Genomic DNA, 141,425 nt, shown 5'->3' on the forward strand with positions numbered 1-141,425 from the left:
CATTTATTTAGAATATACATTGTTCCAGAGATGCATTCTTCTCAGCATGTAGCATATAGTCTGCCCCCTGATGGGGAGCAATGGGCAAATAAAAGCGACATGATCGTGTTGGAGTCACCACGATGTAAAACAAGACATTCAAGATCCGCCGAGCAGAAGGACCAGCAATTACTTAACCTTGTTTTTGGACCAGTTCTTTCCTTTCTCTGGATCGCAGGAATGCCCTTGCCACCTATCTGCTCTCATTACCAGCAAGGGGAAACTTTCTTTAGACATCCAGCCAAGCGAAAACAAACTCTTTCCATAACAGACATCGAACAAGTACTTCCTCGCCAGTTTCCTGAAGAAATGGAAACGCAAAAGAACAATCCTGCTTCTCGAGCCCACGAGAGGTGGCAATCTGGGAACGGCGAGAATTGGGAGCGAATCTCCGTTGCCTGGAAGAGCGGAGCGGAGTGCCTGACATGCAGGCGGAAGCTACTCGTTTCCAAGATCATCGCCGCATTTGTCTTTTGCACGCTGGTCGCCAACGCGGTACGGTACACGACCGTCTTCTTACGGGTAACAAAGCTGACTGGAAATGTTATAACCTCCATAGTGATGATGATCTTCTGGCTTCACGCCATCACGCTGTATGCACAGAACTACCTTTCCTTTGCCAGGCATTGCTCGCCTCTGCTCAACCTGTTGGCGCAGTACGAGAAGCGGTACGGCACCTGCCTGGACTGTGATGCTCACAACCTATGGCTCAGGAGGTTCATTGCTGTGTGGTGCCTGACTGTCATTATCGTGACTTTCGTTTTACGTTTTTGCGCCACAGCATTTTTCCTTCTTTCCACCAGCAACTGGCTCCCTTCAGCGACACGCAAGGCCTCATCCTGTATGTGGTGGCAGGAACATTTGCACTCTTTTTCATCCTCCTGTTTACCGCGAAAGGCGCCGTTATGTTCTTCCTGAACACCTTGACTTACTTCCTCACAAAAGAGTTTACTGATGTCACAAGCAGATTTCACAGCCTGCTAGACTCGGTCGACGTTTTCTCCTCAAAATATGCCAGGAAAGGCGAAAGTGCGAGAGAAAACAGACGTAAAAGAACTCTTGCGACATCGTGTTTTATATTGAGAAGAAGAAAGGTAAAAAAAGTTAAAACAATTTCAAAAACTTCCAGGTCGTTACCCACATCTTTGCGTGCCCCCGAAACAAGACCAGAAAGGCGACAAGATCACTGGATAGGCGACAACGACGGTGACGAACACCTGCAATCTGAGACACAGGTTCCCAACACAACTTTCTCATCCAACAACGCTAACGCCATCCAAAGATGTATTGAGGGCGACGAGAGAAAAAGCTATGAGCAGCAGTTCGATGACATGAGGGCTCGGCACGAGAGTCTTTGCGCTATCGTGGAGAAGACATGCTTATGTCTGAGACACACTCTAGCCTTTATTTTTATTTTGGACGTACCGATCATCTGCCTGGTGCTCTATGGCATGTTCGCTGGTTTCGGAGACTGGGACGAGTGTTTGTTACCGAGCGGTATACTGGTGGCGGCTACATTTAAATTGTTTGTACTCATTCGAACCGGTGTCATAATCAAAGAGAGTGTAAGTCATTTTTCTCACTTATTCGCTTTTTTACTCTCTCTTTCTCTCTCTCTTTCTCTGTGTCTACGTGTAGGGGAATGGGTGGCAGTCTAGATCGGTGCATTGTTTTCTAAATTATTTACATTTTGTCTTAAAATGTTGGAATGAGCTGATAACACACAAGAACATGGTCATGACCATGTTTTGTCAGCGTCGTCAAAACCATCGTTGAGGATCTTTTCCTTCTTTGCTATAATACGTCCTTCTTCTTATTAGCGTACTTTTTTAATTCACGAAAGGAAGTTTGGAAGGATCCATAGTCAAGCGCAGTTGCTGTAAAGCAGAGGCAACCACCCTTAACCGTGCACATTGCTGAATATGCAAATCAACTTCAGGACTAGTTTGTCTGATTATCTAGAAAGTATAATGAGATTGTACTCATTGGGAAAGTAGAGACGCTCGTAAAGAAACGTGAGAATGATTCAAACTCTAGCTCGTAACGTTGTCAAACGATGTATTAATACCTACGTCCACGGTTGCCATGCGTGCGACTACTTGTTTCGTGGAAACAGCTTAATGATCCAATCTACACATTAGTCAGCCCTAAAAGCTCTCCTTTTTTCATGTTTGCGAAATACTCCTCTGGACGTTAGGCATCTTTGGACAAATACACAAGGTTCTCGATTAGAGCTTCGCAAATGTTAAATGTCAGTGGAAATCCACTCAATCATCACCGTGGGTCTTAGATATTTACGCATGCGCACAACAGATTCCAGTAACAGTCTTTCAGTGCCAGTCAATCGCAGAAGCGAATGACTTCTGGCAAGCTTTTCAAACTTTGTAATCTGCGGTTCATGAAGTAGACTTACCGAGTTATCAAGCATGCTAATGTTTTTTTTGCTGGAAAACTAATAATTTTGCACACGACTTCCTCCGCATGTTCATCTTTCGAAGCACTGCATAAACCTTTTGTTGTTAGAAGCAAGGAGTGTTCAGTGTGAGAACGGCAACGGATTCCTAAAAACTAAAGGTTATTCAAGTACAGTTTACTAGTGCAGTAAATACTGAAAACAAAAGACTTGGCCTAACAATGGCATAAAGCTACAGCTAAGAGAAAGTCTAATTAAAAATTTTGGCATGCCTTTTGATGTCAGGTATCTCAAATTTTAGCTGTAACAAAGTTGTGGCAGTTTGTCACAGTATCTGCGGAAGACGAAGGAGCAATTGCATCATGGCCAGCTGTGGTGAGATATTGGGAGAAAAAAGCGTGTTGGTAGAAACTATTTTCCCGCCGATTCAGTTTTTCTTCCTGGTCATGGGCTTTCCTATTCGCATCTTCTGTTGTCAGTCATCTTTCGAAAGGAAAGGTTTGCCAGTCCGCGAAAACTCCGCGAAGAACATTCCCTCAAAACAAAATCAAATGTGTACCAACAAAACCTTGCTGGTAAGTGTACAAAGTGCAAGAGAAGAGACTTTGTCAGCAATATTATTGGCACTGCAATTTGTTTCTTCCTGACACTAAATGCTATGCGATATGTCTTCGTCTTTTTCAACCTCGGCAACTGCCTGAGCATGATGGTAACTGCCGTCACCTTACAGCTCCTGTACGCCTTCACTGCCGCCATGTACATTTTAGCACGGTGGAACATGTCCCGCAGCTTTCTGGAGCTGTTGAAACACTTACAAGCCTTTGAGGCAACCTACGGAATGACCATCGACTACGGCAAAGTCAGAAAGGTCATCGTGTCCCGCTTTGTTTTCTTCATCAGCTTCCTGTTTGCCTTTACATTTGGCTTCATTACTACAGCACTGACTTTCTTTCCGTCCTTGAAAATTCACTTGAGCCCCTTTCAGAATGTCGATGGTGGAGCGCTGTACGGTATACTTATCGTACATGCTTTGTTCCTGTATCTTGCAGGTGCTTTCGTCTTCTTTCAACAAGCTCTCTTAGGTTTAATGACTTACATTTTAAAGGAAGAATTTCGAGGAGTGAGCAACAGTTTAAGAGATCTGCTTTCTTGTCACCCAGAACCGTCTGACAGGAAAGCCAGCCAGAACGCCATTCAAGTTATCACAATACAAGTAGCAGAGTCTACTTTTCAGGACTGCAGCACAACCTTAAAGGACTCTACAACACTGGCCAACCGCAAGGTGGGAGGTAATTTCTTGACACATCCACACTCTTCTAACGATCATCAAGATGGCGGTGATAACCTTCCGAAAAATAATGGCGATGGGTTTACTAGTAGAAGTGCTCGAGTGCCCGAAGCTGCTGCTGCTACTTCCTCTGGGACTCCGGATCCTAAGACAATGGAGGAAATGTTTGACGAGGCTGTATACAAGCACAGGACCCTCTGTCAAATTGTCGAACACACTAACACTTGTCTACGCCATATTTTGGGCTTTTCCTTCCTGGCTACGCTTCCAGTGGTTTTCCTGACCCTGTACACTTTTATCAACGGTGGCATTGACCTGGGAAATTTGCTGTTTAATGTCTACAGCTTCTTTTCCGCTATTACGTTTGAAGCTATTGGCGTGAGGTGTGGACTTTGGGTTAACGAAAGCGTGAGTACCTTTGTATCAGGACATTTTTTTGTAACCTGTTAGCATCATTGTTGCTCTTGATCGTTTTGTTCTCCTTTGGATTCTTCTTGTTCGTATACTGTTCTGCTGCTTTTATTAGGATAATGATTGTTCATTGATGATGATGATTGATGATGGATGATGGATGATGATGATACATATACAATGAGGATTGTCTATCCTGGGTTCAGCTCTCTTCTCGGGCACACTGTTCTTTCCTTGCATGTGGCATCTGTTTACAGGGCTAGCTGCTTTGCTGTAATAAAGCCTTAGTTGCTGAATTTCTCTCTCCCTCTCTGTCTCTCACTCTCTCCCTGTGTTTAAGTGACTTAATGGCTACCTGGCGTGGTGTTTGTCAAATTATTCTCATCTCTCTCAAATATTTTACAGGCTTGATACAGCAAAGAAATATAGGATATGGTCAAACCATTTTTTTTTTCGACTCAGGCCTAGGCCGGCGGATAATCTAGAAAATGTAATTAAGTTGTGTTTAAGAGTGGGAACAGCCATTCAGTCTGCATAAAAACGTGATAGTGATTTAAACTTTAGCTCTCGATGTTGTCAGATGAGGTATTGATCACTACAGCTTCGACTGCCATGCGGGAAGTGATTCGATTTGTTTAAAACGTTGATGACCTAATCTACAAATTAGACAGGCCTAAAAGCTTGCAAATGTTCATGTTTGTGAAATACTCTTCTGGAAGTCACTCATTTTCGGACAAATAAACAAGGTATCCTGTTAGACCGTGACAATCTGTTTAAATGTCAGTTGGAATTCACCCGATTATTACAGTTTTGTGAGATTTTGCCCATGTTCATTACAGATCCTAGTGTGCCATGAATCGTGTGGGAGGATGAGTCATGTCCATCGTCTTTAAATGCCACACCATGTGGTTAGTGAAATACATTCGCTGAGTTGTATTAGTGCAAAGCTAATTTTTCAGGAGCGATTTCTCATGAGAGACGCCACTGTCTTCTTTCGTGGTTCTGCATGAGGCTTCTTTCGTCGAAGTGAAGTGTACGGGGAGGACATTGCAAAAATCGAGGATATACGCACATCATACCAATGAAGTGAATACGACATTAGAAAACATTTAAATGTGAGTCTGGCTAGCCATGATATAAAGAAAGCTAATAAAAGTAAGTATACGACAAATATTCAACGTTATTTCGACGGTTTGCTGTGTCGGAAGAACTATTGAGAAGAGAACAATACGCTTTGCCGAGGTGTACGTGATGAAAAGAAAACTTGAGAACTTCAGACAACCTGCACAAAGTTTGAGCGAAAACTATGAGGCAAGTAGTTAAAATATCTTTCATCGAGTTCACATATTCACATTCACCTTTGTGAAAGAGTCGTTTTGATGAACACGAAGGCAGTGACAGAAACTCACCTCCCAAAACATTTCATCACACTGCGTCCACCTGAACTTCAGAAAAGAAAAAGTCTAATTAAAGAAAACAGACGTTTGAATGTTCGATTTTCAATGTGAGGACTCTAAAGTTTTGGCTGTAAAGCTTTGTTGCAGTGTCACAACATCCAAAAATATTTATCTCAGAATATTATTATTCATGTAAGACAAAGGACCTGGTCTATCATGGCCAATTCTGTTAAGAATGGGGAACACAAAAAATGAGTTTGCGAAAGCGATTTTCATGCCAATTCAGTTTTTCTTCGCAGTCGCCGGTTTTTCTTTTCCTGTCTTGTGCTGTCACTCATCTTTCGAAATGGATGGTTCGCCAATATTCCTAACTCTGTCAAATTGTCGAACACACTAACCTTTGCCTGCGCCATATTTTGGGCTTTTCGTTCCTGGCTACGCTTCCAATGGTTTTCCTGACCCTGTATACTTTTATCAATCGTGACCTTGACCTGGGAAATTTGTTGTTCAATATCAACAACTTTCTAACCACGATCAGTTTTGAAGTTATTGGCTTGTGGTGTGGTGTCTGGATCAGCGAAAGCGTATCTTTGTGTCAGGACATTCACATTTGTTTTTTTTTTTTCCTTAGCATCATTCTGGCTCTTGTTTGTCTTGTTGTTTTGTTCTCCTCCTTATTCTTTCTGTCCGTTTGCTGCTGCTGCTGTGTTGGTTCACGATGATCATGATGATCATGTATTTGCCTTCAACATAAAGCTGTCGTTTTCTAGCAGTCTTTAGGTCGCTCCTGGTACGGGGTCGCTCACTGTGTAAGCAGACAGGAGTAGATTTACAAAAGATTTTAGACTTACCATGTTGATTAAAATGTTACAATGTACTTACCCTTTGTCCCAAAACCATTTTAAAAATGTATTTAAATTGTGCTGAAGAGTTGGAACACCCCCGCAGTCGGCGCAGAAACGTGAGGATATTCATACTTTAGTTCGCGATGTTGTCAAATGAGTTGATCCCTACAGCTTCGACTGCCATGCGAGGAGTGATCGATTAGTGGAAAAACGTTGATGATCTCATCTACAAATTAGCCCTAAAAGCCTGCGATTGTTGATGTTTGCGAAGTACTCTTGTGGACGACATTGTCGGATATTTAAACAAAGCATCCAATTAGAACGTGGCAATCCATTTAAATGTCACCTGGAATCCACCCGATCATCACACTTTGTGAGGATTTGCACAGGTGCACTACCAGTGCAGAATCTGTGCGCCATGAATCGTGTGAGTGGGTGAGTCTTGTCCATCGTGAGATACACGTGCTGACTTGATCAAGAACGGCAAGGTTTCATTTCATGTAAAGCTAATTTTTCGTGTGCCATTTCTCGTTCGTGGCACTAGTTTTCCTTCAGTGTGCTGCATGAGGCTTCTTTTAGTCCAAGTAAAGTGAACGGTGTGGACGTTGCAAAAATCGAGGATATACATACATCATACCAATGAAGTGAATACGAGGTTTATTAAAACAAGATTGTGGCTAGCCATGATGTAAAGAAAGCCAATAGAAATGAAAAACAGAAATTAAACTTGATTTCAAAGACATCTGTCTCAGAATTATTATTATTTACGACAGACAAAGGACCTGATCTATCATGGCCAACTTCGTTAGGAAGTCGTTAGAGAAAAGTACATTGGTGGAAACAGTTTTCATGCCAATTCAGTTTTTCTTCGCAGTCACAGGTTTTCCTTTTTTTGTCTTATGCTGTCATACATCTTTCGAAATGGATGGTTTGCCAATATTCCTAAAGAATGTTGACTCAAAGTCGAAATTCAATGCGTCGGAACAAAGACTCACTAGCAACTGCAAGAGTTGCAAGAGAAAGGTGTTTGTCAGCAACCTCATTGGTGCGGCCATCGGTTTCTTACTGATCATAAACGCTGTACGATATGCCTTTGTCTTTGTAGACATTAGCGACTCCCCGAGCATGCTGGTAACTGCCGTCACCTTCCAACATTTTTTCGCGTGCACTTCCGCCATGTATATTTTAACGCGGTGGGACCTGTCCCGCCATTTTGTGAAGCTGGTCAAACACTTTCAAGCTTTTGAGGCAACCTACGGAATGACCATCGACTATGGCAAGGTCAGAAAGCTCATAGTGTTCCGCTCCTGCATGTTCCTCGTCTTTCAGTTTTTCTTTACGTTCGGCTTCATTGCGTCCATGCTAACGATCTTTCCGTCCTTGAAAGTTCACTTGAGTCCACTTGACAAGATCGACGGTGTAGGATTCTACACTATGTTCATCCTACACTCGCTTTTGATGTATATCCAGGGTTCTTTCTTGTTTTGCCAACAAGTTTTCTTAGGGTGTATTACATACATTTTGTGTCAGGAATTTATAGAAGTAAAACAAAATTTCAGAGATCTGCTCTCTTGTTATCGAGGACCATCCGACAAAGAAACAAGAGAGCCCGCCATTCCGGTTATCACAATAAAAGTAGAAGAGTCGGCTTCCAAGGACTGGATCACAGATGTAGAAGACCTTACAGTAGATTCTGTGCAAGGACCAAGAGCACAGACAAAGAATGGGAACGAACGCAAGTCCACGACACATCCGCCCTCTTCCTCTGATAATCTCGATGACGGCGATCCACTGCAGATGAAAGATAACAGCAATTCTCTTGCTAGTAGAGCAAATGTTCAGGTGCTCGAAACTGATGCTGCTTCCACTGGGACTCCAGATTTTGAGAAAATGGAGAAAATGTTTAACGAAGCCTTATTTAAGCACATGGCACTCTGTCGAATTGTCAAGGTCGCTAATGTATGCCTGCGCCATATCGTGGGCTTCTCGCTCCTGGTTACACTTCCAATCATTTGCCTCACCCTCTACACTTTCATCAACCGGGGCCTTGACCTGGGAAATATGCTGTTCAATATCAGCAACTTCCTATCCGGGATTATTTTCGAAGTGATCGGCTTGGGGCTTGGGCTTGTGATTAACGAAAGCGTGAGTAGCTTTATTGACATTGAATTATTCTTGTTTTTCTGGTTTTGGTTGTTTTCTCTTCCTTCTTTTTTCTTATTCTTTTATTTGATGATTTGGGAAGAGGCCATGACCTAGCGTTCCGTGTCACCATAGATGTACATTCTGGGGTGCGACGCTTCTTTAACATGAGTACCATGAACATTATACCACACCACACACCATCATTCTTGTAATCATCATTACCATCACTGCGACCACTATTATCACCATCCCCACCACCATTATCTTTTTTGTCCACAGGCGCATGCACCAGCAGCGGTCATTTATTCTGCGGACTGGTCCAGACTGCCCGACAGGCTGCTGCTCAAGGTGGGTTCAATGGCCGGTGGGCGTAAATCAACAGAGGGACGGTAATATTTTATTGTAAAATGTGATTGTAATATTTTGACATAAGCACTATGAGTTTGTTGGTTCACTACAAAGCAGATGTTCTTTAACTGCTTTATTTCACTGTGCTTTCTTCTTTCGCTTCGTCTTCTAAAACACACACACACTATATGTAGCATGCACAGAACTTTTTCTTTTCCCGTCATGAACACTTCCAGAATACTAATATTGAAAGACATTTCTTGTTGAAAGGTTCAACAATTTCTGGCTAACGTTACAAAGCGTCTGTAAAGCCCAAGTATATTTTGTAACATAAATATATTGTTTTAGACACCTAGTTTTTGCACATTTGCCCACGGCACGTTTTCATATTTTTGAAGAAAAGATTCCTTGTCCAGACATAACTACAGAAAATAGTCCAGAGCTCAGTGAAATGATTCATTTCTAGCTACACCCATCCGCAGCTATACATTTAAGAAATTTTTTAGCCTGGTTAGCCGTTTATCGCAAATTTCTTGAACATTAGAAGGGACGCAACTATTTGTCAGCTAGTTGAACACTTGCTGCTGGTTGTCTCCCATTCATCCTCCTTCTCAAGAGCCCTATGAGCTTGTCCATAGGTTTCAGGTATAGCGCTATGTAAGTGTACTTTCTTTTACTCTTCTTCGTCGTCCTCCTCTCCTCCTCCTCCTCATCATCATCATCGTCATTGTCGTCATCATCCTGTCCCTACACCTTTGCTCAGTCCATGTCCCTGCAGATTTATTAACATCACGCTCCCACACCTTTGTGTTGACATTATGTGGCCCCGTTCCATCCCCATGTGATGACATCCTTCGCATACACCTTTGCGCTCACATCGTGCCTGCAGACATTGTCTTTACATCTAGTCCGCATGTCCTCCATTTACTGTTTGTCTTTCTTTTCTCTTCATTTCTTTCAAGTCATATCATGTCTCTCGCCTCTACATGCTTTTTCCGTATCTTGTCCTATGTTTCTCCACAATGTCACGATCAGTGCAGAAGTTTTGTGGGGATTTTTTCAGCAAAGTCTCGAGTACATCATTTCGCTTCCGATTTAGTTTGCTTTCGGTTTATTTAATAAAACAAAATTGTATATTGCATTACTTTCTAAATATAATTTTGAGGTCGTGGATGGGACATAGTTGTTCCTCCCCACCCCATCAAAATAAACTTTACAGCCGTGTGCGTGTGCTTCTATGTTCACAGATGCAGATGTTCTGCAATAGGCTAGGGCAGAACAAAATTGGGTACGATGTCTATGGTCTCTTTGTGATTGAGAGGTCCACAATACTGATGGTGAGCGACTCTCTCTCTTTCTCTCTTCGCTCTCTTTCTCTGTCTTTTGTCTTTTCTTTTTTCTTTGCTCTTTTCATTCTCTTCTCTCTCTCTTTCTCTCGCTTTCTCTTTCTCACTTGCTTTCTCTCTTCACTATTTTTTTCTTTCTTTCTCGCTTTGTCTTTCTTTTGTTTTTTGTCTCCTTTACTCTCGCTCTCTTTCTTTCAAGATCTCGCTCTCTTTTCCGTTCTTTGTCGTACACTTTCTCTTTATCTCAGTCTCCTACCTCGTTTCCACGCTCCGATCCCACTCTTTCTTCTCTCTTTTTTTTTTTTAAACATACGCACCTGCGCGCGCACACACATATACATGCGTGCAAACACATCTACACGTACACACACAGGCCCGCACATGCATGCACAAACATTTTTGTTCTGACTCACCTGCAGGACATGAACGTTTCTGATGACGACGCTTATTGACATTTCGTAATGCAAATTACCTTTACAGATGCTTGCAGATTCAGTCATTAAGCAGGCCTTGACTTATACATTTCAAAAGGGGATATGATCCCTTTCTTTCATTCGTTCGTTGTTTGTTTATTCTTTTATATGTTTATTTGTTTTTTATGCGTTTGCTTCTTGTTCATGTATTTATTTGTTCATTCCTTAATTCTTTTGCTTAGTTTTTTTTATGATTTCTTTGTTCATTTGTTTGTTTTGATATGTGTACAGATTTTTTCTTTTTTATTTCATTCTATCTTCGTAAATTTGATTACGTTCTGGTCTCCGACAACAAAGTTTTTTACATTTCCATGCTCTATGTTATTTATCAGACGACGTGGTCACTGCGATACTCGGCTGTCAAACTTTTTTTCAGATGATCGGCACACTGGTGACGTACGCTGTCGTTGTCATTCAGTTCCAGCAAAGTGCGGGTTGCGGCAGCGGCGGTGGTGGTGCTGCAGTCAATTCCAGTGATTCCTGAAGACTGCGGCACATTTCATTTTGCCTCTTTTTTTTTTTTTTGCCTTACATTTCAAAACTTTCTCAAACTCTTCTGCATGGCTAAGATGAAAAATAGAATTCTGCGAGTTGTGACTTCAAAAACGGATGACATTCAAGAGACGGAGTGAGAGCATGGCCTTGAGCTGTTTCAGAGACAACAACAGATCGTCTCCGGTTGTTGACACGAACATCTCCTATTTGCCTATGCGAAGATTCGTAAAACTGCCTAGACCAGTCAGGTTCTGTAATCAAATTAACTTATCAAAAAGGAGATGTGATGCCCCCCACCCCTTCCACCTTGCTCTGGATTTGTTCAATACGCACATGGACACTGTTTAGCAAATGTGAAATGTTTCTCTTGTGACTGTTAGACAGCAAAATAGGTCACGTGGTCTTTGCGTTAACTGTGTTACGAACGACTAAGATGTTTACATTCTGTAATTTTAAATTTCATATCTCTCAACATGTCTACGTTACCTCACACCATATTTTGAATGCATGGTTTGTGTTTGTGGTGTAAGTAAATTATTGAGCAGGCACTACTGTGGGATTTTATATGCAATTATTTAATTATATTCGCTATATCAATTAATGTATTTATTTATAATAATTCATAATAAGATGTGGCCTCCTCCGTTTCGCGTTTCATTTCTTAATAATTAATAATGAACCTGATGAGCGTTGAGATGCCTCTCTTCGTAAGTTTCATTAACTAGTTTATTTATTATTATTCGCTCTTATTTTGGGGTCTTCTTTGCGCATACTCGACATCCAGCTTCGTATCTCCTTTTGATCTGTGCTTCTATTACGCCGCTTGTTTTTTTCTGGATTGTTCTTTTTGTGCCTGCGCCATTTGTTTTTATCCAGTCTAGTTGTGCCGTGGTCGAATTGACTAATGGTCGAAGCGGAAAATGGTCGAATCGACAAACATCCGAATTTTCTGGACTGTTGACGCAACTGCTATGTCCCTCATCACTGAGAGGGCCGGAAATAACAGGCATGGGCTCTCGCAGCTTCACATTCTGTCGCCGTTAGAACATGCATTCCCACTTAGAATGTTGATTTCGTGCGCTCTGTGATTGCTTCATATTTGGTACTGGCTTCATCCACAACCTCAAACGGACCTTTTTCACTCTGTCTGCCACTCCATTTTGATCGCTGAACTGCCCCGACATGTTTCCTGTGCATGTTTGCTTGCCTCGTGTTGATGGCTGTTGATGTGTCTTTATTGGTTTGTGTGCTGAGATATTTCTGTCTCTGCTTTATTCATTTTGTGTCTGTATTTCTTTTGTTTTTGCTTTCCTTTTGTAAATGTAGTTGAGGGAAATGCGCTATGTTAATTCCCTCGTTGTTGTTGTTGTTGTTGTTGTTGTTGTTGTTGTTGCTGTTGCTGTTGCTGTTAAGATAATTTAACAGTTTTGAGCAGACGATTAGCTCCCATGAGTTTAATGCCGGTAACTAACAAGAAAAAAATGATGCCTAAATAAGCCAGTTGATAGCTTTGTGTTAACTTTATTGCATGGTTACTTCTTATTTATATCCAGCCTACGAGATGCAGATATACTTTAAAGTTCGCTGTATCCGGATGCGAGCAAAAAGAAAGTTATTTTGCCCCGAGCTTGTCATATCCTGTTGCCATACATTTTCTAAATGGTGGGAGTAAGCTATGCCAGAAATACTAGACGTATGTGCACATAGAAGACATCTCATATTTGATCAATGAGAAATAATCAACAATTTCTCCTGATATTATAACAAGGGCAGTAGGCCTTTCCGATGTGTGCGTTGCTTTTAACAACCACCATCCAAAAGGTCCTTTTCGACTAGACAAATATAGACGAGCAAGTTCGGCAACATTTTATAAATCCGTCCTGTGTTCACATATGACCGGCAAAGAAGGACATAGAACAAGTTTGAGAATGAACCCAGTCAGGGGCTTCAAAGGCCGAGACTTATTGAGATGAAACGTAGCAAGGGATCTTGAAACATTACTAAACCATGCAGGCTATGGTTGTCACAAGGGTAGCTTCCTCACAAAGCGATTTGCGGGTAGCTGGAACACACTGAAAGAGTTTGATGCGCATGTACAGCTGTATGATTTTTTTGTTTTTCACCATAGGCTGATGCCGATAATGGGAGCTTTTTGGTGCGTGGTTTAATCACAGATGCTCAGCAGCCCACCCTCTCCACATCCCCTAGAATTATGAAGTGTACACGTGAGAACGTATGTGTGTAATATTACGCTGAAGAGTCAGTGGGGTGGGAGCAAAATTGCATGATGACTGTACCCACATCAGGAAAAAGCAAGTTACAGAGTTTCCAGGAGGAATTTTATACACATCGTAGTTATTAGCACAGTTTGTTCTGTCGTCTGCTTCTCGTGTTTGTTGCCTTGTTGACTAGACATTACTCTAGTAACAGATTTTTTTTTTTTTTTTTGGGGGGGGAGATTATTTCGCTGATTTTCGTCTGAAGAAAGGTATTTAGGGAAATATTGTGTTCAAAACAGTAAATTCGGTCATTTCTTGCTTTGAAGGTTGTTGTTCTATGAACACAGACCCACACACGTACTTACTCTTAGACTCACATATCCATTTCTTGGCGTGAATACGGGAGCGTATCACACAAACACATGCACATATGCGAATGAAAACACACACACACACACACACAATCACAAATTATTTTCCGTACTCGAGTCTCGCTTATGTAGTTTAATTTTTGTTTTCCATGCTGTGGCAATATGGCGCCTTGCACTGTAAGAGCCGTGAGCTGCAATCACTGACAGTTTACAACTGATCTGACCACACACCTGTCTAACCACGTTTTCCAGTTTCCGAGGAAACTCTACTCGTGAGTTCGACATTAACTTTTGTCATCGTTGCCTCTTATGTTTATTTTTATGCGAATTAAACAGACTTTGTGAGAAGCTATTTTACATATTTTCTAAGCACACGCGTTAAGCCTGAATAGGTGCCTGCCTGTATGTTAGTGTGTCCGCGCACGTATACTTTATATTCTGTTTGGAAATGTCACTAGTGTGCAACCCCAGAACTTGACCTTAACTCGCATTGAATTCTACTTTCATATCTACATAGTAATATAATTTTTAAAAACTCATTGGAAATGTTCTCGTGTACTTCTTTAATAACTTCCAAAGAAAAAGTAAATATTATTAAAGTATATTCTAGTAACACATAAATGTATAAAACAATAAAGTCACACTGTATGAGTTTATTGTACAGGATATCAGACTGTGCGCGCATGCGTAAGAAAAGGAATTTTGTTTTTCTAGGAATCAGTTATGGAGTTGAATGAAATATTTTTGAATTTTTGAAAATAGATGAATATTAGTGTAACCATTAAAGATTTGTTGTCTTTCTGAGGTGTTTATGTTACGTGTTTTTGTGTGTGTGTGTCATAAAGAAAGCGTGTTACAGGAACGAAGCAAAGGTCTGGACAAACGTTGATGACAGGTGCACACTAGCGTGTAGATGCCCATCAATGTCTATCTCTGATATCTAGATGAAGTTCAGGAAATGTGTTTCGAGCGAAGAACTATCACCAGAGAGAACAGGTCGTCTTAGCGTCTCTGCCCATAGAGGCTCTTGTATTCTGCAACAAAACCAAGCGCCCTTTGACCCTCGAGTGCTGTTTGGTACGAGATTTTAGTCTCGGGCAGACAGAGAAAGATTACTCATCACTCTGACACCCACACACCATCATCACTCACACCGACATCCACCCCTGGCCAGCGTTCTCACCCTGGAAGCTGAGCTGCTCGTCCTTGTTGGCGTCGGCGGACATGTAGTAGCTGCTGACGCTGTCTTCGGCCTGGTCGGGCGACATGCCCAGGTTCTCGGCGATAGTCAGCAGCTCGCTCTTCGCCACGTAGCTGTCACCGTTGCGGTCCTCCAGCATGAACCACTCGCGAGCCGCCTCGGGCGACATGTCCGGAGAGGAGATGTCCAGCACGTACTCTGGGATGAAGTCGATCACGCTGTCCCCTGCCAAAGGGAAGTCACTCAAATAAATTACTATGACTCTGTTTGAAACACGATCATCGTTCTTGTCATTCACTGCCATAACTGCGATGAGTTATCTGAATCAAAATATGGTAGTCATAAATAACCTTAACTCTTATTTTCGCTGGCTGTCTCGCGACAGCTCTCTTCTCTTGAAGATAAACAAAAACCTGGAAACAGGAAGACGTTGCTATAGACACTGTGTATACAATGGCTGATTGACTTCCTGCACGAGCATTGATGTCTTTAAATATGTACAGGTATTCTAGCCCCACAGGCATGTTTATCCTCCACCGCGATGGTTGACACCCTCCACTCAATCCCCTCGACCGCGAGCTCGTCATCGATCATCTGACGCCTCTGAGATTCGTGGAGTGAGAGAAAGATACCATCGTCGTCCTCAAACAGAAAGTACCCCCAGGGTACGACAAAACCTTTTGCAATGAAAGTGTGGAGTTCTCATAGTTCCTATTGTTTTCGTCTTGGATTACGCAAACTTTTCTTCTCATGCATTGCATTGATGTTAAGGAGTTTTTTGTTATGTTTTGTTAACAATTTTTATATTAATTTATTTTTATCATTTTTATTTCTCATACATGAAGGAGATGGTGAATTTTTTTTTTTTTGGTCATATATTTCATGGATGTTATCATTGCTTACATTGCGTTCTGTCGTGGATTATATGGATGTTACTTTTTCCCATGATTTACTTAGCTTTGCCGCTTTTTCTTGCTTTGCTAAGAGCTAGCAGGAATCGGTGACCACACTCACCATCGATGTCGCGACGACGGATGAAGGCGGCCACTTCCTCGTCCGTCACGCTTGGCTTGAACTTACGCAGGTAGGCCTCCATCTCCTCCGCTGTTGCCCGACCGTCATGGTTGGTGTCAATCAGCGACTCGAAACGGTGCTTCATGTCTGTTGGAGCAGAACCACTATGTTAGATGCTCTGTGCGGCGGTTGAGGTAGTAAGTAGTCAGTCAGTAGGTCAGTTATTTTTCCCAATAGTGCGAAATCATCAGTGGTTAGAAGCAATTTCCCTCTAAGCTAAAAATAGAAAGTCAGTCCAGTCCCGTCAGTTGACAGAGGAGGATGACCTTTCACTCGTTTACAAAGAAACAGTAGGTGATGTTACTTTTCTATTGTGAGACGATTGAATGCAGGCCGTCGTCCTTTTCTTCCTTTCTTCTCGTTTGTTAGTTTATTTATTCGCTTTTTACTTTTCTTGATTTCTTTCTAAAATAAGAATCTCTGATAATTATCTCCTTGAAACTATGTGTTACACCCAAGATCACTCATCCAGAAATCACATCACAAACTCTCTCTCTCACATACACACACACACACTTGTACACACGCACGCACGTTTAAGCACACAATCCAGTACTGGATGGGAGGAGGGAATCCACTTGGTCTGACCGCCAGAGTCATCAGACCGAATGTTTGTGGGATCGAAGATCGATAACTGTTTGAAGTCTGCGCCATTCTTCTGTCCAGCAAAGTAAACCTCTTTTTTTAAAGCTGGGACAATGGGTCTGCCATAACCGGTCTGCAAATTGGAGGCAGGATGGGGGTCAATCAGGCAGAAGCCTGTTGCAAATGTGAACTCTATGTGGTCTTTTTAGCTTGAAAGGTTGTCTGGGAAGAAGTGGGGGTCAAAGGAGTCAGCGAGTGTACAGGAAATGGAAAACAGACAAAAGAGAGGCTTGAAAATTCCAGACACGCTGCGCGCCTGTATACGAGGAGAGCGGAGTAAAGGGGCGGAAGTGACGAAAAAGAGTTCGCGACAAAAACAGAGACAAGGACAGAGAGTGAAAAAGAGCAAGAGAAGACAATGAGAGAGAGAGAGGCTATGAGACACGGAGTAAGAAAGACAGAGGCGGCGAGAGGACTAGACAGTTTGGGGAAGAATGAAAGAAGAACACTAGATCGGGGGGATAGAAGAGGAGCACAGACAGACAAAGGAGGAAAAAAAAACAAGTCTTTGCGAGGACTTTTTTTTTTACCGTTTCCCAAAATAGAAAATCAAAGCACTCAGGATGTCAGGATGTTTGGCGCTTTTTCTGTGGCTTCCTGCAACTTTCCGTTCATGAAAAATAAAAAGAAATTCAAGACGAAGGGACACAGAGCCACAGAACCAGCTGTGGTCATCACGTGACAAGCGTGGTGTCTATAAAAATATAATAGAAAATAACATTGTGCGTTTTGTTGCCCATGTAGGCCTTTCAAGTTAATTGCGATTCCCCCGGCTGTGTCCACAGGTCAGCAAAAGTGTAACCCCCTAATTTCCTTGTCTGGACGATGCGTGGTCTCCCTGTTTGTCACATGTCGTTTTGTCTGGACAGCCCGGCTGGTAGCCGGTAGGGGGGAGGTATGAGGTAGGGATGGCGGAGCACCGGCTGAGCTCGAGATTTCTGCAAGGCGGAACACCTGATCGTGCAACTTGGTCGTGAGCGAGGTCGTGACATCATAGATGATATCCTCGATAACACTGGAGTCTGGTACTCACTGATTCTCGCGTGAGTACCTTCGCGATTCTAAAGACAGCAAGTCAGGATAGTTAAAGGATGTTAAAACACGACAAACAGAAAGTAAATAATTGAGTCCCCAATAAAAATGAAGACGAAAGTTTCATCAAGCTTGTTAAAGTTTGTATTTGACGGTTATGTATATAAAAAAAAAACTTGGCCAAACTCGGCCACACGTCCTCGATTATTTTTCCCCTAGCAAAGTCTGCAGTCTGAAAGTCTGGCAGCAGACGATATGGCCCGCCGCTGGATTTGACAGTCCCGTTCAAAAGTTCAGCTCCTGTCATTGGAATGGCGACACAGTTTACGCAGGAAAGGACCGAACAAATTTCCTGTCTGAGCAACAAGGATAACGCCTAATGAGTAAGGAATAGGGAACGGAGAAGAAAAGGGGATTGGGGAAGTCGACGAAAGACCGATGTCAAAAAAATTGCTCCGTTTTTTTCCTCTCCTGTTCGCTCGTTTCACTCCAGCCAGCTCAGAAGGTAGGAAAAAAAAGAAGCCGCGACGGTAAATTGAGAAAAGGAAATTATCCCCTCCATCCCTCTCTCCTCATTGACAATCATCTTTATTCATTGAGCATTTCATCGCTTTTCTCTTCTCTAGGATCTCCGTCCTCACGACTGGTCGCACGCGACCCAAGGCTTTTCACTCGCTAACATCTGGAAAATGACGCCGACCACTTCATCGTGTAGTCAGGGGTCGACGAGGGTGTTCTCGACCCTCTCGCGTGCGAGATGACTGGATCTTCAGCATACGGTAACTGTAGGATTTGGAGGAACCTTCACGAAAGGCCCACCCGAGGACGTCCCTGTCCAGACAACTCCCGACGTGGTCAGAATGGAATGAGTAATAAGGCCAGCGAACGATGATAGAGGGAAGACAGGGGGAGGAGGAGAAAGGTAAGGAACTAAAGTGGTACAGAAATAGAGAGAAGAGACAAGTGCTCCCTGGGACCTGCCTCCAATCTGCCTGGCTGACCGAGTTACTCTGGCGGCTTTCTCCTTTATGCTTCTTTCTATCGATCTTTCTTTCTCATCACTTCTCTTCATCGTAATCATTATCGTGCCCACCGTCTGTGGTGATGCACACTCCCTGTGTGAGACTGCATTCAACCTTCTCATCTCAGTGACAAACATCAGTTTTTAGCATTTTGAAATGAGAACTGCAAATGCGGCCACTTACCTGTCAGAAAGGTGATGGTCACACACGACTGAAACAAAATGGAGTCAGAAAAAATAATATCAGTGTATCAAACAACAACACTCTTTTTAATTATTATAAATTTGCATTTCGACTTTTTAAAATTTTTGTAAAGCGCATTGAGTCGAGTCTACAGGTGGGAAATGTACAATATAAATTTGCTTTATGATCATCATCATCGTCGTCATCATCATCATTAGTAAGTGCTATGACCCTCTGTCCAATGATATTTCATCAGCTTGGGACTCGCACGCGCACGCACGCACACAGATGGAGCTCGAGATAACAAGATGCGGTCAGCTCGTCTCTGCCAAATCCAGAAAGTCTGAACACAGTTTCCGGACAAAGTCCTAAGCCTTCATTAGTACCCTAAGCTAGTGCCATAAAAGCCCGGCCTGTCATCAAGTCTGCTCCTCCCTTCCCGCCTTCCCATCCTTCTCTCTCTCTCCCGGCATCTCCCTCCGTGCCAACCTCGCAGCATTTACTCTACCATCTCCTCCTCCTTATCTCCCTCTCGACAATTCTTTCGCCATTTAAGCATCTTGTCCTTCCCCAGCTCCTACCCCTTGACTAGCACCGGCAGTTTGCAGCAGCTCGGACGATAACTCTTCACTCAGTGTGGAGGAAGAGTGAGTGCCCTTGAGCTCTCACCGCATCGCCCCTCCGTGTCTGTGCGAGGGGAGGAAGAGCCTTGAGCAGGTTGGCAGTCATTACCAGGTCACACGCATGCGTCAAAGACTTCCGGGTAGAACCTTTGCTCATCCTCCCCAACTCCTCACCTCAACCTCCGTCCAGTGTCTAAAGCTAAAGATGTTCTGTGCTTAGACTTCCTGTGTCCATGAGGGTGAGCTGTGTTCACAGTGTATGTATGCTCTGCTCCCTCTCTGTGTGTATTGTTTACAATGCATGTTTATCGACGAGCCATCGACCAGTCAAGAGATCGATATCGTCAGTTGACTGCCTGGACATTATGTATTCTTGTTGTTTGGCTTTCATGTTGCCAGTGGTAATAATGTTTACAGACTGTACTCACTAACAGTAGTCTGACAAATGTCATACGTACACAGCAGGCTGCCTTGATGAAGGGCAAAGCATCATCAACTGTCATATAAGCTGTCGTTAATCTACTATGTACTTACACAGCCCTGTGTTGGTTTACTGCCACAAAACTGTGCTGCTAACCGGGGTTATCGGGGTTAACCGTGTGCACTAAAAACCGCTGGAGACACAACCCTTATAAATTCGAATCTGAATACAGTAATGACGATGTGTAATATGTGTATTATAGAAGATACTTGTACTAACAGTAACACTGAATGCAGCAACAACTATCGTTGTCGAAGACAAAAATTGTTGTTGTGCCAACCATCTCCCAGTATCAGAAATAAACTAATGGCGATGTGGAAGGGAACACAATAAACCTCGCAACAAACTGACTATAACCATAGTCGCAGGCCATTGCAAAAATGGCGGAGCAAGAGTATGGAATTTAGATAAAGTCATGTCCTCGGCTTTGTCAATACCCTGACCCCCAAACTACCCCTAACTCTGATCCTAAAACTAAGAAATTAAATACAAAAGCTAGTGACTGGATCCGACTGGGTAACTTCTATCAGTGGTCATGATGGTGGTGGTTCTTTTATCTGCTGCTTTTTGTTTTGTTTTATGGCCGGCTGTAGTAAATTTGTGTCCAAACCTCTTTTATGCTGAATCCAACAGTACCAGAGGTATATTTTGTACAAAATGTTGCATACAATCGAAGCCAGTGTCTCGCAGAGGAGAGAGCATTTGTATGTATTCAGAGTGACAAGCATTCACTGTGTCTGCTCAAAGGTAGAACTGGCTGAATTATCTGATTCACCACTATCTGGATTTGAAAAGGTAAATTCGGATGGCTTCCACCTCCTCCCAAGAGCTGGCCTGTTTACTAGAGCAGCCAAAATCAGTGCACAATGGTATAAATCCACCAATATTTTATCAAAATATTCAAAGAATGCCACAAATTAGGGTCATTTAGATATCTTTCGAAAAGGTTACCGAAACACAGAGACCTCCATGAACCGATACTTGAGCTATGTGATCTGGAAACAATTGAATCGTTCTTCTGTAACCCTGAGATAAATTAATTCAAAATCCATCAATTAAGCCCTAATTTGTTTTGCCCCATCGAGGGTGTGATTTTCTCCTGTCTTTTCAAAATACTATTATTAATTAATAGCCCCACACTCGTATCTCCTTGTTCTGGTCGCCTTCTACTTTGTCTTTATTCCTTGGTGTGGTTATTCTTTCCCTCTCTTTCTCGTCACCCTAAGACTTTTGTTTATCTTTTCTTCAGTCCCAACAAAGGTTTTCCAGCGAATTTATATGTCATTTATATACTTGACGATGTCATGAAATGTTAAATGTTGAACGAGCCCTTGGGGACATTCATAAGAAGGATACCACGGTTGTGAAATTCATTGTCGACTACTCAAAAAATAAATTCGACTTTTTCTGTCGGATTTTTCCACGCAACAGTACTTCTATAACAACAACAAAAAAAAAAAAAAAATAAACCAAAAAAAACCCAGAAAAAACAACGAAAAAACAATATTCCATTCTTTTATTATCCTGTCCTCCATACACTTTCTCTTTCTATGTTAATCCAAGAAAATTGTTTCTTAGCTTGCTCTGCCGTTTGTCTAAGTCTTCTTCCGACATCTGGTGTCGCGAGAGTTTCCTCCTCTCTTCGTCATTAATACTTTCAGGTTTGGGTGGCAAGATGGTCCAGAAGTGGGTGCGAACCATATGCTCCCTTCGAGAAGCTGAGCCTTAATGAGGCCATCTGATGCTGGGGGTAGGAGTAAAGTACGCATGCGCGAGTCACCTGAGGGGCCGATACTTTGCGCCAGACACCCCCCAATGAGTAATCATCGTCCTACAGCGCTTGCAGCGCTCTCTGCCAGACCAGGCACGTGCGGGAGGCGAGGGTAGGATCGGGGCTAATGTTGCGTGCGCCGCTCCGGCAATCCTTTGACCTTTGCCAAACGATCGGGGTTGTGGTCTTCCAACCTCCGATGGTCCCATTACCTCCCTTGAGACAAGGTTCGCGCAATTTAGGATCGGGACGTCTACGAGAACTACTTCACTCACTAATTCTTCCTCTTGTTTTTCGTGGTTTTTTTTTTCCTTCTCTCTTTCTTTCGTTTCGTATTTTTATTCTTTCCAAACGAATATTCTTTGTATTCTAGGTTTTTTTTTTAGTCTTTTTTCGCCGCCCCTTATTTTAATCGCACCTTTAATCTTTCTCTTCTAATTGCTTTAATTACATGTGTGTATGTATTTGTGACTGTCTCCTTTTAAATAAATACATCAAATACTAAGTTGTAGTAAACATTTTTCTTTGCGTTCTGGACGAAGATTGTGTTTTTCCTTTATTTGTTAGCAATCGTGTTGGTATTTGAACATACATTGTGAGGCAGAGAGAGGATTCCAATCTGGATGCTGAGGTTAAAGAAAATTCCCATTTCTATCTGGTTGTTGTTGTTTGCGCAAGGGTGTCTGGTACTCCCTCACTCATTTATTCTTTCCATCTTCCACTTTTTGTTTGTTTCTCCTTCTTTCTCTCTTTCCTTCATTGTTTCACATTAGTCATCCTTCTGCCTCTCGACTTTTTATATGCTTCATTTAAAAGTGTCCAAAACATCTTCACTCAAGAAACATCTTGAGTTTAAAATCACAGGTTTCACTCTGAATATTGTTCCATATCACCGGTAGCTCTTACTTTATTCATTACATTTATTCATTTGTTTTACAGTTTTATATTGTTCGTGTAATTGATTTGCGTTTAGTGCAAAAGTAAAAACCCGAGATGTAGTAGAGCGTTATTTAAGTTCATATTATTTTTTTACAATTTTTCCGCAATAACTATTCCAAAAGGAGTAGGAGAAAGAACAAGAACACGAAGAATAAAAAAGAAAAAAATGACTGAAAGAAGAATGAAAGAAGTAGCAGAAGAATAAGACGTCCGTAATGAAGAAGAAGAAAGTGACATTTTAATTGGAATTAAATCGAACTCTGCGCTGGGTGATGGAACTTTCTTGACGGGTACTAACGATCAGCGAGATAATAGATCGAAGTTGAAGAGGGGATGACGAACGCCAAGCAAAAAATGTCTGGCGTAAAGAAACGCTTTGTTTGCGCTTTCAAGTATTCTTTAATTGTTGCCTAACGACCTTTCTCTCCCCTCCCTCCTTCATTCCACGACTCCCCTTCACTCTTTTATTTCTCCTCTCCCTCCACCCTGAGACGTCTCTTTAGCCATTTGTTTCCTCTTTTTCCTATTCATCCTCACTTTCGTCGCCATTAAACTCAAGATAAATAAAACTGTAGAAAATACAAATAAGGATGCTAAGAATATGAAAATGTCTGAACGTTCCATATAAGAACGGGGTGAAAGGTCACCCGCATGTGAAGACGACGGACAGAGCAAGGAAAACCTGCATCAAAGGTTGGAGGGGAGAGGTGAGGGTATTTTTCTAACTTTAAAGTGGCATTCCCCATCCTAATGCCTCCAAAATCCAGGAGGGATCCGTACTGAGGCATTTTTTTAAACTGTCTCCCTCTCGCTGTTGTCTCTGTTGGAATTACACCGATCATCGAACCCAACATCAAATGATATCTAAACAAACAGAAAGTCTGTTTCCTTATAACAAGCTTTAAAAAAATGTTCATCTTTGAACAAAAGGTTTGCTTTCACAACACAATCTACTCTCCATGCGCTGCATTGAACGTTATTTTGGTTCCGTGTCTTCCTTCCATCCACAAGCGAGCATATACTTGTTGTCGGCTTATTTGTTGGTTTTATTTTTCTTTTTTAACGGCGTGATTTTTTTTTTTTTTTTTTTTTTTGTGTGTGGAAGGAGGGAGGCATTCGTCTTTCAGTACATGTTTGTCTTGTCCAGAAATTCGATTTGACCTTTTCAACTGCCACATGCTTGTCTCCTAAACCTCCAGAGCAGCAAGGTGCGGGTCAATAGGAAAGAAAAGGCTGTTAACGTACCGTCCACGTCTTCGCGCGCTGTTAATGCCCTCCATTTTTCTCTTTGGCTCTTTCCTCGTTTTTCCACTTAAAGCTGCAACAATTCCTTGTTTTTCCCTTAGAGCTTAAATATCAAACGATCACAGTCACTAAGCAGAAGTTCTCCTTCCCCTCAGTTCGCTTGCTTCTTCTTCTCCTCCTCCTGCTTCTTCTCCAGCACCATCTGATGTACAGTGTTCCTATTACAGCGTCAAGTCGTTATCCCGTCAAACCCCGAACCATTGCATTTTTTTTTTTTTTTTGTAGAACAAATTTCTTCCAAATTTGATGGATCACATGCCTCCTTTTTGTCGCCACCTTTTGTTAACCATTTTATTGGAGCAACGATGGCGAACAGATAAGTTGAGACTGTATGTCGAGTGCTAATACACTGACACTAACTAGATCATCTACTGGATCCGAGAACTCCTTCGATTTTTTTTTTTTTATTTATTCTGTAATGTTGAAAATTATGTCCCCTTGTTTGAAAATGCAGTTAAGGGACAAGTCTATCAAACCCAAAGTGCACAACAAACCAGTTTTAGGTCTTGCTTTATGTATGCAGCTTCTAGATTCTTGTACACTTAAAAACTGAGGATCAGACCACTCTGAGGAGGCTCCGTGGTCAGTTAATTAGCGAGCTTGATTAGGGTGTACAAGTTTGCTAATGGGAGGCTCACACGGGCTGGATTATCTCCCCCTGACCACCGAGAAGCTGCTAATGAAAAATGAATACCAGATATATCATGGGAGGTAAATTCGACCGAAGGAGAGGGTTTGGTCCCATCGTCCACGTGTATATACACATATACACATCTATATACACATCCATATACACATCTATTCCTTGAGATTTCTCCCTACACCCATCAACATACTTGTCAATAGTTGTGATAATAGTCAACTGACTAGTCCGTCTACTCGTCTTCCTCTGACACTCTCCATCCTTACTGCTTGTTCCCTGATTCCTCTTTGTGTCTTCTATGTTTGATTTTTTTTTTTTTTATCACTTGTGCGTGGTTATTTCTCCTTCTGTCCTTCGTTTTCTGTCCATGTGCGTGTTATGAGAACTAGTTCCTTTCGTGAGCATGATCATGGACAATAAAAATCACACGTTTATTATTAGTTTTATTTTTTTTTATATAATTTTCGAATTTGTAATGCTTTCTTCGCCAACTTTTATTTGGCAGTCAATGCCTGATGTTGCAGTATTCATTCTTCGCGCTGCTTTTCTTCAAACCTGGCAAAGATGTCCGAGCAGACACTGAAAACGGTTGTTTTGTTGCCTTTGCTGACTTTCATACCCAGGATGCAATGTTAGAATTCGCCTGATGTAAACCCTGGTCATTTATCTCCTAATTGCCCTCAGGGATAAATAAAGTGCTATCTTTCTGAAATCCTGATGCAAACTGTCAACTGCCCACTGTTGAGTTTGTTGTCAACACAAAGTTCTCTCTTCACATCGCTTGCAACCGCGATTCTCTTTTTTTTTTTTTTTAAATATTAGGCACCTATCATCGAAAAACTAAATAATACTAAGTTTTTTTCTGCCTTTTGTTTGCTTATCGTTGTGACAGCAACCATTTCTTTACGATTGTGTGTCTCGGTACAGAAAAGTCTCAGCGCCCCATACTTCTGCTTCTACTTTCGTGAAGTGTGTTCAGCGCACGTGCTGAATATTGGAGGAAATCGCCTCGGTTTTCCCTTATACAGGCTTTTAGGACAGTTGCTCGGTAAGTCTCCTGACATAAGCTCAACTAAAAGAGTTCTTCAGCCAATATTAATGTGCAGACAGCTACTACTCTATACATTTACTTGTTAGTATTTCCTTTCCGCGACATTCCCAATGATTTATTCCCCTCCCCCCCGACACACAGATATATAAACACACGTACACGCACGCGTGAGTGCGCAAACACACACATATTCGTGGTTGAATTTCTTTAGTCTAGATAAATAATCTGTTACAGTCCTTTGAACTTAGCTAATAATGATGAGTTAAGGTTGAAACTTTCTGCCGATACTTACAAGGGTCTACGTTTTGATTCTTTGGTTTTGAGGTGAGGGACTTCAAATTGTAATTTTTCGTTGAACGTTTTTCTTCTGTGGGTTTGGATTTGGAGTAAACTATAAAACTGACGGTAAATTTGTAAATAAGTTTACCCGAAGAAATAGTTTTTTTATGACATTCATATTGAACCATGTCTAAAATCTTGAACTGTGCAAGAGTTCTACAAGACTGTGTAGACAAGAGTACATCTACTGTCGCTCCACGCGACTATCGCACTTTAATTCTCTTATTTGTCCTCTGTTGTCTTGCACTCTTTTTACAACCAAATTAATCTCGCTACCTAGGGAGGAAATACGCTAATAGTCTTTTTTTAATTTGATATATTATTATTATTCTGGAAGGAATTTTTTATGTGTAAAGACATCAAAAGACTGTTCGCTTTTGATCAGGGTACAAAGGAGGCCTTTAATAAAATTTGTCTGAGAGGGATACATTAACGGAGTTTTCTTGTAAATGGCAGTGTCTAACTACATAAACATATTAATTTTAATGACTATCTAGAGTTAACCTGTATTGAATATACATCGTATACCTATCAGTAAGATGTTTTGGAAAGTGGACTTTCTTTCGTGAACGGCTGTCTCAGAGTTCAAAATGATATTCACTGGACAGGATGAGTGAGAATAAGATGACAGCCCGATATAAACTGGGGAACTTTATATTGTTAAGAATGTTTTGAGTAATGCGATATGGACTCGAAGAAACTGGATTAAGGTGTGCAAGTCTGGAATTAAGAAGACAAAGGCGTCAGTCATGAATCCAATGACAACACGAGGACTGGTTCGGCGAGAAAGCACGTGGCACGGATCAACCATGTCAACAGGACAACATCACACTTAAGGAACATCACTCGAAGCCACTTCACAAAATCGTGCCGGTGAAAACATCACAACCCACGATGATCGATCAGGACACGCACACCAACACACACATAAACACACACACGCATCCGCGCCTTCATCACTGTCTTACCGTAAGGGATTCCGGAAAGGCAGCCTGCCGTCTCATTCTGAAATAGGAGCTGGAGGTCAGAGGTTCCAGTTCTAAGTTCCATGGAACTGCTCCATCGAACGGCAAGGCGGATGCCCAGCTACCACACGCCAGCAGGACAGATGCTACCACAAGGAGGAGTCTGGACATGGCTGTGTATGCTTTGTGCGTTTTGTCTGTGGACAGATGAGGTGGAATTCACTGTCACTTGAGCAACTTTGACAAATGAAAAGACGAGACAACTGCGATGAGAGAAAGAAAATACCAACCACAAAATACCAGACAGGACATGACAAATCAAAAAAGACAAGGCAAACATGCAAGAACTTTGATTAGTTGATAGGAGAGCATGCTGACACTTTAATCGACAAGGCGACAAAAAAAGCGAGAAAAGACAAATAATGCAAGAAAGACAAGACACGTGAGAACAAATAAAATAAGATGAATGAGACAGACACGACAGGGCAAACAAGACACAAAATACAAGACAAATAAGTCGAAAGAACTATCATAAGGCAAAAACAAAGCAAGATAAAACCAGAGGGGAATGATAGATGGAAGTGATATAGACCAGCAAGTTAATACATAAAAACGAAATATTGATGGTAAGAAGAATGATAACACTAGCTGGCTGCTGAGTGACTGAATAAATGCACCAAAGAACGGACGATTCGAGAAGGACTGATTGCTTGTTTTTAAATCCACACCCTAACCCAAAACCTTTGTGGTTCAATGGATATCTCTCACAATTACTATTTATTTATTCTGTACCTTCTATCCTCACCCAGATGTATAGTTAAGATAGTGAGTGGGATTCAATCTACCCCTAAGTTATCGCCAAGTCGAACAACTCGGTAAGAAAAGAAAACATGTCTCGGTTCTTGTGTGGTCGGATTGAAGGGTCATACAAATTTCATCAGACCATGCTAAACCTCCTCCAACCCTTTCTTCAAGAAAAACTTCGGTGACCGGTCCACTGACAGATAACTTCAAAGTACTTTTTTCTGTGGCCTCAGTCTTCCTCCTGGCAAGTGGGTCGCGAATCACTCAAGGATCTGATTTAGAAACTGGACGCCAATATAGAGAAACTCTTTTCCCGGAGTTTGGAGACGGGCCAGACTTGAGGACAGCTTTTGTCCTTAAACTCCGCCAATCCCTTTTCCTTTCAGCAGATTCCGTTCCCCTCGGGGGTGGAATCACTTAAATAAGGGGAGCGAACTTTCAGACTAGTTTCTCCATTACGAGCAGTTATCGGCGATGGAGATTAACATTTCCACCGCCAGGGAACTACTCAGGAAGGATTGCACGTCAGGACGCCACCAAGCCGTTGCCATCAGGAGACAAATCGACGACGGGGACAGATTGACCGCTGGACTAAATAATTTTAGACAAAACATCACTTTAAGGAATGATAAAAATAAAAGGTTCAGAAGCATCTGAACTTCTTACAAAAAGGTTAAAAATTTATTTAAGTCCTGAGTTAGGTAAGAATGAAATAAAAAGGTCTTCAAGTGCTATCCTTCGATTTTGGTGGGGAGGTCAGTAAGTTTGAGACTGAAAATATTATTCCAAGTAAATAATAAAAGTTCTTATAGCATTAAGTTCTTGATTGCTATCATGTTTCCATCTCTTGCCAGCTTCTTGGAAGTGTGGTAAACACTTGCAATATTCCTTGCAAAGGGTTTCGTTTGATGGGAGCACCCGGTCACAATTTGATTCGTTGTTCATGTTGTTGCATATTGTCAAAGTGTTGTGCGCGCGCACACACACACACACACAAGAAGTCGACTGTCATTAATTTTACGGCAGGTAAAAATCTCCGACCGTTAAACCGAGCAGACCGGACGTTTGATGAACACCGACTTCACAAGTCTTCAGGTTCGGTTGTAAACGTTCGCCGTAAGAAAATCGTAAAAGCATTGTGGCAATAAATCGAAGCTCAATCGATGTTTTACGTTTTCCGTTTCACGGGGAATCGCAGGCCAACTGCCGGTCCCGCAGTAGCTTAGGATTAACCTGTTCCTCCCAAGAACAGAGGAATTGTTTCCAGCCTAATCCCTCTTGCCAATCGACTCCCAAAGGTTTTCTCTCTCCTGTTTGACACTTTTTTCTCCTGTCCCTAGAGGGCTTCATGCGTAGCCAACAATCTGGCTTATCTTCTTCATCGGACCTTCTGTTAATGTGCTCATGTATGATTGTCTCTCACGGCTCGTTTATATGACCACAAGCATTTAAAAAAAAATTCCTTCCTTTCCTTCCCCTCTCCTTTTTATTTTAGTTGGCATGCCTCCATTGCACTTTACACAGCGATGCTGCTTGTCGGAAACTGTCCTCCGTATCAAAAAAATATTTAAAAAACAACAACAACAATCTCCACTCCGTAACTTTTTAAGTTAGCCTACTAATTAGCCCTACTTAGGTTTTAGCCGCCAGCAAAATCACTGTACAGCGACTGTCTCCTGGACTACAGCCAGCGGTCTGTCCTGGGTGACTGCGTGTACTTTGTACTTATAGTTGAGAATCAGTTGCTCATCAGATGTTGCTCACATGTTTATAAAAAAAAAATTGCTGTTTACTGCATGACAGAACAGATGACTGCGCAGAATGATACCACAGATGACAGCTGAGATGACAGCCCCGAATGATAGCACCGATGACAGAGCAGTATTGGCGATTTACTGTCACAGTCGGTTGCGACATCACGGGCTTTGTACCACAAGGAAAGGGCATGAAGGTTGAGTTGACAGACAGACAAGCATACTCACTGACAGACAACAGAGTTGACAGACAGACAAGCATACTCACTGACAGACAACAGAGTTGACAGACAGACAAGCATACTCACTGACAGACAACAGAGTTGACAGACAGACAAGCATACTCACTGACAGACAACAGAGGTGACAGACAGACAAGCATACTCACTGACAGACAACAGAGTTGACAGACAGACAAGCATACTCACTGACAGACAACAGAGGTGACAGACAGACAAGCATACTCACTGACAGACAACAGAGTTGACAGACAGACAAGCATACTCACTGACAGACAACAGGGTAACTGAGCAGGCGACCGATGGACAGACAGGTACAATAGCACACGTAGACGGACAGGAAGATTGACAGACACACAGGCACGGGGGAAGATAGAAACAGAACAGGTATTCAATCAAAAAGACAGACGGATCGTAAAGCAGACAGACAGACAACAAAAAACAGTAACTACAAACAGCTATCGTCCATAACCCAAGATTCCATATTTCTGATCCGCATCATTTATAAATATTGTGTTGACATGATGTCGGCTCTCATAACAAAGGCTTTCAGTCTTGACATGCAATGTTTGTTCACATTAACGACAATTATTTTTTTTTTTTTTTTATCAGACTTCTTCTCAGCTGAGCCAAAGTATACAAATCGCAGACAACTGCATTTTTTTTTTCATGTAACAATTTTGAAGAGCTCTGAAGAATTGTTTGAAACTGATGTGAACGATGTTCACACACACGAAGATAGACAGAAAGTAAAAGAACTCATCGGAGGAATAAAGACAGGAAGGATGAGATGCAAATAAGAGGAATATTGTTAGAAAAAAAAACATCATGATGATGATGATGATGATGATGATGATGATGATGATGATGATGATGATGAAACCAAGAAGACAGGGTTTGCTCACCTTGTACTCGGGGTGAAGTGTTGGCGGGTAGAGCAGGTAAAGGCTGGCAGCTCCGCGTGCCCGAGGCTGTGTGGCTGGCTGTCGTTACGTCCGGTGGGCGACAAGGAATGGGAGGACAGACGGACAGGACCTGAGAGGATGGCACTGCTCTCGTCACGACTATTTAAAAGGAGGACATGGGCAGACAACCGCACTACGTCATCGCGCCTCTCAGCCCCGGTGGCACCCACACGCGCATGAGCACACACTCACTCACAGGCACGCACACACGCACCTGCATGCACGCCCTACAAACACATACACAAACGCACACAAGCTTCTGTGTTTTGGTTTGCTGTCTCTCTGTCTGTCTGTCACTCGAATGCTATGTGATTTCTAGTAATTAGTCCGAGGGCAAGATGTCAACAAGAATGACATTTGTTTATTCTGTTACCCTCGTAAATAAAGATTTGTCATTTGTCTCTATCCCCCACTCTCTCTCACACACACATTCTCTCACAAACTTTCTCTTTCTTTCACTCTCTCAACTCTCTCACACACACTTTCTCTCTCTCTTACTTTCTCATTCTTCTCTCTTGCTCCCTCGTTCCCTCATTCACTCGTTTACATACTCTCTTATTATCTATATCTCTCTCACTGTTTTAGTCACCCTCCTTTTATCTAGCTCTCTCTCTCTCATTCTTTTGCTCATTCTTAGTATTTATCTCTCTGTCACTTGTTTACTCTTTTTTTTTTTTTAATCTCGCCCTCACTCTGTCATTAGCTTACTTTTTTTATTAATTTTTTTTTTTTTTTGTCATTTGCATGTTTGAGGTGTTTAAATCTTCTCTTTATACAACAATCCATTGCCTGAATCTCTTTCATTATATTTTCCGTTCTTTCTCTTTTTCTCTTTCTCTCTCTCTCTCTATCACTTCTTTATCATTAGTCCTTATCTTACTTCTTTTTTTTTCTCTCTCTCTCTATGTACTCTTTCTCTCTCTCCCTCTGGCTGTTTGTCAGTTTGGTGTAACGTTGCTCAGTTTTTCATCTTAGGTTTCTTCTCAATTATTAGAACCCAGCCGAGCCTTATAATCTCAAAGTTCTATATGTTAGTCGCAATATCTAAGCATCTCACATGTTGACTTGCGAGTGAATTGTGGAAAAATCACTGAATTGCTCACTGGACACCAGGCGCACTTGACCCTTAAATCACATCCATGTGTATCGCTTCTTTTTATATACGAAGGGCCACTAAAAATTTGTCTTAAAAAAACCTCAACCTGATACTACCTTATTATGGAGTACGATAATAAAATAATAAAAATAATTGCACCTTGCGAAGGTGTCCCGTGTGAACTGATTGAAGTCACATGGGCATTTCTCATGGTCATCAGGACTGGCAGAGACGATCCTACAGTTCCGAAAAAGGACAAAAAGAGGGTGACAGAATGACAGAAGAAGAAAGGGGCAGACAAGATTGGACAGGTCCATCATTCAGAGCATCCCAGAGAGCTTGAAAGAACCGATGAAGAGGGCGAGAACTGGTAGTATCTTCAGATGCCGCTGCGGTCAATTACGGTCAACGGACTGATGATGATGATGATGAGGAGGAGGAAGAGGAGGAGGAGGAGTGTGAGGAGGAGGAGGAAGAAGAAGAAACAGAAAAATCTGTGGTTTCAAAACAGTATTTTGCTGTGGGCAAAAAAAGCTTCTTGACTAAAATTTCTGATTTAACCCACTTAGTTCGCACTAATGCCCGTGTAGAAAAATAAAGTTTGATGTAAATAGTAAAGCTGACTTCAGTCCTCCCAGTCTCAACGGAACTTGCGATTATCTCCCCTACACAGGGAGACCGTCACCTTTAATCGCTCAAACGATTTGTTCTTTCCTTCCCCTCACGGTCACCCAGCGAGGAGGGAATTCCAAATTCGTCTTCCACCGCCAAACCAGAACCCGAGGCGAAACCAATTAAACGACTGAACATTTCGCTATCCTCCCAAATAATTACCTTACTAACCCCTGTACCCTACAGTCCAAAATGTACAGTACTCATCTCTTCATCCATCACCGTTGAAACTTTCACAAGTATCGACTATAAACGTTGATGAAAATGACAACGAGGATGATGAACTTGAAGAGAATTTAGATAAAGATGTCCTTCAAGTGTCTCAAGAAGAACTGACCCATCTGAAGGACCATTGGAAGGACTTCCTTGGCCCGCGATTCCAGAATGTCAAAGATATTTTTTATTGATGCCAGTTAGAAGATTCCGGTAACTGACTTAGATAATTATTTCGAAAAAGGAACCGGCAGTGATGCACATACCTGGAGGCTAACAGCCTCGCCACCACGAGCACACGACCGTAGCCTTATAACTGTAAGAAGAATCGTTACTGCTTTAATCATGTCCCTTCAGTGTGCTGCCTTCAGAATAGAAAAAGAACAAATATTTATATAGAAGATTTTATCAATATTTTATCAGTAAGCATGTGTGTTTGCGTGTGTGTATGCGTGAGTATTTGAAGCAGTGGTTTGGTCATTCAGATACAGACTAGAAAGCTCATGACATGTTGTGGTCAATGTCCAAATCTTTCTGCTTCGCTAAATATCAATGGAGGCAGACTTTGTGGTGGTAATACTTCGAGAACACTCGTGAGTTTTTTCCAAACCGAGGCTGAAGTGAATCAGTGCCTTAATGTCGAGCTTACGTTGTTCGTGAAAGGTTTAATTGTCATCAGCAGCTGGAAATACTGGGCGACCAAGGGAAAGCTCCTGCTATTTTCACAAGCCATCAAAAGCTGTACTCTAGGGAAAAATATCTCAAAGAAATGAACTGCATAATGTAGAGTCCAGGCAAATAGTTGGAACCCAGAAAGACATGGCCAGAGCGAAAACCGCAAACGAAAAAGTCGAGGGTTTGCAAAAAAAAAGAAAAAAAACATGATTCTGTGGGGAATAGTAAACAGTACAGGCATAATACACAAGAGGAGGACATAGAAAGAGAAACAAGCAGACAACATCCACGAGAGAACAGGACTGTCATTCAGACTGGACTGTCATTCAACGAATCCCATAAATGTCAGAGAGCCAAGATGGAGAAAGTTCGGGGGGTAATATTGTGGGGTATCCCTACGGTAATCAGGGAAAGAGGACTGATAATGATGATGAGAAGTAGAAAGAGGAGGATAACTTTATGATTTGAGAATATTTTCAAATAATACTCCTTGTTACTACCCCCACCTGTGTTATTACTACCACCACCAACCCTTTAAAAACACTGTAATACTCTTATGTGATGTGTCTGCCATTATGAGTTCTTTCATTTCAATTTTCTTTTGTATCCAAGTCTAAACTTTTCCGTAAAACAAAAGATATTGGCCTTGCAAAAAAAGTAGACAAACATATTTTAAATCTCATCTTATATTTATGAGTATTGCAGAAGGTTGCTGACTTGCGGATTTTTTCTTGTTTCTGGCTGAAACCTAAAACAAAAACAAACACACACCGCAGCAGATAAGCCATTGATGGAAAACTTGATAACAGCTTGTCCGGGGGAGAAAAAGTAAACACAAACGTTTTAACTGCCTGAGTCTCTAAATGTTGCATTTACTCCGCCATGGGGCTGGAGGAACTTACAGGCCGGGGGTTCATTCACACTGACCTTTGGGCGAGATGTCGGGGAGGCTTATGTCTCCCGATGCTAGAGAGTGGTTTCGAAAGGGAGGAAGCAGTTTCTAGAGACGGTTACTGATGGCAATGCCCTCTGTGCAAGACTTGGTGGAAGGAGGGTTCTGGTTTGTGTTTCTTGTCATTGGATACCTTCACTGCGACATGACAGCTTTCTTCGTCCATTTGATGTTTTAACAAACTAACACACACAAACAAACAAACAAACAAACAAACAAACAAACAAACAAGTGTGGAGCATACATGGGAGCATACATCATTCTCATGTGGATTTTTCTTCATTTCTGTGTGTAAATATACACTTCCAAATATATATGTGTGCTCCTATAGATATATTTAAATTCCGGGTAATTTATAATTTGGTTTTATATAGGTACAAATATAAACTAGTTTGCAGCCATATGTTAAGACAAGTATAAGTTAATGTCCCTGTTACTAGGTGTGTATAACTATTCTGGTGCTATGTAGTTAAAACTATTCTGTTCGCACCGAGGTTACTAAGGTAATAAAGTGTGTGTTCGTTGCTATGTAATGACTATTCAATAATGAAGTAAATATAATTGTTGTGTAGTCAATAGAAATTATATTTTTTAAAGTTTGTTCAGAAGCTGACAATTTTCATGTAATTTTTTGAAAAGACTTATCTTCAATTTGAGTTTGTTTTTATGCTAGTATGTTAGAAAGCTTAGCCTCTATAACCCTGAGTTTTTATGGGGTTTTCTGCATTTTTCAATAAAGTCCAAGAGATCAATGAGGTAACTAAAGAACATGGTGAGCACTTCATCTAGATCGATAGAAGGTGCTTGGAAGACGGACAAATAGAGGAAAAGGACCGACAGACGTCTTTGAGCTGGGCGTTGCTGCTTTTAGAGAGACAGGCTGACAGAGAGAGGGGGAAAAGAGGGACAGGCAGACAAACAGGCTGAAAGACTGAAAGAAAAGACACCCGACAGACTGATCGACAAACTAACTGACAGACTGATACAGACATACTGACTGACTGACAAAGAGACCGAGAAACAAAGTGACAAAGGGAACACCCATGCACGTCTGAAAAGGCGTTATCCGTCACTCAACAACCAGCACGCAGTCACACCCTGGAGGTCGTGCAGTGACGTCATCAACCATCACCCATCCTGTTTCACGTGACATGTGAGAGAGAGAGGAACGAGAAAGATCCCTCGTGAACTTCTCACCTCACAACGCCGAGTTCCCCAAAGAGCTGCGCACTGGTGGCACTGCGCAGATCCTGCCGATGGCCGAGCGCCAAAAGACACCTTGCAGCAGACGACAAGACTGAAAACTGGAACAAGTCCTGCGCAGCTTGTACGCAAGCACCGACAATAGGATGACCTCTGCCTACCCCCTCTCCCACGTGACAGATCGTGTGACGCAGTTTGCTGTAGGTAACGCAACACCTGCAAAGTGTCCCACAATCCAAAGGTCAAAAGTAGGGGAGGGGATGGAGGGTTAGAGTAGTTGGAGGGTGGGGTGGAGAGAAGGTTAGATCGTGAGCTAGACAACCACGTAGTACTCCTACATTTGACCCTCGCTGACATTTATTTTGATTTTCCCCATCACAAAACGGTCATTAATACGAGCAATTGTTGTTCACATAGGTCAAAAGTTTCAAATCAACAGACGAATGATGTTCGGGGAGGTTTTATTATTATTTTGGCGGAGAGATAGGATCAAGATTTAGAAAGTTCATAATATCGACAATGAACCCTATTTACACGTGTCAAAATGCGCACGTGTGGTCTCACGCTGTGCGTGATTTCCTGTTATTCTCGCACATTCTCGAAGTCGGAAGTCTGATGGAGGATTTCTTGGGCGCCATCTTTTTCCACAATCTCGCAATATCTTTCTTTCTTCATGTGCTCTCATATTTTCAATCCTTCTTCGGTTAGTTTAAACGTAACTTTGGTACACCTGAGAAACTAAAAGTCTTATCAAACGGAGATTTTTTTTATTTATTTACCACCTGAACACCGTCCAGCCACATCTTGTAAAGTGCTGCGTGGTCTGAAATTCCACACCTACAATCTCGTTTCATGGATCACATCCTTCTTGAAAGATCGGCAACAGAGATTGGGTTCCAGAGTTCCACCGACAGGTATTGCCGGGTCCAGGCTCGTCTGGCAGGGTAGGTTTCTGAGTGAAGGAAATGATTCTATCAGACAAGCAGATCTTCAACACGGAGATGGGGGATGAGTGTCCTGTCCTCCGAGTTCAGTAGTGAGCTTAGTACTAACCGCGAGACTCGTCAGCTTGTGTCACGTGCAGACTGCGTGGCTCTAGTGGCTTGTCTCAAAGATGAACAGTTCTTGTCACAGACCTTTGCATGAGTGGGGGAGCTGGAGGACTGGTTTGATCCCAGATTCCTGGAGCTTAATGTTGGAAAAACAGAGATGGCCTGTGGTAAAGGACGTGATGGAGGAAATTGCATTGCTATTCTCTGTGTATGTGTGTGTGTTAGCGCGCGCGTTGTTTACTTGTTTGCATTGTGTCTACTTGGGCGAGTGAATGTGTGAGAATATCTGCTTGGTGGTTGGTGACAAACTTAAGTCTTGCGATATACATCAACCCTGTCAACTGTCTTCTGCTTCTTCAGCAATGCGATCAAACGAAGTACGAGCATATGTTGTGGGAAAAATAATGTTTAGCTGTATCTGATATGGATTAATAGCATGGAAGCACTGTCCCACAGAGGAAAAAACACACACACACACATTAACAAACATTGCACCTGCACACATACATTCATACATAGGCACAGATACCCTCAGGCAAGGTTACTTTCTGTTTCTATAACCCCCATCTCCGTCGGTCGTGCTTATTTAAAAAAAGTTTCGAGCGAAAGAAATACGTGATGACAGTATGAATACAACCTTTGCTCCAGGTGCATGTGGTATGAATACAAGTTTCACTCTAGGTGTATGTGGTATAAAATGTGCTAAACAATAGACTTCAATGCTCTCAAAACAAAACCGCATTTTTTTTTTTCGCCAGTTCGGTGGGGTAAGGGTAGTCGGGGGGCAAGTGGGGGTTGCCGTGGCAGCCTGCAACAAAAACTCAATTACTGTTCAATTCTCGACCGGTGATTTCTCGACGAACGGCGGAGTTTGATCTCTGGCAGTTGAGCAGACTAGCCAAATGGCCGTTTCACTTTTGAAGATTCAGCGGCAGGCACCGTAAATGGCCGGTTGACCTCGGTCGCACATCGCATGAGCACGCCCTAATTACCTACCACAAGCCTACGCCATCAAACAGGGCTTCAACGGGTAGCGCAGTCGGTGGGGGTCGGGGTGCTGAGGTTGGAGGGGTAGGAAAAAAGCAAAAAAAAAAAAAAAATGGGACTGCAGACCTCACAAGAATCACGACATAGAAAAGGGAGCGAGTTCATGGCAGAAAAGGGAGCGAATCAAATATGAACGGGTTAAAAAAAAAAAAAAAAAAAAAAAAAAAAACAAAACAAAACAAAAAAAAAAAAAACAAACAAAAAACTACAGGTGAACAAACAAACAAATGAAAAACAATGGTATACAGAAACAAAATTTCTGAAAACTTTTTTTTTTTTTAACTGGAAATCCTCAGGGATACAAACAACAATACAGTATTCAAAAATACGGGTCTTAAAAAATATATTTCAAGCAGCAGACGTCAGGGAAGGAGAACAGTTTGCTGCAGACATGAGAGATGACATTTGAAGAACTCATGGAGGGCAGGCTATATTTAGCCACCGGCGACTGATGCCAAGAGGGAAACAACTCACTGATACGTGACAGACAAACAGATGGAATAACTTGCTTTGATTCCACTTCTAAACATTTCTCATTCTAAAACAAACACACACATGGGTGGACGCACTGATTTCACCCAAACGCACAAGAGAAACAAATAGGAAATGAAAAGCAAATACAACAATAAACTACATACATTTATTTATTTATTTACTATTGATAGGAGTAACCTCTGTAGTAAAACTGCATCGATGATATAGTCTTGCTATTCTTGGCAGAGGTAATCTCACACACACACTAATTCAGCACACAAAAAATAAATAAAATCCATTGATTGAACCCCCTAGTAACAAAGTCGTTGCAGTAGCTTTAAGAACCAGGAAGGGGAGGACGCAGCAAAAAAAAAAACAAACAAACAAACAAACAAAAAACAAACAAAAAAAAACAAAAAAAAAAAAAAAAAAAAACAAAAACTACTGAGACAAGAATGTGAACGTAACCCTAACCCAACCCAACCAAAGTCGAGCATCTTACTACTCCACACTGTTGTATTCTAAGCCCCACGCTCCTACCCGCTGCTGGAGTTGTCTCCAATGGCTACGCGAGCGTTGCGCGAGGGCGCTATCTCACCTCAAAGACACACGCACGCGCCCCGCGCGGCACCACGGGACGGAAGCCGCCATCAAAGGAGAGTGCCGCCAGCTCACCGGCACGCGCCACCACTTCACACCGCTTCCTTTTGTCTAGGTAAGTGGTTGCGTCCTCGCCAGAAAAGGTCAAACCAACCCCCGGGTGCCAGCGTTTCAGCACCTCCGTCAGGAACCGGCCGTTTGAGTGTTGAAAAAATACCGGGAGGGCTGTGGTTGTGTCTGTGTCTAGGGGGTAGGGAGGAGTCGGCCTCCGGGGGGAAGGGCGCCGGCCATTGCACTTCGCGTGTTTCTTGCCTCTCCATCGTCTGGCGCAAGCAAAGAACCGTCAGGCGTGACGTACAATAGCCCCAGCAAGAGAAGGTTGGAGAAAGAGAAGGGGAGAAGGAGTTGGGGCTAGGGAGCTAGGCACGAAGTCGGCTTGACTGTTTTTCTTTCATTTTCTTTCTTTTCTTTTTCTTATTTTGTTATTTTATTTTTTGTTATACATACATGCAAGTATTTTTAGTTAGGGGAAGATGCTCAAATAAATAAATCGAAAGTTTTTATGGGAGTTGGAAGTAGGGAAGAGCACCTGGATGCTCACAGAGTTCTTCGCACCTTACTCGTTGTTTGGCTTGTCATAAACACAGGTTGACCCACAGTCTTCTCTCCCCACCCATTTCTGTTTTTTCAAGTTGTCCCCATAGCCTAGTGATGATTGAAACAGTGAATGTAAGTGGTTTACTTATGGCCTGTAAATGCGCAGCTGAACACTCTCCTTCCGTTTTTCCCCCTAGTTTTAATGTTACCTCTTTCACATCCTGGTTGGCCAAGATTAAAGTGAGGGTGTGAGTGGTTTGATTCACTAGCCTGGATACCTTCATGAACCCTGAAATCAACAATATACATTTCTGAATCCCCCTCCACGTTTTCAAGGAATATGCACAAAATCTAGAATTCTCTTTTTATCGCTGTTGTTGCAGTTCCGAACGTTTATCTCATGGAGCTGGCATGCACGTGCACTCTACACAGCCGTCCTTTTACAATCACAATACCTTCATCATCGCCGCCATTGTCCACACGGCACGCTGCAAATGCCAGAGGTGCCGGGCCGCCGATTGACACGCAGGTCCGCTGACGGCCCCTCGTCAACGGTCTGGACGACCGGTTCCTCCCTGCGCATGGGGGACAGCGAGGGTGTCACCCCGCCGAGCACTCAGACGACCGACCCTTTGCCATTTCGTGGACTAGACATCGATTCCACTATAGCTTTAACATTTAGACTATGCAACTCAGCGGGCTTTGCTTTCGCGAGCCGATGGACCACCCAAACGGCTGTGTTCGCTTACGTTCACATTTTTTTTCTCTCTTATTCTTAGGGGTGACCTGTTGTAATTCTCCCCCTCTCCGGCCACTCAACGTCCATTACCCACCGGCAAGCGTTCTCTGCCGGTCGATGTTCTTTGGAGCAGACATGCCAGGATATCCGCAACTAAAAACCTTTGTCTTCCCTTGCTCGCTCATCGCGGGAAACGCTAAGTACAGCATATATATTTCGGGTTTCTAAATGCCATGTCATCATTCAAAACAATAAATGCATAAATAAATATTAAATAAGGTCAAGCTAGTTTCGTTTCTCCTCATTTTTGTTTTGGCAAAAACTTTATACTCGTTTTCACTAATCCAGGCATTGCAAAATCAAGAATTTGACAGAATAGATGTAACAAAATATTTACATTCATAATTAAAATCCTAAAATGAAATTGTAAAAATACGGTTTCTGTGGGTTCCTTCTCATATAGGAATGAAAGGAAACAAAAAAGCAGACAAACTAGCTAGATCTGCAATACGGCAAAGCCCTTATCTTAACATTATCAACCTCAACATTCCTGTTTCTCTTTTCTGAAGAACAATACAAAAAAAGACATCAAAGGAATTAAGAAACAAAGAAACAGCCTAGGTACAGTTTAACTAACCAATCTAAATTAGCTAGTGAATACTCGCGTTTTGACGAGAATACTCAGAAACATTGTAACGACAGTGCGAGACTGTTCTTAAAGAAACCAGTAAACTATCCCCTAAAGGACAGAATCCAGTGTTTGATTTTTATTATTAACATTTTATTTGCCAGAGACAGCGTTCGTAACTTCGAAGATACATGTATATTATTTTTGTTCAATCTGCTGAACTCTAGAATAATACTAATTTGAATTGTCTCTGTAACTGTGTTGTCAGAAAGCAAGAACCTGAGCAAGATTGTGCGGACTGGCGAAGTGGGTGTGTGGGTGTGAGAAGGGTGTAAGGCAAGCCATCATCAAAATTCAGAAGGTATCCTCTTGGACTGTCTAGTTCCACCCACATCTTTCCACCAGTAGTATCGTCTCACACACACTAACATGGCAAAACAAACGGATGAACGGAAACGAAACGTACAAAACTACATCACAAGGTGTACTTCATGTCTTGTCATACAAATACAAAGCTTCGAGTATCTTTGCTTATCAGGGCGAGAAAATCATTTGGTAGTGAACGACGATTTTAGACGGCAGATTCTAAAATCTTTCTGGGACAAAATCAATAATGTCAACCTTTTTGTCGTTTTCTTTTGTCCCACCCACTGAAAGCATACATTTTTATTTCATCAAGACATGATGTCTCTAACCAAGGACAACAGAATCCTTTTCACTTGCAGATCCTTCGTTCTGATAAGTCATTCTGCGAGCAGATAAAAAGGTTTTCAAAAGAAGCTGCGTGTGGGTGGGTAGGTAGGTGGGCAAGGGGAGGAATGAGGCAAGAAGACTTCCTTTCTCCTCATACTAAAGGTTCAGACAACTCCACATGTGCATGATAGTCAATCATTTCATAATCTTACTTAATATTTTGCAGTCAGCTGCTGATTAAAATAAAAGGGCGTCTGAAGTGTATTTGTACATGCCTGTGTAGGTCTACTTGTTGTGGACAGTCAACACACAGCAGTCATGCTCACATGAAAACACAATACTAATCCAAACGCATCATGTTTCACAAAGCGTTATATGGCAACAATGTTGGGAAGTGCAGTTATGTACATAAGGAATTATCAAATTACATAGCGCAAATGATCTCCATCCAGAAATTCTTAACATTAATAAAACAAATTCAAAAGTGTCCACAATAGCTCCCTGACACTGCTGGTGTCTGACACTGGAATGTCCAACTGGAAATGCTCTTAAAGCCTCAGTGAATGACTTTCAAGACTTGAGGCCAGTTGTGTATCTTAAGCATGGACTAGATGCAGGAAAACATACACATTACACATTAGCCGATGTGTACACATATATATGAATGTATTCACACATGCATACAAACACAACCCAAGCATATCCACACAGGTGTGCGAATGCTTTCTACTTCCTTCCTTGCTATTGCCTAAATCTCTTCAAATGTTCACAGAAAAAGACCAGAACTTGATACCAGAAACACTGTGCACAATACCAAAAAAAAAAAAAAAAATGAAGCAGGACTCAAATGTAAAGCTAAAAAAAGACACTGAATTGAAGCATTGTCTACTGAACAACACTGACTAGATACTATCACAAGCTATCACATTATTCCTGATTTAGGGCTGATAAAATGCACTCCATGTCTCCTTAAAATGAACTTCATTCAGAGCATGAATCATCAACAGGTGATAGGACAGATCAACTGGTGCGCAAGCAGTATCAAATTCTGAATGAACAGCATCACCAAGCCTATACAGGTGTCCAGCATTCACCTAAACAAATAAAACTGGCAGGAAAAGGAAAGTGGAAAGCACTGAACAGAAAAGGAGGAAAGTGAGGATGGCAAACGAGCTAAAAATTACAAAGAAAACTTTTTTGAATAATTGGTAGCTTTTCTATGTGCTGGGGTAAATGAAATAAATCTATAAAAATAGTCAATTCCCTGATGGTTGTGTCATATTAACAGTTTAAAAAAAAAAATTTGAAATGTGTCTACATTCTCTCTACTGTTGTTTCTAGAAACCATTGCAGATTTCTCTGCACTTTCCCTTAATCCTCAAACATAAGATACCACTACTGCATTTAAAGGCCTGGTGGGATGCAAATTCTTTATTAACAACGAAAAGCTTACTGGAAGTTACAAAATATAGGTCAGTGCCCCCCTTTCATTCATGAGATACAAATGTCACCCTGCGCGAGTCAGGGTCAATACCACACATATCAGGATTGTACAGAGATACATATGCCCTGTCAAGGCTGCAGCCAATGAGAGAGCTGGGAACAAACATTAGTTAGGCCTATCTGTGGACAAACATGATGTTACAAGTTTGAACTTTTTCTGAATGACTAGATCTCTGAAACTTGACTAACAACACATCTGGGATATGCTCAGAAAAACTTGGGTTAACAGGTTTACAAGACAATTAAAACCTGACCCCTGGCAGGTCAGACAAGAAGCACAAGACAGGTCACAAAAAAATGGTATTAGAACACGGGACAGTTTTTAAGATGGATAATCTACCACGAGAACAGCAACATTTAGTCTGCTCCTTACACTGAAAGGTGGCAATATAAAGCTCAGGACTCCCATCCAAAATACGGACAGGTTGCATGAGAAATTTAAAGAAACTGAAATCTCATCAGCCTATTTATCATGTGGGTTCTGTCTTTAAAGTTATGCTAACTCTTTATGCAAGTCAAAAAGGCACTTTAAATTGTCAGTAGACAAAAAAGAATGTGGACTGCGTTACTACGATTGGACCTGAAACAAACTCTTTTCCAAAGATAACAATAATAACCAACATTCAAACTTTGTGTTTTCCAAAGCGACCTAAAGGATGAGGGCAAATTTTGCAAATAATTTTAGCAGAATAAACAGAATCTGTAAACAGCATTTGTATTATTTAACAACATCAGCAAAAAAAACCACACCGAAATTTGTCTGATCATTTATCTATTTTTCAGATGCACTCCTGTTCTTGCTGTCCATCCAGTTTACCATCCACACCCCCAAAGTAAAATGTAATACTCTGTCTTTTTTTAACAGAGATCTGCAATATCTAATAAAATGAATATTGCTTTCATTATTGTATATTAGTTTTCAGTAATACAGCAGTTGAAAATATACAATGAGTTCCATATACAAAGAGGAAAAACAACAAAAACCCCAAAATGAGATGAAGTCTGCATAACAAACATTACTCAGAATATACTTTGCACAAGTTAAAAGAAAAAAATAATGAAGCAGAATTGATACACCATGTATTAAATTTAGGTCTACATTATCCTGAAAAGCTTTACTCCTTATTTAACATACACACCCCTCTGCATGCACTAGCCAGAAATCTTATTACAATGAAACATTGCAAAATAACAGGACTCATAGAAACAGTGATTGAAAGAGAAAGATGAAGAGAGCACAAAGGAAAGAAATGTCCAAACAGAAACTAAAAGGGGAGGGTACTGGTAGAATATGGAAAGTGAATGAGTCATTTCACTTTTCTACATGTTATTCCATTTAAATAATTTTTTTCAGGGGGAGGGAGGGGTGGAGGAGAGATGAAAGTTCAGTTTTTTAAATAAAAATCTTAAGGTCACTCTTAAGATCTTCAATAAGAAACCAAACGGGGCTACTACTAAAGCCTAGAGTCAATTAAAACAACATGTCATTCAGAATGTGTAGCTAGCATCCTCTTAATACAGTGTGCTCTGCATAAGTACTCACCCACCAAAATGAAAATTGTGGTGCTTAAGCTCATGCATGCTTAGGTTTCAACATTTGTGCTTTAGCTGAAGAAGGCAGAGTGGCCTGATAAATGGACCATACTTTTAACTAGCATTCTTACAAGGAAAACGCTTTGTGTTATATTTACTTATGTATGCCATCTACTAATTTATAGAACAATTTTGTCTCTGAAGCTGCTGTTGAAATATATTTGTGAAATACAATAGGTTAGGTTGCAGGATGCAGCAACACTCTTAAATTCCATACACAAAATGCATCAGCCGTAAGTTCTGAGATTTGTATGCACTTTTTGTAAAATAAAATTACAGTTGCTCATCAAATCCAGCGCTTGAACTTGATGAACCAAATGAGGAAAACTTTTGGATATATCAAAATATATTTTGCTGCAAACACTTTGAAAGCAGCCTGAAAAGCAGTCTACTGTAACTTAAAAAGAGAGAGAAGCAATCTTGAATATGCTAACTGAGCAAGCATATGATGCCTATATGTTTATTCTATGCAATGATATCACATCATGTACAAACACCAGCTGTGACGTAACAATTCTCATCACTTAAACTGGACTCACAGATATACAAGCATGCACACTTTAATTACACACACCTCTCATCCCCCGCTACCCCCAGCATACCTTCAGTCTCAACCCATAAAAATGGAATGGCTTTAAAGCTGATTTAATAAACACCCACAAAAGAATGGAGCAGGTGTTATGCACAGACCAGTCAGGGTGGGCATAAGTTTTCCCACAAGAGGTAATAAACTAGCAAGTGACTAGCTTGTAATCTCGACAATCACAAAAGCATTCTACTTTCTTTAAAAAATATGATCAAAGGAACAGAAGGGAACAAGAGATGTTCTATTCTGACAAGTGGGAAAGAAAGAATGAAAACAACTCCCCACTCCCTCCATCCCTGATTCTGTAATGAAATAAAACCGAAAGCAATGAAATGAATGGCAAATCTTGATTAGGTAGGTAGGTATTTCTTGCACTGCTATGGAAATAGCTGCAATACTTCTGAATCTGAACTTGAAATCAGTCACTGACATCTATGCCCACATTGTTATTTAAATATCAGAAATGGTTATACATCTGAATAATTATTTTACATGGGGAGGTCCAAAAGTTTAAAGAATTTCTTCTTCAGAATCCACAATCAAATCACCTTGAGAATAAAAGACCAGACCTGAACATTCACAATAGCTGAGAAAGTTGGAAAAAAAAGAGGATTTTGAGTATTCTATGGAAGGTTGTACACACTGCATGAAAATATACATTACAATTGGTAGTAATTTTGTTGACAAGTGTTAGTTAACAGCATTAATGAAGTAAACCTTTATATAAAGCCACACAAAAAATTCACCCTATTTCTTTTCAGCAAAATTCTTTATATTTCTAAATGTTGTAAAATTTCTTGTTAGACAGGTGTAGAAAGGAAAATGTTAAAACAATACTTGGCATGTCAAAACCAATGTTGCAGCTTTCCTAACTCACATGTTGAAATTTCCACTACGAAAACAATAACTTAAAAGCATGTTAGCTACACGCTAAACCTCTGCTCAAACCAAGCATGAAACCAACCTTCATGCATTAAGCAACAGTATTTCAAATTCTGAAAAAACGTTTAACTTGTTACAATTCAGAAGGTTTTTTTTAAATACTTTAAGACCCTGTTTCTTCCACTTACTGGGGTTTTGACCCCATGAGATACTGCTTCCCTGAACCTGTGTAAGAAGTCCTTCTTTCTAAGAAATATTATGCAAGTCTCTTTACTGCTAATAATAGTTCATCGTCCACTTCTTTCTTTATAAAAGTGATTTTATCAGTAACCAACAAAACAAAAATTAGTATTTTTTAAAAATATGAATCGAAGCCATAATTTGCAAGCAGGATGAAAGCTTTTCTGGTGGTTTACTGTGTTTTGCACCATTTTTTATAACTTGATTTATATGACATAGCCAATATTTTATTCCTATGCCCATTCTACAAGAAATAAAATTACTAAATAAATGAGGTGATTTCAAGGTGCAAGGGCTCAATTTACACCTTAGAGTCACTGCTGTTGAAAATTATTGTGGAGGGGAAAATGCTGATTATAAACATATCTATACAATATACATCTTACTGATAAATGTAGCATTTAGTAGCGGAAATCTTTTGACAGAATCTTAATCTACCTAGCGGCTAAAAACATCTAAAGTTTCTTGCTCTTATTTTTTACCGGAAACAAACGGGTTTTCTTCACAATACAGTCAACAAATACATATTTAGCATGTGTGAATTCTAATCACAAATATTTGGGACAATGATCTGTAGAAAACACTTAAACAACAGTCTACATATCTGGGAAAATCTGAGCTTGATAAATGGCAAGATTCCAAAAGAAGTGCCATGAATGGCTGAGTTCAAAGCTAAAATATACAAATCTGTTGATTTTTTTTCTCTGAAAAATGCAGGTAAACTTTTCAGAAAAGACAAGATGGGGTGAGAAAGGAGAGAGAGTGGGGAGGGGGGAGGAGTGGAAAAAAATTATTACATAAATGACTATTAAAATGGTAATATTTTCTTGAGATCCATACCCCATGCCAACAGATGCATTAACTTTTTTAAATTCCATTTGTAACAGGTTCTTTAAATATGAAAACAAAAAAAATGTAGGGTTAGCAAATAAACAGTTTCCTAGCTTTTCTTTTATATACATATATAATTTTAGTTTTACGTTCTTACCAAAAGAAAAAGAAACACTTCTGCAAGAAATAGAAACAAAATATAAGTAGCAAAATTTTTACTCTAAAATAAAGTCTGTTCCTCTTCTACACGTATCACAACTGGTCACAAAAAAATTTACATTCAACAAAATTAACCAGAATTTCATCAATGAAAAGGACAGAGAAACAGTGGATGAAATAAGACCTTCCAGAAATATGAACAGACAAAACAAAATTTAACATAGAAATGTATATCTGCAGGCTATGATACAGCTCTTGAAACATACAACAGATCACATCAGAACATGCATACAGACACCATCTGCTGTCATAACTGGCAGAGCAAAAAGTCAAAAAGAGTTTGTGACGGAATGAATCTGTCCACATCAGAGGTGGCTAAAGCATCTGTGTCTTTCTCCCACAAGTCCATTTCATCCAGAACCAAAAGACAATAGGCTTGGATGGAGGTCATTAACTGACCAACTGTCCAGTTTTGTTCATTGAGCAGTCTGGCCAAGGCATGCATCTGGTTGCAAGAATAATGAAAAGAAACCATTATTATCACAGTTCACAAATGCTTATAGTCTGAGATGTGAAACCTGCTCTACCTTATAACAGTGTGCTGTCGCTTCAAGAAAATACATCAGCAGTTAAGCTTAATGAAAAATACAAAACACATCAATGCAACTTTATAATGAAGGATAGAAATAATACATTTTTCATTCTATCATGCAGTGATCCTACACTAGTTGAAACCTCATAACTCTTAAACATTTATTCATACCAGCAAACATCATCTGGACAGGATTGAAAACATCTAGTTTGCCAGTTCTATATATTTCATTATTTGGTCTAAATCAGTCATATCAAACACTGCTAGAATAAATTCAGATACAGTAAAACCTCCTTATTAAGACATTCCTCATTAAGATCCCCTCTTAGGACCCAAAACTTTTTCACAAACATATTTCACTATATAAATTACAACTACCTCCCCAACCTGACTTACAACTGACAGTTTGTGCTGTATGACTTTTGTTGCAGGTTGCGTATTTAACAAAAATTAATTACATTATAAATTAGATTATTTGTAGCCAACTGTTTACTGTATATTACAATTTTCTGCAAAAATCACATAAAATAAAGTACACTTTGAAAGAGACTGCTTGTTCATTGTCACTGGTCACTGCAACCCAAACCATATCATTCGATCCATATCTACCACCTGCCTGAGTCGAATCGAGCCGGTAATGACCATATTGCCCCAGCACCAAGAGTCAAATTAATCCAGACCCAAAAGACAAACCAGTGTTTAATGACAGGAGTAACTATTTACATCAAATGTTACCAACAGAGCCCTGCATTGCTCAAATAATTTCAGCCACCATCTTACTCAACTAAAATGGTCACTGTGCAATACACACTCAAAAAGCAAATCAAACAATTGCACGTAAAGCAATTTCCTCTTAAATCCTTTTTTAAACCCTACCAGACCACTGTACCAATTTTTCAATAATTTCTGAATCTACTGCTATCCCTAATTTTCAGTCCTTTGCCTAGTATATGAAAAAAATGCATCGCAAACTAAAAATAACCAGCCAATTGTGCTCAAACTTCATGGTTAGACAAGGTGCTTGAAGTCATGATTCCTAGAATGAAAGCAGACTGGCTAATTTCCCTCCTACATCCCCTTTCCTTTACAATCTGACTTTGGTGAATTTTTGCAAGTCTTAAAAGGGAGGTTCTACTGTATTTTCAACTGTAGTGTGAAATAGTATGGACAGAAGTTACTGATTTAAAAAAAGAATAAAAACTCTACTTTTTTATAAAGAATTTCCTTTTTTTACCTGATTGAGCCGTTCATCCCCTAAAGTGAAGTAAATCAATTGTGGAGCCTGTGCTATGCTTGCAGCTATCCACTGTATCAGCATTTTCAAAAATGGATCTCCATGGAATCCCTTCCAGTCCCAATTACCAGTAGCAATTGGTCGTCCATATGGAACAAACTACACAAAAGAAAGGCAGTTGAAAAAGACGGACTACAAAAGCTTAATTAAATAGTTTTTAAAAGAATGGTCTCCTTCAGTTGATATCTGATTAACATTTCCTTTCACTGTTCTAAAAGTCCATTTTTTTCAGTGTAATTTTTATGTGTAATTAATCATCTTCCTCTTACAATATTGAAAAAAATTCTTCAGTCCTTTAACTTGCTTCAAGTTCTTCAAATTAAAAAAAAAATATATATATATATTTATCACACAGTGAAGAATCTCACCCTTTTCAAGACCTCTCCAAACTGTTCCACCACGCTCAGCATGATGGACTGTGCCAGGTTGGCAGCAAAGCTGTCCACACAGCTATACGGAATGTCAAGTGCATCACAGAAATCAAGCTGATGGTCATCGTATGAATGAGCTGTCAGGTCATGTGAGCTCAAAGAAAAATCTTGCTCTGAGCCTGACACAGAATGAGAAAACTTTATTGATCTTCCTGTGCTGCTGGTCTCCACTGCAGCAACCAGTCCCTCACGAAGGATTTGGTCAGCCAAATTCTCAGAAAAAATGCTGATGTCTTCATCTTCCTGCGTGACTTCCTTCATGTCATGATGCAGGATGCTCACGGCCTGCTGAAGGATGGTGGTTGCAACAAAATCCGCATAGTCTTCTACCTCATCTACACTCTGACACCTGTTGATGCGCTCTAGCTCTTCCTGAAATTCTGTGCCTACTCGACGGGGAATGGGGAACCAGTACTCCGTCTCAGAGCTGTCCGACTTCCACAGGCGAGACTCGCGACTCTGGCTGAAGTTTGGATACCTCAGCCATGGGCTTGGAAGAGTTTGCCCAAAGCTTGAGTTGAGGAGCTCACTTTCAAAAGTCGCAAGAGTCGTGTCACGGAATCCACTCACACTGCTTCTCCTAGAGCCTGTTGTGCTGGGGCTTGATCCAGATCCCACCAAAAAAAGCTGAGGAACAGATATGTCAGCATTCATTAGCTCCTGAGCAAACCGTGAAAGAACAGGGTCTTTGAAGCCACAGGAGCTGCGCCTACGGTCAAGGGGTATACTGTCCAGCGAGCTCCGCCGCCAGGAGTCTGCTTTGACAGACTCCAGGTCATCATCTGTGCGAGATTTCTTGTATCTTCTATCCTCGCTTCTATCACAATGGCTGCCATAAGCTTGTAGGGAAAGATTCACACTGCGCTGACATGGTTCACTGCTCCGACGTTCATAGCTCTTTATTGCTGGTTTGTTCTCTGTTCTCAGAAATGCATTTGTTAAAGTTTCTCGGCTCAAACGCTTCGATAGCCATGTTTTGCTGGGAGACTGGGATCGGATCCGCCTGGAACCAACATCCCCACTTGCACCAGATGCCCCTGACACAGCAGACAGATAGCTCTCTCTCACAACATTTCCTTTGTCCAGACTCCCAATAGCCATTGCAGCAGCCTCATAGCTGCTTCTTGGTGCAATGCTTGAATCATATTTCCTGCCATGAAATGAGTAAAGAAGGGATCTAGGGCCCGATCCCTTCTCTCCTTCTGCCATCTTGTTGATATAATCAGGAAGAGACTGAAAGACTTGGTTGACAATGGTTGCTGCCATCTTATAGTAGTCTAGGTTAAGGTCTTGTGCACTTAGACTAGATGACTGGTCAGCAGCACTTGTCTGAGATTCGCATGAAAATGTCGTACCCACTGCACCAGAATCATCTGTAAGTGTCTGCAACGAAGCAGATGCAACTGTAGATTTTAAAGCGACGGGTGTCTCTACAGACATCTCCCTGTTGGGAAGCACCCCCTGGGCAGAAATCAGGGGACTTTTTAAGGCACCAGTTTCCTCGCTACACAGAGAACCACCATCATGCTCTGGAAACCAACTCTGGGCAATTGTAGAATTCTGCTCTTCTGCAGAAAATTGAGTTAACCAAAGTTTCTGGACTTGTGGTGAGGCAACGGATACTTTGGGTGAAGTGGGTGGAATGCTGCATACACTGGCAGTGAGCGAAGATTTTGCAGCTTCATCCTCCACAACTCTACCACTGAATTTTATGGAAGCTGGCATCTTCTTGCCCACTTCACCAGGCCATGGTTCTGGCATGTCCCCAAGTCTCACTGTTTTTGAGACTGACACTCTCTCTTTGCAGCCACTTCCTAAAGAAGACCTGCCTTCTAAACTTTCTTCCTCTGGTTTCTGAACGGATTCTGGAGCAAATGTCTGAAATGCAGATGCCCTCAAAGATTTATTTGGCAAGTCTGCACTGCCAGTGCAGCTGCTGATACTGCTACTGGATGACATGGACTCAGTCCTTTCTATTTGATCAGCCCTGCGAGGAATGCCTTCTCGGTTGACACAAAGGTCAGTTCTCCAGAAGGATTCAGAGGTAAACCTTTGGAAATAAAGCTCATCCACAACATGAGCAAATACCTCTTGGACAATTTTGTCTGCAAACCATCGGTATACATCATCTGGAATGTCGTCAGGGTTGCGATCAGGCTTATGATCTACCTCTCTAGACAGTAGGCACAATGAAGCTTCTGCAGCACCACACTTCACTGCTGACTCTACAATACTTTGAGCAAACTCTGGAATGCTAAAGGTATGGAACTGCATTCTGTTGCTGCCAACAGCTTCATCATTCACCATGAAGTCTAAATCATCATTCTCTCCATTTTCATCCTCTGCAGCAGCTGTGAAGTTGCACAGGACACCACTCCCTGCAAACCGCACTGCCATAGGTCGATGCACTCCTTCAAGTGGTGTCATCTGGTCAAAATGCCGCATTCCTGGCAGCATCTGTGCAGCGATAGATGTACCTTCATGCATGAGAGAATCCACAAACTGTGCTGCATAGTCAGACACAGCAGATCCATAGTACTCCTCTTCAATAATGCCATGCTGCAGCTTCTCTGCTTGCACAAGGTTTTCATAAATCTCTTCCAGATCGGAACTGAGTTCTGAGCTGTGCTTGGTGCTGGAACTGCTTCTGCGAGATGTTAGGTCACTCAGCTGAGAACTTCGGCGGCGGAAGTTAGCCAGCCATTCAGAATAATCTACTTCCAGAAGGTCACAGCTGCCGTTCTGAGGTAAACGCACCAACACTGGAAGTGACAAGCACTCCCCATTCCCTCCATGTCTATGGGAAGGGGTGCTAGCAAGCTCCTCTCTTGCCACCTGCAACAGTACCAAGGAATCATATGTGCTGTTTTGTGTCACTGTTGTCTTATCTACTAGCTAAAAGTAGATTTTTTTCAAAATACAACAGTCACTCTTCCTTTTAAACAGCCTTTTCTGGGAAATATATAAGGAACCCATAATAGGAGTTTCATAACATTACACAAGTGGATTGTGTTCATTTTTATGGCTTTTATGCAAACAGAATGAAACTGATCTTCAATGTCTTTTACAGGTACCTGAGCAAGAGGATCAGGTTCATCCTGAGGTGTGCTGCAGCTCTGTCCTCTACCACCCCTAGGTGGTGTGGGGCCAAAAGGTGAAAGGTCCCCCCTATCAAGTGGATCTTCAGCAGGAATTGAAGGCAGCTTCAGCTTTTTGTCCAAAGATGACATAATGTGCACTGCTTCCACAAGACCTTGTGACAGCAAGTGATAAGACATGGTGTGGGCCAGCTGGGCAAGCTTTCCCACCTCTTCACTGGCATCTGACATAATAGGACGCTAATGATAAGTGCATTCCAAAAAAAAAACCAAAGATCTACACTACTAATCCTTTTTTAACACCCCATCCAACCTTCTGTTCATTTTTGTGGAAACAAATTTTCAACCTTGTCTCTTTTGTTCCCCATACATTCCTTTAGTGTATAGGTGTGCATGCCTGCATACAAGTAAAGCAAATTGAGAAAAAGCATTTGAGAATTTGCATGCATGCCTGCATATGTGTGTGTGTGGGGGGGAGGTCGAGGGGGAGGGTTAATACACTTGTAACAATCTGCTTACTAACCTTCATCATCCATATTTTCAGGGGCAGTCATAAAGTCTTCCTCTCTGTCAGAAGAAGTGCATCTTGCAACACCATGTAGTGGCTGTGGTTGGAATGTCTCCACCCAACAAAATCCCACAAACAGTTTGCTGATCTCTTTCAGGATAAAGGACTGAAGGTACTGCCGCTTGTGACCACCCCAGTTGTATGGCATGGCTTCAATGATACACACTCTATTGAGCACAATTCCTGGCTCTTTCTGCATTAAGAAAAATGGTCTTGCAGATTATGTTTTGTTTTGGTCACAGCAGTGTTTTGCCTAAATACATGTAATACCCTCATTTTCTGAAGAGAACTTACAAAAAGCTCCCCTGTTTAACATAATGCTCAAATGGCAAATGCAAAGAAAGATAATGAAGCTACACAATGAGAATGTGGGGAGAGTTATATCCCTTCATCTAACTGGCTCTCTCTTATTCTATGGATCTACATTTGGTGTCATACATGGACATTTGGTGTCATACTGATCTGTGGTTTTTGGTGTGCTGTATGTCCCTGTTCTGGATTGTTCTTTAATACCATTCCATGTCATTTCTCCTTATAGACATCTTTGTCCACTAATGGTCTCTGCAAACTATTCTTCATTTTGCCATCCTCTCTGAAGTTTTTAGCCTTATAAGATTAACTGTCTCCATTTGAACTTTTTCAGCTCTACCGACAATGCAATCTTTCCATTTTCTAATCTATGAACTACATACTTTCTTGCTACATGTTCTGCAGATAAGATTTTGGATCTGTGTTTCTCATCTAGATCACCAGAACTTCTGATAAGTGTGTTTTGTGACATCCTCCACCTTGCTTCATGTATATTTCTAGACTACAATGTTTCCTTAGTTCCAAGATTGTGCTTTGCTCAATGTTGACCAAAAGCTTCATTCAAAACAAAACTTCGAACAAAGGTTTTAGATGAACCTTTCTCCACTTCACCATGACTGCAAGAGATGAAAAATCTTGCTCCTTGTGATGCTGTGTTAGTATATTTCTGTACATGTTTTTGGTCTATGTATACATGTGATATTTGAGTCTATATTTGTATATTTATGTTTTACTTTTTATTGTATAGCATATTGAGCCTACTTTGAAGTGGGAAAGTGCACAATAAAGTTTTTTTCTTATTATTTGTCAGCACTGAACAGGTACACTGAAGTTTTAAAGAACAAGCAGAATAATGTACATATGTGTCTACCTACTGTGATTTATTGAGAAATAAATATACTATCAGCATGGATTCTTCCTATCCACATACAGCACCCATGTGTCTGCTTATCACTGCTTCATTTTATTACATCTGCTAAGTCAGCAATGAGTCTTTTCATTGCTTTGTGCACCCTTTAAGCATTCCAGCAAACGATGACTGCTGTAAATCTTCACTAATATCGATACCTAAGAGTCACATATTTGCTTTTCCGTTTCTAACAAAAAAAGCATGAGCCAATTAGAATATAATTACCGATTCACATACATTCTCTCAAATAGCAAACAAACTAAAGGAAAAATAAAAAAAGAAAAGAAGAAAAAGAGAACAACTGCAAATACAACTCAACACCTGATCTGTTCTGACACAAAGAAAGGAAATTCAACTAGGCAGTATCTTCTGTCCCTTGCAGCAGCACACACAAAGTTTGTTAAGGGGAAAAATTGTCTTGCTCACCTCTGCCTTTACTTTATATGGCCCTTCATACTCTAACAATCCACCACAGCTTCGGCACTGAGAAAACTGTTCAAATCCAGTGATGATTATAGCTTCATTGTCCTCAATGTTTTCCATGAACAGCAGAGCTGCTATCAGTTCTGGACAAGTGCAGAATCGAACTTCCTCCTGATATTGAAAAATCACATACGCAAACTAAATTAGAAAATAAAAACAATACAATCAGAGTTATCTCATCTTTCAAAGTACTAGGACCCATTTCAAGTTAAAGATGACACATTCATTTCAATATTTTTTGCTCGTTACCTTTTAGCAAAGATTATGTCATCTTTTAGATTTTTCCTTTAACAAATAATTTTTAAAAAGAAAAATAAGACAGAAAAAAAGAAAATGGAAAAAGAAAAAAGGAAGCCAAGGTGTACCTGTTCTTTACCTTGCCCTAAAACTCCTCCACCAATTGATCGATTTGCAAAGTTCACCTGGTTCATGCAAAACAAAGATTAGCTAATACTTTGATGTTCACCTTAAACATATACACATACCCATGCATACAAATATTTCAAAAATGGTCCAACTTCTTAATAAAATCTGCAATCTATCTTGAAGATTTTTATTTCCCATTACAGCCAAAAAACCAACAAGTTTTTTAAAAAACTGGAGAAATGATTGACATCTCCACTGATACTGCCAATACAAATATCACAAAGCACCTAGTCACTGCTCTTCCTTGGGACAGCAGAGATTAGCAACTTCACTTTTTGCCATACCTGTATCGCATTAGAATCAGCATCTTCAATGCCTCCTTCCAGATGGACAACAAGTGGGCAAAGAGCTGCATTAGACTTTAACAAGTCTTCCACTGATGGCAAAGCAGTCTTCTCTGCAACCTTTCATGGTTTGAATGCATTAGGAAATGCCAACTCTTAGGTACATTGTAATACAGTTTTAGATTCATGCAAAACAAATGATGACGAAGAAGAAGCAGAAATTAATTTTCTGGACAAAAAAAAAAAATTATCACACCCTTTGTCTTCTTTATGCAGTTACCAGTGATTTTCATCGATTTTAATGTCAACTGTTTATCTTTGGTTTTGTTTTGCTGCCTGCTTCTGTTCAGGATTATTTTGCATGCATGTGCTAGTTTATCTAACAGTCGCTACAGTTATGACCATGCCATCTCTACTACATTGCCAATTTTGCACTTTTTCATCTCCAAACCCTTTTTCTTGTTTGCAACATTTTAGATTTTGGATCTACGTCTGTCAACAAAATTCACTGAGACCTCTGGTCTCTGTGTGTGTTCTTCGCTACTGTTATGTTGATGTGGCATCTTCACCTGCAGTCTGTGTTCATGCTAAAACATGAAAAACCATGTGTCTACTTGCTTTCATCAAAGTTTAGACATGCTTTAACACTTGCACTGGGCTTCTTGAGCTGTGTGCACTAGCACTGTTCTGTCTGCTAAGATTCATATCTTTTGCAAAGTTCAGCTAACAATCTGTAGACTGTGCCTCACCACGACAGCCTGATATGATCAAAGAATCCATAAAATGCCATCAACTTCTCTCCACCTGGTTCCTTGATATTTGCTTATTTGTTAATTAAAGTAAACTGTAGTTATAAGATCCTTTTTCAAAGCTTCCATATCAAAGCAGATACTCTGCATGCCCTCTCTGCACAGCATGGACTGAACATAGATTTTGATGACAGTGTTCAACTGTTAGTGACATCAAAGTAACAGCAAAATGGGATTGCTAGGTTGCCCAAAAAATAAAATTCAGACATTCAGAAATGAGTTCATTGCCAGACTATCTTGTGATATGGTTTCATTTTTTTTTACTTTGTGATAAGATTTCAACAGAAAAGCTGATGCCAAGTGGCTAGAGCATTAGCGTCTAAACCCAAAGGCATTCCAGTTTGGTACCAACGTCGCACATCAAGCTTACCCCAGTTCACCTAGCTGTTGGAAACGATTTAGGGAAGATAAAGCAGCAAGAGGAATAGAAGACAAGCACTTTTATTTAAAAAAAACAAAATATGACCCTATGAAAAGAGGAGTTTCTAACACCTCATCCCCCAAACGATCTAAAAATTGTTAGGGGTGACCTTTACCTTTTTACATTTTATCTTCTGTATTATCAATTGAACTCTTGGCATACACACACTCACACACAGATATTGTTTTACCTGTCTACGGAATGTGATGCTACCAGATATCTCCAAGCCTGCTTTGATTATTTGTTCAAAGTAGCACAATATGCACCGTAGTTTGGCAACCTGAGAAGGCCTGCGAAAAAAAAAAATGCTGCTGCAAAAGTACAGTTGGACAGAAAGCACTAAAAATATAGTGGAAGCAAGGAGTAACATGCCAGGTAAGTAGTACAAGAAATGTGAAACAATACTATAAAACCTCTACAAAGAAAAACACAAGGAAGGCACAGCAAACTTAAATAACGAATGGAGAAGGAAAAACTTAGGTTCAAAATGCTAGACATGCTTAAATGTAAGGGATACAGTAGCACATCTTACTGTGGCAGAAGCTTAAAAAAGTGTGTAAAGTTTATGCTGTTCAGCTTAGATGCTCTGTCATGTGTCCTTTCTGGAAATAGGCAGAGAAACGAGCATGCCAGAATGGAGGCAACAAACTGTCGCGTCAGCACTGTTGTTCCGCCTGAATAAAAAATGCAACAGCACAGAAGTAAAACATCATCATCATCATCATAATCCATAAGTTTACTTTTCAAATACTATTTTATTGTTTTTATTTTCACATCACACTTTGCAACCTGCTACAAGCATACTTCCACTTGCTAATATTCAGGCTAAGAAAAACTGAACTTCACAAGAACATCAAAAACAAACAAAACATCTCCAGACTTGAACTACCATATGCAACAATAAAAAAATGTATTCAACATAACCTGTCTTTGAGGGTCTGATTTTATAGCTATGGATCTTTTCAATAACAAAGTGAAAAAGGGTCATATTTTAATTAAGCATATTGCCATTTTTTCTGTGCACCTTTCTGCTGCCTGCTGAAGCTTAGTTCCTTGGGTGGTATGTGGTCTTCTGCTCTGATGACCAGCTCAATGAGATTGGGAAGAGTACTGAATAGAAATTTCTCCTTTTCTTCATGGTCTGTTTCCATTAAGAACTGAAGCATGCCATGCCAGATGTGATACTGGTCCACCTTATGCCTTGCTCCCACTTTCGCCCCACCAATGGCAAGGTCATGCTTTGACCGCAACCATGTTTGGTCCAGGCAATGTGTGGTTTTGATTGCATCAACAATGATCTGAAATGAAAATTGGTTTAATCTACCTCACACAGTTTGCAAGTCATGAAGGCTAATTTCCCCCAATCCACCAATCTCCTAAGTGCCCTAAGGACATTATTTTTCATGCATTTCATATGCATATGCATGTGTGTGTGTGAATGTGTGTGTGGGCAGATGCTCTGAATGGCAAATAGCATTTAGAGCCTAGTGCAGAATAGGTGTTATTATTAAGTAATCAAGTCTACACATAAAGGTCAGCATTTGCAGGAAATTATAGCAGTATCAAAAAGAAGTTAATCGGTGAATAATTCTGCAGCCAGCAAATAAATGAAACTAATAAAGACATAAAAAGCAGCATGACTTAAACTAGAATCAGCTGAAGAACCCTGATCATGAATGCAAAACAGTGGTGCATTTCTTTTTTTTTTTTTTTGCCTTTTCTCCTGAGTTTATTTATCACACATTTACACAAAGTACAGGGTCAAGGGTTAATAAAAATTATGAATGAAATAAACATTGTCAAAAATCACTTTTATTAATGCTGCTAAACCTGGAAACCTTCCCCCCACCCGGGTAACCTGCAGGTCCCAAGCCCAGATGAAGGAGGAGGGTTGGGCGTGGGGCTAGCAACCCCACCTTGTAAAACAACCATGCTATAGAAACCGCAAATGCAACACAAGCACAACAAGAGCCTGGATGGGAAGATCCCTCTTCAGAAGGGCATATGACAAGTGTTGGTGAAAGCCCTCAAGAAGTCAGCTCGCCGACCCATCTTCTCATGGCCACCGCAAAAACCAGGATAGGGACCTGGAACATTAGAACCCTGTACGAGAGAGGAAAATCATCTCAGGTACCAACACAGCTAAAGAAGAGGAAAAGGAAGACTTTTACAACTCCAACAAGTGCTGGTTGATTGTACTCCAAAATGAGACCTGAAGATCATAATGGGCGACAGAAGTGTGGCTCGATCAGCAAGAAAGCCGGCCAACAATTTAAAAAGACAATCTCTGGGCTGGAACCCACATGGAAGGAGCACGGTTGGGAGACCAGAAAGAAATAGAGGTCGGTCCACAGCTAGGCAGAGGCAGCTGGCATGACTTTAAAGGGATGCCTAGAACCCGATCCGGTGGCATGATGTAGTAGCCCTATGCTCCACTGGGGGTGATTAGAAACAAGAATGCTGCTCCCTTTGCATATTTCTTCATGCCTCTGTGTGTGTGTGTAAGCAGGTTCATGGTACACGCACACACAAATATGCACATAAAGGCAAATAATAATAATAAATGAAATATTTGTATAGCACAAAACACTCATACGAAGAGTGCTCTTAGTGCTTATCATAAATGATATGGTTGTGGGTACATGTAAGAATTTAAAAGACTCGTACCTGAATATGCACAGCAACATCTTCAGCGCTGACAGTTTCACTAAGCAATCTTTCCTGCAGCTCCAGAAGCAAACCACGAACATGCCCCCAGGTGGGAAGCTCATGAGGAAAGACCACTCTCTCCAGCCCCATCTTTTGTCAAGTGCCACACCACACCATGGCACTTCTCCTCTTCCTGCAATATATATATATACATTAAATCAGTCATGTCTTGTTCAGTAGGACCAAAAGAAATCTAAGTTCTCTTAAGTTTGGGAAAATTCTTTTTCCTAAAAAAGCATGATTAAAAAAATACAGTAAAATGTGTTGGACACCAGCAAAGTTGGCAAATAAAAAAAAAAATGTGGATAGTATGGTGTAAAATACAAAGAAAATAAAATGGCTAGTCTAGTAATTAGAAAGAATGTTTAGAAAAATAACATCTTCAATTTCTGGTATAATCATCATCCTCATTATTGAAATAGGTAAAGAAATGTGTAAATGATATCAAAGCAATTGGTTATATGTTGAAAAGATAGAACTGTATAAAGATATTAAATTTTTACAGAATGAATATATCATGGAATTTACATTTTAAAGTATGTCAAACTCAACAAACTTATTGTTGACTAACACTGTTGGAGACAATTCTTTTAGTGTATAAAATTAGCACTTGTGGGATCAGATCACATATTGTTTCGGTCTTTTGTAAGTTCTGAATCATTTTTACAGAAGTGGCCAATTTGTAAATCAATCAATTTGTAAAACCATAAATTTTGCCCACACGTAGTAGATTTTTTTTAATAAAATAAAATGATTTCACATGGGCAGTCCTGAAATATTGATTACAATTATGAGTAGACAACAAATCTCTGACAACACATGCTAGAGGCACAAAGCCAACTTATGCTGAGCTTATACACTGACCGACTCAAATAAAATGAGAAATTTCTGTTTCAATTCGTTTCTGAGCACTTTACTCATTTTACACATAGTTACTATTATGGTGATGACGGTGACAGTGGTAGAGGAGGTGACAGTGGTAGTAATGACAGAAAGGGGAAACATTGTTGATGTGAATATGCACATTGCTTTGCCTGTATTCCATTCCAGTTTAAAAGCATATAAGCCCTTCCACATGGAGATTTTAGGAAGTAAACATATATCTAGCTGTGGTCTATCCTTGTGTGTGTGTGAGAAAGAGAAAGAAAAAAGGGTGCTGGAAATCTATAAAGGGGATGAGAGAAAGGAAGATCACTTCTACAGTGATTTACTGTACATGAATGTGTTTAGTATTATTATGCTGCCCGTGAATTGTCGACAGATTGGAACACATGCAATTTTATGACATTTATAATTTATTTGATATATGTTATTGAAAGCCTTCCATCTCTTTCCTCATGTGTTATCATTTTATAGACCACCACATATGCAAAAAACATGTTTTTAAAATTGTGTGGTTTTTCAAGTGTATTTAATCAGACATGGCCTTTCTACTTGTCAATTACAAAGTTTACTAAATGAAGTCATCGTTCGAACTGTCCTTTGTGTTTGCACCTGTTGAAAAATTCTAGAAAAGCGTGGATGGCAATTACTAATATTTCTTTATCATCATGGAACAACAGATTTTGCTTGATTTTTACGTAGTGTGCCCATACCTCTTTATGAAGTCATTTTATAACGATGCTATACAAGTAATTTCTGAATACTGCAATAAATTTATTTCGTTGTGGTTCTGTCAACTTCCATGTTTGTTGATAAGTGCGCACGCAGCTAGCTGGTAAGGGGAGCTCACCCACAGCTTCATGGACAGTGGTTGTCGAACCTGGTGCTGTGTAAATACTTTATGAAGCGCGTACACGACTGCAATATATTGTAACTGATCTTTCCTCCTCATCCCACTTATTGTGATCAACAAACACATTCATAATAGTAAAAGTCACACTTAAACAAAGCACTACAACTATGACATCTTCATTTTTCAATAAATTTAATAAACATTCATTTTAAATTTCATTCATTTTCTGCCTCACATGATATGCACATGTACAGTTCTCAAATACTGTCTCGGATTGGCCGGAGTATTTGGGGTTTTTTTTTTTTTGTTTTTTTTTGTTTTGGAGAATTTGAAAGAAAGTTTCCTTTCGCCAGATGAGAAAACAATAGTCGGAAGTTGAGTGATGGTCCTGGCCTCCTGGGACAATGATCGAGCGGACGAGGAAGCTTCTGGTTTATTCACATTTCAGATTAACTACTAAAACGAGGCAGGTGTGTATAAAGCTTCCGGTCTAGTCATATTTGCTCTTAAGATTCGATGAGACTAACGGCGGAGAACTTCGGTAGACAGCAATTCACCTATATATCTTTGTGGTATCACGCACTTATAGGTAGAAAAGTATTCTCCGGCCAACTGCTTCACTTTCATCCACAATAACAGCGATCTCACTATCTCTTCATTCACACTCGACCTTCTCTTCGAGATAATGGTGATCCCTTTGCTCATGATCTGGTCCTTCTGTTTCAAAATTGTACATATCGTTGACGTGATACGACCGTACTCGCGGGCAATGTCCACTATACCCTAACACCACGCTCATGCTTTTAATGATCTCATGTTTCTGTTCCATTGAGATCATAGGCTTCTTCTTTTCAACACTGACGAACAAAATGCCGGCCGAATCTGGAGCTTTTTATCCTCACCTGTATAATTCCACCTTAATGGTCATGGTGATTGATGTGTTCTGCGTCGGAAACCACAGAGAGATAAATGACCCCGTTCTTCAAAAGTTCATTAAAAATACTGGACCTTATCGTGGACTCCATGAACAGTATTTTTGAGAGACGTTATTCCTCCGCTACGTCTTTTGCCGTCGAGACGATTCTGCAAAATGGTTGTTATATTTTGGAGAGTTCCAAACCTACATTAACAACGAGATAAAAAGCCCATGGGCGGATCTTTTCACCGGATAATCCCCGAGATATAATGGGACAGCATCATTCTGGCAACGGCGGGAGCTTTTGAGAGCGGGAATAAAGAAGAGATGGCTGCAGCCATGGCAGACGTCTACCATGTTTGAGCTTGCGCCGGGGGTGATCTTTGATTACAAGACATGGAGAAAAAGCTTTACTTTTCTGCCCAAACCTTAAAGAATGTTAGATGAGAATACAACACATTACTATGCTTTTGGGTTTGAATATAAATTGTTATTTAGGGGGGTTTTCCATACCAGACATATTCATTTTTGCCCTTATGATCCCGTAGAATGTGAATTTCTAGAAGCCGCTGCAACATTGTGTATTATGCTTCTGAAGCGCTAAAATTTTTTTTTTCCAAATGACTGGGTCAAGTTCATCTACAGGATGATAATTCTCAAAATCTGGGTGAATGACTTGTAACAGATGCAAGTTTCTGAAGATAATAACTCTATGCTGCTTTTTGGGAAGGCGTTCTTTTCCTGCAACAATGTAAAAGAAGGCTTACTATTATGGCATTGTTTTGTTAACCTTCAGTAATATCAGATGTCAGAGTTAAGGTCAAATCAAGCATGATTTTCCAAACCTTTATTTCAAAAGTGCAGCTCCTTTTCGTAACAAACTGCAAATACCAACAACTTTAAAATTAAGCGTAATTCAATGCTAGCATATGAAAATATCAATTTCTGAAGGGTGCAAGATTTACTGCTGACCAACAGCTACACTTAGGTCATTTTTAAAATTTTGTACTCAAGAACTATTCTAGGTAAAAAACCTCTGTATTCAAAAGCAGAATAAATTCTCTATAATTATATACCTTAAATCTATGTCTGTGACATGATGCTTTGTAAAGGATAGCACAGCACCAGTCAACAATGCTTCTATTGTACTCACATTTGAAAATGTTCTCACAAATTGTATAATTTCTATTTTTAAATTCATTTGTAAGCGTTTCTATCTGCATGTATTTGTAAGTACACACACAAAAAGAGATGAAAGGCAAGGAATTCAGAAAAGTAATTTTTAAAAAGTTACATAACACCTTGTTCATGAACATAAATAAACACAAATCCACTTGTTTTTACATGCTAGAACGTGTACAAGTACACATGAATGCACATACGTTCTCATTCCCTCCTCATTCCTTCTCGTTCATTAACCTCTTCAGTTCAAGAGAAACCCTTTCTCAGATTAACCATGAAAATGAAATCTGAAAAAGATGCCCTAATTTTGAGAATATCACATAAAAAATGTAGTCATGTTCTATTAATCCATTATCCTAAAAAACATCATTTATTTAGTTTATAGCTTAGATTAAATAAAAAGCATCCTTGTAGTATGGTAGTGCTGAGGCCAGAAACTATCCCCTCTTTGTACCTCTCAGCCTCACTTTAGTGTCAATGATTTCCTGTTCTAAGCTAGTCACTGACTATAAGTGTTTGATTATCAGTATTTGGTGATGACAAAGAGCAGTGTTCACTGCCTGTTGCTGCTCATGCAATCACCATGAACATTGCACTTCATCTCCTCCAGCTTTTTCAGAAGTACTTCCTTGTGTTTCTCCAACTGCTGGCATCTGACTCTGTTGATTTCCAGTCGATTTTCTAACGTGTTAATAAGAGGTCCACTCAGCACCTCCATAACATGGCAAAGAGACTTGGTGAAGACTGCAACAAACAGAGTAGGTGCTTTGTGCACATATTCAAAATTTTTTTTGAGAAGATACAGCAAAAACAGATAACCCCCATTATGCTGGCTCAACAAATTAGTGAAAACTTTTATGAATATAAAATTCATGAATACAATCTTTATGAATATAAAATAGAAGAAAAACACAAGCAGACATCAAAATAAAAGTATTATTATAAAAGCTGATAGGAGCTGTTAGGCAAATAGTGTAAACAAAATTCATGCAAAGATTAATGGTAGACTTAAAAACAAAGGTCAGTACCACAGACAGTGAACGCAAAAGTTGTAGTGCGATGCAAAAACTGGCCGAATTAACCCACTCCAAACAGAATAATACTCATGCAAGAAAATACTGTAAATGTTAGTTTATTAACCACAAATCATGATGGCTAATTTCAGTTTCTCATTTCAAGAGTCATGATGATACCTTAGCTCTAGTGCCCACATCAGAAAAAAATTATTCCTTTCCCTACTTCAGTAAAAGCTCCAATTTACCAATAAGCAAGAAAAAACAATGCATTAAGATGCTGCATCTTGTTTTAGCAATCCAATCCCACTAGTATAGAGATCCATACCACATTTTTATGACAATAAAAGAGTGTCTTACTTTTTATCCACACTCTAGAAGAGAAAAAGAAATCTTTCATTTAGCTTTACATCTATCAAAACTTTTAGTTTAAAAACATTCATCAGCACATCAAGAATACAGAAGATCAACTCTTCATGTTGGAGAAATGTTACTCTTCTCTTGCCATTCTCACCAGAGCTATTGTGTATGTGAGTGATGAGATCCTCATGAGTCACTGAGGCTGCAGCTGTTTCATAAGCATCTTCTTCCTCTTGTTTCAAGATTGCTGGTAGTTCCACTAGTGCTTCCAGGCTTGCCCGTCCTATGGAGTTTTTGGGCACAATCCTTAATGGCACTTCATATTTCTCATGTCTGCAACAAAAATAAAGTTGGCAAGAATAACCTTAGCATTTCACCTTAGTGGAGTGTGTTTTCTACACAGCTGCTATTAATTTCCCATGCCACCCATAAACTCATAAGCTCTGTCATATCTCTCATGCATTCATTCTGTATGCTGGCATGCATGCATATTCATGCTCACCAAACAAACATACACAAACATAATTGTCATATACCATACCAGAATGCTGTGATGTGCTGTGAAAGAATGTGTATATGAAACTACAAAAAAACAGAAAATGAACAAGAAGAAGATTCTATTCAGTTGTCAACCCCACATGAAAGTCACAGCATTTTGAATTTTGAATATGGAGAATGAATATCAACATAAGGATTTGAATTACATACTCAGTTCCATAACCCCCTGAGTAAACAGCTTGGAAACATGTCACTTGGATCCTGTTGTTCTGTTATGAAAAAAAGCATACTCGAGACAATGAGTGGGTAGGGAGATGGTGGCGTAAAAGCGACTGCATGGGTAAGTGCATGCATGAGTAAATGTGAGGAGACATAAAGACAGAGCTAGGGATCACCTAGCATTTAAAAAAATTACTTCATGATTGAACAAAAAATTGCACACAAGCAATTTTCCAATGTATGCTAGTAAGAAAATATATCACCAGAGAATGTCAGAGAATCTTTCTTTTACTTGCAGAATACCTTTTGTTCTTTTTCTCAGGTATGAATACAAAGCTATTAAAAATGTCAATAAGTCACAAAACAAATGAAAGCAATTCATGAAGTACATGGAGAAAATGGGATGTTATGACTATAAAATATCATTTACTTTTAAGAAAAGTGGTAGGTTTCTTTCAATAGTATTTTTAATTCATTCTAGAAATTGGTTAACAATATATTCAAATTTGTAATTACAGATTATAAATGATATTAACTATATTTTTGAAAAATTAAGACTGTAGAAACATTTGATAATAGATGTAAAATCAATCTTCATTCTCTTCTAAGAATACTGGATATTATTAAGGTACCTTTGTATTTTTATCTTCATTGAAGACAGAGAAGATTAGACCAACAAAGTTCTCATCCATCATTTGGTACATAGCCTGTGTCCGAACATCTGCACATCAAATGCCGAAAGACAAATAGAAACAGAGGAATACAAAATACATGGAAACAGAGACAATGAGTAAAGAGCTCTTTACCTTTAATTTACTGTGTAGGACTGAAGGAAGCTATGCAAAAACAAACAAACCAAAAAACTGGATATCAACTACAAGTAAAGCTTTCATATCTAGAATGCAAGCTGCTAAGCTTACCAACATGGGAGGGCCAGACTGTGATGTGGGGGTGTGAATGATACCAGCCTATCACACGCATTGGTCGTTCCAACCGGTTTGCTAGCCACTGAGAAAAGTCCAAATGAGAGAATAATAAATCAAACGTAATATACACCATACTTTTACCATACAGTGGTACATGATCAAAACAGTTAATCAAAAAAGGACGCAAGCTTTAAATTTCTGCTTTAACTTGGTGTTTAAGGGAAACTAGAAAGCCAAACATAAAAGATACTGACCTTCTTAAAGATACTGACATTGGCCTGACAACTTCTTTGACAATGCTTGCCATATTAAAGCATGCGATTGCCTCACTGAAACTCTGTTACGGTCTGTAACCTTATCTTCTGTCAAGCTAGTATCATGTCTAGCTTAATAATATACCTCTGCTTTAGTTGAGGCATCAGAAAGCTGCTCAGGGGAAATTTCCACACGATCTGGCTGTTTGTCAGACCGTCGTAACATAATGACTGCTGATATGTGCACCACTGTTTTTTCATCCACCTACAATATGAAATAGTAATTTTAATGTATTCATGCACCAGAATAATAATAGAGAGAGAGTGTGTGTGTGTGAATGAGAGAAACTGAGGGGAAATACTATTTTCTATAATAGTTTTTTGTTTGTTTTTACATATATATAATTTGTTAATAAATCGGTTACTATTGTTTATTTGTCATAATATCCAATGCAGATTAAATTATGAACGATCTCTCGGTTGTAGATATGCATCGGAATAATTATAAAAGCAGCAGACAGAAAAGAACAGACGTACTATTCCCTTAGCTGCATGAGCTGTAATGTAGTGCTAGTAATATGTACGTTATTAGGGAGTGCCGTGGTAGAGCAATGAGCAGATGCACGTCCCAACTGACCTCTCCAATTAAAAGCCCCATAACTTCTTCTCTCTCGGTAGACAGAGCATGAGTAAGGCAAACAAGGTACGCGTCTGATTCCAGCTCCACGTGTGCTACAGGCATTTTGATATATGACGCTTCTTGCGGATCACAGTGCTGCTGACCGATGAGGCAAGCCGTCCACCATCTTGGACTTGGTGGTGATCTCCCTTGTCAGTACTCGTCACCTCCCTTTAGTGCACGCGCACCCTTGATATGAGTACAGTACGTGGTTCGATCCTGATCGATTTACCAAACTATTGCATTATTTTGTGGGGGTAGCGGGCAAAGTTCATGCTGATTGAACGACGTTCACATTCTTGCCTGTTCAGTATCTTTTTTGAGGGGATGGGTGCCTCCACTGCCCCCACTTCCCCACCCCTTCCGTGGTTCGATCTTACGCTTTCTGTGTGAAATAAATTAATTATTAAAACATCTTTTAAATATTTTACGTGGGTGGACTTATAAGGAAAACCATTTCACAGTGCTACACACTGCAACTTTTGTTTAGAGATACAATTATAGATATTTAGGTACAGTTTCCTTGCATCACTTTGTCCTTGTATATTTATAAGGTGGGTATTTTTATTTATTTATTTATTTTTGTGTGTGTGTGTGTGGGCATGGTAATCTGCTATCAGACGTATGAATAAAATGAAATTATATTTTTAAGGAAGATGTTTAGAATTCTTCTTGCTCAGTGCTCCTTTCGATGTACTTTGAGAGTGGGTTTTTTGTTGTTTTTTTTTGTTTTTTTTTTTTTTTTTTTCTGGACGGAGATGCAATCAGATTGTCTGGCTGGAACACCATCATTTCGCAAGACAACCGACTAAACAAGATTCTGATGTTCTGCTCGTCGATCTTATCAGTTCGCCTCAGCCTCATATGAGCAGCGATCGAGTGTAGGGCGAGAGGCAAGTTTCTCTCTCTGATGCCAAAGACTTGGCGCGAATAACGTGAATCTCTGTGTGGAGGACGAAACTGTATTGCTTGGTGCTGTCGGAATCGAGGCTACGCTAGACAGCGTCACGTGGGGTGGTCAGGGTGAGCCGCATGCACGCAGGCTTAACACGTGACGATGGCTTGCACGATACGTGTTGGTGAATAACACACAATTCACACGTGAGGCATCAATTGCTACGTCCTGGCAACGTATGGGCACGTTTTTCATAACGCTATGAATGAAGTACGGCCTCTCGCCGTCCATTACAATCCATAGGGTATCTAACCTGCCCATGTAATGAACCGTACATATTACATACATTCTAGATTGTTCTGTCACGAATAGAACAGATAGGGGCCGATAGAATTTAGGATCCGGCGAATGAATCAAATAGTTGGCACTACATGCATCGCTCTTTCCTTTGGTAAGAAACATCGTCAAGGGTTGGTATAGAAAAACATTCACATTTCTCGAGGGCCCGATCTGCCTTCAAGGGTTATGAGCACTTATTTTTATGGAAGGAGCTATAAACGCCAGCCAAATTCTTTTTATGTTGTAAATGGACAGAGGCACCATACGGAGTGATAACATCGAGATATATTCGGAATTCAAAATGATGTAAAGAGGCACAGACACTGTGAACGCACTCATATAAACACAGACTCGAAAGACACGAAAATTACACCGTTAAAACACACAAACACACACACACGCACGCACACACACACACACAACGACAGAAGGGGGAGGTGCGCTGTTATGCACTGAAATTCTCCTCCAACTAAAGGTACAAAAAAAATGTATATGTTTAGGTGACATTATCTGACAATGATGGAAAGGCGGTGTTCAAAGAAAAGTTGATGATTACCACAGTTCAGTCAGAGCTCAAGTTCTCAGTGTCCCGGCCATCATTTAGCCGATGCAGGCGCTGCAGCTGCTGCTGTCAAGGTGTTGCACAGAATTATCCATGTGTTTGCCTTGAATCTGTGTTCTGAGGTGTTGAAGTCCATACACAAGACAATTGTGTTTTACAACGGAACCTAGTCACTACCCAGTGACATGTCGGCAAGTTTTATATTAGGTTTTGCTGTCAGTGGCATGTCTTCCATATTCATCTGTTCCTCCCATGAGCAGCTATATTCGGAATTAAATTTTAATTATGTATAAATTAATATGAGGTCTTTGCATGCCTTTATGTAAAGCGCTTTGAGTCAGGTTGATGCTGGAAAAAGGTGATATACACAATGTGTTGTTGTTGTTGTTGTTGTTGTTATTGTTGGGAAAAAAGCAAACAAAAATGGTAAAAGGAGAATGATCGCCATAGAATTTGCATTGCAAAGGCCATAATTGTAACTCCTGTACAAAGGAACGTTTCTGAAAAAAGAGGTAGAAGATAAAGGTTGGAAGGGAGGAGAAATTCGAAACGGCATTAAAGAACAGGTAAAAATTCTAGAGAAAAACGTTCTGGATCATGATTGGTAGAAATGATTTTTTTTTTTATTTCACTCTTGTATACCTGTAAGGTAATTATTAATAATTGTATCTGGTCAGTATCTAAACAATCATATTTCCCTGCATGTTAATCATGTCCTTGTAAAACCATAACTAGCATTAAAAAAAAGTAACCAAATACTCGAAAGGAGGACTGCAGTTACTAATTTTAGAACAGAAGAAAAAAGCTGTGTTGTAGATTTTCTGTTATGCCAAACCCACGTCTCAACTGTCAAGTTTATCACGATACACACGCAACTCATTTTCTCCAGTAAAATCGGCCAGAATCTCCACAGGGGCGGCATTCACGAAGAAAGGGCAAGTCGTTGCCCTTAGACAACATGGGGGGACACTCAAGGAAAAGCGTCTTGTTTCCAAAATTATAAAGCGATGTTCAACCCTCAGATGTTATTTAGCCCTAGTTATTAAGCAGTAGTAAAGGTGCCCTGAGCCAAAAAAAAAAAAAAAAAAAAAAAAAAAAAAAACTATCCGAGGGATCTGGATATCGAGTTATAAATTTCGGAAACAAGACGCTTTTCCTTGAGTTCCCCAGGTTGCCCCGGGGAAAACGACTTACTCTCGCTTCATAACTACAGCTCCACATCTGAGCTCGGTTATCCCTTTTCCACTACCACTCCCACCAGCAGCTATATTCAGAATAAGTGTCAGTGATGAAAATGCCAGCCACAGACAAAGTGCGCATGCGTGCCTTAGCCTGATATTCACGTCGAGGCTGTAGTCCAGCTGCTAACAGCAGCAGTACTTGCAGGTCGCTTGTCCTGATAGGTTTGCTTCTATTTCTCACCTCGATAGGATAAGGACTTTCTCACCTCGATAGGATAAGGAGAAGAGTCAGAAAAGTGAGCACCAGAATAACTTGGTTCAATGCTTCACCTCATGGAACTCAAAGAGTTCAAAATAAATTATTTGAGTTATTTATAAACCACACTTTACCCATGAAAACCATTTAAGATGCTGAGGAAAGACATAAAGAGATGAGTTTTTGAAAGCCACTAGAGACCACTCAAAGAAGCAGCCTGGCGATGTTGAAGGGGAAGAATATTCAAAGCGGAGGGACCAAGGTTTATACCGCTACCACCCACCAATACACTGCACATAAACAAATATTAGTAGTTATAATTTAAAGATGCGGGGGTTTATGAAGGGTTTTCTTTCACATAGCAGATACTGTTTGGGAAAACATGGGTGGATCCCGCTATTTTACATCATCTGCATCTAGCTGCCGGTGCTTGCTGCCGTCTATCCCAACCCCACCCCACTACCCCATTTACCCTCCAAAAAAAAAAAAAAATTTCTCTCACTGAAAGTGAGGCTGAGGGTTGTGGATGACTGCTCCATGCGCTTTCCTGGACATAAATCTGTTTTCGAGTGGAAACAGCAAAAATGTATGCCGGTTAATGTACTCCGGCTACAGCTCTATACCCGAATGGATCTCTCCTGAAGGTGTGGCCTAGGTCTCGGGCAAAACTCGTTCATCGCCAGAGCTACAACAGCAACTACCTTCCCAAAGAGGGTTCAATTCCATAATCTTACTGCTACCACCATTACATGATCAAAACTCCAAACACCCTCAAGACTTTATAAACCACCGCCCCCTTCCACCAAAATTAGACAGAACTCGACAACGAAAAGATGGAAAAGAAAGAAAGGTAGGAAGGAAGGAAGAAGGAAGAAAGGAAGAAAGGAAGGAAGAAAGAAAGAGGCAAGAAAGGTGATAATTAAATTGAATTGTGTCCTCCTGCTTATCGGAGGCTCTTGTCTGGCAGGTCAAAGAATTGTCTGCTGAAAATCTACACACTTCCGGTCTAAATATAGCACAGCGGCTGCGGCATGCGCGCAGCAGAGAGGATGTGTTGCTGCTGCTGCTGCTGCTACCTGCTGCTGACCCGTGCGCAGCGCCAGGTAGTCGCATTAACGGCCGCACGCCGGAGGTCAGGGCTCGTTTGGCTGCAATTCTTCGCTCGAGATATTTTCAGCCGCTCTTTGAAACAAACACATTCCACTAGAAGGGGGAGAGGCCTGAGGGGATGCAAAACACAAAGACCTCGTAGTGTGCTCAATATGGCGGAGGGAGAGGGTTGGGATCAGACAGTCAAAACGAAAACACAAGAAAACCAAGCAAACAAAACTAATTTCAAACAAATAGACAAAAAAAAATAAATAAATAAAAAAAATAATAATAATTAATGAACTAAAAGAGCTGTCTGGTGGCGAAACGATTAGCGCCTTGTCACCAATATAGTGTCCCAGTTCAGGTCTCGTCTCGGGCACGATGTTGTTGTTGTTTTTTGTTTTTCTCTGCATGTGGCATCTGTTTACAAAGCCAAAGCATATTAAACTTTCTTAGATGCCATTGAAGCCATAGCTAATGTGAAATGTGAAGCCTATTACTAATGAGACTACTTTTTTAAATCGCCATCAATGAGGTCATGACCTTTTTCCTTGTTATCTTTCTGCAGGTAAGAATTGTAATTTTATAAGAAGGAACAATATTATTCTCCCAGGTTTTGGGGAAATAGTGTTTTATAACAAACTAAACCCAGCTAATAATTTTGCGTTCTATAGTCAGTCTTTAAATCAAAGAATTATACAGTAATGGTGTCGTCAGCCCACGTGACTGTTCTTGTAACCACCTGCACCAGGCCAGACAGAAGTGAGAGCAGGGGATGGGGTCAAATCTTTTTTATCTCAAGTAAACCTCACCGACTCGAGAGTTGAAAGAAAATAAGCGAAACGAACTGCTAATATATCTCTTCTTGCAGAAACTTTGACAAGAGGTCAAAATCGAGGATGGCAACGTTCCAGTCGCAGCGCCTGGCTTCAATGGAATCCTACTGATGCACAGCACGGAAACAGGCGGCTGTAGCGGAGGTCGTCGCGAACGTGTAGCAGTGGTGGTGGTGGTGGGGGTGGTTGTGCTGTTTTTGCTGGCGAGCGCAGGAGAGAGAGAAAGAAAGAGAGGGCAAGACGCTCCACGCCGAAGCAGACGACCACTGCGGCGACCGAGGGGAGGCGGCAGGTACGCGGCGCGGCAAAACCCTGAAACCAGGTGAGAAACTGGCTTGTTGCACACCTGTAGTCACTGGTCCTAGTCCATCCTTGATGGATGTTTTACTAGTGAATTTTCTGGGTACTCTTTGAAAAACTGTCGTGGTCTGAAGATTTGTGTGTACTCTGTGTGTATGTACTCTGTGTACTCGGTGTGTACTCGGTGTGTACTCAAAGAACACGAGATGCAGCCTGGGAAACGGTCTTCCGTTTGTTTATGATCGCTAAACCGAGCAGGAGTCGCAAAAAGGTTCAAGGGCTAGGCCAGAAGATAAGCTAATGAAGCGATCGAAGACGACAACAACAACAACAACAACAACAACAACAACAACAACAACAACAACAACAACAAAAATAAGATGCTACGTTGAATGACAGTCGTACGAAGAACCGGCCTAGGTTAGGAGAAAATCTAGGAAGCGAACTCTTACCTGTGAAAGAAACCTTTGAACAAAATATTTGTGATTTACTTTCTCTGGCTTGGATTCGGATTTTATTTTCGTGTTGTAGTGTAGCTAATAGTAGAACACCGCTACCTTCATTATCGCTTCTCACCTCCATCTTCCTTCATTTTCATTCATGTGTGTGAGAGAGAGAGATATTCCCCTTCCTATGCGTTTTCCATTACATTTACGTCCGGCGCCATTTTTTTTTTCCTCCCTTAAATTAAACTCATTTTCGTACTTTCTATTTCTAGAATCTTCTGAGCTCGCTTGCTCGCTGTAGTAACAAACTGGCATGGATGGACGAAAAGAACGATAACCACCTTCGTCTACATTTTTCCCTTCAGCTCCTCTTCTCTCCTTGTCATCCCCATCCATTTATTTCTCCTTCACTCATTCCTCTCTCCATCACTTACTTTTTTTCTCTCTTTTTTCATTAACCCCCTTCACCACATCTTACCTGCATTCTGGTAGGACAAATGTTAACGGTCTTAAAGTACACGGTGTATCTTTTAGCATGTGATTTTTTCCAGCAACTTTTCTCCTCCTTTCCCTCCTCGTACATTCTTGACACGCCCGCACCCAGCCTTCTCCCTCAGCTTCCAACGCATCTTATTCTGGGCTGTGAGGTAAACACTTGCTCGTGCTGGTGATGGTTTAAAGGCTTACAGGCGTACATACCACTCCATCAACGTCACGATCTCATCCACGCACGTGAAGAAGTTCTCTCTGCTTCGCTCGGCGTTTTGAACATGATCCGAGGGTTTCGGTATTTACTGACTTCATCGTTGATTCCAGTCTTGTAGGTAATTGTTGTAACTGTTGTCTGGGGTATAGAAGACATGATATGATTGCTCTTGATGGCAAGCTACGATTGCTCAGGAGAATATGTATATGTTCTCCAGGACATGCTATGTCCGGTCATCAAGAAAAAAGTCTATATCATCAGGAGCAGTTGCGACAGGTTTAGATGACATGTTAACATTACAATACTACTGACTGATAACACTGCTTTAGATGACATACTGCAGCTGATAATGGATTTTCATTGCTTGTGATTAAATGCTAAGACTCGTACTGATGACAGACTATACTCCAGACATTTTAAGACATTTTAGCTGTGAAGCATGAGGTATCCTCTAGCAGTCTGACGAGTTTATTTTCGTCTCACTGTGGGCTTTAAGGTTGAACTAGAACCATTGGACACCCATCTCTGAAGTTTACGAGTAAACTGACTTCAGTGGCTTGTTTTGCAGGCTCGTGAGTGTGATTTACATCTCACGCCTGCTGTCGGATATACAGAGTGAAGCATCGGCTGCATGGCAAAATAATCGAGCAACGAGTGGTCTGCACAGCATGTGTCAACATAACAAGGGCTGTCCACAGGCAACTGTTCATCCCTTTTCTCTTTATTTCTTGATTCTCATTTTTTCACTTCTTAATCATTTATTGTCTGTATTTTATTTGGGTTTTATCTGTTATTTTGTTCTGTCTGTCTCTTCCTGCCTCCACGTCTTTTTTCCCTTCCTTCTTTTTATTCATTCTTTCATTGCATCTGTCTTTTTTGTTTCTTAATTCTTTCCGTTTATCACTTTCTGTGTTCTCTCTCACTCTGTCTACCCCCGTGCTCTGTGTGTGTGTGCTCACTTTTCATTTACACTTTCTCTATATTATATTTCCTTTCTTTATCTTTTTTTTTTTTACTTTTTTATCTGTAGTTTTCTTTCTTTCTTTCCGGTATTCAATGCACATTGAAATTGTTGTACGCTCTCATTCGTCCAGCGACACACAGCTAACAGCAGAGCCATGATGTACATGAATTTTCTGAACAAGTTTAAAAGTACAATGATGACGTATAGACTCTACTGCACATGGCTAAACTTTCCTTCTGCGTCAGGGTTCATTCTCAGTTCCTTCCAATTCCAACAAAAACAGAAACAGTATCTACGGAAACCAGAAGTTATAATCAGCTGCTCAGAATTCGTTCACCGTTCCAAATGTTTCTTTGATGTGTCACACAAGAGCTCCGAGCGTTATCTCTCTACCACTGTTTGCAGTTCCGAGGCTTTATCGTGCGAGTTTAAACAGTTGCAGCTGACGTCTGCAGGCAGCGGAAATGCCGTCAAATTAGCGGAGCTTGCCGAGGAGCCTGCTTCCGGTAGAGAAAATTATAACTGTCAAAGAGTGGTTGCCCCTGATGAGCACTTAAAAACTGATAGAATCATGACTGCTTCTGACTGCGTCTCATCAGAACGACGAAAGAATGATTAGAATGGTCACACACACATGAGTACATACACATCTACCTTTCAAGTCAACAAGTTTGCGATGCAACATTTTTTCGTCACCTTTTGTTTTTTTTTTAAACACAAGCGGCTTTCATAGTCCCCTCCCCAACAATTATTTACACTGACAATACATGTTTTCGAATTCTTCTATACTAAACATTTGCACGAAACTTGGAGGCTTGACTGTGGGTGTAGGAGATCTGACGGGGGAGGGAGGATGGAAAGGTGGAATTAAATTTTTTTACGCAAAACCACTAAGGCTATATCATGGCAAAGCAGCTACCCCTGTAGACAGATGTCCCATGCAGAGAAAAGCAGCGTGCCCGAGACGAGATTCAAACTCCGGGCAGCCAATCCTGATAGAAGCAGGAGCAGATTTGTTTCTTCACGAGAACAGCTTCTCTTGGCAAGCAAAGATTACTCATAAAATCGCTCCGAAGAGTCATATTTGCCTCTCAGCTTTGTGGTGGAAAAAGAGTTCCATCAGTCCAAACTTGAGAGGTCACAACTGTGAACTGCTAAGCTTAATTCTCTGTTTAAAAATAAATCACACTCGAGACGAGTTTAAACCATCTTTTCTTTCAGATGCCCGAGCAGGACAGTTTCAAGCTCATCTAGTGACTGTCACATGGACTGGGACCATTTCGCGCTTCCTGCCCTTGTCACGTAGAGGATGGAGGAGTTACTTCGCGGAGCACTACGCGCGCTGTACGCGCGACACAATTATGACGTCACTTCCTTGTCCTGCTACGTGGAGCGCCAGCTGCCGCTGCGTGACCCCTTCTTCCAGCTGAAGCGGGTGCCGCACTTCCAGGTTCGCGACGATCTGCATCGCTGTGATACCCCGGCCTATCGCCCCATCCAAAGGTAGGGATCATGCTGGAGGTCGTGTTATTAACCTTTCTGAAAGTAGGGTTCAATCCCTCAGATGTGGGGTCAAACTCAAAGTTAATAATGGGTTGGAAAAAATAAGGGTTCAAGAGACCTCGAACCAGTTTAACATTATGCAATTGAAATTGCAAAAAAATTAAAGATAAAGATTAAATTAATGAGATGTGCACTTTTCTTATTATTACATATATATCATCTTCCTTCTTTGCTACCAATCTCTAGTTTTGTTGAGCAATGACAGAAGGAAAGGAAATATAAATGATCAACTCTGTTCTTCTTGGCGGACAGACTGGAGAATGCAACGCCTGAAGATCTGTGTCACAGAGGCAGGGCAGGGTGCCGCCGGGTGCTGGTGGAAGGCGACATTGGCACCGGCAAGACCTTCCTTTGCTACTTCCTCCTGCACCAGTGGGCTGAACCCAAACCCAAACCCCACGCCAACAACACCACCAAGTCACCCCGTGGAGACGACCTCAACACCTACAAGCTGGTGATCTACCTGGACTGCGTGCGCCTCCCCGTGTCGGACTTCCTGGCCAAGTGCCAACCCTACGTCCACAAACGTCACGTGTACGTGGCAGCCTGCGCCCTGCTGGCGCTGGCGCCGTTGCAAGGTGAAGGTCGCCTGGTGCAGGAGCGAGTCTATGATTGGCTTCTACGTAACCAATCAGAAACCTGCCTCATCTTCGACAACGTGGATGCCTCGGACGCCTGGCTGCAGATCATCCAGGAGGCGGCGAGGGAGCACCATGGCTTCGGCAAGATCCTGGTCTGCGCCACTCCCGAGCGCGTGCCCAAGAAGAACATCGATGCCTTGTACTACTGTTACGGGCTGCACCCGGAGTATGGCACCAAACTCAACGCATCGCGGCTGAAACGGGTATCCGCTACTCTGGCGAGAGGGCCACCCTTCCCAAGCAGCTGGACTCTTCAGGAGCTGCTCCGCAACCCCCTGATCCTCGCTCTCCTCTCCGCTTACCTGAAAGACTTGAACCACCGACGCCTGCCGAGAACGCAGTTCGAACTGATCGAGGGCGTGATCGGGTTCGCCATGATCGGCGACCCGTGTCCCGTCAGCCCCAGTGCAGAGAGGCCCGGATGCGAGGCCGGCTCAGCGTCGCTGATGACCATCTGCGAGACGGTGGCCTTCGAGTGCATCGAGACCAACACCAACTACTTCTGCAAGTCAAAGTTTCCCAGCTACTTCTGGACCAAGCACCTCTGCGATTGTCGTCTGCTGCACGAAGTCACGATGTGGCGAAGCAAGGTATGTCCTTTCATCGTGAAAAAAAAACAAGGTAAAGCTTCTAATTTTGGAAAACGTTCAGTCCAAAGTTGGTTTTTTTATTTACTTTATTTTATTTTTTTGTGCCGTCCAAGAAAAAAATGAAGGGGAATGTCATAAGCAGGGTCTTTGAAGTTCTGCCGACTATGCAAAAGTGTTCCCACTCCCCACTCCCCACTCACCATCACCTAACCCCATACGAGATCAAAGGCTCAAAGAGTAGGTGGGAAGGAGTTTGCTGGTAGTGGGAAAAAGATGAGGCTTCTTTCTTTAGAAAAAAAAAAACAGGGCAGCGTTTTAGACACCCATCATGTCTCACAGCGAAGCAGGTTGTTACAGTTAAAGTCAGAGTTTTAAGTTGCCGCTTTCTCCTTTTTCTAATTCTCCTCTTCATCCTTTTATTTAGTTTTTGTGTAGTTGATAATGCCTAGTCTTTAAACTACATGTTTCGATACTTTTCTGAAATGATTTATGTCTTGCTTGTTTGGCTGTTGTTGACTGCATGGTTGATCGCTTGATTAGCTGGCTGAGTGGCATTGCCCTCACGTGACCCACCTGACTCTCTGCCAGTGACTAATTTCTGTTCCCTTCTGTGTTGCCAGGCAACCCCGTGGTGTCCTTTACCAGCCGCTGCATCCGAGACTACCTGGCGTCCAAGCGGGTGTGCCGCTACCTGCTGTCCGACAGGGACTCCAAGCAGTTCCTTCACACCCTCGTCCATCGCCGACAGTTCCACTCCGTCGTGCGTTTCAGCATCCGCCATTTGGTCAAGCTAGGCCGCCTCGACGTGGTGCGCGCGCTTCTAGAGCAGCTGCTGGCCGCCGAGCCCCAGCGCTGGGTCAAGGCCCACCCGGGTCAGGGGCAAGGTCTGGGGTGCAGAAGCCACTACGTGGGTTCGAGCGAGTCATTTTCGCGAGGCCGGCTGTGCGAGCAGAAGGATGTGCTTTCCTGGCTCCGGGAGACGGATTTCCATCCTCAGCTGCTGGAGGTGGTGGCACGCCGCTTCCCGGCCATCTTAGAGCTGGCACACAGCGAGTGCCCTCCCGAGACCGTGATGGATTTCGTCAGCGCCGCGCAGGCGGCGTCAGCAGCAGCAGGCGGTGGTAAGTGGTTCAACGTGCAAGGCATGGTCCTCTTCCTTGACGGCATGTTCCTGAACTCTGGGTTGGGCCTGGACTTAGCACGCGCTCTTGCAGAGCTTGACCTCGCTGACCACCCTGGTGGTGTGCCTTCGCAGTGTGGTGGACACCGGCTTCGTCGTGCGATTCCTCTGTGAGCTATTCGAGGGCAACCAGCACGTGACTAGCTTGACCCTAGAGGGACCTTTCAACGCGGCGGAGAACCTGACCTTCTCCGAGCACCGACGCGTTCGGGAGGTCTTCCAGGAAGCGCAGGTGGCGCTGCAGAACCTGACCCTGGAGCATATTAACTACCATCACCGCGTAGCCTACCTGTTGTCCTGCTGGCCCAACATCTTCCGCAAACTGGAATTGCGCAAGTGCAACCTGGACATCACGGCCGACAAGCTTGTGGAGAAGCTAGTGGCCTGCCGCCATCTTAGCACGCTGGTGTTGGAGCACTGCCACGTCATGGCCTCAACCTTGGAGACCTTGCTGCAGCAGATGGGTTGCCTTCACGCCCAGATGGCGCTGCGCACACTGTCGCTGACGTTGCTGTCCACCGGCCGCCATTTTGCTCGCGCCGACGCCAAGAAGCCCACCTTCCGGCCGTCGTTGTCGCTAACAGGATGTCGCCTGTTGGCGCAGTTCCTGGCGGACAGCCGCACGTTGCAGGAGCTGGCCCTGTGTCATGACGCCATCGATGACATGAAGGTTCGAGGCTGGGGGAGGGTCTGGCCAGGAGCGTCAGCCTCGGGTCGCTGGACCTGACGGGAAACGTCATCGGGGAGGGTGCGTACGAGGACCTGCTGGCGATAGTCGACGGGGCCAGGACTCTGCGCGCGCTCTATCTCCATGACAACTGTCTGGGCGCGGCGGTGAGGAGCAGGCTGATTAAGAGTACGATGGACAGTACCAACCTGAAACTGAGTCTGTGACCGATGATAATTTCGTATTGGCACCGCGTCTGTCTGTATGACCACTGAGAGATCTTTGTGTGTGTGTGTGTGTGTGTGTGATGCACACTTTTTATATGTACATGTCTGTGTGTGTGTGTGCGCGAGCGAGAGATAGAAACAATACATATTAATAATATATATATAAAGAAAATGGCGACAAACAAGGTACCAAGGTTTATCACTCTGCCTTTCTAAAACCTGGTATTGCAAAACACGATTACTTCCCTTTCACTTTTTTTTTCTTTGCTGGAGAAAATTCATGCGATTCCTTAAAGATTATTGTCTGTAAACACTCATTCGTTGCTTCTTTATTGTATGGAACTCCTTTGTAGTTTGGGATCGAATTCAACTTCTGTTACTCTTGTCTTTTATTCTTAACTCTTCATAATTTGACTCTCGCTGTAACTTTATACTTTTTCTCAGTTTTATTACCAGAGCTTTCCACTGATCATTTTTAGCAGGCAAAGTAAGTTGTGTACTTCATCTATCGCTAACAATTTTGTGATACAAATTTTATTCGATTTCTTTTTAATCGGTTTATTTTTCCCTCTAAATATTTGAAAGTCAAAGCAATATTTGTTAACAAGTAGTTAAATGCATGCACAGTGATCCCATGTCAACAGAACAAAATTATTTATTTCAAATGATCCAATAGCTGCACATATTAATTACGATATGCTCATGCAAGAGCAGAACACATTAGATAGCCCAGAAAAATAAATTTAGGTACTGAGTCGACGATAAACTCCCTTTTCTTCAAATACTTATCTTGGTGTTTTTTTCTGGGCACCTGCGTTGGTGTAATGTCAGCTTAATTAAGTCATCAACGATGAGTTTCATGTTTGCCACATCAGCTTCAGAAACAGCGTCTGGGTCAGCACCTGGATCCTTAATTTTCGTCCTCTGAATGATGATGAGAGGGAATTGCGGAAGAAAAGAGGACTAGAGAAAAAAAGACTTTATTCCGAACAGGGGTAGGTCATCATTAAGAAGGCCATAATTATATGCAATTAGTATGCATTAGTATAAATATAAACATTACATACGTACATAAAACTACATGTAAATTTGATACATTAGCTGCTCCGGAATCATGCGATAGATGTCATACCTCCTTCACTCTTTCTTTAAGTCTGTTTGTATCTGTGTGTTAGTGAATGCGTGCTCACACGTACACAGACAGACAGACAGACAGACAGACAGACAGACAGACAGACTTAAAATCCAGGATACTTAGCGTCACTGGGGTTATTTTGGGTCCTAACTCTTCCAGCTGTGATTTTGTTGTCATCTTTCCATCTGTCACTTTATTGGAGTCAGTGTAGCCGTTGACATAGTCTGTGGCATTCGAGTAATGAAATGAGTATTGTGGTCAAATCTCTTGGGAGATCGGATATCATCAGTGATATCACACACGCACACCCTCCTACACAAACACACACTATTTACCAAGACACTGGGTGGGGGTGGGGAGAGTGGGGCAAAGAAAAAGTATCCAAAAACAAGTTCCTGTGTCTGCCGTGCACCAAATACGGTTAAGTGGTTACGGCCCTTGAGCTGCTGCTGACGTCAGACGTCGCGGCAGATCGCCGGACCCTCACGTTCGCTGGTCCGCGAGAGACACGGAACTGACGGAAGTGCGTCATTGGCGTGACCTGTCCTAAAGAGACTTTACAGGTTAACAGCGCTGTGAAGGATGCAGCGGCACGACAGACTTCACGCTTCAATCAGTTCTGCCTCCAGCTACGATTTCCATTGTGAGAAACTGCAGTCACGGACATAATTTATTGACGGTCATCTCTGGTATACGTCGTTAACAATGTGCACAATGACTGAAGGAAAAAGAAGAAAGGCTAATGATCTTGTAGTGGGAGCGAAACGAAGAGAAACACAAAAAGGATACACACACACACACGTACACACATGCATGCAACCATTTTGCATGTATAAGTACTTTTGTATAAGTTTACATATACATATAAATATAAACATGTAGACATACACCTGCACACAGATATACCAACATACCGACATACACATGTATGAGTACAAGCATACACATATGTACATAAACACATCCGGGAAGTGGATAACGCTGGCGTCCAAACTCAGAGATGCGCTAGTTCGATACCCGTGTGGCGCAGCTAGCTCCTGCCCAGTCGACCCAGCCGTCCGAGATGGCTACCTGACTCCAAAGAAGGTTGTGGAAGGTAATGCAGCGAGTGATTGGAACACCTCACTCCCTAAACGACGTGAACAGGTTGGGGGACGACCTGTACCTTTACATTCACGCGCACATACAGAGATCATATACAGACATACACAGAAATACATATACAGACATAGAGATCAGCAAAGAAAGGAAGAGAAATATGTTATTAATTTTACAAGAAAGTGTACTTTTTTTAAAAATCTCGTTCACAATGTCATCTGGGCCGCTTTATCCTTTAGTAACCGACTACAACACATCACTGACTTCTTCCTCCACTACCCGATCATCCATTCAGTATATTGTTGAGCTTATATCTTCCCTTATATGATATTCTATGTAACCCCATACTGTCACTGGTGTAGACATTTTCCTCCCATACTTCTTTCAATACTGCTTTGAAATTGCTCGACCCCTCTTTTTCACTTGTTTCCAGCCATTAGAAACGACTTCTGCATCCTCTTATTGCCTCTCAATAGACCTTGGGACTGTAGCATTCTCTAAAAATATTAAATTTTTAAGAGGATCAAAGCCTGCTCTTTTACTTTTAAGTAGAATTTTTATAAACGAATACTTTATTCTTTCCCCCTTTTTCTTTTGCATACTTTTTTTACCCCTCTTTTATAAAATTTATGTTCTTTTATAAACCATCCAAGGAGTTGTCCCATTATTCACGTTAACACTAAAGTTTCTTGTTTGGATTTATTCTTCTTAAAATATCCTTTAACATTTTACACACAAACAGCAGAGCCAGAATGAGAGATGAAGACAGAAAGCGATAATACAGATGAGAGAGAGATGGGAGGAGGGGGCGAGACCCAAAGCTAGTGATTACGGGCCTTGACATCTTGATGTCACCCTCACTTCATTCAAATCAGAATGCACATTTGCAGAAAACACACAAAGTCGAATAAGCTTATAAACAATTCTTTATTGACTCTAAATTCTGTGATCCAATGACAATCTACTAATACTCATATTGCTGACTTTAAAGGTAATGCACTTCGAAATATCACAAGAAACTTCTAGCTATCGTTACGACATGGAAGCTGGAACCTTATCTTTCTCTTCTAGGTCTCCACTGTCTCAGACATACACGTGCACACACATACACACACAGGTTAGGAATATACCTGATGGATTTATTTCCCACACTCAAACGTAAAGTAACTGAAAAATGAAAATATCAAATGTTTTGCGTCTCAATACATTTTGTCTTTTGACTCGTTTCTCGCTTCTCCGACATTCGTAACACAAATTGTACACAACCAGACCTCCAATGTACACAACCAGACCTCCAATGTACACAAGCACACCTCAGATGTACGCAGAAAATAAAGAAAAAACTACCCAGCACAGACTAGGACAAATAATGAAGGCTGGAGAAATGAAGACATAATTATGGACAAGTGATGGGATCATACAAATGACATGATTTACTTCATCTACATAGAGGTTGCTAAGTGATGATTGACCAAGACCATTCCTTGTTTGTAACAAATATGAAGGAAATAGCCAGCCATAAAATACTTTCTTTCAATCTCTCTCTCTCTTGCACTTTTTTCCTCTCAAATTCTGACTCTCACTCAACACTCAGTCGCATTCCTAAAACTCATAAGTTACAACACACAAAGAGATCCCGAGTTGAGAACAGACAGGCTAGCTGCCACATCAGATTTAAAAAAAATTAAAGAGTGAAAGATATTTGATTGATCCTCAAATGAGGGTTAAGAACTGTGTGAGTGGTACAGCATCATGTTCCGGACATGACTGACATGTGGTAAACAACAATATCTCCTGACAAGAACCCCCTGATGAATTAATTCCATTGAAGAATACTTTCCCCCCTCAACCATCCTCTGACTCGTCAACCTTAAGGGTTTCCTAGAATTGTGTCCTGTTTTGTTGACCTACATCATCCACGACATCCCATCTCCACCTCTGAGAACCAACTTATTGTTCTTTGTCGCATTAGTGGTCGCTGATGTCGCCGAAGCGGCCTCCGCCTCTCTGGTTCCTGTAGTCCCGCTGCCTGCGCCTTGAGGATGGACTGAAATTCCTGGGACTGTGATGGTATCTGCCGACGTCGAACTGGACCATGCGACGACGACGACCTGACGAACGCCCGTTCCTCAGTGAGTCTATGACTGGTCGGGGGAAAAATAAAAACAAAAAATCACGCATGTGAAGAAACAAAGAGTTACACTTGTGTTCGTCGGTTAGTAAAATTTCTTACTGCGATCACAATGTGCCTTTCTCATTATAAGGTAATATTATAGTTCACAGGCAAGACTTTTGTTTATAAAAATTAATGCTAGACAGAATTTTAAGAGGCCCAGTTTGTTGGCAGGTAGTGGCATGTTGACAAGAGGTGGATATAAATGTACTAAATAATTATAATACAAAAACGAGAGGGCGAATTCATTTAATATGCAAACTTTTAAAACAGCATCACGGGGCGTCAAGATTGTGGAAGACATGAATGTACCAATCGACAATTAGAATGGTGTAAAGATGAACGTAATTATGAACGTAAATCTTGGCCTGTGAACCTGTCACCCCCGACGTACATACCGCTACCTTTCTAACCTACGTAGCCATGAAGTCGTCGTCTCTCCTCTCTCCCTTCCCCGTGGCAAAATGGAAAAAAAAATCAAGAACTAATTCCATTTTATTTCCCAGATCTTTCAAGTCTTTTTTTTTAAGTCTGCTTCAAACTTTTAACCAATTCTTCTACAGGTCTTCTCCAGCTCAAGACCTGTAACCTGTCGTCGTCCTCACCTAGCAGTGTCACTGACCTGTAACCTATTATTCTCTAGATTTTACTGAAAAAAATATATTCTAGACTTGCAATCCATTGTTTTCTAGGCCCATAAATTATGATACTGCACTTGCTAAATTTTTGGTTAGAAACTTACTTGATTCAAGGGCGTGGGTCAGGTCGGAGGCAGCTTCCACAAGATCGTCTGATGGAGAAGACTCGAGATGCCGCGCTGACACCATCGTGGCGGACACAAGGGTCATTGCGAAGATCGCGGCTATTAGGACTTTGTTCGTGTGCATCTTTGCCGTCTGTAATTTAAAAACAAAATTGCCTTCGTTGTTGAAATAGTCTAACGTAGATGAAAATGGAGTGCATGAGTCGTGTACCTTATAAAAACGTACGCCACCGACAGACTTTGTCTCCCTTCACAGCCAATCTTTAGGATCAAGATAATTATTATGAAACTAAGATAAATATTTAACCCAAATCTTTGAAATAAATACAGTTTAATTCTTTAATAGACATTTCCAATTAATGGTTTTGAAATAAATGCAGTCTTTACTTTACAAGTGTTCGACCAATAAGGTTATTATTAGAATATAACTGGAAAATAAAACTTATTTTAAAATGTTTCTTAAATTACAGTTTTACTTTTTAAAAAGAATTCTTATCAGTTCTGCATTGAAAAAAATTACACGACAGTGCAAATGAAGTGAACAAAGTGTGCATGTTATTTCAGAAAATTCTCTTGAAGTAAAACTTTGCTTCTATGAAACACCGAAAAAAAGGAAGAAAAAAAAAAGACATAAATTCAGTTCTCTATAATTCTGTAAAATTATTCCTTATTGCCAACACTCACCAGAGAAGACTTGAGCAGTGGAGCAGTAAGACTGGAAGCAGAAGATGAGTATTGCGATGGAAGACGAAGTCACTCGACCAGAGCGAAGAGTGAATGGGAGGAAGCCGGTAGCGGCCTGTTATATACCCGATCCCCCGGCCGGCAGCAGGCGACAAACAAGTTCTCGAGTTGCCATCGACGTCATCAGGTCTCGGTGATGACCCGTGAAGTCGATTCTCCTCCAGCACTTCTCACGCCACTCGTCAGAAACTGGGTTAGGACACGTCGTGATCCACTTAGGCTGACGTTCGTCAACGTTTCTTCACGTCCTGCTGCCTGCAAAGGCGCAAAAGAGCAGAGAAGTGCTGACGTCCTGCTATAGGTGTTGACGTCAAGAGCGCTGATTGTGCAATATGGGTTCTCTGACGTCATTGCCTAACGATTCTTGAGTCCGTGAAAAGCGATTATCATGTCTGAACACATGTGCTGATATATGAACACATTCATGCACCATATCACAAAATTAATATTTCTTTTTTCTTCTTTATTCGGATGTCAAAGGTCCGCCACCACTTTGGAAAAACGCTTTAGTTATCTAAGCTTGTCTATTCGCCGCAAAGTCACGTTCTTAAAACAATGAGGGTTTACAAACTTTCCCATCATCAGAGGCTTTAGTTTCTGTGTTTGGAAGTGTTGCAGCACAACAACATCGTCAGGCTAAGCTTGGATTTCTTTTCTCCAAAAAAAGTCTATCATCTCAAAGGAAGGAATTATTTTACAGAATTCATATGTGTTCTGCTCTTCAATTTTTCTTTCTTTCTATTTGTCAGTGTTATGCTGAAACAAATTTTTACTTGAAGGGAATTTTACTGAAGGATGTAGAGTGCGAGCTCTTTTCAGTTTATTTGCACTCTAGTGTAATTTATTTGAACGCAGAAATGGTAAGGATGAATAAGAGGTGAAAAGGGGTTTCGAAAGGAAATGGACACAGAGCACAGAGAGACCAAAAAAAAAAAAAAACAACCAACCAACAAAAAAACAAAAAAAACAAAAACAAAACAAAAACAAAAGCAAAACAAAAACAAACAGAAATAATCTGCATTCTTTTCTAAAATTTTCTCATTCCAGTCAGTCACAACCGTATGAGTAATAACAAAAAGCAAAATAATGATGCGAAAATGATGATAGGAAAACACACACACGTGCGCGCACTTGTTTTAAGGACATGTTCCGGTCAATAACCGAACAAAATGAAAATAAGAGCACTTACAAAAATGTTTCTTGACCTCATGTCTTGAAACCAGTTCTTCGTGAGCAACAATCTTCATCTTTCTGCTTTGTGATAAAATTCTGCTTTACAGTAGATCTCCGTTTTTCACGCTCTTTGAAAGTCGTCGACAGCTAAGCTTGTATAATGTCAACATCTTTCTTCGCTCCACCTTCCCTCCTTGGTCAAGTGAGGACAAAACTTTATCTTCCAGAGGAAAGTCGGACGCCGCTTGTTTGAAACCACATGAGATATTTCTTTCTGACAACCATTTTATAGCAGACACAACTATCACTCTTCCCAGCAGACGTCATTCCTCCATCTCTTACGCAATGGATGTTTGACGTAACAAAATGGAGCGTCACTAAAATTCTGCGTCAGAGACTCGATGTAGACCGGATGTTGTTCTTTCAATATTTTTACATCTTTCTGTCACTCACTCATTCACTCAGCTACAGTAAATAAACTAAAGTGATGATCACCCTTTTGTATGTGATAATATTTCTTCATATGCTCAAGATTACTCAATATCGTCCCAGTATTCTCCTGATGTTGATGTCACTGACCTTATTCTCTGATACATCTACAGTTATCTCCCTTTACAGTCCGAACGCAGCGAGTCCTCTCATTGTTCTTCCTTTTACATCTTTGTTACTATTTTGTGATTTTATTGTACATCTTTGTTACTACTTTGTGATCTTGTTCTACATCTTTGTTAATATTTTGTGATTTTGTTCTACATCCTTTTTTTTTTTTACTATTTTGTGATTTTGTTCTACATCTTTGTTACAATTTTGTTTTACATCTTTGTTGCTTCTTTGATAACTTGTTCTACATCTTTCTTATTATTTTGTAATTTTATTCAGCACAGTGAGTCCACCTTTGGCTGAGACATTGCGCTTAATAAATTACCATATATTATTATTAATAATAATTCGTGTATTCTAACGTTTCGGGAAAGAGCCACACAGCCCCGACGTTGCACCTCCTCCTGTAAGGCGTACCACCAGTCCGCTGCCGATTGGTCCATTTCAGGGTGTGTCAAGAAGGGGGTGTGTTTTCGCCGCAAAGCCAAGGTGAGAGGTGAAGGTCGATGACACCACGCACCACCAGGAACAGCTGATCGTTGTGAAAAAAAAACTCGACTCTCCAACAAGGTGAAGGTTGGACAGATAAAGAAGGGAGGAAAAGGGTAGTTGGGGGGGGGGGGTGTTTGAGGAAGTGGGGGAGTTGGGGGGCTTGGGGGGCAGGGAATTTCAGGGAATCTCACGCAACTGTTGGCCCTCAGACACTTTACAGTTGTCTCTGGTGAGTGGGTAGGTTGGGGGAGATGGGAGGAGATGGGGAAACGAGACCGTTACGCGAGAGCAATCCGAAACAAAGAGGTGTCAAGAAGTTTTGTTATTCGTCGTCGTCCCAACCCCATCCACCCTAACCACCCCACCTCCTCCATCATCCCTCCCTCTTATTCTCTTTTTTCTTTCTTTCTTTTTTTCAGTTTTTTTTGCAATGTCTTATATAACAGAGATCTGCTAGTGCAGTGAGCCACCCTCTACCTCCCCACTCACACCCTACCCCATCACCTCCCCTAGAGAATGAAAAGCGAGAAGCGGCTCTCAGTTACCCGCCAACATGTTGCAGACGTTGCAGAATTGTGGGTCTCGTCGGTCGGAATTCGAGAATATTCGGTGCAGACTTTTAAGTGCAGTTCGACTTACTTCTACACTCCCTCTCTCTGTCCCCTCCATCACTTACCCTTTCCTCGCATTCATTCACCCGGACTCTGACACTAATCCAGAGAAGGGAGGATGGGAAGGTCTGTGGGGGAAGACGAACTGCATTCTTTTCTTGATTTTGTTCGTTCCAGACTGCTACAAACTTATGAGAAACGACATGCAAAGTCTAGAAATAGAAAGTAGAAAGAAGAAAATTCATTATCGCCAGGCGAACGACGAAGCGCAGTTTGCACGAGTGATGATGGGAACGCGTACACAACACGCACACTAACGCACATGTTGTCAGCAGATGTCGTGGTCAGTCACCCCACATCATGGAAGATGTTTACTGAGGTTTTCAAGGACGGTATAGCAATAAAATGTTTATTTTTTTCTACAGGATGACAGGAACGTAATGCGCATGTCTGCTCGCGTGTGACCCGACCTCAAATTTGACCTGACGAAGCAGAAGAGTGATGAGTTGAGTGCACTCTTTGAGTGAATGATGCTGCTGAAGATTCCTCAATAACCAACTTTAGAACTTGGAATTATGAGAGGTGATGAGAAGATTTAGTGATGTTATTGACCCTCGGTGATGTATCTGAGGGCTAGAGACTTAGTGATGTAACCAGTGTAACGAAACATTCTTAGTCCCGAATGTCTATCTAACTCATCCAGTACTACTATCTATCCATCCACCCTGATCACACACACACCCACACCCAGACAGAGAAGGTGGGGGGTGGTGGGGAAACATGTTTTACGCCAAACCAGCAACTAATGCAATATCACGAAGCCAGCTCTGTAAACAAATACCACATACATAAAGAAAGACAGACTGACACAGAGAATATAAAAAAGAAAGTCAGCGATTGTTGAAAGATTGTCACTCGAACAGGCGGATGTAGAAAGGTTTGGACAGAGCAAAGTGAAGGTTAACATGTTTACTCGACACAAGGTCGCTCTCGTCCCTAAAATATTCTGCAAAGACCTTCGTGAACTGGCTATTCGTCCTTCTTCGTCTCTTCTTTTTTTTTACCCTCGTCCTCCGTACAAGCCGATGGTCACGTACGCACTCTTCATCTGCTTCTAGAAACATCTGTTATTTCAATTGGCTGGGCAACTGTGTCCCCTTTAAGAACTATACAACCATGCCATTATGACTTTTTGATGAAAGGGGAGGAAGAGGAGTGGGGTTCAAGCAAGGCTTGCAATATAGTAGTCGATAGAGAGAAAGGGTTAGTCGCTGGAAGGTAGGAAATGATAGGATTACCATATCCTGGGTAGGTGATCGTGAACTTTGGATAAGGTCACCTTTGGTCTGGGACGCAGCTGTCCACGTGACACGACTTCCATCTTTAAAGGCCAACACCGCGTCCAATCACAAATTAACAAACAACTGTCAACAGTTTTGTCACAAAAATTAAAGATTAATTTTGCTAAATTTTCCACAGAAAAGCAACGGTTGACCTAAAATCGCACTTCTAAGGTCAGGCAAGGCCAGCAAATGATCGACAGTTTTGAGCAAAGGATAGTCATCGCATTATCGACGATCCTAGATGACGACCCACACTTGTGACTGTTGCTTATAAAATTATTGTTTCGTTGAATGTAATGCTGTCCCTAAACTCAAAATACTACCACAAAAAAAATGTTTTGAACACTCAAGACCTTTTATCGTTTATTTGCAAATAATTTCTTGACAAGGGAAAAAAACCGAAGCAAATTTCAACAGTTTAAGCGACACCGGTGACAAACGATCCTTTCATCGTTTCATCTTGCTGACCTCAGGTTGACGGTGCGACCGTCGGCTGTGACGTGCATGTGACGATGCTGACAGCGGTGTGTGACAGGGCCGAGCTGCAGCTGCACCATGCGGCGATGACGATAAGGACGACAGCGACGATGACGGCCTCGACGGTGGCGGCTGTCGACTTCGATGTTGTCGAGAACTGTAACGTGAGTGGGTGGGTGTTTTATTTGTTTGATAGGAAAGTGCTCCTACCTCGAGAAATCTCACTTTGCAGAGGAGTGAGGAGTGAGGAGGAAGGGATGAGATGAATAAAAATGAAACTTGAGCACCTGAAATAATCCTCTCACCCCAAAAATCAGGCACAGAATAGGAAGGGGAGGTAAGTATACTCACGCTGATCAAGGGCGTGAACAATGTCCACTGCTGCAGCCACATCATTCAAGTCACGTGATGTACGCAGTGATGTCGATGCACAGCAAGTAAGAGTGACGCATGCCAGAAGAATGAAGAAAACACATTTCGCCTCCATTTCATATCCTCCATTGAGAAAAAGAGAAAAAAAGTTGCCTGAGTTCGTTTCCTCGCATTAGAATTTAAATATCTGGACGTTAAAATGTCTTTTGCAGACACTTGCACTAACCTCAGAACACACTCAGATGTGTATGAGTACGTTTGTAAACATGTTTTCAGATGCACTTCACCAACAATAATTAGTAGTTAACGACCGAGAGCGCTATTACTCGCACTTAATGATCAAAATAACCGGACATTGCTGCATTCGCCTCGAGAGGCAAGATATTTCTCGCCTTTCCCTCGTTCCGGGGACAGGACAAATTTTCGTTAAAATGCGATAGTAAAAAGTGCATGATTGTTTAACTTTATTCCAAATTAAAATTTTGTTTTTTCTCTCTTTTGTGGGGACATTTAGATATGACAGAAAACTAACGAAAAATCAATTAAAACGCATGGACACGTACATACAAACAAATATTCAAAGCAAAAGTCCATGGTTGAATTTTGCTAATATAGGGAAATAATATATGAATCCTTTGAACGTGGCTAATAAAAGTGAGATAGTTTTTGGTGAGTCATATCTAAGGGTTTCCTTCGTCTCGGGCTCGATTTTTTCAGGAATTCAAAGTTGCACCGATAAAAAAATGTGTTCACCTGCAACATATCAAATCGTTATAGACAACATCATTCTCTACTTAATAAAACTTTTAAAAAAAAAAACTCACATGTAGGTTGACAGTATACATCAACGTGGTAGATAGGTGAACAAGAAGGGATCAAGCTGTATCTGGACTCGTCTTCTTTAGTGTGACAGAAGTGTCATCACACTAGGTTACCTTTCAATAGCAAAGTGTCCCCGAAGCCAGATATCCCGAGGAATGATGCTGTAGAGGTTCTTCTCGGATGTTCACCAAGTTGATGGCTGGTACAAAACAATTACGGCAACTCCAATGGAGAAAATGGCTGAGACAATCTGCACACTCGAGTGCAAAGAAACTTCCTTTCCACCAGTCGTCCCGTCAAGATTGGCTAAGTGCAGCGAAGACAAGCAATGAAGCAACAGGGTTGTTTACAAGGACATTTTCTGCTTTGCTGCTCAACTAGGCCATCAACAACACATTAAATTTCTTTCTTCGCCTTTCCTTTCGTTAATTTTCATTTGACGGAGGCTAGCCATACGGAGAATTGATACTGTCTGCGTATGAGCAATAATTACGCCTTGTTCAGGGTGAAGGCCAAAGGAGGACATAAAAAGCTGGTTCATTCTCGCCAGGACATGGCTAACCTACCGAAAATGAGACGAAAGAATTTTTTTTTTCTCAAAAAATTATCTGAGATTATGGATGTATTTTTGTGCGATTTGGGTACATTTTGGAGTGTACTGTCCCATCAGGATCAGTACTATGAGGGACTTGTACAGATTTGTATTTCATAGTAAACCTCATGGCTGCACATGACCCTGTCCAGCTTCGCCATTGCGGCTGTTGCTGATCTTGATGTGGATATCTGTCGTCGAGCTCCCGTCCTCGGAGAGAGCTGCTCCCAAGTACTCAAGCGACTTACGTCTTCGAGCCGGACACCCTCGTTCGCCATATTATCTGTGATTTTATCCGCAGGCAAAGAGTTTTGGAGTGCATTCAACGATAAAAACATTGAAAAAGCTGAAGCGCCACACTGACTGCACCGTTCCCAAACTTTCTTTATTTTTATGTTTCCCTTTTTTTCACTCTCTGTGTGTGTCCCCTTTTGAGATCGCATGTCCTCTTAGAAGAAAGTCTACCGAGCAACTAGTCCTGCCAGTCAGTCTCTTATATTTTACATGTATGCTTTGGTTTCTTTTACAAGTTATTCAATGTGTGTGTATACTAACAATCAACCTTAAAGTTGTGAATGCATAAAAGCAGATTGCAGATTCTTTCTCCTATCTCTAAGGAAAGAAAAAAAGAGCAACTGAATGGTAGAGAGAGGCTGGACGGAGTAAAGAGAGAGAGTGGGTGATATTGTGAAGGGGGAGGTAACTCCAACTGGAGGTAAGGGGTTTCTAGGGAGGGAGGCAGGTGGGGGATGGGGCAAGAGGCTGTGCCAAGGTCGGGTAGGGGGAGTTACAAGAAAAAATTGCGGAAAAGGTTTGGTCTGTATCCTGCTTGCCTTTTCTCGAAACTCTGGCACAAGTCCAAATGCCTCACGAGCCTGCAAAATTGTTTTCAGATACTTCTTCCACTCCGACCGCCGGCTTTTTTTTTTTAACTGTTTTGAGACCAGTAGACGGCTCAGCTCTGCCACCCTTTTCGTCCAAGTCGCCAGTAATCGGCCACTTTGGCATGAAAATGTAAGAATCAGCTGTGGAACGACAGGAGCTGCTCTCGGTGGATGAGGGAGCATTGACAAAGCCAGTAATTCGCTTAGTTACCTTCCCAGAGGTGGCTATTATTTGTCCGATCACCGTCTTCGTGAAAAATGAAATGGGTTAATGGTGGAATTAACAAAAGCGGCTTGGCGCTTAGATGGACCGTTAAGTCGCCGGGTGGATGGAGTTGACGTCACTCCAGGAGAAAGGTGGGGAGAGGAGAAGGAGATGTTTTATGACTACCTGCCGACAAGATGAAGGAAACGTTTCCTCTGAGCTGACGTCATCACAAGAAGAAGAAAAATAACCATCAATCTTCTAAACATCACTAAAACGGTGACATTACTACAGGGTAGTGAACTGCTGTCATATGCACTCAGGTGTTTGCACGTGCGTACACACTCTCCTTCACACGAGCAGGTACACCTTTCATTCTTTCTTTCTCACTGACACGTTCACGCGAGCACGCATACACACACGCTGACAGGAGAAATGTGTTTTGAAATAACCCATCACTAGTGGCTCACAAACACGCATGCACGCGGGTTGACACACAGACACATGCAATCTCCACCTCACACAGAAAAAAAATGAAAGGAAGACAGAAAGAAAAGAGCTTTGTGGGAGTAGCTTGCATCAGAAATAGGTAAGACTCAAATAACACAAGGTCAGTGTCAAGAACAATCTCATTCACACACGACTCTGATCACGTGACTCCCTCCCACGTGGCGTGATGGATACTTTTAGAACCTTGTGCAAATACGGATGCGGTGAAGCGGGAGGGAGGATAAGGCATGGAGGGAGGAGAATGCGAGACAGTTGAACATATGTGACTAATTATTTTATTTGTCCGATTTGTATGTGTGCGGTGGCGTGCGTACTCGTGTCTTTACAAGATAAATTCCTTCTTTAACATCTTTTTATCTCGAAACTGTGTGTACGCGCGCGCGCACACACACACACATGCATGCATAAGAAATGAGTGATTTCACGAGTGAAGCAGTTTTCTGTGTCAAGTGCAGGCAACTCACCGATTAAATGTTATCGTTCTCTGAAAGCCCGAGACGATGTAAAAATAGATGTTTTTGCCCGCAGATGTATGGTAAATGTCTTTCTTAGATTGTATTTATATAAATTCGCCGCTTCTTTAACGCCCCTAAGACTCTGCACCCGAAAACAGCTCCTTCTTGTCACAAAAGGCCTCAAACCTTCCCACGAAAAATATTGAGGTCTGCGAGATAGTGAGCGCCCAGATGTATACATAATTATATATTTAGATCACCTCCCTATCGCGTTATGAGAAAGTAGTCTTTCACGAGAGCGGTAAACAAGTTTCTTTTAATATTTTTTTTAAGCAGAAGCACTGAAACAGATCGGTGCTACAACCATCTCCTATTCCCCTAGTCTCGACATTTATTCTGAATCTTCTTCTATTAGAATGAAGGTGAGTTGTAGAAATGACAGATCAGTCCTTGAAAATGTGCTCTGCGTTTGAAAAACTTTCTTCTCTCTCTCACACATTGGAGTTTGCCTGCTGCGTAGTTTGTTAAAACTGCAGATATCAAGCTGTGGAAAAATTAATTATTGGAATGAAAATGTTAATCTTTCTAAACATTTCTTTTCTTTTTTTAAAAAAACAAAATAATCCCCTGTGCTCAGGGTCGGGTTTCTAATGGAGATATTAAAAGTTAACTGCACGTAGACTGTATACATCATATAACTAGAGTCTCCTTACTAACTTTACAGGTTGACCTTGTGTGCATGGGTGTGGGGTAAGTAGCTTCAAGGTAGAATCTTGAGCAAGTAAGATTAAGACCACACAAATAGACATGCACGCTTACATACAATTAGAGCTTGGTTTTTTTCTGTATACAAGATACATTTTTTATAATGAAAACAATACCTTCTGTACAAGCTCACATGCATGTACAGTGTACATAGACAAGGTCACATATGCGTTTCATTACCAGTATCATTTCTAAGCCATATGACTTTTCAATCAGAACACTAAATGCAACTTGCTACTGGTCCCCTCAAAATAACCAGTCAGGATATCAGAGATATTTGAACGACAAATAAAACAACTAAAAGGGAAAAAAATTGCAATCATTTAAAGCATTAATAAGAGGATTTTCTTGAGTTCACAAAGCTTGAAAATCAAAAGCAAGCTGTGTATTAAAATCTCTAATATAATAACTCCGGTAAACTATCAATAATACTGAACAAACAAAAAGATGACTTTTCTGCGTTATTTTTCATTACAAGACTGCCATTAAAACTTGAATAATTGTTTTCGAGAATCTCCTGAGATATTGCCATGACGACAAGGCATGAGAAGATGAGAATATGAAGCAGGATCCCATTTTAGGGGCTCAGTTTGTGAGAAGTCTTGTCATGCCGCACAAAGTGATGTCGGCCCTTGCCTCCAATGATCGCCGCAGCTCGCCAATGTCTCCTGGATTATACTCACAGCATCCTCCGACCATCGATGCACCCTGGGCGATCCACTCCGTCGCCATCTCAGCTAGCGATAACTTGGATGATGTTTGCCTGAAGAATTAACAAAATTAATCAGGTTGTAAATTAAGTAAATAAAAAGTTCAAAGGTTAATCGAATTTCGGAACGCGCGTAGGTACTTCTCTTATGCAAGAAGTCACGCGCGCGCGCAAACACACACAATGTTTACTGTGAAATCTTCCAGGATGACAACAAACATTTCATCAGTTTGAACACTTAGATAAATAAGACAGGCATCTATGCCCTCCACACACACCATAACAGGCACTGTTTGCTTATTATTTGCTTCTCTCAGTTATTTTCGCACATTTCTCTCCCTTTCGTAGTAAATTTTAATCTTTGCTTACACCTCCCTCATTTCCTGAGTTCTCTCTGAAAGACAAAAACTATTTAAGAATGGAACAAGTGGTGTATCTATGAACTCTACCCCCTCTTCTCTCTTCGCGGTACTTCATCCGAGCAAAACAAGGAGGGACAGAGTGCATGTAATCATGAATAAGAGTCCTAGTTTTCTTTCGGATTTATTCAGAAGTGTTTTCCAGTTTCAGTCTGTTTTTATATTAGAGGGTGAGAAACTGTGATTGCTGTACATCCAGAATAGTCCCTCGTCACGTCCTCCCTCACTCTTGAGGTACCGAAGTGGTGTATGTGGGTCACGGCGCAGGTGCCCTTTGACCTAAATCCGGTGATCAAGTGTGATCCATGCTCGGTGAACAGGACAGGTGACAGAAAGGAGGACGAGGATCAGACAACACACCTGACTGCGTAAATGGGTATTTGGTACGGCACGGGGAGCCAGTGAAGCTGAGAGAGGGGAAAAATTATGGGGCTGGAGATTGGGGTGGATGGGGAAGATGTTGGGATGAAGAGGTACAGATCTGTTGGGGTCTCACTCCATGGGTTGTGGTAATGGTGGTAATGGTAATGGTGGTGGTGGTGGGGAGGTTCGAAAAGAGATAACGACACCGTTCAAGACCCGTCCCAGCCCACCATCACCACCTACCCGAACCCCACCTCTACCCCAGTTCGCCGGGGTAGCGATTAACCAAACATCAAACGCCCTTCTCCTTAAAAAAAAATCATCGTGCTCAAAGAAACCCTTCATTCATTCGCCCGAACTTAGCTGACGCGACCCTTGGCGCTCCGAAAAAACCTCAGCACTTTGAAAAGACCGGTAGTAAAGATGAATGGTTCCTTTTATTGCCAGTTTTATCGCGTTGAATTTAAACTTTAATACAAAGCTCCGTCTACCCACTCACAGGGGCTGCTGCTGAGCGAAAGCGGTCACCGGAATTAAAGCGATCACTCGTGGTCTGAGCAGATGCACAACACCGTGCAATCAGTGAAGTGTACCGCCGACACCAGATAAGTTAGGGGTGGGGATACCCTTAGAAGGGTGGGTGAATGTGGCAGGAGGGAGGTGGGAGAGAAGAAGGTGACTTCGTCTTCGTTAAACGATTTTCACGTCCTCGCGCATATTTTCTGGCCAAGACTGTGGTCTGTAGAAGAATCCTGTCAAAATTTCGTTTGCTACGAAGGAAGTTTCGGGAAGGGAGGGGTGCATATGGTCAAGAGAGTGTGCTTCGTGGAGTGGGAATGAGCGAGCATGCATGTGAAAAAGGAAAAAAAGAAAAGTGCCAATTACTTTTTTATAATTTGTTAAGACAAAAATGTTGACAGGTTTGATGTTTGTCTTCTTGTCCTTTCGTCCCTGACCTATGAACGCACGCAAACATACACACAAACACTCTCCACTTTTTCATTGTGTACGATACATTCAAATTCCTGATGCTTTCTTTCGTTTTGCTCTATGTGCGCGCGCGTGTGTGTGTGTGCATTATCACGGACCCTCACGATTTGCTATTTCTCGATGGCTCCTTCACTTCCTCTGTCCTTTGCGCATTTCCTCTTAACTCTGGGTTGTTTTCCACGAGGACATCATTCCACCTTTGCACAAGCCTTTGCAAAAATATTTTTAAAAAACACCCCAAAATAGTTCTCCGGAGAGTTCACCAAGGAGTTTACTCCATATCCAGAAAGGCATTTCCTGTCCTTGCAAAAGTTTTCAGCCGGCGTTGGAAACTTTGGTAGATACTCGGAGAAGGGTGCTCTATGTCAAGGGTCCGCAACTTTTCTAAGAAAAGGTGTTTTTCACATACCCATGTCAAGCAATAGCAAGTTGATATGCACGCAATTTTTTTACTGATGCAACGTTCTTGCCACAAACGAGTACAGGTTGAAAACGACCGCGCGACCAAATTTTCTATATTTGAAATGTTTTGTAGACAACTTATATTTGTAATGAAAACAAGATTTGGCACAGGTGCAGACGCGCGCGCACTCATATGCAGAGACTCTCTCTCTCTCTCTCACACACACAGATGCACAAAGACACGCGGACTGTGAAACGTACTGTGAGGTAGGAAAGCGGATGGCCGAGTGGTTAGCTCCCACCCAGGGGTGCGCAAGTTCAATAACCGTGCGGCGCAGTCCAGTCTGATGTCGCGATTGGGAACCTGATTCTGTAGTTGGGGAAAGGAGGGGTAGAGAGAGAGGAAGAGATGATCATCGCTATCAAATTGTCTCTAACACCTCCCTCTTTAACCTATTCCAACCCCCCTCCCACAGTTCACAAAATAAAGTTCAGAGGACAACCTTTACCTTAAGTTTTTTTTTTTTTTTTTGATTGCAAGATTGCCGAACAGAAAGGTCATGTCACAAAGAAAAGATCTACACTGTAGTTCTTTGCAACTTTGTGCTCCTAAACAGAAAGAAAAACAGAGACAGAAAGATAAATAGAATCAAATGAGAAATACAACTAACTCCGAAACGTATCCCAAAGAATCGCAGCCTCTGTTTGGCTTGACGAGGATGGGGACTGTCAGTCTCAGTGGTTCCACAGCCTGCAGGATGGGGGTGATGTGAGACGGGGAGGTGCAGTTCACCCCTACCGCCACCACCTGATCACTCTGCACCGCTGCCCGCATGGCGTCTCTGATATTCTCACCGTGTCCCGTGTGACCGCCGTCCTATCATCATCATCAATCATCAATCAATCATCATCATCGTTGTCGTCGTAATCGTCCCAGTCACCAAGATATTCATTGCAACAAGTTTGTCTTTCTCGTTATCATCATCATAATCATCATCCAGAAACCTAAAAAGGATGGTTGCTAGGCAACCTGCAGGTGAGCGAGTACCTTGCACTGGTACGACACCCAGGCTTTAGCGCCAGGGAAGCTTCTTCAGGCTCTCCAGGATGGCCTCTACCTCCTTCACAACTGGAATCGTCTCGATGGCCAGTATGTCCGGTTGACCTTTCAAGATGGCGGCCAGGCGCGGTATGTGCCACGAGGTTAACTCCTGCAACAAGCATCATCATTATCAGCAATAACAACAACAGTGTCCCCTTCACCCATTTTCACTCACCTGCACTCGCACGCACACGCATACAAGATCAGGATGTGGATCTTTGATGAGTAAATGTACTCGGGTGCAGGATGCGGACATAGGTTGAGGAGAGGACTGCGAATGTTATGTGTGTTTGTGTCTGACAACAGTCGCATTTTTTTATGGTAGGGAGAGAGGGACTGCCTAATGCTTGCGTTTTTCAAATTGTGAAGTCTAGTGTGGATGTTCGTTGCATGTAAATTCGCTCCCACAATTTGCGTCACGTGATTAAGAGGATTCATAATTCCTGATTTAGGGTGCCTGACCAAACTCGGACGACACATACGCGCTCAGCAACAAGACATGAACTTTGACCTGGATGGACATGCTTTCCGCGTACCGCCCGTTGTACTCGGATCTGTCGCAGAGAATGGCACCGTACGGCCCCACACTGCCAGCCACCCAGCAAGCGCGACCTGCAAGCAGAAATGACCTCTCGATTTTCTAACCTGATAAATCAAAGTGAAAGGTGGAGAGAGGGAGAATTACACATCCGGGATGAAACAATGGCTGAAGTCCAACACTTCTCGGAAAGTTGCGCAGACATCTGCAGGCATCTAGACTATAGAAGTCTGTGTTTGCAAGCTAACTCTTTTATATGAAATCAAGATCGTGTAGTAACACTTCAATGGAGAGAAAAAAAATTAAGGATAAAAAAAAGTAAAATATAGGTGCCTGTTTGCTATGGTAAACACAACAACCGCTGATGGATTAACCAAGCCTGTGTTGTTGGGGGTTTTAGGGTGGTTTTTTTTTTTTTTTTTTTGTCCTCTAAGCTGAGCTTTTGCTTATGAAGTTCTATAACTGTAGAAATTAAAGTCACAAGAGCTGCTTAGTTATTGGCGGGATTGTCTTTCACAAGACTGTGCCCAATGGGAAACTGATATAGTGAGCTTACGGCCGACACGCGATTTAAAGGCCTAGCAGGGTGAAATATTTTTCTAACTGGGTAAAGTTCAGTATGAGACTGTTTCTCAAAATCTGAGGGAACAAACCTCATTTCTCAAGATAAATATCACCATACCCAGAAAGAAGTCAAACACGTGACATCACGTTTTTACACAGATACGCTTAATTAACACACTGTTCCGGCTATCCCAGTTTCCATACCCTACAGGTATCAATTTAATGTGCGGGATAATGTTCATCGTGCGTGTACCTCGAAAGTGAAAGTGGGGTATCAGGGCAAAAAATTGCAAAATTGCAAAAAATTGCGTACAGTACGCATTAAAAGTTCGAAGGACCCCTTCAATTTTCGTCGATGGGGTCCCATTCAAAGTTGGGCGAAGAACAGGGACCCCTTAAAAATCTGAAAAAAGGGGTCCCTGGAACCCCAAAGAATTTAGCCTTAGCAGAAGCCCTGGGGTATCAACCATGAGTTTTGGAAATAGTATCTTGCACTAAAATCACCCTAGAAATTCGAAAAAAATAATTTGTACCCAACCAGACCTTTAAACCTGCACGATCACAGATGATAGATAAAAGTAACTTCACTGCGTACAGATGCACTGCTGAAACTCGTTTTTGTCGAGCACTTCTCATGGTACGTTCGACAGCCTGTTTCTAACTTAACACCGCAGTTAAGGCAGCGGTTGAAGGCGGCCATTTTGTTGTCGTCTCACTCGCGACGTTTAAAATAAAAACGGCCATAACCTCTTATCAGCTGAGGCGTGAGGTGATGAATCTGGTGCGATTACCAGCGAACCTAGTATCAAACCGGATCTAAGGCATGCCACACGAACTTGAAGCAAAACATTCGCTGAATGAATTTGTTAATTGTTGCACCAGCACGTCCACCTCCACCAAGACCACCACAACCAAGGTCGTACACCAACAGGTGACACCCCACAGCTACCACCACCACCACCCCACCTGTATTTTCCTGTACTTCGTTGCGAGCTCGGCGAGCCAGATTAACCCCTTCGGTGATGAGATCTGCTGCTTGCGCCTCGGATAGTCCAAATCGTTTCATGTGTCCTTCGATCGAGGCTTGGTAGGTAGCGCTCACCACCACGTCTGCGCCATTTTGCAAAAACCTGCAAAGCGTTAGCCGCAGCTGCAGCAATGGCGTGTGATGTTCAACAGGCTGTGACGATGACAATGATCAACTTTATTAATTTATTAATTAATTAATTTATTATTATGACTATTCGGGAAGTGTGCTCAGGTACACAAATAAAACGATAGGCTGTATAAAGCAATTTCAGTTTGTACAGTGTCTGATTATCGAGGAGAAAAGTAGCAAATCCACATTCCACCCAGTAAAATAGTTCCGAATAGCCAACAAAAGCCATCCCATACAGCCTCCCTTTCATCCAGTTATCCACCACACCACCCAAACCTACCATGCTCACTTCTCTCGCCTCTAACCCTGTCTGTCCGCTCACTCTCCCTTTCCACATCTCTCTCTCTCTCCTTTAACGGGACTCACGCTTTGTGAAGGTCCACGACTGCCTGCGGACTGGTGTTCACAACTAAAGCGGACCAAAGGGGGTCTCCCTGTGGACAGATACCCCCATCCAAACAAAATCAACATCGCTCAAGAACGAGTAAAAACTCTCCCTTCTCAACCGCTCATCTGTCCGCACAACCACACAGTGACACAAACCTTTTTTGGTCGAGACAGACTTCTCTGGTAACTTATTTAACTGCAGAACTTACATACATAAACAGGAAATTATAATTGCATAGGCTTGCCTCTGTCTCTCCACAGACGATAGAAACAATATTTGTATCTACAGTCTACTGTATATAAATAGTTCGTGGAAAAATGAGAAGAGAGCAAAACTCACCTCAATTTCTTGGAAGCCCATCTCTGCCAGCGATGACCCTGTACCGCCATCAAGAACAACAACAGGTTTCTTCGAACTCATTGGGGTATATGGTGGTTGTCTGCAGGGGAAACACAACGTTATAGACAATGCAACAATAATGATAATAATTACAAAATTTGTAGAGCGTTTTTTTTTCTCCGTGTGGGGGAAGGTTCAATGCGCTTCGTCGCAAAAAGAACCGAGTCACACACTAGCGACAGCAAATGGTAAACACGAACAAAGTGCATGGATGAAGATGAAGAACTGATGAGAAAGCAGAAGAATTCGCTTGATTACGAACGATGTTTATTTAAGAGGTGCGCCTTGACGCTGGACTTGAAAGATCTGAACGTGGACACAGTCCGGAAAGAAAGGAGAAGAAAATTCCAAACTGTGGGAAAAGAGCGTTGGCCAAATTCTTCTCGATACGGAGGAGGACAACAAAAGCAGACCAAAGAGAGGTAAGGCGTCAGTAGCTCATACAGGTATGCTTGGGCCAGGTTGTAAAGACAACGGTAACACAGTGTGGCCATCTTGTAGTCAACTCGAACTGCCAGCCGGAGGAATTCCTGAAGAAAGGGTGTAACATGGGTCTGCTTGATGCCTTCAGGATTCATCGACTTTTCTTCCTACATGGGTCTTGACAACAATCACAAACTCCATTTAAAACATTAAGGAGGAAATATTAAAACTAAGAAAATGTTGGAAGATGATAAGGGTCATCACAAACGTGACAGAAAAAAAGTGAGAATGATAGCATAGATGTAAATGAATGTTGTTGAATGTAAATTAACAAGATTGTTTCATCTTCTGCTGAGCTTCTAATGGTCAAGATAAGGAAGGACTATCAAAGGTACAAAATATTTGATTATTTCGCTATGCTGACTCATCGCATGAATAACCAAGGCTTAAACTAAACGATTGATCAGATGTTGAGAATAAAATGATAGTATGACAAGGCAGGAATTTTTCGTTATGCCTGGAAAAAAAAATTATTATCCACGGATCACTTGTTTCCTTATTAAGTAACAACTGCAAAATTACAACATATATATACCTAAATTATTTATCAGATGGACTATTACATTTACAGTGATCATCATATAAAAACGGAGAAACTACGTAGTGAAAACAAAAAGTTGAACAAGGCACCAGGGGGATTCGAACCCTCGACCTTCTGCTTACTAGGCAGACGCTCTAACCAACTGAGCTATGGCGCCTCGACTTCTTCAAGATCATCTTTAGCTATATATTACATATCATACAATTTGACCGCCACGTAATCTATCGATAAACAGTGAATGTCAGGTAAAAACAAAAACCTCTAAAAATCCTTAAAACAATAATTAATACTATTATTATAAAATATGATATTAATTATTCTATTTTTCACATTCTAAGAAACTAATGTCTAGTAGAGTGCATTATTACAACATAATATCGACTACAGATGAGTCAGTATAACACAATAGTTCAGTCCCTGATACTCATCAACCGCAACACAGAAAATCTAAAGATTCTCTAGAACAAAAAGTAAAGCAGTTTCAATATAATGGAAAAACGGTTACCTTTGATGGCTGTTATGATAATTATTGGCGGAAAAGTCAGTTGACTGTCAACATGAGCTGGTGATGCAAGGGAAGCAACAATGATCTTCTGTTGGAGCTCTCTATCGTTGAAAACATTGTGATGTGGTGATCGCTTGAGGTTGACGCCTTTTTCCAACTTCCTTTATCTGTCTCCAAACAACTAACTGAGCTAAGAATTCCACAGGTATTTTTACTCTTTGAAATTGCGCTTATGGAAAACTATATTTTAGTGGCAACATTTCTATGTTCTTTAGTATATGGATGACTTTTTTCCCCAGCAAATGTTAGCAGGAGTATGGAATTCTTACAATTGAACTGGCTAGTTTATGCAATTGTTAATACTTGAAGAGTTTTTCAGTTTTGAAGCAACGACAAAATATTTACGTACATATGCTTTGTAATCAGCCATATACCGTATATTTTCTGTAAATCGGAGTTCAATAGAATTCCAGTAGAGTGAGACCAGAAGTCATTATTGGTGCCGTGGTATTTAATCTCGATCTCTCCATTACACCCGGAGGTCGCTAGAGATATGTAATGTTAACTCTACGACGCAGTCTGTAAAATATTACACGATATAAAACAAATCTTTCATTTACTTGCGATTCATATCAGGTAGACAACAGGCGAGGCTTTGGTTTGAATGACTTATTATAATGCCTCCAATAATTTTGATTTGTTGATGTAGCAAGAACTTTAGATTATGTAGCAAATGAGATATAATTTTGTTTTTTCTATTGATTTTTATATTTCCCATCTACGAAATTTTGGGTTATGTTTTGTGCAAGTACTCTTCAAAGATGGATGTTGAAGGACAATTGTCAACATTGTAGTAAAGATTACAAAAGTTTTTAAATGTTCCTTCACCCATACAATCCTTAATTACTGCTATTTAATGAGTACATATTGTTGGGGAGAATATTTGAGTGTTGAGAAATTACTTTTCAGTAATAGAAGCATGAAATATATGTTTTCACATCGGAATATTTGCCAAAGTGTAAGAAAGATATTTAGTTTATGGATACTTAGACCTAGAACATAAAATCATAAAACTATTTACTTGAAATATATCAACACTAGTCTTCATGCTAAGCTTCTTTTTATTCAATTTTTATTTTATTTATGGTTAAAAGTTTTTTGCTACTTAAACTTAATTGAAGCATCATGGTTTCGTGATAAAAACTTGTGGATGGCAGGTCTTGTGTCTGTTTTACTTTACAACTTGCAAAATATTTATTGAATTTGAAAAGTATGATCAGGACAGGCTAAGCATTTGATAATACCTCATTTAACATTGTGGCCTTGTATTTGGCATATTTAAAAAAAAGTAAATCAGGTATCTGTCCCGAAACCTGCCTCATTCTGATGGTTCTGCTGTATCTGTAGTTTGTCAGTACTTCTAAAACATTATCATGCCTTTAAGTGCACTTAAAGACTTAAGCTGTGAGTAAAAGACATTGCACAAACACCTTTAAAATATTTTCACAGGAACCTCCTCTTGACACCCATCTCCCCAAAAAAGTATCTTATTGTTTTATTTTATTTATTTTAGGTTCTGGCTGGAATAAGATAAATAAATCAGCCTAAGGTGAATTTTTCATCATGACAATGGGTGACAAAAATTTGTATGGCAAATTAATTGTGGATGTTGTCATTTGTCCTGTGTTAGAAAAGGTATGTTTATTTTTGTCTCTTACACAGTTGCTATTGTTGCAAAATATTTTTATAAACTTACACTATTTCTTGTTTGATATGCTAAAAAAAATAATGATTCAATAAAATGGTCAAAGCTTTAAACTGCTGGCCAAATCTACTTTTTAAAAAAAAAGAAAGTTAAAAGAATTTAGCAGTTTCATAATTTTATGCACTCTTGTTTATCTTTTATGTTATTCAGAATAGTTCATTCAACCTAATAACCTTTCATATTGAGATATAAAGCAATGAATGGGTGATTGTAGCTGGATAGATTGATTGGTGGATTAATAAATTTATTGATTCTATCCATTTAATCAGCTTGAAAGGAAAGACATTTCAGCTGCACAGACTCTGAGATCAGCTATTTCAAAGGTACAGGCACAGGCATATTTTCTTGCCTTCTAGCCTTAGATTGATTCATTCACATAACTGATTGACCAGTGTCTCTCTAATTGTTAAAAAAAAATCATTCAGTCTTACTTTGCATTGGGAGTTCTGTGAAATTTTTCAGTAAGCAGTGTGTCTATTTACTTTTTACTAGTGCTTCAGCTTCATCATTTCCAGAAGTATACATGAATTTTCTTATAAACAGGTTATTGTGATACATGTTTTATGATTTTTCCCCTTAACCCATTAGCGCCCAAATTATTAAAAAATTTCTTTTTACCATTAAAACAAGTTATACAGATGCTTCAAAGTGATGATTCAAAATTTCACTCATTTTATTTTTCTTATTGAAATTGAAGCTGGACAAGTAGGTCAATGGATTTTAGACCAATAAACCTTCAGTGGTCTTTTAAAAAAAAAATAGAAACAAGGAAGTTGACAAATGTTGACCACAGGCATTGAAAGTTTAATCATTTTGCTAAAAGTTTTGTCTTGATTTGAATTCACTAGGCTGAAAGTAAGCTACCAGGATTGACTTATGATTTGGTACGAGGGCTTCTGCAGCAAGCTGAATTAGCAGACAAAATGGACTTGTGCCAGACATTGCTCCGCCTTGGAGGTGTTACTGAGACAGAAGGTCTGGTGATAGCACATTCAGATGCTTGTGTGACAATGACAGAATGTGTATTAAATGTAGTGACAAAGCTAAGAGGTGAAGCCAAAACATTTCAGTAAAGTGTTAATCACTAATTTCAGTATTAAATTATTTCAGTATAGTGTTAATAACTAATACCAAATTGCTGTTAGACTCATAGTTGTAATTTATTTTTTCTGATAAATGTCTAAAAGGAAATAGATTGTTTGTTAACTGATGTTGAAAGCGGTATTGATAGTTATTGAAGAGTCAACTGTTGCTTTTGCTTATGCATCACCAGAAATTCGGATCCCTCGATCTGAGGCCATTTACAGAGAGCTGAATGATTGTTCTGTAGACCTGAAACGCATTCTTGGACGAATTCCAGAGCAGATCTATGATCGCAAACAGTTTTTGGAAACTATAAAGTGAGTACAACTGAAGCAAAAAAGAAAAATGCTCTGTTGTCTTTCACAACAATATAAATATTATTACCACAATGATCACTGTTGCTACTGAAGCCAATAAGACCTGGAAGTTTAAAAGTTCTAAAAGTTATGATTTGTCACAGGGAAATTGCCAGCTCCATCAAAACTCTACTTGATGCAGTAAACAAAGTGATTGCAGAAATGCCGCCGCACATGGTAGAGAATGGAACAAAACAGGTACACGTGTTGCCATAAATATGTGTGCGTATTATTCTTTGTTCTGTGTTGTCAATCATTGCTTGTCAAGTTATCAATGAGAAAAATGTCCTATGGAAAGACTATCTCTATGAATCAAACAGGTGATGCAACATTCATTCAGTGAAATGAAGGGGGTATTGTTTTAATTTACAGGTGTTAGAAGACCGCAAGAAGGAGTTTGTGAGATACTCAAAAAAATTCAGCAACACATTGAAAGAATATTTCCGAGACACAAGTCTGTGAGTATTACATTTATCATTTGTTCATACCTAGCCAGTCACATGAAGCCCATCATAGTCTTTTCAAATGAATGCTTATTTTTGGCTTTGACGCAAAAAGTTTTCATCAGTTATCTGCTTAGAGGGTAGGCAGAAAGTGTTCAATATGGTTTGAGATTGAGAACTATATCAGTTTTGTATTGTTAGGAACATTAAATTTATATTGTTGTAGTTGGTGAGATTTATCGATACCATCAGCCCTACTGCAACATTCTTGTTTCTCCATTTACTGGCATTCTTTGCCTCTCAACACATCTGTCAATTCTTATGTAATGCAAGAAACAAAAAAGATTTCTGCCATTAACATTTTATTTCTCTTCCCTCAGAAACCAGAGCGTATTTCTGAGTGCCAACCACCTTATCCACCAGACAAATCTGATTCTGAAGACTGTTCGTCAGGATGTTTGCTGAGAACCCTGCGCTGTTTGGCCAGCATTAAGTGATTTTCAAGTATGCTGGTGCCTGTTGTACACTTTTCAGCAGGCATGGAAGGGACAGACTACTATTCCATCCAAGCGTGCAACAAATTGTTATGTGGCTATTTTAATGTGCAAACGGATACAGTGCACCATACCCATATTTTTGTCATTGACGTTGCCTGTATTTAGAAGAAAAAACTTCCTTGTCCACATATCTTTCTCATCCTAACATTACAAAGGGAAGGGATGTGAGGTTATGAAAGTCAACTGTAGATATGGGGAAGATTAGTGTCAGTGGAGCATAAAGTGTACCAAAAATTGATGGGGGAAATGTTGAAGTGGTTTGAAAATGAAAAGCCTATTTAAATTTAAGTTATGGTTTTTATGTGGTAAACATTCTTACAATATTCAGCACAAATGAACCTCTGAAATATCTCCCTTTAATGGCTTTCAGCACGGGCACCCTGCAGGGATCAGTGGATGTGTGTATAGAAATGGTGTAGGGTGATAATTGAAATATTCAGTTGTACAGTTTATTTTTATGACATCGCTCACACCAACTAGCAAAGCGTGTTTAAAAAGTGGTAAATCTTGTATTTGCGAGGTTTAAGGGAAACTTAGCAGTTGTATTTTCACTTTGTTTTAAAGATGTCCTAATTTTTCCTTTTATACGGCTAGTGTAGGCAGGTTCTTTGTCATGATTTCAGCTTCTTCAGACCATAGATGATTTTTTTTTTAAAATTTATTTAAATTTGAGACAGTTATTGCTGCTTGTTCTTTCTACATCTGTTTAACCCTATTTCCTGTTTTCTTGGAGAGGATGCCCCAAAAATACTGCACTGCGCTTAAGTTGGCCCTCTGTAATCTGGAGTGCGCTTATATCTGACTCTTGGCTTATCAAATCCAAATGACAAACAACACAAAACATTACTTAAAAATTGAATTGCTTATAGCCAGCATGCATATAATCAAGAGAGCGCTTAATTGATTTCTTTGGGTAAGACGCATTGTCATGGATTCATAATGATCTGTGGTGCTGCTCAATTCCCACATCTGAAAATATGTGCAATTTTAAGGTGAAATTAGCTTGTCACTCATTCTTGAGACTCCTGTAGGGTTTGGACAATGCTTCCCAAGTTTGTGAAGGTTAAGCTTACAGATCTGACACACTAATTGTCCGTGGTTGCTACATAGAAAAGTCAGAACAAGTCATGTTATCACAGAGGCAGCCAGATATTAAAACCACCTGTACCTTACCTCCCTTTGCTTAGGAACACAACCAGCAAGCACAATCAAATTGTCAGAATCTCTTTATGCATGAAATTTCTTTTTTTTTTTTTTTTTTTTTTTGAGAAGTCATCCATTGGACATATGAACAAACTAATTATAGCTTATTTACATAATGAATCAACTCCTTGAAAGTTTTGGGGGCACTTTTATTGATTACACAGTAAGTGGTCAAGAGAGGAAGATCACGTGTTTGGCAGTACAACTTGTGTTCTTGTTGACTGTTCACTCCAAAATATTTTTCAAAGCTGGGTTTGGGAAATTCACATTCCATGGTTGTTATGTCACCCTGGTTTTCATATTAACATTGACCAGAACATATGACAGATGTTTTGTACACAATTTATAAAAACACAAAAGTGTGTGGTGCATAAGATGGAATATAATATTGTCTTTTGAAAGTGTCTTGCATGGTATGGACTGATGCGGAGCTATTTAACACTTCACTAAAGGATGTTATGTATGCCTGAAAATTGTAAGGTGGTGGTTGCTATTTTAAGAGCGCGTCTTACTTTCTGCAGAGCTAAATAACATAATATTGCTCTAAACAATTGAAAAACCACCTTCACTTTTTACTTCTTTACAAAATACTTTCTACATAACAATTCATTGTAATGCAACTTTCAAAATAACAGTGAACATAATGTATCTTTCTAAATAACATCAAACATGACCAAATGATCTATTCAGCAACTTGTTGCAGGCTTTAATAGAGATGTCAGTTTGCATGAAAAAAAAAAAAAGAATTCTCATGCAAGATACAATGATTACTGCTAGATAACCAAATACGAGCTTTCTTCACATGACAGTAGCTATCCACCAAGGACGCCGCCTTTCACCTATGCTGTTCAGCAGCTTTTTTGGAGAACATCATCCACGACCTACACACTTCCATTAGTTGAAGGCCGATTTTCATCCTATACTTTGCAGATGAGAGCAATCAGGTAGCATGCACTAACAGAGAACTGCAAGACATTATTAAAAGGCTGACAGACAGCTTGAACACATATGGAGGAAAGACCAGTACTGACAAAGATTGAAGTCATTGGTTATTGTCAATGGCAAAGCATTGTCGAGAAAAAGAAATCCATCTTCACTGCATACAGAAAGTAGCAAAGGATACAAACAGCGGGAAAGCTGGGATCAAATGTCAATTAAACATATCTGGAAACTTCTGTGATCTCAAAGATTTGACCTCTTTCTGTACATATGGTGATGTTTGTAGGCATGGATCACAAAAACAGAAATTGTGTGTGTGCTTGTGTTTAGGGGGTGGGGTACTCGCTCAGATTTAGGGAAATAGTTCTTTGTGCCTAATTTAGCTTTGTTTTTGAAAGTAGATTGCACCTGCAGTAAACTAATAGGTCTAGGAGGCTCATAGATTGATGACTGTCATCATACCTTGACCTGCAAAGTAGAATGAAAACTATGTTCCATTCTCCCTTGTCATCACTTTTGCTAAGGGCTGTACATTTCTTCTCTTGCGTAACATTATAAAAAACCTGACCTCTCCCTTGCAGTCCTCATCAGATAATGAAAGAAATGTCACTGGACATTCAACTGAAGAGAAAATTTCATAAAAAGTCCTCAAGCATTATACCCATTTTGTAATTTTTTTCCTTTAACCTCACAGATAATCAAAATTTGTGTCATCACTCTAAATGAACCCCTAGTTTGGACAGGATTTTGTCCTTATATATGGAGTGTCATACACAGGATGATTGCATAGCCTTGATGAGAATTCTGGATTAAACTACAGCAGCATATTTTACACCTTTGATTAGGTAATAGTAAGGAGGGATAAACATAACACTGTTTGCTCAGCTATGGTGAAGTGAAAGCTGTGAGCCAAAACATCTTCATCAGCACAATATTGGGAGGATTTGACAAGGTCATAAATATTTTGAATTTTGCAGTATAATTGTGTTACTGCTTTAAAGCAGATTTAAAGTTTTTATTTAAAAAATTGTACAGTTTAAAAGAAAAAGGGTGGCTGACTGGCTGAAAGATGTTCTTTTAAACTTGGGTACAGCATTCACTGAATGTGTATTTTGCAACCAGCAAAATGTTAACATCTGTGTTGTTGAATTTGCATCTGTTCTTATCACATGACTGTTTTATTGTTTTGATAAGATGTTTTATGTACATGTATAAATTGGAAAAAGGAGATATGTTGTAGCTTTGTTATTAAAACAGCTGAGTTTGCAAAAAGCAAAGAAATAATGTTTCAGTGACAATCACTCCAACCCCTCATTTTGCATCCCTCTCCATATTTCTTTCTCTCTCTTGCTTTCTTTAAATCACACAAATCCCAAGAAGCCATGCCATCAAAGTTTAATAATGACCTTTCCCCTTTTCATTACAGTTAACTAAAAGTAAAACGCTGAGCAAATTCTATCAGGGATTTGAACCCAAATTTGTAAGGACCAAAGACATGAACTACTAGTTTTGAGTTAGTCTGGCTGTCAAAACGAAAAAAGAAATTTCAATGAACAGAATCATGCACACTGTGTCCAAAGCCCAGAAACTTGTCTGATGTAAACAGAAAGTATGCATGAAACTGCAGAACCATAACATGCCACAGCTTTAAACATAAAATCCACGTATAATGAAAAAAACAAATAGTGCAGAACATTCTTTTCTTGAATGGCCAACAAGGCTATCCCAGAATACACCCATGATTAGCAGCATGCAAACAAAATTAATGCCACAGTAACAATACATTAAACTGTGAGAATATTATGGCTATGTAGTATTCCATCAACTTATGCATATTAAAGCAGTACAGAAAAGCTACACAACAGAATTTTGCAGCTAGCAAATGTTCGGTCTCGATGCTGAGAACTTCTGTGTAATAGAGAAGTTATAACTAAACAGTTACAAAGTACCAAATATTTTTCATGAATATTTTAACATATAAGTACAAATAAACTATAAATTATATAACAATATAATTATCCCCGTTTCTTAATGCGAGACATCATGGCTGGCAGTGGATGGAATTCTGGGAATAAAAATGAAAATTGTGAAGTTTTTGTTTGTGATGAAACCAACAACAGTATGTACACAATTCTTTGAAGCTAATGTTTGTGTACTGATGTCAGCTTAACAGTTAGGTCGACATATACAGTCTTAACACTGCTAATTTCCATGATTGTGTAAAGAAAGTTTGGGGGGAATGGAAAACAACAACAAAACATTGCTAAGGCTGAAAATTTAGCATCATGCATGCTCACAGAACTTGGTAGTGAAATGAGGGAATACAGTATCTTTGAAAATTACCTCAACTGATTGTGCACAACTTACTTGTAGGCCTGACTTTGAAGCCAGAGCCAGTTTTTCCAACCAAAAAAAAACAAAAAACAAGCAAGCAAACAAACAAACAAACAGAAAAACCAATTAATTTAAAAAAAACTGCATTATGGTTGTGGTTGTTTTGGCATAAATGTTAAATATACAATTCTATAATAATCTATGATCATGCTGACATGCTCAAAGTCTGTATAAACCAAAGCAAAGTTGAACTAGTATCACAAATTTCACAGTGATCGAACTAGTATCACAAATTTCACAGTGAACTAGTATCACAAATTTCACAGTGAACTAGTATCACAAATTCTGTAGTGAAAATGCTTAATAGTTATGCTATTCCCTTAAGAATCCATAATCAAGATTGTTCCTATAACACAATCATTTCTAACTGAAGCTTCAAACTATAGGAAATAAAATTTAGAGAAATCAGATCCACAGATGATAAGTTTTTTTTTTTGCTGTTTTGTGCGCCATTGCTGAACACAATCTATATGCTCTTCAAAAGCCCACACTCAAGGCTAAAGAACCAGATTCCAACAAAGTACTTGTTTGCAAACTGTGCATTTTGCTGAGCCAAAACATGGAAAGGGTGGGGATGATGAAAAAGTGGGAGAAAATAATTAACATAAATGACAACCACCAGCAATTTATTTCCCAATATCTTCTACATGTAAGTCCTCATATCAAACCTTTCTAAACATGACAAATCATTAGTAGTAAAGATGTTTCCTTTTTCTGTTATATATTTCTAGAGAAAAATAGGAAATAAATATGCACACATATAAAAAGGAATAATAATGCAAAAAATGAAATCAGTTTGAGGGGAAACGTAAGAAAAGAATAAATGAAATGTGTGAACACTCAGGATGTGGGAGAAATAAAAATATTGAAGGAAGCATGATATCTTTAATACTACTGGGTGAAACAGATTAAAGAGAAAAAAATTAAAACCATAGTTTTGAATGCTGCCAGTGATGACACACCAAGCACTGATTTAAAGTATAATATTCTTGACAAAACAGTCAAATGATTGTTTATAAGAAATGAAGCAGTGCTCCATGTAGGCTTTTAAGAAAACAAATTGCCACTACAAGCCTTCAACAATGCATGAGCATTTTACCATTGGTTTGTGAAACACACTTTCTATCTGACAGACTGAACCAACATTTTCCCCGCGTAAATGGTCCAAACATTGGACAATAACAGTTTGATTTCAACATGGCGATTCAGAAATATACCAAACATAGACAGTCTTTCTCAATGATCAATGGATGACACTTGTAAGGAGAAAAAAAATCTGTTTCTTATATAATCCATATTTGCTTTAAAGGCAGAGATTCTCCCAGTTCAAAGAAAAAGCAAACTGAAGGGTGAGTGAGCTTCAGACAGCCAGTGTGTTACTTGTGCTACTGAATATCAAGAACTCTGTATTCACACCTGCTCTGCTGGGACTGCCCCTTCAGAAAGACTTCAAGACTATAAAGGACAGAACCACATGCCTGCCAAACATTCCAAAGGTGCAAGGTCATCAGAAGTTTGCCTTTAAGTGGCATTATCAGGAATCCTCACATCTGGGTTTGACCACATATTAAGGACCTTTGTGCAACATAGGTTACTTGCTATTTGTGCAAAAACTGCCATAACAGCAAGTATTTGCAAAACAGGAAGAGAATAAGTACTTCAGAAAAAGAGAAGGTAAGCTACCCCTCATCTCAACAAATAACAACACAAATTACATACATAAGTAGAATCACGCATCAATTTTTCTTGCTCATTCTCGGTAATGCAGGGAATATGTACATATAGCAATATACAGCACAATCAGGGAACAGATCCAAACAAAGTTCATTTTCAAACATCACTTTTGCCTTAGATGCATCATCTGTTTTAGACCAAAAAACATGTTTCAGTCTCAGACCCAAGCAACACATCACATTGCAATCCCACTAACCTTGCCAACATTTTGTGACACTGTGTGCAGGCCTGCATAATGAAGTAGATAATTAATTTTCTTTTTATGCTGTAACTGTATGAAAAAAAGGTGATATTCTGAAGACAATTTCAAACAACAATTTGAAACAATTTTGTTTCTTTACTGCTTTGCTTTATCCTCTTGACTCATCCATGTTTGACCATGGTGAGGTTATCTATAATTCAACACGTTGACTCATGTCAGAGGTGGGTTCATGGATAAATACAGTTCCAATAACACTGCTACATTGTGATATACATATGCTGATTAACTGATTTACATTCAAAAGCGTAAAAGCAGAGTTAAGTTTCATATGTAGTATTTTTCTGGAACCTTCTGAGAAAAAGGTCAGGTCGTCCCCTAACATTTTTCAGTCACTGGGAAGCGAGGTGTAAGAGACCATAGTTTTCTTAAGGCCAGTGTCTTTGTGAGGGCAGTGCTCATCTCTTCTCCCTCTTGCTGCCTGATCTCTAAGCAGTCAGGTACCCATTCCTGACAGCAGAGGTGCATGGGGAAAGTTTGCTGCATCACATGAGTATTGAACCAGTCCACCATCAAGTGCAGATGCCATTGCTCTAACCATTCAGCTCTCTGCTTCTCCTTAAGTTAAAGTTAGAGTTCAAATTTACAGTCTTAAAGACCAAGCATGATCTATGTAAGATGTACCTACGACTCTGCAAAAAATTACAATGATAATAAGTTATGAATTCATTGTGAGTCAGCTCAATTTAGTTTTAAATTTAAAAATAAGTGACTTAAAGCCCCTGAGACTGAGCTTCGAGCAAGCTGTAGATAAGAAATTGACATAACTATGTCTAAAGCCAGCTATCAGGCGATCACAGTCTGGTGTATGCTTTCTAATTATATATTCCTCCTTATAGCTTTGGACTTCCAAATTTCTTTTAGCATGGCAAGGGTTTGATTTGCTTTGATGAGTCTGTTCTTCATATCCTTTTCTGAATTGCCATCTCTTGTTACTAGACTGCCAAGGTATGCAAATTCTTGGACTTTCTCTACTTCTTTATCAATTGTGATGGGTTCTGCTGACTGCATTCTCATTCCAACCAAAGCTCTAAGGAATTGAAATACAAAATTAAGAATCTTCAGAAGCAGTGTTCTTTTGGTCTTACTCTATGAAGGGAGTGCTGGAAGATAGCAAAAATCAGGAAGAAACTAGAGGCTTTTCTGAGAATGTCTGAGAAAAAGTTTCAAGATATTCTGGCCTAAAACAATTACTAATGAAGAAATCATTACAAGAGCCAGCTGCAAAAATATGACAACCATAATCCAGAAAAGATGGAAAGGTTAGGGTATTTGTGTAGAATGAAACCACAAACCAAAAACCAGAGGCACCACCCACAATAGACCTTCACTGGTCAGCTGGTGACAAGAGGAAGCATGGCTGACAAGAAACATGGAGAAGGTCAGTAGAGAGAAAACTAAAGGACCAGAAACTGTCCTGGAACAGCATGGCTAAACTTGCGGCTGACAGAAAAAATGAAGGTCTCTAGAGGATGGAAGCTTTATGTAACCCCATAGGTACAAAGAGGACTTTGTAAGTAATATGGTTTCTTTCATTGGGGCTTCATGCTTTTTACTGGGAATGCAAAATAGCCGATTGGGAAGCAGACTATGAAAAGGAACAAATCCTAAGCAGTAGATTCACCCACTTATCCTGTCACTTGAAAATGTTGGAGTGATGTAACACAATTATGCAACAAGAAATTTATCATCATTCTTGATGCAAGAATATTGACATGACAGCCCCTGCAGATCATAGAAGCTGAATACCTTTTTAATACAGCAGACAGGTCAGGGTCTTTTCAACACAATGATACACTAGGTCTTAATTATTGGGACATGTTTCAGTATTTTACTCAAACCTGTTTATCACATTTCTGATTTTCATTGCTGATTAACTTTGTCCATCTGCTTGGCATTTCTCAGCACTCTGTAGCAACTGATGCGCTCAGACTGCCTTTTCCTTTGTGCCATATGCCTTTTCAGATGCTTGGTACCGTAAGAAATTCTTGGCACGACACTTTTTGGCACTTCAATATAGCTATAGCTTGGAATGGATTCAGAAGATTATAGTGTGTGTCTGTTTATATCTTCTTTTTTTATATAACCTTGTAAACTCTGTCCATTCATAAAGACCTTGTTTACACAAACTTAGGCAAGTAAATAATTAAATATAAATCTATTAGCACCTTCATTACAGCTAGGTACCAGTTGAAAAATAACAAATGAAACTATACACCCATTTTCACGCACAATTATGCATATGCACAACTTTGTTTTAAATAAATGGTCAAATCATTAAAAAGCCGACATGAATATAGAAAATGTGAAATATTAGGTCTCTTAATTGAAATGACAAACCATGTAAATGACATGTACACAAACTGCATTCAAGACATCAATGCTTATTATTTCCATAGTTTTATTTAAGAAAGTTCTTCATTTAACACCTCTGAGTTTCTACGGTTGGTCCTTTAATTTAAAGATAAGAGTCCTGCTTCCAACTAGCTAATATTGATAACAGTGCCAGCACAAGTTAAACAGAAGAGAAACAGAAAAACAAAATCTTTGGATTTTGAAAGATTTTCAGTGAATCACATGCTACCTAACTTGACAGCATGTTACATTCACTTGCTTGTAAAATATTATGAAGTGCTATTATTTAAAGTCCAGCATGTGTATGCTTAATGTCAACGAAACTTAATTTATGGGCTCTGTAACACAGGGAGGCAACTGCACAGATCACAAATATTTAAAGAAGCAATCACTATACTTATACTATTAACAAGCTTTCTTTTGTGTGAAATAAGTCCACACAAAAAAAATAATGAGTAATGAGAGCAAACTTTGCTGTGTAGATTTGTGTGCACACATGCACCCACATGCTGAAGTCTTTTATACTGTGGTTCTCAAACTTTTTACACTTAAGTAAATATGGCGGTTCAACCAAGTTTATATTGCCGCATTTAATCTAAATGTCTTTCTCATTGTATCCACAAATGCGAACTTTTAACATGTGAAATGAGAATGAGCAAGAGAGTGTAAGTGAGAGCAGGTGACAAAGGAAACCTGACTTATGTTTGCACTTGAGTCTACAAACCATGCTTAAGGTACACTTCAGTTTCTTGTAATCTACCTAAAGTCAGGATCAGTGTTAGCTTGATGTGCAAGTTGTATGCTTAAGGTACACTTCAGTTTCTTGTAGTCTACCTGGTCAGAATCGGTGTTAGCTTGGTATGTAAGTTGTCCATGTTTTGTTCAAGTTGTCCATAGGCCTTCTCTGTGGGACTTGTAACATGGACTTGTCCAAATATTTGCAACACCCCAACCCCCCAGCGGCATTACAACTCCCGAAATCCTGATATCCATTCCAATCAGAAAGACTGAGGGAGCTTGTAATGAATCAAGCAATGCGCAGGACTTCCTGTCATTAGTGTATCTTGTCACATTTTGCGTCATCACAAGAAAGGGTTGGTGGACTTTCCCCTAGGTGGAAGCTGCTGTTGAGCTGCTGTGCTCTGCAAGATAAAAAAATCTTAAATGTGAAACAGACAATTTAAGACCACCTTCAAGTCATCTCTTCTTACTATTAGTTCTGAATGAAACAGTCTTTCGAAATAATAACAAGCAAAATAGCAACTTTCTCTCTGAATTTTAAACTATGCTCATCTTGTTTGTACAGTTTAATTTCAAAGCTTGTGCCTGATAAGTGAATGACAAACTTCCTATATTTCACAAACTTTAAGGACAAAATCACGCATCATTAGGTTTCAAAACAAATATTGGCATGTTTAGTGGTAAAGCAATTTTTTAATGGCACTAAAAAGTTTTGACAAATTACTCTCTTAGTGCCAAAAGAATAAAAAGGATTGACAACAATGACAGAAACAAAATATTTGTGGTGTTAGTAATGAGGAAGTATTTTATATAAATAATAAATTTCATTTAAACAAAGATCTTTCAAGCTTTGGTAAGTTTTCATTTCAGTTTTTAATAAATTGCATAAATTGTGTGACAAACAATAAGTACACAGCAAAAACAAACACCCCACCAACTTTTAAAATATTTTGTGCTGTGGACTCTAGCATAAACCTTCACCCTCTTTTGCAATAAAAACAGCATAAGTCACAATTTCAAAGTCTCTGAACATGTTTTGCTACCATGGTTTTTTGGTAACATATCAAGTTTGCTAAATTTAATAATTGAATTGTCACAAAATAAGTTATGCAAACAAATGGAGCTTAGCGTACAGATCAAGGTGTCTGACCATCTAAAGAACATTTCTAGAGAAAGAAAAAAAACTTAGTTCATAAATCATCGAACCTTTGCATTTTAAAATTGTATGTCTTCTATGAAAAATTATTTGACATTCAGACTGTATGTAAAGTCTGTAGACTTTTGTTTCATTTAAAGTCATTATGAGTAAACTTTGCTTTTGAAGCTATAGTTATGTTGGACTAACTGGCTGAATGCACCATGATCTCCTGCTTGCATTTTCCTTTTAAGTGCACTATGGTCAGCTTCTGTGCTTGTCACCAAGAACTTACTTCATAGATGACTTTCCAGTACTGCTGACTTAGTTTTAGTTGCAGTCTACAAGTTTGTGAAAAAAAATATTTTGTTATCATCTACTCTGTCTGTAACTTCATCACTGTAATGAAGAATCATTCAAGGATAAGTATGTGTCATCTTCATTTGGATTTCTCTTCAACCTCACCCCTCGTTATCATTAAGGTTACTGTTCTGATCAAACAGATTGCTGACTATCCCAAAGCTCTAACAAAGATTTTTTCCCCTCATCTGCATAACATGTCTAGAGCTATTTCTAATGTGCTTTGGAAACACACTTGGAACCTAAAAGTGATGTTCATTGCTGTAGTCACAGCGGAAGAGGAGCTTCACAAAACCTTCATACTGCTTCCAAATAACCTCACACTTCATGCAAAGTTTGTGCATAGCTGGCAAATATTATCAACTTTAGTATACCATGTTAAAATGCACTGAGCTCTCTTTTGTGTGTGTGTGTGGAGGGGAGGGAAATGTCCTATTATTTATAAATCCCACAAGCTTTCACTGGATAAGACAAAGAAAATTTTTTTGTTTGATTCTATACTTGCTGCATTCATTGTGGTTTTTGAACAATATTGCATCCAATAATCTAATCGACAATCTTTCAAATCAAGTATATGGGATGAAATTTTGTTTCCATGTGTGTTCCTATGGTAAGACTCTATTCCAAGAGAAAGGTGTAGCTTCATAGTGGGAATAGTGCTAGTTAATTCCTGCACTTTGGACAGGTCACTAGTCCAAGGTTTGCCCAGTCCTGTGTTTGTAAATCTCTCCCCCACCTATTCCATGCTGCCTGCCCACCCACCAAACAAGTATCTATCAGGACAGGAAATAGTGAGTTCTGAGCTACACTTTCTTCAACATGCTATGTTTTAGAGACCCCGAGTCATTTACAGTTCTTTGTCCTTAGAGTCCATTGGGCTATGGTACTCTTTATTTTTTGTTAATGCAATAACTGAAAAATAAAAACAAAAACCTAATGTATATCGGGCACTCTATCTCTGAATAACCTGTAGTGCTTTCTTATAAAAAGAGAGATGTGGAAGATGTTTACTGCATAGCAGTTACAGTAATGGCCTGCAAACACTAAGACAGGAAAGCTAGCCACCTCAGTGCTATTAATGCATTCACCTCCCCAACCCCTCCATTTGACCTAGCATATGGAATGCAATAGCCAATCCTCTCTTTTATTTTCCCTAATAACACACATATCTACTATGGCTGGGGTATTGTTCCAAACACAGGGCCAAGGTGAGTCTCAGACTGCTCTGCTGTTAGTTCTCTGTATGTTTACAAAATGTCTGCATATGAGAAGGGTATTTGTACCTGCATGTACATACACTCATATGTCAGTCTGCAAATGCAGTTCACTTTGAGAACTCCAATATCATCAAGTTGTAGGTGTCAAACAGGACAAACTTAAATTTGATCTTCCATCCATCCACCAAACAAACCAGCCAATCAGCAAACAAGCCAAAAAAATGTGATCCACATATTTTCTCTCCACCCTAAGACTAAGGTAAAAGCAAAAGCACAACAAAATGCACAGCATGCAGACTAGAACAAACACTGAACAATCATCCATCTACCATCTACATTTAATACTTTTCCATTTCAATTGAGATTAGCAAGTGTCAGTTTTGTTAGTATACACAAAGCATGAACAATGCACAAAAGCCATCTAGGTTGTGAGTTTGCTATGTTAAAGAAACTGTATACATGATTCCTTCAAAATCTGTAAATGTCCCACAAAACATCACCACCTCTGAAAGGTTAAGAGTAAGTAATATGAGTAAGAGTAAACATATCAGTATTAAATTATATCAGTATTAAACATTAGTCCATTCAAAACATCATAAAGGGGAAAATCTCAAGAGGAATTTCCGCAAAACACGTGTCACACAGTGACAAAGAAATAGCTGCACACACATACACACACAAGTGCACACATCAGTGTTATAATTTACAGTGCACAAAATGCATGATCATCATCCATCTACACTGACATTACAGATTTAATATTATTCAAAGGTCAGCAAAAGTATGATTTTATATCTAAAATAAGTTACTCCTTTATCGTTATATTATTATGGGAATAAGACAGTCTTTGGCAAAGCAGGGATAAAAATAGTGTCACTTTGATCATTATCATTTCTGTGATAGCAAAGGCAAATGTTTTCCATGCCTCAACAGCTTCTTAATCCATAAGCACTTTCAGCATTTTCTCACAAATAAATGTTTATTATACAAATCACCGAAGGGGGGGGGGGAAAACTAATTTTTTTAATCCAGCCAGTATCTCAGCTTCTAAGGTTTATTTTACATGATTTTATTGTATTTTTAAAAATTATTTATGTTGATAAAAAAAAGGAGGTAGGTAAAAGTTCTCATTTTCATTCATCTTACTTCCAAATTTTTCTACTTTCTATGCAGGTTCTGACAGGAAAATTTGCCAGGAGTAACTTGAGATGATGAAAATAACTCTAAACAAAAAAAAAAAAGTGGCTGATAGTCCCCATGTAACATTTATAATGGTCCTTTACTCATTGCACAATTGTTTTTTGCCAGTGTCAGCAACAAAAGAGCTGCAGCTACTGTATGTAAAATGTTACCTGCTAAAGCAGGAGCCAAACATGGCGAGTACAGGAGGCAGAGAGTTGGGGGGAGTGGGGTTGGGAGTTAACATCCCAAATTTTCAAAGACAAAGTCCATCCTTTGCACCATCATTATGGCAGTAAATGAACAAAATGCAAAGTGCATGCAGCCCAAATAACACTGACACTGAGATGGCATCATCTAGCAGCAACCAATGTATGTTTGACAAGGTCAGATATTGTGTAATTTGTTTTTCTTGTCGACAACGCCTGTTGGAACTATTTCTCTTACTTGGTTTTGGTATATATGAAGCATTCTGGTCCACAAAAATTCATGATCTTTCAAGTGTCCCTACTCAGTCTCCTTCTCACCACCTTTCATAAAGCATATTCTGTAACTGACCTATCTGCTTACTGTATGGAAGCTCTGGCTCAATATTATGGGGGAAATTTCCTCTCAAAATAGATGGAGTAACAGAGTGAACTTCTAAGGGAAATGATTTCTCAATCTGGTCACAGTTCACAGCTGGCTTTATTCTCAAAACTTAAGGAGCTATAACTAAATAATGGAATAAGAAAGAAAATCAAACCAAAGTAAGTGTGCATATGCTTGTATGTATAATTTATGTATGTGTTATATACATATTTCCATTTTGGGGAAAAAAACCACTTCCCTGCACCAGCTCTTTTTGCATACACAAAGCAGAATTACAATACTACAAACCAGCTTGGGCAAGCTTTTCACAGTTGTTAGTATGGCAGCTTGACTGCAGCTTACATGTTAGCCAACAGCAAACAAGAGACTCTGGTTGTTTACGCAACACATTTGGTGCATGCCACCATACAGAAATTTCAGGTGCATATGTCATTAAAGGCATAGTGGACATGGAACTGCAAAGGTGTATTTTAAAATTCTCAACACAGGCAGATGGAGCAACATCATGTCTGATCATGCTCTTTCTTGCCTTCTTAAGAGGAAATAATGATGTACATAAGATGTATATGATTTGGGAGAAACTTCCCTGTTCAAAGAATAGAGGAAAATGTCACTCTCTCCATGACAATGTCTGCATATTTTATCCGACCTCCCGCCAAAGAAAAAAAAAATAAGAAAAAAAAACCACAAAAAACTTTGGAATAGTTAATGCCACACCCTTCTCTATCAATTTCTCAACCAGAATTCTCTTGTTCTACTTCCAGTTAACTATTTATTTGCAGCCAAGCATGTCAGACAAGCCTCTCCTCTCCCAACTTTTGCAAGTGAACAAAAATACATCTCTGAAGGCTGACCACGAGAATGCTGAGACAACAATTTTCAACACGACAGTTACATGCACACTCAAGGCTGACCAAAAGGCGAAGAGGGCATCTGGCTACTATTGTGTGGTGGAGTACCAACCATAAATGGGTTGACTGAAGGTTGATGGGGTGGTAGGTTCCCGCCCATCTGGCCCCATCCTCCTGCAAACCCTGGTTGCTGTACGCCAAATGCTGCTGTGACAGGTGGCTGCATTCCAAAGCCCTGAGCAGGGGCCATGCCTGTCTGAGTTTGGTAGCCTTGTGGGGCAGCAAATGTTGGGGCAGCTGTGCTGTAGGCAAAACCTGTGGCTGTGGATGGCATGCCAAAGCCTCCATTTTGAAGAGTATATGGTTGGTACCCAAAACCTGCTGCAGTGGACACTGTGGCTGGTTGTCCATAAGAAGCAGGCACTGGTGTGGCAAATGGGTTTGCTGAACCAGGCAAGTTTGCTGTCTGAGGCAAGGTTGGAGCACTGGTTCCAAAGGGATTGGCAACTAATGAAAAAAGCAAAAGAAAAGAATTATTGTTATTTATACGCTTTTAGCCGAGAGACATTTTCTATATATACGCATATACTCAAAACCGTTATGGTTATGGTAAACTTACACAGAAAACTACTGAAACAAAAGCAGTAGTTCACACACCAGTCTTGGGTTTTAATATGTTCTGTCATTAGTGATGAGAATTATATAGAAGAAAAAAAAAAGATTGTATGCAGGCCATGCAAAAAGGCAAAGACACTAGGTAACCAGGACTAACAGCCCCAAGAAAAAAAAATTCACCATCCCCATGCTGATAACAGTATTTTTGCACAAACATTTGTTTTGGATGAAGACCCAAGCATTTTCTGATATGTATGTCTGTATATCTGTATGTATACTGACTCCGAATCTGCCTTCAAACGTAACACATTAAATCAACAAACACTAAAACATATAACCATAAAAAAGTTTCCAAGTAACAAGATAGTGAAAAGGAACTTGATTTAAAACAAAATAAACAATTTTTCTTCTAACTCACACTTTTTTAATGCTGCTTTCTATGCTCAGAAAAACTGGGTAAATGTAATTTACATTAGCAATTTTTTTTTTAAATGATAAATGTTTACTGGACTCTCTCTCCAATCTACCCACTCTCTCTCTCACTCACACACACATCCAAACACACACACACAAGACTCGCACATGCAGAAGCTGAAATGCATTTGCTCTCAGAAACACTGTACAAATGCATGTCTGCATGCTCAAGCACATGCAACATGCACAGCCACACATGGATGCAAAACACATCCACACTGACACCCACCGAATTTTTCTGAACAGTTTAACAACAAACCCAAAAACAACATCATCAGCAGCAGCGTCTCCTGTCACACTTTCCATAGTTTTCAAGCAAAACAGATCTGTCATGGAACACTGATCATGTCTCTTATGTCAAAGACAATACTATAATTTAGTAAAAAAATCTTACAGCCTAGGTAAGCTTTCAGTAGAGTATGTTTAAAAACAATGAAATCTCCAAGAATTCTGAGATGAGGAATAACGTAGGAGAAGATATATTATGTATCTAGCTGCTCTTTACAGTTCAGTCAATCAAGCACTGCTAGGTCAAATAACAATTTTTACTTGGCAGATAAACAAGAAAGTCTTAACTGTAAAGAGCTAAATATCTGTCACCTTTGTTTCAGGCCCTGACAAAACACATGATACAAATCATACCCTTTTTATGACAATGCAAACTGCTACAAAAATCATGCTATTTTGTTAATCTGTAATCTATGCACTGATTTTACCAGATTAGATTGGACAGGTAGTCAACAAGAAGGGGGAAAAAAATATGTACAGGTAAGTTTCATGAAGAAGAAAGAAAGAAAAGAAAGTAAAAGAAAATTTTGCAACAAATTCTATAAAAAAAAAAAAAAAATACAAAGTATCCTAAAATTGTTCTGCATGAAGTAATACATCATTTCCTAGTAGCATTAGTTACAAAGCTATCATATTTGTTGTTGGAAAGTCAAGTAATTATGCTGATGATAAAGAGCTCCACACAATACTTTCAGAAATAACTGTGACCAAGCAATCAGATTGTCATCAGCCACCGGGAAAGCTTGCCTGCTAGCTTTGTGTGGATAAATTGCAACACTTTAGATATTCTAACATTTAAACTGGGACAAGAAGTCTTCAACTCATAAAAGTGAGGATATTAAACTGTTTTGTGTGCTTGCTTATTAAACAGCAAATAAATCAAGTATGTATAAAGCATACAGACCAAAACTATCAAATAGGCAAAAGAAGAGATGATAGAAGATAGGATGTACAAGAGAAGAGTGGGAGGAAAAAAATAAAAATAAGAGGAGGAAACAGATAACTTATTAACGCAAGCTATTAAAAACTCTGCATCGGGCATCAAACAATTCCCATTTTTGTATGTTGCTCTGGATGGATGCACATTGAAAAAAAAACAGTGCTTTAAGAAAAGTTGAATTCCCTGTGATGCCAAGGATGCTTCAATAATACTAAAAAATAATTAATAACTGCTTTGTATTTTCTTTTTTCAGACACGACACATTTTTATTTTGTTCACCAAAGTTTCATGCAAACATTTAATAAAATATTCTTTGTTCTATTTACTATCAACTTTATGGTGTATCTTTTTATTTTCTTCCATTGATTCATAAAAGGAAGTAAAGTTATGTTAAAAAATGTGCTTGAGAGTAGGGGAGAGAACCAGCACTGCATTTGTTAAATATTTTATACTGTAATTTTATATTCCTTACAACAGCTTTCTAGAATTTGCACCAATTTGCTAGTTTAACCCCTCAGTTAAAATCCATTAGGGTGTAAGGGAATATTCTTAGCAACAGCTAAGCCCAAAATAAGGCCAAAAATCTTTAGCTCATGCACATCATGAAACCATGCATGCATCCATAGTCAACATATGTACAACAAATTCTAACCAACAGGTTTAAAATATGACACATGGCAAAGCATGGATGAAGTTGAAACAAACCAACATCAAAATGACTATCTCATGCGAGTGCCCTGCAAATTATTACCAGATTGCGGCAAGAAGGGGTTGCCTGGTTTTCCTACTACACTAGTGTTCCAGGCGTCTGATTTGAAAGAGAAAGGCAAATCACATCAGCTAAGGAAACTAAAATTTAGTGACAATGTAGTTTGGATGATAGATGACCAGAAAGATAACCTTACAACTCTAGGTTTACAACATAAAATACAGCTCATAGAACAGAGGTTACGAGAGATTAAACTAGACCAACACCTAGAAGTTCAATTTCATATGACAACAGGTACATTTCTAAATGTAAATGCTTAAATGCTTTGGAAAAAAGTATTAAGTCTACAGCAAGGCAATTTATACGATAGACAGTAAAACAATACTGAAATACACACAATACACACACTGAAAACCAATTTAAACGATTTATAAAATAAAAACTGATTATAAAAAAGAAAGATCCCTTTGCATAACAAGATAAGTAAATGAGGTCTCAGTAGCCCTGGGTTGAGATGCTCACCTGTTGAAGATGCACCAAGCACACCCCCTCCTGCGAAAGGTGCACTCCCAATACTGCTGTTCCAGTTCATACCAAGGTTGCTGGGACTGGCGCTGCTTGAGGCCCCCTGGCTGGTCCAGTTAAGGGCACTCCCTGTGTCTCCCAGGCCAGAACTGGGCTGCCCGAGACTTGTCCCACTTGAGCCTGCTGTCCCCCAGTTGATTGGCCCTCCAGTCACAGGCTCAGAACCCCCCCAGTTGATGGTTGTTGTTTGGACTGGGGTGGTGTTGAAGGAGCTGTCGAGGTCTGCCAAGGCTGCATACTTGTCGCTGATGGCAGAGAAGCTGGTTGCAGTGCTGGCAGGGGGCGGCGGTGCTGCAGCTGCTGTGGCTGAGTTAAGGGGAGTTGCAGAGAGGGGCTGCAGACTTCCAGAACTAGCAAAAGGCTGCAGGGGTGCTGAAGAACAGAATCACACTTTGAGATCTCATGCACAAAATTTTAAGGGAAAAGTAAAATTGCCAACTGAAGCCTATGACATTGATCCATAGATTACACTATGACTATACCATAATCAAGCAGAAATGAAATAAGAAAAAAAAATTAAAACAAAGGAGAGCGAACATTTTGTATGCTCATCATCACAATTAAATTTGACAGTATTTTAAAATGAGAATTTAACATACTGTTGGAGATAGGAAATGTGGTTGGTGCAGACGACTGGACAGGCTGGGATGACTGAGTGATTGGGGCTGCTGCAGTTGCCCCAAAGCTGTCAAAGTCAGCAAAGCCTCCTGTAACATGAAAACAAGATCAAATGTTTACAATGGAAAGCTTCAACAGCACAGCATGTAAAACATTATCTTAAACAAAGAGAGGGAGGGGCTGTGAAGATGTCAAGCACTCAGAAAACTAAACTCAGAGAACCCAACACAGAATAAACGATTTTAAACTCCAAGACTGAAATATTCACTCTTTCTTCACAGACACACACAGACAGATATACACACAGACACACACACATATAAAATACTCTACTAACCAGTAGAATAACTACAGAATAAAGAATTTTAAATTTAGGAATAAAACTAACCACTCCCATTCTTCACACACACAGAGCACAGCACAACACTCCATTAACCAGTACATGAGCATGAAGATGAGCTAATCAAAGACCCCAAATGGAGAATATGATGCACATCATAAATTACTTCATTTCCCTGCACTTTAGTCCCAGTTCAAGGATTTAAAAAGAAGGAGCCAGCAACAAAACTACAAACTTGCTTTGCTAACTTTGCTGACCTGCTGAAGAACTGGAAGACTGTGGTGCAGAAGAGGCGAAAGGGTCATTGCTTAGGTCACCCAGAAGGTCAAAGCCACTGGTCTTGGCTGTCAGTGCTGGAGCTTGAACTGGAGCTGGTGTGGAAGCTGCTGCAACTGGTCTTGCTGCCGCCATGGTGCTTGGTGGCTGAGCACCTGCCTGTGTGCCGTTCTGATTCACCTGTGCTTGCTGCCAAACAAGTTTACTAATTTGAGAAAGACGTGGATATGTTCGTACACTGGTGATCAAAATAGTGAAAAAAAAGAAGACCCAATCACTAACTAGAAGAACAATTAACTCAATCACGACATAATGAAATGTGCAAAAAGGTGCTCTTTTTTTAAATTGATTGTTTGACTTAGATTCGGTTAATATTTTTTTTTAATCTCGAAGAAGGAACTGGTTCATTCAAAACTGGAATCAACTCTCTTTAGTTACACACTCTGAAAATTTTAGTTCTGTATAATATCAGAATTGAGCCAAACATACTATCAAACATTCTTTTTAAGAGTAGTGACTTCATCTTAAGAGGATTGGGAACAGTTAAGTCTTTAGCAGCCCTAAAAGAAATAGAAATTTAGAGGTAAAACCACCTCACCTGGCTGCTGCCAACAACAAGTTTTGTAGCGTTTTCCCCAAGCAGTGACCGAAGTGGCTTTGTCTGTGGCTGTTTACTTAGTGCTGCTTCGTTCATATGCCTAGCCTCTTCTCTCATAGCCTCTGTGGGTGCAACATAAAACCGTTTGTTCTCATATTTCTGTACCATAAAGTCCCTGACTCGCTGCTCATCCCTAGAATCTGGCTCAGGCCAGGTTCTGTTATCGTAAAGACCAAGGTAGACTTTTCGATTGAGCTGTGTAAACAGACAAAAAAAAATGCACGAAAGTCACAAACTATAGGGCTGAACTGCACACAGATAAAGGTGTATCCAAAAGTCATATGATATGCATGTTATCTCTCACTTTCTCAAGCCAATGTGTATGCTTTGTTCTTTAAAGTCATCGCATGCATGCATACACACTTTCATGGAAATACTTGGTTTTGTTTAATATTTTGGGAGGGCCCACATTGCTCATTAAACACTCATTAATACGTATATTTCTCTCAATGACCTGCAGACTTCCCCATAAGCCTCAATATACAACAGGTCAATTTTTCTTGCCATTACTATCTATGAGGCTTGCAGAGCTGCCACATTGTATTTCTCTAAAGCAGTGTTTCAAGAGGTGTGTTGTCACTTCCTTCCTGTCACAAATTAACGGCAATACTAGATAAGCCCACTTTCCTGGTAGAACCACCACAGTTCTGCCTACCATGTCAAAAGTGTTTGGGAACAAAAAATATCTGCACACCAGGGTGAATGTTGCTTTTATTAGCATAGTTCTGCCTTGCCTCAAAATGCTCACAAATTAAAGTGGACGTAAACCATTATGAATCTTGCTTTATTTTTCATGCACAGTTCTGCCTCATTTCTTTTCAAATGCATTTAAAACCAATTTCCTTGCCTAAGCAATGAGGAATCTGGTAAAACTACCAAGTATAATTGTGCTATGTACTGTATGCTTTGTGTGGTTTGATGTCTTCTAGGTCTCTGCTGATGCTAAATCGTGCAAATTTATAACCTGATTAATTAGTATGTGTGAATATCATCTCCATGAAAGTAACATCAGCACTGTTATTGGTAACACTAAAAGAAAAAAAAAAAATTCCAACAGTACATGATAGAAAAGAAAAATGTGTGTTGAAAATAATATTTAGTATTTACTGATAAAATTTAAAGAAATAATACAGCACTCAAAAATATCTATCTTCACAAATTTGAGTTTCTGTCTTATCTTTAATTAGTACATCTAGTGAGAAATTGTTAATTATTACACATCTACAGGTTCACTATCATTTTGAATGATTACATAATAATTGCACAAAAAACGGTTCATTTAAGTTGTATCCAAACCTGCGAGACCGGTCGTGGCCGTGGGATGATGTCACAAGAAGTCATGATGAATTACGTTGAATAATGGAACAAACTGTTAGGCTTCTAGCACAAAGATTTCTGTCTGAATGCGATGGCTGAAGTAATATTTGGAGATCAAAAGTTTTTTTTAAAAAACCTGTTCCTATGTAGACCTACTGAAAATCTGTTCACACAAAAAAGCAGATCCTGAAAATAAAACACCATGTGGAGATCATTCAAAAGACAGAAACTGTGTTTTCAAAGGGGCAAGTCTGACAAACCTTGGATGCCGTGCACTATATATCGTGGCTGCAGTATGTCCCCCTCCCCCGATTCTCCTCCTCTGGTGACAAGCGGTGCCACTGCGGTCTCTAGGAGAGCAGAGAGGGTGTCCTCTGAGCTGTGAAACTCGAACTGCTTAATGAGCGCTAAGTCCTAGTATGCTGGCCCTACCCACCCGTCCACTCTTCCACCCTCCCAACACCTTTTAGTTTCGGGTGGCTGATAAGCCGAGAATTTATGTACGTCACGCTGCAGTTGGGCGAAAGAAAACAATAACAAGACAATGACGACAGTGATCAAGGTGGGGGGTGCGGGTGATATTTGTGGGATGGATGGGAGAGAAACAATGAAAGGCAGAGAAGTCAGTGCTTGACACTCCGGTTATCGTCCGAGACTGATATCTCCGGTACCAATTCGTTGAGTTTCGCCCTCATGACCTTTTGCCCGCGTCGGCGATGCGGGGCGGTGAAGGATGGGGCGGTGTAGGATAGGGCGGGTGTTGTTATCGTTGTGTAACTGGGGCACAAAGTGTGATATACGGCGCTGGACGGTGACCCTCATGACCCCAGATGTGAGCGATGGACTATAGGATACAGACCGTCTCTCCCGTCGCTGGACCACAGTGACTGACCATTGTCCTCAGCTTCCAACACACTTTTCGTTACAAGACAACCATGAACCCATGAACCATCACCGTTGGAAGTCTTTGAACAAAGGACTGGTGAAAGGATCCAACTATCATCTGAAAAGTTTTGACACGAATGTGGCTGGGACTTTTATGTAATTCATGTGACAATAGCAAAATTGGGAGAGAAATCAGCCTTTATTTGCCACAAACATTGAAAAATAACTGGTACAAAGTAGTCTTGGTCATTTTTACCTCTACAGTTGACCGCGCGAGATTGCAAATGCATGGGATAGTGTAGAAGATGATATTCATAACACAAATTTGCCATTATTTATAAGTCATTTCAAATATTAAACAAACTAAACAATAGACTAAAACTTTTATTTCATAACAAAACAAAACAAGAAAAAAAAAAACAGGCCAGCTATGTATGTATACATGAAATCGATCCAATTAGAGACCGACACACACTTTATCAACCGACTTCCAACTTATCAGCCCTAACTAATCGGCCGATACCACGCCGTCGACATGAGGGTACTCTGGCCCAAAATCAGGTCTAGACACGCCTGTCATGTAGTACCAGGTCCATCAACAAACAATGGACTCCGCCTACCATTCACAAAAAAAGAAAGAGATCATTTGCATTTGCGTTGAATTGTTGACAGACTGAAATATTCCTTCTTATCAAGAAGTGAAATGTTTACTTCTTCTTGTGTGTGAAAGACATTTTTTTTTCAAACTCGTACTTGACTGAACCCGATAGTAGAGCTCTTAACTGAATTTCGAGGTGATAAGAATCAAAGCACAAGAAAAACAAAATAACAGTGAAGGTAATCAACATACACACAGGATCACTGTCAACACCTGACGAAATAACAAACTGGGAAACACTAAGCGTTATTCTGTCACCGTTCCTTTTCGTTATTACCAATGTTAAAATTATCGTTATCGCCGTTTCTTCTTCACAGTTATTATGACCACTCAGGAAATAACGGGGGAGGGGTGTCATTGTGTAGGTAAAATAAGTGTGTGCATCACTGCTTGGAATCATTTAAATTAATCGTTGGAATTTTAGGTTTTAGTTTAGAGTCAGGATTCGGTTTAGGGGTATGAGTGTTTCCCGTGCGAAAAACAAGCAATGCGTTCAGAAGTATCGAGGCATGCGCAATGCAGTCCTGTCGCCACGTGCGTGCACTTTTGCGTGAAGGAAAGCTTGCCCTTGTGTTCCTCCGTACTCCTGATATGTGTGTCTGAAAGTATGTGGAAACGCCCCCATCTCATTCTATTTCTGAAACGTAACCCTCCCTCAATCCACGTACGCACGCGCTCGCACACACACAAAATACGGTTGTCTCACAAGACACTCGTGATATGCTTTCTCTCTCTCACGCACACACACTTCGGTTGTCTCACAAGACACTCATGATATGCTTTCTCTCACACACACACACAGCGCGCACCGTCCTGTCTCCATCTGTCGCTGTTGGGACGCGCCGTCACGCACTCTGGGCCTCGACCCCCGAAGCACGATGGCGCCCACAAGCTGAAGTACGTGGTCACCACGCGCACGTCATGTGACACGTCAACACGTGGCGCGTCCCCAGATGCCTGCCAGCCAACAACCATCTGTGACCACGCTCCCTTCTTCCCCCCTCCCCAGTCCCTCCTCTCTGTTATCGCAGCCACTGGCTTCCCTGTCAACGCGCTATCGCCGAGTGACATTCTTCGCACTGTATCAGTCACATGCACTCCAAGACACGTGCACACTTACTTTAACTGCCAGCTCTGCGTGGGAAGGGGGGAGAGCTTACATGGACATCGATAGTCCTCAATCCACCCACTGTCATCTATGCAAAACTTCGAACTTTCACCGCATTGTTGTGATTGTTTTGCGTGGTAACTACAAATGTATGATGCAAGATGAGTTGCTGTTCTCACCATCCTGTCTCATTTTCTAGACCAACATCAATTCCACAAAAACAACATCCTCCAAGTATGACGGATACAGATTGTCTTAAAAAAAAAAATTAAATGTGCAATATGGCGGGCATTATGTATAGTTACCCAAATGCTCTCATGACCTAACATGTGACATCCTAAATGCACAGATGAACCCACTGCACCAGATTAATGGCCCTGACTGCATACCAATAGTATGAAATGCCTGGTAGGGTAGTGGTTAAGAAACTAGCTTGTCACCACTGCACAGAGAGGCCCTAGGTTCAAATCTTGTCTCAAAACCAGCAGTGGCATTAATGATATAATTCAGAAATCACAAAATCAAACAATTCTACCACAAACTCCTGTCTCTCTCTCTCTCAACACGACAACACACACACAATTTTATACTTTGAAAACAATACACAACACAAAAGTAATTATGAGAAAATGTCTTTTAAGAGCCATATAACATTACTAGTCCAGAAAGATGTGAGGAGGCTGGAGATGAAATTTGACATGCCCCACTAAAGACAGCCATCACTCCCTGTCCTCTATCCCTACATTTTCCAATTTATCAGCCACTGTTATGAAACTGACAGAAATCAACAAGCTACTTTTTCCATGGTGGTTATGGAACTGAATATTCATAACCAGAACTTGAATCCTCATGAAAGAGAATCGCAACATTAAAGACAACTCCCAGTTCTAATTCAGGTACTATGTTTTCTAGGACCATGTTTTCAAAACCAGTTCTTTTTTGATAAGTTTAGAACTTTTCACTCATTAATGTAGCCACTTAAGAAAGACTTAAAGAAATCATCTTGTTTCCTAAACAGGTGCCGATGCCTAATGACTACAAGTCTGCTTCATGCATTCACACACACACATCTACTAATGCCACAGTCTCCTCCTTCTAGTTCATCTGATATATGTATGCCTAAATATTTGTGTGCACACATTTTGTTAATATTTATCTCTCTCATATCTCAAAAAAATGATGGTAAAATCAGCAACATAATTTTGTTTTTGTTTTTTTTTAAGGCAAAAGTGAAACATTAAAAATGTGGTGCTTGAGTCTATTCATACTCAAGGACCACTCCCACCTCCAAAATACTTAAAACAGACAAGAGCATAAATGCAGCTTATCAATGAACACATGCCACGTAATGTAAAAGCATCAACAGAAAACCAATGATACAACAATCTCTTATTTTTGCTTGACTATGGTCCAGAACGTTAAATGTGGCTATGTCAGTAAGCTGCAATGTGGTGGGTATGTGTATCAAAGGTATGTGTCCTCTAGATGAACATGCATAATTGTGAAGGATGATAGCAAAAAATTTGGTTTCACACTTGACTCTCACTTGTTTTTTTTCCATGCCAAAAAATCAACTTCTACAATTTACAGACCACTGTTTTGTGGTTCCTCAAGTTTTTCTCATTCAATCCTACATTTTGAGTTCTTTGTGTAGGGTGGTGGGTGCTCTAAGTACCCTTGTTCATTTGTCGGCAACTTTTTCATCAACTTTCTTACTCACAAAAGCATGAGATGAATCCACATAGCACAGTGCTTATACAACATTTAAACAAAAAATATACATGCTCTCTCATCTATGGTTTGTTCTATTCCTAGTGAGATACCAAGCATGTTCATGTGTCTAGATGTACACATGGTCATGTGTCTATATATTTACTAACAGAGAAATTATCTCCAATGTGTCTGCTAGACCATAAAGCACACTCTTAAACGTGCATTAGTGCATGATAATGATAATGTTTATGATAGCAAAACTAACATCAGTCAGTGACATCTACTTGTTAACCTCACACTGTCACATGCTGACATCATGATTAAGACAAGCCAAGTAGGCCAGATCTCCACAAATGGCAAAAAATAGGTGCAAAATACAACTTGCACTTACTCACATATGAGCTACATGAGGACAGAAAAGACAACTATAATTTAAGATTTGAAGAGACTTGTGAGTAGAACAAAATGTCAAATGACTTTTTTTAATGTGATATGTCAATAAGGTAATAATATACAGACTGCTGAAAGCAAGTTCTTTAAGACAGAATGTTAAGGGAGGGAAGAAATAAACAAGAAAAAGATAGTAATAAGAATAACTTCTGGCAACATGTGTTCAAATACGAGTACACCTAAAATGCACTAAGGTCACACCATCATTTTAAAAGATTTATGTCCTCCTCTTCACATCCATTGCTTACACTATTTTCTCAGTGATCAAGCTCATCTATAGTCATATGCTGACGTGTATACTTTAGCAGAAATCAGTGCCAAAGATTTTGAGCATAGCTCTAAAAAAAAGAAAAATGGAACAAAGAAAAGAAACCTAATTAAAATTCACATTACCTCATTCCCATGTGATTTGAGAAAATCCATTTCTTCTGGTGTAAAACTAGCCATGGATATAGATTTCACTCTGTGGGGTGGATTTAATCCTCGTCTGAAGCAAACAAAAAAAGGTGAAAATAAAATATTGTAATCTAGTCTTAGATATTGTTACAGCATTTAACTGTCTAAATATCTACCTTTAGTACAAAAGTGGACAGATTCAATGGAGGCAAACAATTTTCAATCTGTGTTAATACGTCCTTTGTACCTTTGTGCATCTTCTCTCCCTCTCACCTGGCTCATTTTTGTCACACACACACACTGAGCGAGAGAGAATGATGCACCAAGTGAGGAAGGAAGGAGATAGATATTAAAAGAAGATAAGAAAATTATCTTCAAAATTCATTAAATGTAATTATGATTGCTGGGTTTCATAAAGTAACTTTCTCCTAGTAGTACATTTTAATTAGTCCCCTGCTTAGAACTGCAACTGTTTATGTCATACCTTGACAACAGATTCAAGGGATAAGCAATTTTTTCATGCTATTGTCAGTCTACTGTTTTATGAACACGTTGGTGTCTGCGCCTCGAATTATGTTTGTGTTATCGTAAATAATAGGACTATGTACCATATATTTTTGCTCAGTGGGTTAATTCCTAAATGGCGTTTATAATATTGATAAAAAAGCTCGCTGAAATCATGGGTTACTCCAACTTTGAAGTTAATGGGCGTGTATTTGGGATAGAGCACCTCGGCTCTAGTGTCAACGGCAAAACTATTGACAGAAAATCTGAGAATTAGAATTTTAAAAGTTTCAGCATAAATGTTACACTTTATGTAACTATTCAAATACTATTTAGTTCCAAATAAAAATGCAAACTAAACATTTTCGGTCTAATTCGTTGTTTCACTTGACGTAAATGGTGCAGAATGTCACGGCGATAGATATAATACTGTGATTGACCACAACATATCACTCACAGAATGCCACTGCATGATGTGCAGACGAAGGAACCAATAGTCATATTGACATATGTAGGTCCCCTCTGATGACAGTCAAAGCATGTTTTGTTACTTGGAAGTGCCACCATTTCTCGCAGCATTTTGAGATGTTTCTCGTCCTGCTTTCTCTTGTTTGACGCCATCTTTACAGGTAGGAAGTCGCAGAAAATGAGCCGCACAAGGGAGGTAATCTTGTCTCATCGAAAAACATTTATCTCCCATTCAGTGTCAAAGACAAAATCTGGACCACGTTCAACACATTTTTTAATCTCACTCAAAATTGAATGATTAATTACATGGTGGAACGCACTTCAATAAGAAATTAATAAAATGGATGACAGAGAAATTGTTATGTTTAGAATATGTTTATTGCGCAGCTGAGGCAAATTCAGACAAGAAAAGTAACAGCTGTTCAGGAGATGCGGTTTAAAGATTCTAAGGGAAGCTACTCTAACTCGATGGAATCAGCTGGCTTTTGACAATGTCCGAAACATCTCTGCCAAGATCGCAATTTGAACTGATCTACCCAACGGCAGGGGCTAAGGTCTTGTCAGAAAAGGAACCGACCGGCAGAAGTGGGCATTCGATGGTTGCAAATGATGGCAACTTATTTGTGTTAGGTGGATACAATCCATTGGGACGAACACTAAGTAATGGCCGACCAACTGTTTTGGAGGAGTTATGGAAATTCAATTTTGCTTCTCGCAAATGGACTAAAATTGAAGCAGATGGCTGCCCCAATACATGTGCATCGTCGTGCATGTTTTTGCGCGGTAACAGTTTGTATGTCTTCGGCGGGACGTCTTATCCGTTTGGTCAGGTCATCAGTAACACCTTTAAAGTTTGTGACATCGGAAATTTAGATTTTGACGGACAGGGTGCCTTTTGGTATGTGATGGAAACTAACCCGAACGTTTTCAACAATCAAGACACAGGAGATAATCTTCCACCACGAGCATACGGACAAAGTGTTATATTCCATGAGGACTGCGTCTACACATTCGGTGGTGCCGTTGGTTTCTACAGTGAAGCAGTAGCTGATATGCATCGTCTAAATCTCAGAACATTAATTTGGGAGCAGCTAAGTCCTGCAGGCGAGGTACCCGAAGGTCGATACAAACAGGAGATCGTGACGGACAGAGAGTGGTAGATAAAATTTTACCCTGCTTGGCAACAACAATGTTGCATTTATACAAAATAGCGAAAATAAAACAAGTGATTAGGTTAGAAGCAACCGTAATAATAAAGACATCATTTTAGAGTCCTTATAGTTATAAGGAGTCAAACTCAGTACCTTCTGCTATAAGTCAAGTTCTAAGACACATTTGATACTCTAAATAGCTGTTTTTGGAAATATATGTAAAATTCAACACAATTTAAAACCATTGTTGTCCGCACAGTATCACTACTACCCCCTTGATTTACATTCAAACAGCTTATAATTCAGCTGATTGAAATTCCTGGTCCAGGTTCACAAAAACACCACATTTTCATCTTGGCTAGCTACTTAAGAGTTACCCATCATGTTAGTGCCTAGAAACATGCAGGTGATATGTGCAGTCACGTTTACTATTACAAAGTATCAAGTTATCAAGAACTACAGTTGATTTCAGTCACATGTCCCAAAAATGTGTTAATGAACAAAGTTGATTTGCAAAATGCCAACATACCTAGCTACTACTGCTCACTTACACGTAGCAAAAATTCATCAAAAAAGGAGGACACATTGCTGAATGTGCTGGCAAGTTTGTTTAGAAGAGAATACTCTTGGTGTCAGAGAGAACACAGAATTAACAAAGCATGCATCAAGTATCTACTCATTTAATGATTTTTCTACTCTTCATCGCTAACCTTGTTCTAGAGAAATATATGTATGCATGAGTGAGAGAGAGAGAGGTTAAGAAAGATGGTTTTGTGTGTCTTTGTGTGTTTGCATGCACATGAAAGAAAGACTAAAAGAGATGGTTATGCGTGTGTTACTGTGATATTTTTGAAGCCCCAAGAATGAAAAAAAATCATGAAGTAAACATACATCCACTTTTTCTGCTCACCACATGTGCGTAATGATTGTTTATACAGCTCCTTACCTCACTGTTAAAGGCAGGCTTAAGCTATTTTACGTATGTATACATCACCTCCATATGCATACATGAAGGTACATAAACACACACTGTCAGCAGGCACCATTTGGTGATGTATGCCTTAAAAAAGACAGTTACTATCATTCGAAGATGAGCAGATATACATGCACAGACAGGGTGAAGGAAATCAGAGTATTCAGAGACAAAAACAAATGGTCAACCTGTGAACAGGTGTCTTCTCCAGAGAAAGAGGTTTGTCAGAGGTGATAATGTCACTATTACAGTGTCAAGCACTGAGGCCACTTTGAACGATTTATCTGTTGGGTCAATAGCAAGAATTCTTTTATTTTATTTTGTCAATAATGCATCTTTATAAGCAAAAAGAAAAAAGGACCATCATTCACTTTCTTGACAGTGTGCATACTATTAGTAATTTATAAAAAAAAAAAAAATAGCTCAATAGCTCTGTAGTGGTTGCTTTCAATATCCAGTCAGTCTCAACACCATTTTCTTTAACCTGTGCCAGACCCTGCTAAAATTGTTCAGTGGCTGAATAAAAAATAAGGTTGGTTAATTTACAGGCATACCTGATTATTATCTGATCTTTTGGTATCATGTAGAGTATCATTTAGAATAATAAACAACTCCTAAGCTGAAAAAAAAATATCAGAGTTATGTCCATTCAAAAGTTTACTTGAGTGTTCTGGCTGTTGCCTTGTGATGCCTACTTTCCATGAGCCACAGCCTGTCACTGAGTAGGTTGTCTCCCCACAACTACCATCTCCTACCACCAATGAAGTAGTCACTTAGAACCTTGGAATTCCCTTATGGCATTATAAAAATTACTAACATAGTTTTGGGAGCCTAGTTTTCTTAGTCATATCCAGATTTGGCATTAAAGTGTTTGCAAATATGAATTAAATGATTGTTTCTTGCTTTGCAGCTTCTACATTTTTGGTGGTGGTCGACTGCGACAAGCTGAGCCAGTGCATACAGTTTACTCCTATAGCTATGAGGAGAACCTGTGGAGACGACACACCACCTACCCTGATCCTCAATATGGAGTTCCAGCACCCAGATGTAGCTTTGGGCTTGCTCAGGTTAACCGCGATGTGTACATTTGTGGTGGACAGCATTATGGCCCAGGTGTCTCAACCACCATCATTCTTGATGATATTTGGCATTTTTCTCTGGACACTTTCAGGTGGCGTAAATTATCCACATGCATGCCTGAGCCACTGTATTTCCATAGAGTAGCCATTTCACCCTCACAACACTTGTACCTTTACGGTGGAGTACAGGTTAATGGCAGACGTACAAATCGAATCTATCGGTTCCGCCTTCCTTTCTGTATTCCTAGATTAACTGAATTGTGCTGGGATGAGGTGTCTCAGTCATGGCATCAGCTTAGCAATGAGGATCCAAAGTGTCTGCAACATGTGTATGGGATTCCTCAAGGCTTTTGTGAAAGAGTCAAGTAAAAAGCTCACAGTCTGAAGAATATTTATCTGCATGTTTAGGAACACAGAAGAATTTTTTTGCAGTTGTGTGTGTATGTGTGTGCATGGGTGTATGTGTGCATGCAGATGTATGGAGGCCGAAATATATATGCTTATATTCACGGATTTGTCTGTGAGCTTGTGATTTCCTGACAAAGTCTGTTTATTGGTAACATATTATAAATTCATAAAAGTGCCTGTTGTTTGGTGATATTACACGCACTTCTGAAAGATGAATATAATTTATTTATTTTGGAAAAGCATTCATTTTTGAAAGCCTCATAATAAAAGTACTTATCAGATCTCTAGTAAAAAAAAAAAAGGTTTGTGTATCTGTACAAGAAATGAACTAAAAATGATGCACATTACAAGAATTGTCTCCCCTAGCCCTTTATTTTTATGTGCAGAGCCTTTTAATCTTTAGGGAAAAAAGTAAACTTTATATTATTTTAAATATAAATTATTTGTAAAATGAAAAATGTTCGATAGTGTTTTTTCAAACACTTTTAAGTATTTTCATAGAAAACACAATTTCTCCCTTTATTCTTGTTTGCATTTTGGGGCAAATGACAAATGGTCTTCATTTAAGGGTGGATTTGTTAAATACTGAGTTTTAAGCTAGTAAATTCTAAATAGTTACAAGCTTTCTTAATAATTATTATGCTATTTATATCGCATCTTCTCCACCAACAAAGGCTTTACAACCATGAAGTCACACAAAACGAAGCATCAGTAGCATCTTATGCAAATGCATCTTACAGATTCATTCACCATCATTTAAATCCTAACTCCTGCACAAAGACACATGTATATCTATGCACATACACTTTGATAGGTGGAAGAAACAAAGTACAGTGGTACCTCGACATACGAGTGCCCTGACATACGAGTGTTTTGAGATACGAGCCGCCGAGCGAGCGACATTTTGCCTCGAGATGAGAGCAAGATTTGAGATACGAGGAATCGCACACTACACCGCTGCACACGACCCCAACAGTTTCTCCCACCTCAGACTAGACCTCAGTCTGTGTGCTTGTTTCCCTCGTTTTCGAAGCATTTTTGATAAGTTGGGTTTGCGTTTTTTTGCTTTTTGTACATTTACAAAACATTATCCCATTTATTTTTGTAACCATGGGTCCGAAGAAGAAGATGATGTCTATTGAATTAAAGTGTGAAATCATAGAAAAACGTGAGTAAGGTGTGCGAGTAACTGACTTGACGAGGATGTACGGGTGTAGCACATCAATGATATGTTCTGAGCTTAAACAGGAGTTGATAAAGGGTACAACGCCAGCTAGGGGCGTTACAATAATTTCTAAGCTCCGGACCTCTCTCCATGAAAAGATGGAGAAACTATTGACTGTGTGGGTGACAGAGAAGCAGCTTCAAGGAGGAACCTTAACACAAAGCATCATGTGTGAGAAGGCACGAGCGATTTACGGTGATTTGCTGAAGCAGATCCCACACACTTCCACAAACGAAGAATTTAATATGTTTTTATAGAATATGTATTTGTTATTCATAAATAAATGTTTCTTCTTGTAAATACACTTTTTCCTATTCAAAAACACTTAACAAAAACAACTGAGGTGGTGTTTTGGGGGCTGGAACGAATTAATGGCATTTCAATGAATTTCAATGGGGAAAATTGCTTTGAGATACGAGCAATTTGACATACGAGCAAGGTTACGGAACGAATTAAACTCGTATGTCGAGGTACCACTGTACTAAGAGAACATCACCAACAGTGCTGTAAATGGGTGTTAATCCAGAGAGGTGTGTTGGAGCCAAAATATGAACCTGCAACACCCAATCTCATGATTATGATGATAGGCTCTTTTGCTATTGCACCACCAACCACCCAACAGAAAATTGTAAGCTTGATTGATTGGGGCACTCAAGATACATTAGTACTTTTATAAGTATTGTTTTTCACAAAAAATCTTTTCCTCCATTGCTCTCTGTTTTCCCGTTCATTTAAACAGTGGGATCCATGGCCACTTCCCACCACTTCATGTGGTCTAGGAGTTTTTGTGTAAGTAAATGCAAGCAGCATGCAGATAGTTAACAACG

General features: G+C 40.3%; 9 protein-coding genes, 3 long non-coding RNA genes and 1 other non-coding gene across 19 annotated transcripts; 5 read left to right on the forward strand and 8 right to left on the reverse strand.

Moving 5' to 3' along the window:
- Positions 1–2,493: 2,493 nt before the first annotated feature.
- On the forward strand, positions 2,494–14,591 carry LOC112554877. 2 transcript variants are annotated; one of them, XM_025222943.1, is made up of 4 exons: positions 2,494–4,148; positions 8,818–8,886; positions 10,134–10,223; positions 11,082–14,591. In XM_025222943.1, the coding sequence occupies exons 1-4, from the start codon at positions 3,111–3,113 to the stop codon at positions 11,187–11,189; spliced, it is 1,305 nt and encodes a 434-aa protein (XP_025078728.1). In that variant the 5' UTR covers positions 2,494–3,110; the 3' UTR covers positions 11,190–14,591. The 2 variants fall into 2 exon arrangements, with proteins under 2 accessions (XP_025078728.1, XP_025078727.1); XM_025222942.1 differs by lacking the exon at positions 2,494–4,148 and adding an exon at positions 6,571–8,538.
- On the reverse strand, positions 14,335–40,451 carry LOC112554878 (calmodulin-like protein 7). Of its 2 annotated transcripts, none has more exons than XM_025222945.1 (7): positions 39,863–40,451; positions 30,767–30,896; positions 27,068–27,261; positions 18,948–18,975; positions 16,006–16,152; positions 14,974–15,216; positions 14,335–14,824 (listed from the first exon to the last, which is right to left on the reverse strand). In XM_025222945.1, exons 1-7 carry the CDS (start codon positions 39,878–39,880, stop codon positions 14,793–14,795), a joined length of 792 nt encoding a protein of 263 aa, XP_025078730.1. In that variant the 5' UTR covers positions 39,881–40,451; the 3' UTR covers positions 14,335–14,792. The 2 variants fall into 2 exon arrangements, with proteins under 2 accessions (XP_025078730.1, XP_025078729.1); XM_025222944.1 differs by lacking the exon at positions 39,863–40,451 and adding an exon at positions 35,632–36,254.
- On the forward strand, positions 38,627–40,421 carry LOC112554880. The gene is made up of 2 exons (XR_003097335.1): positions 38,627–38,925; positions 39,791–40,421. It is a non-coding gene; the product is annotated as an uncharacterized LOC112554880 (long non-coding RNA).
- A 1,370-nt stretch (positions 40,452–41,821) lies between the features above and the next one.
- On the reverse strand, positions 41,822–62,939 carry LOC112554876. 2 transcript variants are annotated; one of them, XM_025222941.1, is made up of 13 exons: positions 61,191–62,939; positions 59,554–59,728; positions 57,911–58,184; positions 57,419–57,560; positions 57,077–57,176; positions 55,657–55,776; positions 55,312–55,368; positions 54,890–55,057; positions 53,200–53,437; positions 52,653–52,831; positions 49,516–52,413; positions 49,088–49,246; positions 41,822–47,766 (listed from the first exon to the last, which is right to left on the reverse strand). In XM_025222941.1, exons 2-13 carry the CDS (start codon positions 59,683–59,685, stop codon positions 47,569–47,571), a joined length of 4,665 nt encoding a protein of 1,554 aa, XP_025078726.1. In that variant the 5' UTR covers positions 59,686–59,728; positions 61,191–62,939; the 3' UTR covers positions 41,822–47,568. The 2 variants fall into 2 exon arrangements, with proteins under 2 accessions (XP_025078726.1, XP_025078725.1); XM_025222940.1 differs by having other exon boundaries at positions 52,653–52,900.
- A 139-nt stretch (positions 62,940–63,078) lies between these two features.
- LOC112554879 (lys-63-specific deubiquitinase BRCC36-like) lies at positions 63,079–67,533 on the reverse strand. Its single transcript, XM_025222946.1, has 7 exons — positions 67,336–67,533; positions 66,844–66,963; positions 66,439–66,526; positions 66,151–66,239; positions 65,510–65,568; positions 64,956–65,134; positions 63,079–64,172 (listed from the first exon to the last, which is right to left on the reverse strand). Exons 1-7 carry the CDS (start codon positions 67,438–67,440, stop codon positions 63,982–63,984), a joined length of 831 nt encoding a protein of 276 aa, XP_025078731.1. The 5' UTR covers positions 67,441–67,533; the 3' UTR covers positions 63,079–63,981.
- Positions 67,534–72,360: 4,827 nt separating this feature from the next.
- On the forward strand, positions 72,361–78,692 carry LOC112555686. The gene is made up of 4 exons (XM_025224165.1): positions 72,361–72,860; positions 76,176–76,457; positions 76,770–77,748; positions 78,369–78,692. Exons 2-4 carry the CDS (start codon positions 76,264–76,266, stop codon positions 78,540–78,542), a joined length of 1,347 nt encoding a protein of 448 aa, XP_025079950.1. The 5' UTR covers positions 72,361–72,860; positions 76,176–76,263; the 3' UTR covers positions 78,543–78,692.
- A 4,271-nt stretch (positions 78,693–82,963) lies between these two features.
- Positions 82,964–86,939, reverse strand: LOC112555420. Its single transcript, XR_003097498.1, has 4 exons — positions 86,925–86,939; positions 85,676–85,990; positions 84,971–85,124; positions 82,964–84,199 (listed from the first exon to the last, which is right to left on the reverse strand). It is a non-coding gene; the product is annotated as an uncharacterized LOC112555420 (long non-coding RNA).
- A 3,365-nt stretch (positions 86,940–90,304) lies between these two features.
- On the reverse strand, positions 90,305–92,176 carry LOC112555233. Its single transcript, XR_003097426.1, has 3 exons — positions 91,628–92,176; positions 90,783–90,926; positions 90,305–90,588 (listed from the first exon to the last, which is right to left on the reverse strand). It is a non-coding gene; the product is annotated as an uncharacterized LOC112555233 (long non-coding RNA).
- Positions 92,177–95,107: 2,931 nt separating this feature from the next.
- Positions 95,108–103,707, reverse strand: LOC112554990 (homocysteine S-methyltransferase-like). Its single transcript, XM_025223088.1, is given in 9 exon segments — positions 95,108–95,799; positions 98,591–98,796; positions 98,968–99,006; positions 99,008–99,130; positions 99,533–99,633; positions 101,090–101,253; positions 101,649–101,716; positions 102,010–102,109; positions 103,599–103,707. Coding segments are annotated over 8 exon segments (960 nt in total). The 5' UTR covers positions 102,091–102,109; positions 103,599–103,707; the 3' UTR covers positions 95,108–95,621.
- On the reverse strand, positions 103,177–103,250 carry Trnat-agu. The gene has a single exon. It is a non-coding gene; the product is annotated as a tRNA-Thr (tRNA).
- Positions 103,667–109,748, forward strand: LOC112554991 (programmed cell death protein 10-like). Its single transcript, XM_025223089.1, has 8 exons — positions 103,667–103,803; positions 105,172–105,293; positions 105,633–105,686; positions 106,212–106,338; positions 106,637–106,763; positions 106,907–107,000; positions 107,175–107,260; positions 107,626–109,748. Exons 2-8 carry the CDS (start codon positions 105,222–105,224, stop codon positions 107,708–107,710), a joined length of 645 nt encoding a protein of 214 aa, XP_025078874.1. The 5' UTR covers positions 103,667–103,803; positions 105,172–105,221; the 3' UTR covers positions 107,711–109,748.
- Positions 109,749–117,294: 7,546 nt separating this feature from the next.
- On the reverse strand, positions 117,295–135,944 carry LOC112555004 (arf-GAP domain and FG repeat-containing protein 1-like). 4 transcript variants are annotated; one of them, XM_025223116.1, is made up of 9 exons: positions 135,752–135,944; positions 134,788–134,881; positions 128,204–128,458; positions 127,587–127,794; positions 126,971–127,078; positions 126,309–126,743; positions 125,829–125,885; positions 122,873–123,267; positions 117,295–117,828 (listed from the first exon to the last, which is right to left on the reverse strand). In XM_025223116.1, exons 1-9 carry the CDS (start codon positions 135,913–135,915, stop codon positions 117,769–117,771), a joined length of 1,776 nt encoding a protein of 591 aa, XP_025078901.1. In that variant the 5' UTR covers positions 135,916–135,944; the 3' UTR covers positions 117,295–117,768. The 4 variants fall into 4 exon arrangements, with proteins under 4 accessions (XP_025078901.1, XP_025078902.1, XP_025078904.1 ...); XM_025223117.1 differs by lacking the exons at positions 117,295–117,828; positions 125,829–125,885 and having other exon boundaries at positions 120,459–123,267; positions 135,752–135,940; XM_025223119.1 differs by lacking the exons at positions 117,295–117,828; positions 134,788–134,881; positions 135,752–135,944 and adding an exon at positions 129,841–130,030 and having other exon boundaries at positions 120,459–123,267.
- Positions 135,945–136,215: 271 nt separating this feature from the next.
- On the forward strand, positions 136,216–139,548 carry LOC112555006 (kelch domain-containing protein 10-like). Its single transcript, XM_025223121.1, has 2 exons — positions 136,216–136,918; positions 138,797–139,548. The coding sequence occupies exons 1-2, from the start codon at positions 136,254–136,256 to the stop codon at positions 139,332–139,334; spliced, it is 1,203 nt and encodes a 400-aa protein (XP_025078906.1). The 5' UTR covers positions 136,216–136,253; the 3' UTR covers positions 139,335–139,548.
- Positions 139,549–141,425: the final 1,877 nt, after the last annotated feature.

This window comes from Pomacea canaliculata, linkage group LG14 (assembly GCF_003073045.1).
Source record: "Pomacea canaliculata isolate SZHN2017 linkage group LG14, ASM307304v1, whole genome shotgun sequence".
In the NCBI taxonomy this organism is placed as follows: domain Eukaryota; kingdom Metazoa; phylum Mollusca; class Gastropoda; order Architaenioglossa; family Ampullariidae; genus Pomacea; species Pomacea canaliculata.

Excerpts from the sequence above, each read along its gene's own strand:
- LOC112555004 (XM_025223116.1), bottom strand. The coding sequence starts at position 135,915 with ATGGCGTCAAACAAGAGAAAGCAGGACGAGAAACATCTCAAAATGCTG. Across the intron at positions 128,459-134,787 it reads TCAAATCACATGGGAATGAG|CTCAATCGAAAAGTCTACCT; the intron begins GTAATGTGAATT and ends CTGTTTACACAG. Across the intron at positions 126,744-126,970 it reads CACATTTCCTATCTCCAACA|CACCCCTGCAGCCTTTTGCT; the intron begins GTATGTTAAATT and ends TCTGTTCTTCAG.
- LOC112554878 (XM_025222944.1), bottom strand. The coding sequence starts at position 35,994 with ATGTCAGCGAGGGTCAAATGTAGGAGTACTACGTGGTTGTCTAGCTCA. Across the intron at positions 18,976-27,067 it reads CCTTTCCGGAATCCCTTACG|TCGTGTGTGACCATCACCTT; the intron begins GTAAGACAGTGA and ends ATTTTGTTTCAG. Across the intron at positions 16,153-18,947 it reads GACCATCACCTTTCTGACAG|ACATGAAGCACCGTTTCGAG; the intron begins GTAAGTGGCCGC and ends CTGCTCCAACAG.
- LOC112554877 (XM_025222942.1), top strand. The coding sequence starts at position 7,186 with ATGGCCAACTTCGTTAGGAAGTCGTTAGAGAAAAGTACATTGGTGGAA. Across the intron at positions 8,887-10,133 it reads CCGACAGGCTGCTGCTCAAG|ATGCAGATGTTCTGCAATAG; the intron begins GTGGGTTCAATG and ends CTATGTTCACAG. Across the intron at positions 10,224-11,081 it reads AGAGGTCCACAATACTGATG|ATGATCGGCACACTGGTGAC; the intron begins GTGAGCGACTCT and ends ACTTTTTTTCAG.
- LOC112555686 (XM_025224165.1), top strand. The coding sequence starts at position 76,264 with ATGGAGGAGTTACTTCGCGGAGCACTACGCGCGCTGTACGCGCGACAC. Across the intron at positions 76,458-76,769 it reads GCCTATCGCCCCATCCAAAG|ACTGGAGAATGCAACGCCTG; the intron begins GTAGGGATCATG and ends CTTGGCGGACAG. Across the intron at positions 77,749-78,368 it reads TCACGATGTGGCGAAGCAAG|GCAACCCCGTGGTGTCCTTT; the intron begins GTATGTCCTTTC and ends CTGTGTTGCCAG.
- LOC112554879 (XM_025222946.1), bottom strand. The coding sequence starts at position 67,440 with ATGCCTGTAGCACACGTGGAGCTGGAATCAGACGCGTACCTTGTTTGC. Across the intron at positions 65,569-66,150 it reads ATGAAGATAAAAATACAAAG|AACAACAGGATCCAAGTGAC; the intron begins GTACCTTAATAA and ends TTTTCATAACAG. Across the intron at positions 64,173-64,955 it reads TCACATACACAATAGCTCTG|TCTTCACCAAGTCTCTTTGC; the intron begins GTGAGAATGGCA and ends TGTTTGTTGCAG.
- LOC112554991 (XM_025223089.1), top strand. The coding sequence starts at position 105,222 with ATGACAATGGGTGACAAAAATTTGTATGGCAAATTAATTGTGGATGTT. Across the intron at positions 106,339-106,636 it reads AGGTGTTACTGAGACAGAAG|AAATTCGGATCCCTCGATCT; the intron begins GTCTGGTGATAG and ends ATGCATCACCAG. Across the intron at positions 107,261-107,625 it reads TATTTCCGAGACACAAGTCT|AAACCAGAGCGTATTTCTGA; the intron begins GTGAGTATTACA and ends CTCTTCCCTCAG.
- LOC112555006 (XM_025223121.1), top strand. The coding sequence starts at position 136,254 with ATGTCCGAAACATCTCTGCCAAGATCGCAATTTGAACTGATCTACCCA. Across the intron at positions 136,919-138,796 it reads ATCGTGACGGACAGAGAGTG|CTTCTACATTTTTGGTGGTG; the intron begins GTAGATAAAATT and ends CTTGCTTTGCAG.
- LOC112554876 (XM_025222940.1), bottom strand. The coding sequence starts at position 59,685 with ATGGGGCTGGAGAGAGTGGTCTTTCCTCATGAGCTTCCCACCTGGGGG. Across the intron at positions 57,561-57,910 it reads CTTCAGCAGGCAGCAGAAAG|GCGGAACAACAGTGCTGACG; the intron begins GTGCACAGAAAA and ends TTTTTTATTCAG. Across the intron at positions 49,247-49,515 it reads TTGGAGAGGTCTTGAAAAGG|TTTGTTCCATATGGACGACC; the intron begins GTGAGATTCTTC and ends TCTTTTGTGTAG.